The 115,019-nt window shown below is 45.1% G+C and overlaps 10 protein-coding genes across 13 annotated transcripts; 5 read left to right on the top strand and 5 right to left on the bottom strand.

The window, feature by feature from the left end:
• The first annotated feature begins 26,034 nt into the window (after positions 1-26,034).
• LOC4817069 (early growth response protein 1) lies at positions 26,035-44,752 on the top strand. The gene is made up of 2 exons (XM_001356625.4): positions 26,035-28,140; positions 42,447-44,752. The coding sequence occupies exon 2, from the start codon at positions 42,626-42,628 to the stop codon at positions 44,318-44,320; it is 1,695 nt and encodes a 564-aa protein (XP_001356661.4). The 5' UTR covers positions 26,035-28,140; positions 42,447-42,625; the 3' UTR covers positions 44,321-44,752.
• A 2,302-nt stretch (positions 44,753-47,054) lies between these two features.
• LOC117184024 (uncharacterized) lies at positions 47,055-47,674 on the top strand. The gene is made up of 2 exons (XM_033379978.1): positions 47,055-47,334; positions 47,395-47,674. The coding sequence occupies exons 1-2, from the start codon at positions 47,249-47,251 to the stop codon at positions 47,615-47,617; spliced, it is 309 nt and encodes a 102-aa protein (XP_033235869.1). The 5' UTR covers positions 47,055-47,248; the 3' UTR covers positions 47,618-47,674.
• A 1,598-nt stretch (positions 47,675-49,272) lies between these two features.
• Positions 49,273-49,965, bottom strand: LOC26532393 (uncharacterized). Its single transcript, XM_015180592.2, has 2 exons — positions 49,686-49,965; positions 49,273-49,625 (listed from the first exon to the last, which is right to left on the bottom strand). Exons 1-2 carry the CDS (start codon positions 49,769-49,771, stop codon positions 49,403-49,405), a joined length of 309 nt encoding a protein of 102 aa, XP_015036078.2. The 5' UTR covers positions 49,772-49,965; the 3' UTR covers positions 49,273-49,402.
• Positions 49,966-51,181: 1,216 nt separating this feature from the next.
• On the top strand, positions 51,182-52,251 carry LOC4816799 (uncharacterized). Its single transcript, XM_001356623.4, has 3 exons — positions 51,182-51,425; positions 51,487-51,890; positions 51,952-52,251. The coding sequence occupies exons 1-3, from the start codon at positions 51,213-51,215 to the stop codon at positions 52,214-52,216; spliced, it is 882 nt and encodes a 293-aa protein (XP_001356659.2). The 5' UTR covers positions 51,182-51,212; the 3' UTR covers positions 52,217-52,251.
• A 130-nt stretch (positions 52,252-52,381) lies between these two features.
• LOC6902949 (uncharacterized) lies at positions 52,382-53,571 on the top strand. The gene is made up of 4 exons (XM_002132639.3): positions 52,382-52,594; positions 52,665-52,897; positions 52,964-53,140; positions 53,200-53,571. The coding sequence occupies exons 1-4, from the start codon at positions 52,400-52,402 to the stop codon at positions 53,450-53,452; spliced, it is 858 nt and encodes a 285-aa protein (XP_002132675.1). The 5' UTR covers positions 52,382-52,399; the 3' UTR covers positions 53,453-53,571.
• Positions 53,572-53,625: 54 nt separating this feature from the next.
• Positions 53,626-54,818, top strand: LOC4816800 (uncharacterized). 2 transcript variants are annotated; one of them, XM_015180591.2, is made up of 4 exons: positions 53,626-53,937; positions 54,006-54,220; positions 54,277-54,453; positions 54,514-54,818. In XM_015180591.2, exons 1-4 carry the CDS (start codon positions 53,731-53,733, stop codon positions 54,764-54,766), a joined length of 852 nt encoding a protein of 283 aa, XP_015036077.2. In that variant the 5' UTR covers positions 53,626-53,730; the 3' UTR covers positions 54,767-54,818. The 2 variants fall into 2 exon arrangements, with proteins under 2 accessions (XP_015036077.2, XP_001356660.2); XM_001356624.4 differs by having other exon boundaries at positions 53,994-54,220.
• On the bottom strand, positions 54,815-56,408 carry JMJD4 (jumonji domain containing 4). The gene is made up of 2 exons (XM_001356622.4): positions 55,652-56,408; positions 54,815-55,583 (listed from the first exon to the last, which is right to left on the bottom strand). Exons 1-2 carry the CDS (start codon positions 56,278-56,280, stop codon positions 54,923-54,925), a joined length of 1,290 nt encoding a protein of 429 aa, XP_001356658.3. The 5' UTR covers positions 56,281-56,408; the 3' UTR covers positions 54,815-54,922.
• Positions 56,409-56,837: 429 nt separating this feature from the next.
• On the bottom strand, positions 56,838-112,600 carry LOC4817320 (protein naked cuticle). The gene is made up of 10 exons (XM_033379492.1): positions 111,123-112,600; positions 104,445-105,729; positions 101,515-101,613; positions 101,093-101,219; positions 100,880-100,976; positions 91,848-91,980; positions 86,514-86,734; positions 62,306-62,567; positions 61,362-61,437; positions 56,838-58,737 (listed from the first exon to the last, which is right to left on the bottom strand). The coding sequence occupies exons 1-10, from the start codon at positions 111,873-111,875 to the stop codon at positions 58,509-58,511; spliced, it is 3,282 nt and encodes a 1,093-aa protein (XP_033235383.1). The 5' UTR covers positions 111,876-112,600; the 3' UTR covers positions 56,838-58,508.
• Ptp36E (protein tyrosine phosphatase 36E) lies at positions 80,189-84,054 on the bottom strand. 3 transcript variants are annotated; one of them, XM_015180590.2, is made up of 2 exons: positions 83,743-84,054; positions 80,189-83,588 (listed from the first exon to the last, which is right to left on the bottom strand). In XM_015180590.2, exon 2 carries the CDS (start codon positions 83,463-83,465, stop codon positions 81,417-81,419), a length of 2,049 nt encoding a protein of 682 aa, XP_015036076.1. In that variant the 5' UTR covers positions 83,466-83,588; positions 83,743-84,054; the 3' UTR covers positions 80,189-81,416. The 3 variants fall into 3 exon arrangements, with proteins under 3 accessions (XP_015036076.1, XP_033235384.1, XP_015036075.2); XM_033379493.1 differs by having other exon boundaries at positions 80,189-83,591; positions 83,743-83,880; XM_015180589.2 differs by having other exon boundaries at positions 80,189-84,054.
• LOC4817140 (caltractin) lies at positions 109,700-110,626 on the bottom strand. The gene has a single exon (XM_001356619.4). The coding sequence runs from the start codon at positions 110,441-110,443 to the stop codon at positions 109,901-109,903; it is 543 nt and encodes a 180-aa protein (XP_001356655.1). The 5' UTR covers positions 110,444-110,626; the 3' UTR covers positions 109,700-109,900.
• Positions 112,601-115,019: the final 2,419 nt, after the last annotated feature.

The following is a 115,019-nucleotide window of genomic DNA, read 5'->3' as shown; positions in this document are numbered from 1 at the left end:
TGCTCTCTTGCTCTGTGGCGTGCGTGGGCTTAAATTATGTTGGAAATGTCATCGTAAGATTCAACACGACAACAAGGGATGACATAAATTTCCACCAACATGTTGGTGCCAGGCCAACGGGAGAGAGACGCCACACTTTGTGGCGACAGAGACGAGACACAGCTCCAAAAATGGTATCTGCTCAAAAAACAAAAGCCACAACAACGGCAACGGCAAAAAAGAAACCAACAAAGAAACTGGAGTATGCGAATTGGCCTGGGCATTGGAGCTGGAGCTGGAGCTCCACATCCAGGCTACACATCATTGCTCTATCAGTTGCGATCTCGAGGAGATTGTGGAGCCCCGGATCGCGGGCCAGGCTGCAGACAATCCGACAACCGACAACGACGGCGATGAGCCCAGGCTGGAGGCTCGAGGAGGAGGTAGAAATCGAGCGAATATCTAGGCATATACATATATGGGGGAGGGTGGCTCAAAGAATTCCATTTTCATTCGATGCTCATAAATCTCTTGGATACCCTTGCTGAGGATATTGCCACTTTCATTAAAAGTTTGTTACGCTCAGGTTTTTGGCTCAAGATAAGGATTGAAGACTTTTCTAATATAGAATATGATAACATATGATAACATGTCGTTAAGTTGTACAGAGAAAGGAACCGCCAATGTTTAATCACTATGTTATAAATCTATCTACGAGTATGTTTCCTTCTTTCCCAAACTATGAAAGAGTACTCTCAAGGGCATCTAATGCTTCGGTCATCAAATCTAAACCTTTTTTCCTTTTACTTTGATCTTCACTTAGTCGGCCTCTGCCCATCCTTTGGGAGATTCCTTTCTCGCAGTCGCGTATCGCTGTTGCCTCTTCAAACTTCTCAATCAACCCACTCATCATTATCTATTAGGCCTGGATATCTGGCAACAGCAACAGCAAACTACAACTACAACAAAGTAAAACGGATCAAAAGGCACACATATGGAGCTCCGATGCAAGAGAGCTCCAACTGTGGCATGCCTCTCCTGTGCGGCCTCCCTCCTGCTGTACCTTCACCATCGTCTCCTCCTCCGTCCTCTCCACAGTGCCCCCATCCGCTGTGTCTGTGGCTGTGGCTATGGCAGCAAAGGTGTTTTGCAATTTAGCTTGCAACGCCGTGGCAGAAAGCCCAACTTCAACTCCAGCTTTAGCCTCAGCCTCAGCCTCTGCCACAGCCTTAGCTTCGTGGAGATGTGGATGCGGATCCATCTACTACTAAGGCTCATGGCTGATGGCTGTGGGAGAAGGAGAGGGTGCAGGGTACGGGCCGAGGGTACCACTGCCTGTGTGAGGGCAACGGGATCTTTGGGGCTGGCTGTAGAGCTCCACTTCACATGCCACATGGCAAACATAAGTAGGCGCGTGGCATTCGTGTGTTGTTGTTACTATTATTGTTGTCGATTATTGTTGTCTTTGTTGTTGCCATTTGGTTGGATTATATGTTGTTGTTGTTGTTGATGTTGTGGTTGTTGTTGCAAGACATATAACTACAACGTAAAATGACAATAAAATGCAAGCCAGGCTGCAACAACAACGAAAGAAAGGCTTGTCTTTGATGCCACAAATATAGATACCCTTCCAAATAGTTTCTTTGGATTGATGTTATATATGATATGGTATTCGAATGGCCCGAAAAGTAATGAAATCTTAGTAGATTATAATCCGAAAAATGGAGGTGGTTCTTCGATTCGATCTGGCTTCTACTTGGTATGGAAAAGGCCTGTTACTCGAATTGGGATGCCTGTCAAACGTCTGTTTCATAATCATAATACCCTCTATTAGAGGGTATATCGTACAACGACCAGGCAAATCCAAATTGAATGCAAATGAAAGCCACAAACTATGCTAAATTCCTGAAATCGCATCGCATCGAATTGGCAATTTGTGCTTTCCTTTTTGTCATTGTGTGTGTGTGTGTGTGTGTGTGTGTGTATCTATGTATCATTTCATGTGTACCTATATTTATGTAGTCTTCGATGATCTCTCTCTCTCTCGCTCTCTCTGCCTCTCTTTGCCATCTTCTCTAAGGCTGTTCTTCTTTATAGAAGCCTCTGATGATTGCCCTGATCTGGCCACAAAAGAGGAAACGGACTTCGGGTTCGGAGTCGGAGTCTGAGTCTGAGTCGTCTTCTACCTCGACTTTTCTCTGCTTTTCCAGCAATTGGGTCGCACTTAAGATTCTTTTTCTCTGTGCGGTTGTATTGTGGCTGTGTTGTGTTCTGTTCTGCTCTGTTATTGGAAAGAACTAATGAACGTGGGGCCAGAGCCAGGCCAGTAAATGATTGAGGCGAAATTTTGCTGTTGCCGATTGCAGCGTTTTCCTCATGCAAATGTGGATGAAGATTTTGTGGATTTATGCCACATCATGTGAATAAACTTTTGGGTGGAGGAATCCTTCAAAAAGTCAATACAGAAGGGACCTTGGGCTTGGTAAATTCTATCTCCTAATCTAACTTTAATTAATCATGTTTTTACCATCAGAAATATCTCATATTTCAGATACTATGGATAGTTTTTAAAGCTAAAGATAGCATTAACATGCCATCATCTTTCTGTGACTATTTCATGGTATTCCCACATCCTACACTACATTCCAGAAGAGCTACCCACCCACACACCTACTAGATTTATGGAGATCACAAGACTTATGACTGACCACAACATCCTCCTCGACAAGTATGCAGTTTTCCCCGCTGACTGACTGGCTGACTGACTGACCCCTGGTCACCTTAAAAGCATCGATTTCTCATTGTCATAGGGCTGTGGCCATATGCCAGTCAGTACACATTCTCTATGCTAATTTTCGCATCGGACTGTGGACTTACAGTACCTCAGCAATTGTTAGTTCCTGCATCCGTTTGTACATATACGAGTAGTACTCGTGCGACAGGGTCGCCCACATCCCCACATATAGAGTAGGTCTCTGCCCCTGCCCCTGCCCCTGGCCCCGGCCCCTGGCCCCTCATTCGCCCCATCCGAGCGTGAACACTTTCCGGCTAAACTCCCCCAACAAAAACACAATCGAAATCCAATCAATTCAGGCTGTGGTGCTGTGTGATATTTCGCACTTTACGCAAAATGATATAAATCATTTGTCGTTTGTCCGGATTTCATGTCGAAATGCCCATTAAAAATGAAACATTTTCTACATAAATAAATTGCAAAAGGCATCTAGAAAAACCAACCGAAAACAAATCCCAAGCCGGAAAAAATCAAATGCAAAATATAATATATATCGCTTCCAGTCTTACAACAAATGCCGAATGGCAGCAACAACAACTCATCATTGAGCCAGGCGGTCAGCCACTAACAACGCCTAGTTACGGATGTATCTATATATACTATATAGTATATGAATGTGTGCGGCGGCACCTAATATAGCGAAACAAATTTAATTTAAATTACAGGCGTGGTCGGTCCGATCTGAATCTGAATCTCTGAAGCTCAGAGCTGGAGATCAATTGTGCATTTGTTGTAGTTCATAAAATATGCAATAATATGCCCCGAGAGAGAGAGAGAGAGGGGGCTCCTCCACCACTATATAGGCAAAAGTTTAGAGGTCGACTTTGACTTTCTAATTTATTTATGCGTCGTCGTCGTCGTAGACGTCGTCGGGTTCCGTTCTCCATAGCATCTAGAACTTGGCATCTCATGATGCGTCCCGTCCGTCCGGGGATCACAGCAGATAACAGATTATGTCTATAAAGTAGTAGCCGCTGACTTGGCATTGATAGAGCTGCCACTGCCCCACCCGATCGGCGAACGCCGAACGCCAGTCCTGCCCCAGTCTACACCCAATTTCAACAATCGCAATTGCAGACTCCCCGTTGCAACTGCAACACGGCAACTCAGCAGCACAGAAGGAGGAGAAGGGGAGGTGCAGAGGCCGCCACGACCACCAGGGAACACGCCCAAACAAGTCACAGCCACAGCTGTGCCACAGATCAGCCCTGACTTGGCCGTTGGCCATAGTCATAGCCATAGTCATAGCCATGGCTATATACATACTCGTACCTCCGCCAAAGCATGTCTTCCAAAGCATGGCAAAACTTTAATTCAATTTGCCTATGGTCGATGGGACAGACAACTGCTTATTAGATCGCATAAAACTTTTAATTAAAGTGCAGCCAGAAAACATTAAATTGAAAAACGAAAAAACTGCAGCAAAAATATGTAACAATTGCAGACTTGAGGAAATCAAAACATGACAAAGTGCTCATGAAAATAGTCTAAGATCTTACATGTGCCAAAGATACAGTCAATCTCCATTAAGAAGTACAAATGTTGTCTCAGATAATTCGATTAAAATATAATTATAAGAAATATAAATCGAAAGAGTATGGGATGGACAAAAAGGTAAATATCTAAAGAAATAGTACACAAAAATGTGGAAGAACATTATGGGGATATATATGTATGTATCAAGAATGAGGATATGTAACTTATGACCTTAAATATTCTACGAATATGGATATACTGTCAAAACTTATATTTTCCAACGATTCATACGCAATCCATCCCAAAAATTATACAGAATATTTTGAGAGTAGTGGTATATTTTTGGTATTTGATATGTATCATAAGTATATCCTTTAATATCTATAATTTAAGGATAATCAATACAAAACCTATCCCATTCAACGGTTTAAGAACCACTTTGTATTCCCACAGAATATGCTAATTAACCAACACATAAATTAAGCCAAGACACCCACAATTTTCCCACTAACAAAGCCACTAACGAAAACCTAATAGATCGCCGGAACACATGCCTATATCGTATATCATCTAATCGGCCCAGCCGATCTCAACACATCGTACAGCCCACAAAACACAAAAAAAAAGGAAAAGCGAAAACTTTATTTATCTGTTAATATTGTATTTCTTTTTTCGTTGTTGTTGTTGTTAGTTGTTGTTTTAGCCAATTTCTGATTAAATTGTAACAAGTGCCGGCCCACATGGCGTTTTCAGCCTTTTTGTCTGCATTGAAAATTTTCGTACAAATTTATTGCTAATATTTCATGTTATATGTCATGTTGCATAAATAGAAAAGCCACAGAGCAGAGTAATATTTGATATCATGGCTCCACTGCCACAACTACTCCTCCTCCTCCGCCTCCTCCTCCTCCTATCCTCTTCCTCCTACTGCGCCTGCTCTACAAAGCCCCCCACTCTACTCCTTGACTTAAAAAACAATTTTCGCCCTCTTCTTAATTGCAAACTTTTGCTTTTAATACTCGAGAGACACAAAGAGCGACAGAGAGAGAGAGAGAGCGAGGGAGGCAGCACTGCTTGCAGAGAGAGCAACAGGCAGAACACAATGGGAGAACACTCGGAAAAGGAGAGCAAGATCCCAATGGAGTCCACATACCCATACACAGACACAGCGTCCACAGTGGCGCTAACGGTAATCGACAGCGCAGTCAGCAGCGCAACGCAGCAGCCAACAGCCAGCAGTCGGTGGCTTTGTTGGCTTACTAACAACGCCGTTATGGGCAGTAGCCTGGGCGAGTGCAGGCCAGGCCGCCTGGGCGGGAGCCCACACCACACGTAGCACCACAGCAGACCACACCACCACCATCATCATAAACGAGCTTTTGCGGTGGCTCAATTGTATCAAAGGCCGCTCGGAGCCGCTGCCGCTGCCGCAGCCGCAGCCGCTGCTGCTGCCAGCGAGAGTCCCATTCGAGTTTTGTTGCCAAAGTCTTTTGTTTTTAGCATTGAGCGTGACTCGTTTCTTGTTGCTGTTTTTGGATGTGGACCGTGCACGAGACTGCCGACTGCCGACCGCCGACCGCTGTGCCAGCAGGCAGCGGCGCAGCTGCGACGCCACCACACCCTTGACTGGATTGCAAAAAAAATAACAGCAGCAGCGAAAAAAAAAATTGCAGACCAGAGATCGCCGCAGACCATTCGGACCACTGCAGCGTGGGGCTGCACTGGGTTTCCGCACACTGAGAGATAAGCTTCGACAATATTTAAATATTAATGTAATATTAAATGATTATCATTATACCAAGATGTCATTTGAACACATGATTAACCATTTATTGAATATTATTTTTATTTGAAGGCCTTGTTGCACTTCGACCATTTATTGATCTTTTAATGCATCGAACAAAAATATCTAAGGTTTTTGGATATTTAGCCAGAGATATTTAAAAAGTTGGAAAACCTATATTTCTGTTTTCTTTCAATGGAAAGTTATCCTTATTTTTCTTGGTGCATCAGCCGCTGCTCTGGCATTTGTTGCGGCGTCAATTTGCTTTTAGCCATTTCGCGCCGCAACCACCGAAGAGCATTTGCTCCTTTTGTAATTGTGCGCCTCAGCAGCAGCCACAGCCTTTGCTATTTTGATCAGCCTCAGCCTCACAGTCCCAGTCCCAGTCTCAGTCTCATCTACAGTCTTAGCCAAAACGTCACTCTCAGCCACAGCCACAGCCTCAGTTTCAGCCTCAGCTTCAGCCCCCAAGTTTGAGCCTTTTCTATGGTCTGTGGGCCATATCGCATCGGTCCGGTTTGGACTTCTTTTCTTTTCGCTATGTTTTTGGGATCGGGGCTTGGGTTTGGGCCTGGGGTTTGGGGTTTGGGGTTTGGGTTTGGGGTTTTGTCTTTTTCTGGGGTGATTCAAGTTTCGCCTCGGATGGTCGTCGTCGCTGCTGCAGTTGGCAGCTGCGGCAGCGGGGCGTTAATGTGCTTTGGCTATTTTATTTATTCATGGCAAAGCGTCTAAGCTAGTAAATTGTATTGCTCGGACTCGAAAACTCGGGCTTGGCTCTGGACAGGGGGACAGTGGACAACGGACAGGCTGCAGTGTGTGTGTGTGTGTATGTGTGTGTATGTGTGTGTGGGTACTGCAGAAATGCATTGAGTGGGGCAGCTTTTGCTTTTCTTTGGACCACAACAACAACGACGACATCAGATTGTCATTCTTGTTTTTTTTTTGCTTCTTTTTTAATTGAAAGTCGCCAGGCGTAGACTTGATTATACCCTAGAAAGAGATGAGGTTCATATGACTATGATGAGATGTTTGGTAAGAGATTAAGAAATGTGTGAGACAAATCAATCTCGATCTGAGAAGGATCTGTATAGCTATGGCACACGATTATATTATTTTTGTACAGACTTACACCAGAAAGATCTCTGACAGAAAGCCATTAAGACTATGATAATTTGAACCCCAAAATTGAGACTAATCTGCCTTTAACTAATTTCCATTCTTTCAAAACTCTGAAATTTTTCAGAAATTTACAATCGAATTCCCTAAAAAAATGGTAGTCTATTGTACCGTTAGAGTATTGCATCTTCGGGCTACCTTTCTTAAGATCTCCCCTGCTCTGCTCTGCTCTGTTTGCCATGCCATTAATTTGTTGCACTAATATTTTGCGCAGAAATTGGTTCGGGGGGCTCTGTGGGGCAGCTGTGACTGGGGCCTGGATTCACTTTTTAATGACTTGCCTGGTGCGGTGTCCAGCTCTCAGCTCCAGTTTCAGTTATCCTCCCCCTGGACACCTGGACACATGGACGCATGGACACTGGACACTGGACACTGGACCCTGCCCATGCCACCACCTTCTTCTTCCAGGTCTACGATCGTACCGTCCCCACGGACTGGACCGGACTGACTGTCGGTTACACAATTGCGGATATGAATGAGTAATCCGTGGGCTTTGGCCTGATATATGTCCGTTATACATATTCAGATAGCCTGCCACAAAGAGTGAAAGAAAGACCGTTTGAGGGACAGACACAGACGGGGACACAGCAGGAGGAGAGCAGAGGAAGACAGGCAGAGACATGTACAATGGGTGCACACGTGTCGTATACGTAATGCAAATTTGTTTGACGATTCTTATCGACCACGTGTTGGTGATTTCGTCTGTCCCCCCGCCGCGACTGTGTCTGACTGTGCGCTGCCGTTGGCTGTTATGTAATGGCCCAAAGAGTGAGACTCTCTGTCGACTCATTAAGCCAACTTAATTTCGTGCAAATTTTTAACAGCTTCATGCTGAGAGCCAAGTACCCAAGAGTCCCCGTTCCCCGTCCCCGCTCCCGTCCCAGACTCTGATGGAGACCCCGATCCATAGCCCATGCCGGAGCCCATGTCAGGCCAATCACCCACGCGTCCAGCATGCCGGATGATTCATGGTGTCACGGTGTCAGTGGCTGGCTGCTACTCCATCTATCCGTTTGGTAGGTGGCAGCCATTCATCCTCCTCCCACTTCTTCTGCACCTTCTGCCTCGCTGTTGTCTTAGAATTCGGTAGTCGTTAAAATCGCAGCCACCGACCGGAGGAGCACCAGCGACAACTCCACCACCGTCCAGCATCCAGCATCCAGCGATCCACAGTCGAGTGGATCGTAAAAGCGCTCCGCACAGATCTTGCACGCCCATAAAAACCGGCCACAAAAGATCGCCCCGGCGTTTCCAACAGCCGACGGCGTTTTTAATGCCGATTTGGTTATATCTTTGTTTCCCTTGGCATGGTTTTTTTTTGTGATTTTTTGGTGTGTGTGCCAGGTTTGTGTGCGTGAGGTTTTAGGGCATTATGAATAGCAACTGTAACGGCGGTAGCCCAGGGCGAGAACAATCCACACACCAACAAAAAAGTGGGTGACTCGATAAATCGAAAGTAAGTGACATAACTCTAGGGTGAATGGTTGTAGGAGGTGGGGGGAGGGTGTAGATGGCAGGCAGTGATTGTTAATTGAGTTGATCTGCAGGTGATCTTTTGAGGGAAAGAGAGAGATCTACAGGTGAGACTTGAAAGTAATTGAAGGACAGGAGATCATCATCAAAGGTACACAAATCGGTTAGAGAGGGAGCTGCAGATGGGAAGCGTGTGATAATTGCCTTAATTCCACTTCTTCGCAAAACAACTCCTCATCCACTAAAGCACCTCCATTACTTTTCAAGCCGCACTGCCGCTGCCATTAGGAGAACGCAAGCCAAAGACACACTAAAGATCCAATGGCTGAGATACGAACCGAAACAAGATATAAATTCTCTAACCAGACCATTCCATAATATTGAAATATAAAGCGATTAAATAATTAGTAAGAATTCGCCAATTGGAATGAGAATTACTCGCCGGTGCGGCGGTCCGACCACTGAAGACAGGCTATCGATAAGAAGTCAGGAAGGCGGCAAAGTGTTTTATTTTTATATATATGCATGCATATAGTCGTCTGATCTAGACACAAGCACAAGGTGGTTCAAGAAAAACCAGTGCACTTAACAAAAATAAAGCAATAAGAAAAACAGTAGGAGCGAGAAAAAATATCGTCTCGACAAAACGAAAAGTGACAATTTAATTGCGTCAAACGCAGCATTCGATTGGCGGCGATAACCAGCGAGAGAGAGGGAGGAAGAGAGAGATTGAGAGATGTATCTGTAGAAACCCTGTCCAGAGACCAGGCCAGACAGATACTCGTATGTGTATATGTTGCTGCCGTCTGGCGACACTCTGCTAGCGAGATCTGCGATGTTCGAGGCTCTGTTTAATTGAGAAGAGATCATAAAACGCGCTTATGACTTGTTTATAAGCAACACATCGAATCGGATCGTATCGTATTGGATCGTATCGTATTGGATCGGCTCGAATCAGTTGCTCTATTGAATTCGGTTAGAGCTTTGAGGGGGAGATGTCGTCTGGCTGTAAATTATAATGAGATGCCAGTTACTTTTAGATATAACCTTCTGAGGTCGCTCTGTCATGCGGCTGAATAAATATTGAAAGGTATTTGGAGATACTTAAGGTTGCTGTCGATGTGCGCTATAGAGGGATACCATATAAGGGTATCCACATTACTTGGCCTTAAGTAATTGTAAATGTAATGATTCATCAGACTCCTGTTTTTTTGTGTGTTTATTTTTTGCTGTCTTTAAAGTTTTAACAGCTCTTGATTTCATTTTCCAAATTTGTGCCACTTTTGCAGACATTTACACCCAATGAACTACTTATGGTTATACACTTTCCAAGAGTCCTACGATACTTTCTATCAAGTACTTCTTCTCACATTGGAGTCTGTTGCTCCACAAGATTCTGGCAGGCTTAGACTTCATAGACTTTTCTTTCTTGGGGATCCTTCCTGTATGTCCTATTCAGGGTATGCCAATCTTCGACTTGAGGAAGGAGGAGGCCCCTCCTTCGTGTGGCTGCTGCAAGGGTGTAAAAAGTGTTGCACGTTTTCCTCAGATGCCTTTGCATGTTGCAGCTTGTGGTGTGTGTGTGTTTTTATTGATTTATTTGTTGGGGAGACACAAGTTGGCATCATTAAGTGCCGACACACACCATTCTCTATTAGCCGACAAATTCTTGGCCTTCCCTGTCGTCGTCCACCACCAACACCACTGCCAGCACTTGGACGAACAGACGGACGGACTGGCGGACAGCCGGACAGATAATTCTTGTTCACAATCTAAATGGCCGTCTTGACACACCTTAGAATTTGTGTGTTACAATTTGAAGTTGTCGACAATGGCTTGTTGCTGGTGGCTCAAACTGAAGCTGAAGCTGAGTCTGCGGCTGCGGCTGCGGCTGACCAGCAACTGCAGCAAAATTGTGAAAGTATCTGTTAGATACGAGCCACAAGCTCGAGTGCAGGAGGGTGGGGTCCATGGGTCTATTGGTCCATGTCTATGGCTGTGGCTGTGGGTCCGAGGTGTGCTTTGTGCTGGGCTGAGGCTCTCTGGCATCCCATTGAAATGGCGCATGTGCCACACGACGTATGCTTAATTACAAAAACAAGACAACAGGAAAAACAATACCCAAAACTTTCAGAGATAGAGAGGGGCCACAACGAGAAGCGGTGATGTGTGTGTTTGGGGATCCATTGAATAAAAGAAAGTCTTTCCTTAAAGGATATATATTGGCTTTATTCAAAAAAGATACATCTTGGATCTCTGTACATGTAATATCCTGTGGTACTCCGACTCAGATGGAGACAATGGCTTTGGCTGCGATGGAGCCTGCGCCTGTGCCTAGGCAGGCTCTCGTGAAGATTAGTCGCAGTGGGTCGCACACTTCGTTTCGCAATCGATTGCAACATGCAACAAACACTGCAACATGAGGCAGCAACAGTACCAGCAGCAGCAACAACAACAACAACAACACATCCACGAAACGAATGTGGCGAGCTCTGCTGCTCTAAATCAACGTTAAATAAAACTAGTTTAGGTGGGTCCGATGGATATTCTTTTACTGCTATTTTGTTGCAACTGTTGCTCCGACTTTACCTCAAGTTTTTTCTTATTTTTTTCTTCAGATTTTTTGTGTGTGTTTTTTTGGCGCATTCTAATGGCCGCCCAATATGACTAAGCACACTCATCGCGCACTCCTGCGTCCAACGTGTATGCAAATCGAAACCAGTTTAAGGCAGGCAACAGTAACAGCAACAGCAACAAGAGCTAACTTTATATATAGCAAAAATATGGGTCGAGATCTGCAAAATGCAGCTGATCGAATTTTTGCATTAGGCGCAGCAGCAGCCAGCAGCGAACAGCCAGCCATCCGGCCAGCTTCAGCTTCAGCATCAGTTGCAACTGCAACTGCAACTGCGGCTGCTGCTGCAGCCTGATTATCTCTCAAGGAAGGCATGCCACATCAGACCAGGCTGAGGCTGAGGCTGTGCCAGTGGCTGTGGTGGAACCCGGCTGGGGCTGCAGCCGGCACCAAGCGTATATCGAATGCTATCTATATCTAACGAAGCAGGGCCATATAGCCAACATTTTGCTATTAGCTGCAAAACAGAAATACTAAACACACATACACGGCGAGAAAAACAGGATGTCCAATAAGCAAAGGATTCCAAAATAATTTGATTTACAATTTGTCAAGCAATCTTTTCATCTATCTACTTGGTCTGGAAGATAGTCTGGAATTTTCCCTGAAGAATACTGGTTACATATGTTCTTTATTTATCTCAGAACAATTCTATATTTTCATCCCTGCAAATAAGCCCTAAAACTTTTCAGAGACTCCTTCAAGCACTTTAATATTTCTTGAAAAAAAGGTAAGCCTTTCAGATTACTACAATTAATGGAACATCAAACCTCAATGTTTGATCAACTGTTTTTGAGGTATCTTCAAAGGTAAACAGTACTCCAAACAGGAAACAGGAGGCCTCATGGGTTTCTTGGCGCAGGATATTCATTGCATTTCCTATCCCCTGATCGCATCCTCGTTTTAACCCACCTCCGCATTCCGCTTCCCACTTTTCGCCAGTGCATTCATGGACATATCTATATCTGAGTATAGTCCAAGCAAACGCAAGAAACGTAACGTATAATCTAGGAGGTAAAAAAACGAAAAAAAAAGAAAATACGCGGCGGCGGCTCCGCAAAATCAAGAGTGTGTCTGCCAGTCTGCCAGCACAGTCCACAAGGCAGGCAGGCAGGCAGGAGGCAGCTGCTCTCTGGCTGCTGACGAAATTGTGAGGCATTGTGAGGCACCACCACCGCCACCGCCACCGCCGCCGCCGCATGGTTGCAGTTGCGGCCATAGCACGCCTTACCGCACCGTACGTGGCGTTGTTTTTGGGGCGGCAGCAGAGGCAGAGGTCCAGCTTCAGCGTCAGCTTCAGCTCTACTAAAAACAACAACAAAATAAAAACACCAACTAAAACTAAAGACGAAAAAATGCCCGTTCGATACGATGCGATGCGATGCGATGTGATGCTCGCTGGCCCACAGGCCACTCAACCCCAAGTCGTCGCCGTCGTCGTTTGCGACGTCGTTTTGGAGGCACAAAAAATCTACATTTGTCCAAAATACCACGATGCCAGCTTGGGGGTTGAGACAGGGACAGGGAGTGCTGTGTGGCAGGGACAGGGGCAGGGGCAGGAACAGGGGCATAGGCAGGGGCATAGGCAGGCTGCTGCAAACTGCGATGTTGCCTGTGTTGCATAAAAGCAACGCTCCAAATTGCTAACTGAGCGATCCAGTTTAAATTGCAATTGCTCGTTAATGGCCACTAAAACGTGCCAGTGTCGATGTGAGTGTTCCTCTCCGTGTATCTGAGTATCTACGTATCTGTGTGAGTGTGCAACCAACTGCGGCGCTGCGCCGCGGCATTGCATGGTATTTTTTATGTGTTTTTATAGCTCAGTAATACGAGCTGAGATGGCTGTCGTGTGGCATGCGAGGCGTATGCGCAACGAATCCGCTCGGACAGCACTCATACGCACAGTGGGACCGCTGGGAGATTATGATACACAGATGTAGAGAGTAGCTGGAGAGACTGGAAATGGAAATGAGGCAGCAGGGCAGCACAAGAATCACACACACATTTCCCACACGGAAATCTCTAAGGGACTATGTCTAAAAGTAAGAGTAAGGCTAAGACTAAGCCAAGTAATACAAGGCTTCAACCCCTAGTAGGTCCTTTCCTTGATAACCGAAATATATTGGCTTGTAGCTCTTCTATCAGTATATATCCAAGGAAACAGATGATCCCCTTGGCTTCAATAATAGTTATCTTAAATATTTTGAATGCAAAATTAATATTAGAACCATTGATCTTTCGAGAGACCAATTTCCAAATTAAATTCAATCAGTTCCCCCCATTAAGCAATGATCAATGCCTAATTGTGGAGGAAACCTTCCTTAGAGCCAGTGGGTGCTTCCCCCGCTTAAATTAAGCCAGAAATTCCCAGTGCATGTTGCGTGCTGCATGTGCATTCATTCGGAGATATCCTATGTGCCCCCAGCTAACTGTACACACATTTGTCGCATCGCAGCAGCAACAAGTTAAAGCATAACAACATATTTTACAATTACGAAACAATTCTGCCCACAACTAAATGCAGCAAAACCTCAGGCATCGCGGCAGCTCTTCAGCAATGAACAATGGAGCACCAGGAAAGGGAAAAAGATAGAAATAAACTGGTAAAAATTCAGCGGCAGCAGCAGCAGCAGCAGACGAATAGGCGTAGACACCAGACCAGAATCGTGTCTCCAAATGCGGCCTACTACGGCGGCATGCCACCACTCAGACGAGCAGACAGACAGATAGATAGATAGATAGATGGATGGATAGACGGATAGACCAAGGGGGGTAGAGGCAAAGGAAGGAAACCCAGTCAGAACGAAACCAGATCAGAGCAGAGCCCATGGCAATAATTATGGAAACACTCGGCGTCATCGTAGTCGTAATTTTCCTGTTTCGTGCCTTAATAATCTCTGCACAAACGCCACGGCGGCCTCTAGAAATTGAAATTTCCAATAATACTAATAACAATAATAGCAACCACAGCAACAACTATTAAAAATATATCTATGTAAGACCTGACTGAGTGACTGAGTGACTGAATGACTCCCTGACTCAATGACTGACTGACTGACTGACTGGATGGTTGGTTGGTTGGTTGGTAAAGCGATCAAAAGTCGCTAAAAGCAAACGCACACTGACGGCGTTATTATTGATTTAAACATCAAGATAAATTACATTGAAGTCTGCACTGTACGCCCCGAAGAGCTGAGGTATCTAGAGGAACGTTTGCCGTAGATGAAACTGAAGCTACCATCATGTTGAGGGGGGCGCACACTCTCGACACTCTCGACACTGGAAGAAAACTAGATGCACTTCTTCATGAATACTTCAAATAAGGTATTGCTTGTATAAAAAAACCTTTCACTGCTGATTTACTGCTGTCTTAAGAGCTGTTTAAGAGCTGGGATATTATAATGTTATCCGATAAATTAAACTATTTTCTATAAGATTGGCCATTACAACTAGTATTCTTTGGAAATCCATCCGTCTTGCTTCTTTCGTATCGTTTCTCCCTCACCGGATAAGTCTCTGCTATATTCAAGAGATCGAAAGGTGTAACTTTTAAAGAATTCCAATCCATGAATCCCCATTTCTCGCCGTGCATTTGAATCTCTTTCTGGCCACTAACGAAGTTTTGTTGTAATTGTGGGTAATTGTTGTTGCTGAAGCGGTATTCCCTGTTTTTTGTGGTAGTTGTTGTTGTTTGGGTTTTTGGCTTTTGGGCGCTACAAATTTCCAAACCCACTAGGCACATTTGAACTGGCGCACGATCGCAAAAAGACAAAGCGCAAAAAAAGGCAGCAATTGTAACATCAACATGAGATGTGCCCTGGCTCCAAGGAGCAACGTGCCTCTGCCTCAGACTCCGAGAGACTCTCTGCCGGGGAGCTCTGGAGCTTGGAGCTTGGAGCTCGGATTGGAGTTGGATCGTAGTTGGAGCTACAGCTGGGGCTGGGCTTGTGCCTGGTCTTTTGCTACTTTGACTTGTCGCTCGTTCCAAAACGTCGAATGCGTCTAATTTCTTGGCTTGCTTTTGGCTCTGTTTTTTTTTTGGTTTTTGTTTTTGTTGGGAAGTTCTCCCTGCCTTTGAATGTCGTGTCTTGGTCTGGGCTCCAGCTTCAGCTCCAGCATGGGCCTCAACTCCGTTCCGTTCCGTTTCGTTTCGATCCATTCCCCCAATGTCTGCTTGCTGGCTGCCGCGTTTGTCGTTTAAATCGTACCACCACAGGCGACATAAAAATAATGAAGTGTGCGGGTGTGGTCGACTCGCTTTTGGTCTGGTCTTCTGGTCTGGTCTGCTCGGCTCTGCTCTGCTCTAGACGGGAGAGGGAATGGGAACGGGAACGGGTCTGGGGTCTGGCCTGCCCTGGCTCCGATCTCGCGTCGAGTCAGAGTCGAGAGTCTGGTGGCATGGTCTGGGTCTGGGCCTGGGCCCCGACTCCGACTCCGACTGGCCGCTCAGATCGAGGCGACTGTCGACTGTCGAAGTCATAGCCGCCAAGCGACGTTTGCAGATTGCCGAGTCGTGTTTCGCCCAGCGGTGTATGCGGCCCATAACCAAGTCAACATTTTGTTTGCTGAATTTTGCGGTTTTTATTTTATTTGGGGGGAAGCTTGTAAGTTTTCTGCTGGAGGGCCAATAGAGCAAGATGTGATGGTTTAATGGCAGAAGATTCTAGAACATTAGAAAGATTTGTTCTTTGAAAAAGAAATCCTACGCCTCAAAACAGTAAGAACCAAAAATCTTTCCATTTAGAAGAAAACCCATCGAAAAGCAATATCCGTTCAATCAAAACGGAAATTCCAAAGTTAATCATTCAATCAAGGAACATCTCACAACAGTTCTGCCGGTGATGCCGTCTCGGAGTCTGAAATAAAGATGCTTTAGACAATCCATGATATTTCTCTCATCAATAATCCTTCAAGCAAGGACACAGATATGCCATCTACTAGCTGATTGAACGGAAAGCGCTCTACATATGGCTATAGAAAATACCCTTTGTACTTTTTGTTCCATTAGAGGATCTTCATTAGAGGATTTTCATTGAAAATTTATACAAAATAGAGTATAAAATACAGTCATACGAGGAGTATTGCAGGGCGAACAGTGTTTTGTGGCAACCACAAATGTCTGTTGGGTTGCGGCGGTGCACACGCCCAACCAACTGCAAAAATATAACGGCATCCAAGGTTGTGCTACGCTTAAAATGTAATTGTTCGACTTAAAGAGTCAGAGCAACAACAGCAACAACAACAACAACAAATCGTACGCGATCAAGTTTGCCTCTCAGAGTCGCCTGCCTCTCCCGTCGCCGTCTAATCAAATACATACCAGACCAAGACACCAAGACACCGAGACACCAAGAGACCAAGAGACCCAGAGGTAGTAGAGCCCCAGAGAGCAACCCACCTATGTGCAATGCGCACTGCCAGGCCACAGATACAGCGGATACTTACGTACAGTGAGATACATAGATACCGAGCACTCGTATGGGCAGAGAGACACCAACGTCAGCGAAGCGCCGCACTCTGAGGAGCCCCACTCCTCCTTCCCCTTCCCCTGCCCCTTCTCCTCCTGCTGCTGCTCCTCCTCCTTCTCCAGATGCGAGTTGGAGTTGGAATGAATTTTCACTTGAATATTCGACACACTTTGAGCACAGCTGGGAGTCTGAAAGGTTTCAGGATTTTCTGGGAGGGGCGCCAAAGCCAAAGCGTTTGCTGTCGCTGCGATTCTTGGGGCTATGCATCATCATCATCATCAGAGGCAGCAGCAGCAGCAGCGGCAGCAGCGGCAGAGCCTGAGTTGGAGCAACATGGCAACATGTTGCAATATGCTAGAGCTCTGCATGCATAAAATATTATGCAACATTATGCCATAGACACAGGCCAGACAGACGACACTTGGCTGAGAGCACACTCTCTGGCCTCCTCTTTGGCCTCCTCTCTGGCCTCTCCCTCGGGCCCGTGGCCCGTTGCCTGAGCCTGGTTATTAGTGCCTGTATGTTGACAGCATTTAGATCTAATTGAATTGCCTGGATCTCGGGGATCTCGCGCGGATTGTATTGGCCAGAACATTTGGCTTGGCCCGCTCCCATTCGGGCCATAACCCATAAATCTCACACACAAACCGAGAAAATTTATAGAGTTCAGAGTTGCGAAACGCTGGCCAGGTAGCGCCAGTGGAAAACGCCATGAAAACAAAGCGAACCAACCTCTTGGAAAAATCTTGAAAAATTAAAATGACTAGTGCCGGGGCACGATCAAGACCAAGATGCTGCTGCTGCTGCTGATGGAGCCTCCGTCTTGCCACCCGCCAACTGGCAACAACAATGGCAACTCCAAGTTGCTCCCAAGACTCCACCAAGAAAGATGATGCACAAGATGGAAGACCCCGGACCCGTACCCGTACCCGTACTCGACCCGCAACAGCCAACAGTCAGCGGTAGTCAGCATTGGGGCGTCTGCAGTTCAACGTTCAAGTGGCACAGTACGCCCTAGAAAAATGAATTGATTCGATTGTTTTTTTGCCGACTCCATGGCTCATTGTTCCCCCGTGACTGACTGTCTTCTGGCTTATCTGCAACTTCTGCACAAAATCACAGCAAACAGCAACCAGCCACCGCCGAGCCGCCTAGCCGCCTAGCGCGCCCCCAAAACTGATGATACAATCGCGTTTTTGACTTTGAAAAGTCAGCCCAAGTCAGCAGCTCAGCCCCAGCTCTAGCCCAGCTCCAGCTCCGTTCGATGCTGCGTCTCCACTCCGCCCTGGCCAGTCATCCATTGTTCAATGGCCATAGACTCTGACTCCGACACTGATTGTTATGGTTTATGAGATGAAAATGCACTCGAAACAATATTTTGGGGCCGATTGCAATTTGCAGTTTTTAATCAACTCTCTTTCGAAACTACTTCGGGGGCTAACATTAGAGCGCTCCATTCCAACTGGATTCCCCTATCTCACCCTTGTGCGCCGCCCACGTTCTTCAACGTGCACTCCCCCTCCCTACACTTTTGGCCACGGTCCGTGTACCTGCCATCAAGGTCACGCGAGGAGCGTCCACATTCCTACACAGCACTTGGATCCCCATGTACTGAGATGAGTTTTGGACTCTTTTTGGGTAGAGAAAATATATAATTGTGTAATTCGGAAGGGTAGGATCTTTGAAAGGGATCGCCTAATACGAGAAGTCTTACCTATATTTTATCATTTAATTGTCACTTAGTGGACACTTAGTCCACTTCCACAATAATAATATGGGGAGTGGTGATATATCTTACCACGCGGGAGCCCAGATCCGCATCTGACCCGAAAGAGAATCAGGAGAATGTCCACGAAATTTAAAGAAGTGGGAATCTTCTGTACCAAAAACAGGAGTTTCACAACTCAAGAGACACTTTATCGAGCGATGTTCAAGGCAATCCCTTGGGTTAATAATAGATCGAGGATGCAATCAAACGATATCAATGTAATTTCTCGCTGTGTAGATGCGACTCGTGCTAGCTGCATTGCTCCAGCAGCCATTGTTCAACACTGTTAAAGCCACTCAATCTCTTAATTAAATACACTACTAACTGGGGGGAAGTCGCAGTCGTTGCTGCTGCAGTCGGAAGAGCTTGCAGCTTAGTGTCGAAATTGTACAAGTTTTCGTTTGATTTTCCTTTTATTGTTATTGGTGCTGCTGCTGGATGGATAATCACAGCTCGCAACAAGAAATTAAATCAGCCAAGGTTATCGCATTAATAAGCAGCCCCCTGGTTTTGCTCTTTGGTTTTACAGTTTCAGTTTCAGTTTGTGATTTTTGATTTTGGTCTCGGCTTGAGAGTTGAGAGTAGCTCTAAAAGCTGCCTAGTCAATTATTAAATTTGCAATTTCCGCAGCTGAACTTTTGGGGTCAGTAGACTGATTTAAATCAAAGCTATAATTGAGCCTTGCCTGAGACCCAGAACCGAGACGGCGCGAGATCGCAGTGCCGCGTTGCCGCGTTGCCGCGGTGCTCGAATACCAATTTCTGGGGGTCTGAAAATTGACAAATGTTTGATGGCTTGGTTACACCCCAAGCCGGGCTCCGATCTTTGCCGCCACGGACGCCCTGGCCAGAGGCAACGGATGTGTGGCAAAGCACCAAATGCCCGGCTTGGGTGAGGCTCTCGCGGAGAGCTAAGTGGCTTTCCATGACATTTTATTGACACTTTTTTTTTTGTCGTTGAACTGGAAGACCTGTTTTCGGTCCTCCACTTCACACATTTTGACGAAGATGTCTATGCCAGCAAATGACGTGTCATCAATGAAGCCTACGCTCCCACATAAAGATGCACAGAGCTCCGTCTCCGTCTCCGTCTCCAGCTCCAGCTCGAGCTCCAGCCTCAACCTCAACCTCCAGCCACAACCACAACCACCTCAAATCCTATCCAGCACTTGAGCTCTCAAATCTGATGTACACTGTGTAGAGCTCTTGGCTCTGAGCCGTGTGTCTGTTGTGGCTGTTGTATTAATAAGCCTGACATTTGAGCAGAGCATCCACTTCGAAGCCATCACCATCAGCATCACCGCACCGCCATCGATGTTTGAGTTTGAGTTTCGTTTTCGGTCTTGTGTGTAGGCGTCAGAAATAATAATTAAAAAATCGTTTCTAATGCGGAAATCTCTCGCGTTTTTTGGCCGGGGGTGAGCTTAATGCCGAAGATGTTAGACAAATATATCAGATTTCGTTTGTGTTTTTTTTTCAGTTGTTTGGAGTTGGTTAATCTTTGATGGGAAGAAGGTGGGAAGAGGCTGAGAAGCTTTGTGGGACATGGGTAAATGGATGGATCGATGAGGGAGCAATTGAAAGATTTACTCCGGTTTTCAAAGAAATTCATGTAGAAGGGAATCTTTGATCTCTTTGTGTTAAAGTGGTGTTTCGTGAATTGCTTGATAGCAGACTAGGGATAGCAGACTCTCAAGGAAAATATCTGTAGAATAAATTCAGGTAGATTTTGTCTGAAATAGTTGGCGCTGACATCGGGGTCACCAAAGAAGATTAAGTTAATCTGAAATTAACCATAACACCAAAACTAGTTTAAATTCTATATCCTAAAGCTTCACATAGCAAAAAGTTTGCATGAAATAAATTTGTATAAAGTTTCATAGGCAGATTATAAAAAGTGGGGATTGGTTTATGATATGGGTCACCAAATTGTATGGCAATAATATAAAAAGTGTAATTAAATGAAAAGAAAGGGATCGTTCATCAAACGCAGATCTGTTGGTACAAAATAACAGTTTCAATAGCAGACACCATTGTTTTATCATCCACGTAATCGAGATACTTGCAAAAGGTAAAATATATTATAAGATAATGTGGTATAAAAAGGGCATCATCCATTCCGAGAAGTCTGCTTAGTGTCCAGAATTCCATTCAATTCTTGATCCAAATATGCTGCATCCATTATAAACCAGTACAACGTTTAACATGAACAATCCCACATGAATGCTGTTCAGGAAGGTGGTTCGGTTTATGATACCATTTTGAGTTATTTGTCTAATAGTTATCAATTAAACCAGTTATTAAACATAGAGGAGGAGATGGCTTAGTCAGCGCTGATTGAGGCCAAAGGGGCTTTCGTTGGGTCGGATTGGGTTGGGCTGGCACAAAAGAGATTAGGCCAAGTGTCCAGGCCACCCGCCCAAGAATGCCACCATTTTGTGGGATCCAAAGCCGAATCCAATAATTAAATATGTAAGAAGCAAGCCCCAAAGTTAATAACAGTTACTGGTGGTGGTGGTGGTGGTGGTGCTGCTGCTGCTGCCACAGAAGCCTTTTGCCAGCCAAACGCTGAAAATTTAATAATCCCCTCCGAGTATAAAGAAGCAAAAACCCCATTCAAAAGACAAAATGCATGCCTGCAACTGCGACTGCGACTGCGCCGGGGTCTGCTCTGGCTTTGGCTCTGGACACAAGCCCAGATTCAGATAGGAGTACGAGTACGAGTACGAGGCACAGGGGCAGGCTCCTCGTCGACGGCGAGAAGGTCAGACCCCGCACGTTTCATGGCTCATAGCGCACCTATCGTATAATTAGAAACGAACGACGACAACACGACGACAACGACAGATACAGTCCGACAGTTCGGTTCGCCTTTGTATACGTATACGTATCTGTGTGTGGCCCAACGACGAGCGACCGACTCTCCGTCCAAGCGGCTGGAAGGGGTAGGGGTAGAGGTGGGCTGGTTGGCTCTCGGGCCGGGCCGGGCCGGGTCTCTACGCAGCAAACGATTCTTAAATGAGCCAATTGTGGAATGCCTAGTGTTATACATAAGCCGAGGCGGGAGATCTGCAGAAACAGATACTCGTACAAGAAGAATAACAATAAAAGCCAAACAAACACAAGGGAGAAGAACGCTTGTTTTGTGTTCAAGGAACCGTGAATGCTCTACCAATAAGTAGTGTAAACATATTTACACATATGGAAAGGGGTAATGTTGATACTAATCTCTCCGTTAAGGTGAAAACAAAAGATATTATTGAGTATTAAGGGATAAAAGAAGATAACAGAAGGGATAACAGAAGTTATATAATTTAATCTAGGTAGGAGGCATATCTATAGGATGTACTATACATATGTATCTGCACCCTATTTCTAAATCTTTAAAAAAATGCATGTAACTGTTGTTTAGAAATGACAGAAAATATCATATTTTATTTTATAGCATGGAAAAATGTATTGGCATTTTATTTTGAATACCATAATGATGAATTCCCTCTAATAGAAATTGAGATTGCCTACAGAATTCCTTGGGTTGCCTTTGCAGGTTCCACTAGTCCATCAGTAAGATGTGTAGACCTTCAAACGTCCAAGCATTTCAATATCCATTAATAAGTGGTCATTGCTTTCCATAATTTCCCACAAGTCCCAAAATATGTATGTTTACAAGATAATGTGATGACGACAAATCCTGAGCCTGAGCATTATTGTCGAGGGCATGCGCGACGGCCCGGCCACGTGGGAGAATTGGAAATAGTGAGTACACGAGAATATAGGGGACATCGGCTTCTTACAATCAATGCCAAACCAAGCGTGCAGATGGGAGAGAGGCGCTGCGAGAGACGAGACGAGACGAGACCAGACCCCCGTCACCCATACGATTCCCATTCCGATGGTCGTCGTCGTAGCGTCACGTCGATTCGACCGACCGGCCATGCAAACAAGGCGAGAGAGATCTCTGAGAGAGAGAGAGACAGACTGACAGAGAGAGGGGGGGTAGCAACGGCAACGCGCTCTCTGATACGTCGACAACAGACAACATCAACATCGCTGGGCATCGGCTGGCTATATATACATATGCTCACTTTCGATGTATTTCATTTTTTCTTTCGTTTTCATTCGCTGTGCGATTTGAAAAACGTTTAAACAAAAACTCGACAACCAGCAACAACATCCACACGGCGGGCGGGTCTTCTGCACACACACACATCCACACTCATACACACTCCGACAGAGAGCGATACAAAAATACATTTTTATGATCGTTTTCGTTTCTTTCTGTTTTCGGAGGCCAATTATGTGCAACAGCTGCCGTTGAAGAGGTGTCCGAAATGGAAGATAACAGACCGACCCAGAAAGAGCGAAAGACAGTGTGAAAGAGGTGATTGGAGAGAGGATTGCGGAGAGGAGAGGTGTTAAGGTGCTTCTAAATGTTGTCGTGTAATTGTTGTTGTTGCTGTTGTTTGCCATTTTGTTATTCGCTCCGCTCCGCACCGTTTGTTTGTTCATCTCGTTTTGCTAAAAGGCATAAGCGATAAACTAAACGCTTATTTAGTCATTTAGCGTTTTGTGTATTCGTATTCGTTTTCGCTTATGGCTAATTATATGAACACTTTAATTATGCATAATAGCGCCCGGGCATCGTGCCCCGACTTATGGGAATCGCTTTGCAATGGAATGGGATCGTTTTATGCAAATTTCCTTTAAGGCTACAAATCGGGGCTATATGTACACACATACCAGATGTCAGTTGGTCCGTGGCTATGCTTTATACAAAGTTAATCAGGAAATTCTTCAGAAACAGAACATGATTTATGTTGACAAGTTTCGATGGGAGAGCAAGGCAATCGATTTGCTACAGATCGATCGATGGGAATAGCAGGGAAATCGGTATTGCGATTGCTTCATGAGGAGGGGTTCTTTAGAAAGGGGAGTTCCTTACTAATACAAACATTTTGAAGGAGGAAAAAGTGTAGTTTTTTCAATGGGAGTATCATAATTATGGAGCTTATGTAGATAAAAGTTATCTTTAGTATCTTCAATTCTAACAAACTATTCATATTCTAGACTCTCAAAAGGCAAAAAAACAGGGAATCTGTTTCTTCTTGCAAAATCATGACTTTACTTCTTTCTCTTCCTGAAATGCCAATCGAATTCAATTCCAACACACATTCCAACTTCAATCACCGTTCAATCACTCAACAAAGGATGCCCCAAGCTCCCCCATAACCTTGCAACATTCCATTGACCAGCCTGGCATTGGTAACCCAGATTCCCCCGCCCCCCCACTCACTAATTAATAAGAGATAATCTTCAATTGAACTCATTTGCAGCGCAGTGAGAGCCGGCAGTAATCCTTTCCACCCAACAGCCAACAGACTGAAGAAAACTCATATTGCAATCTCCCTCGGCACTTGGGCATTATCAAACCATCAATCAAGGCAAGACAACAAGGCGCTTCCTTGGCCAAAACAGAGAGAAGAGCTGCTGCTGGTGCTGTGGTGAGGTAAAAAGAAAAACCCATTAAGGAAAAATAGAAAAATAGTTGTGAACCCATTGACTCAAATAAATAACCAGAGCCGTGGCACGCGGCTGGCTGGCAGTGGATGGCTGGCTGGCTGGTTGGCTGGTTGGCTGACGAGCAACAGCCAGAAGAGATCTCCTCTGAAGATGATGGCAGATCATCAGCAAGAATAACAACAGCAGAGCAGAACAGCTACAATAATAAGATGGAGCGGAAAGGAACCAAACTGAACCGAACGGAACGGAACGGAACGGAACGAAGCGCTAGATTTGTAAAAATATCTATGCCATAAAGCTGCCAAGTGTTGGATGAGATGATGTCCCCCCACAGATTCCCCCATAATGATGACAACGACCATCACCATCATCATGATGATGGGGATGAGAGGATGAGGAGATGCCAGTGAGGGGCCCCATAAAAAACGGACAAACGACCTGATGCATGGGGTGCATCTACATCTACTCTGGGCATCTACCTGCAGCATGCAGCATGCAGCCTGGACAGGCCTCCGCCGAAACCACCGAACCACCGAACCACCGATCTGAGCCAAACTGAAAGACGGTCGGAATGGGGAGCTACCTTGCCGCGTAACGGTACAATTTCTACAAGGGAATGTGCTTTCATTTTGAAGTGTTGTATGTCCATGGACTTGGACTTGGACTTGGACACAAGCACCAGCACCAGCATCAGCACCAGGTATGGCGAGGCCGAAAAATCAAAGCAGATACAAGAGGAGTGAGTCCGTGCTACTGTTAGACAGCAGCAGCAGCAGCAGCATCAGGCATCAGCAAGAGGCACAGGGAACAGGGAGCAGGCAACAGAGGCAACAGAGGCAACAGAGGCAACCGGCAACGGCAGCTGGCAGTTAGGCAGTTAGTCACTTCACAAAGTCATTTTTGATTTGATCGATTTCGTGCAACAGCCAACGAGGAGAGGCAGCAGGCCGAAGCCAACGCCATAGCCAAACCGCAGACATGAAGTGCAGTCGCAGCCGCGCGGCGCACATGACATGGACTTGAACATGGACATGGACATTGAAATGCCAGATCCCCAGATCCCCGGTCTCGTGCCAACGGCTCACTACAAGTAGGACACACAGAAGAGCACAGCCAAAGAGACCCTTCTCCTTCTCGGACGCTGACCGTATGTTAATCTGCGATCAGTGAAAGAACCCGTTGAACTTTCCCATTTCCCATTTCCATTTCCCCATGAAGACTCTTTTAATTACAATGGTCTTCAGATGGGACAGGCGGACTCCAGCCTCCAGCCACCAGCCACCAGCCTACGGACAGCTGCTGCTGCTGCTGCTCCATCCAACATGTTGCCCCGTCCAGCTGCAGGCGGCGACTGCTCCACGCTCACTTTTGTGGGGCCCCGGCTGCTTGGACTGCTTTTGTGGATGTGGATGCCAAGTGGACGGCAAATCGCTTCGGCTTCGGCTTTGGCTCCAGCTTCGGTTTCGGCTTCGGCTTTGGCTTCAGCTTCGGCTCTGGGGCGGAAGATCTCCACCCAGTTTCGGATGCAGGCCCAGCATTTCGGAATGTTGTCTCCGAAGCTGGCCGCGACGCCGGCAGAATTTTCATTGAGTAAAACGCGGCGCAGCTGTGGCAGGATGCAGCGGCGCATCGCATCGTGGCGCGGCTTGGCTTGGCTCGCGTCGATCTTGTTTGTGCCCCTCATTTACCGTTTCGGCGTCGCGTCGCCTCGCGTTGTGGGCCGGGGCAAACCCGTCTAGGCAGCTGCTTGGATGCGAATGTATCTGTGTATCTGTGTGAGTACGCTCGCTGCCGCTGTGTGTGTGGATCGCTCTACATTAAGAAAGAAGTGTATTAGCTTCGATTTATTGCATCGTTTGCTCGGCCGCTCCGTCGCAGCCGCAGCCTCAGCCGCAGCCTAGACTTCCTCTATGCAGCGCTGCTCTGTTCGGTGTTCGGTGTTCGGCGCTCGGCGCTCGGCGTTCGGTGTGTGGATCGTGAGTTGGAGTCATCACTGGAGATCGGAGATCGGTACACCGCTCCATCGCTCCGCCGCTCGTTGTATATTCATTCAGAGCACCCATACAGCCAGAGAAGACGTCGCTGCCTAGTCGCGTCTATTTGCGTTTTTTTTCTGTTTCTTCTGTTATTTTTTTTAGCTTTTTGTTATTAGGAAATCGAAAACGCTTTGGCTCTGATGCTGATGCTGAGGCTGAGGCTGCGCCAGCGACTCTGCCGCCTATCATCAGTCCGTGAGACGGTCTCAAAGCTATTGGTCGTGTTGTCGCTTGTCGGTCCGAACAACCCAGGCAGAGCCCAGGCTAGAGATCGCCAGAGAGCTGCTCCCAAGACGTCGTAATACGTCGAGCACACGAGTAGCGTAGCGTAACGGGACGAAACAAAACGAAACGAGAGAGAACGTAAGCGCGCGTTCGTACCGCGATAACGGTAACATATTCAAATGTACCGCTAAGAAAATTAGCTCGTGAAGTGATTTCGAGGATCAGGATTTCGATCCCTATCAAAATGTGAAATTCAAGAATGAAAAACGGCAACCAAATGCAATGCAATTTAATTCCTACTTCACTTTCATCCTAGACAAACAAACAAACACACTCTACCCCACAATTCCTATAGACATACTCGTACTCAACTAATGGATAAGAGTTCTCTAAAGCTGCATTCAGCAATCAGCACTCAGCATATTCTGGGTATAAATCATAAAGCAATATTATAGTGGAATAATTCACACAAATCAATGCACAAATCGTAAAAGAACTTCTGAAAAAAAAAGAATGAAAAGACACTGCTTTTATGGACTACGCCCCAAGTGCAGTGCACACATACTCGTACAGATGCGTATCTATGGCCTATATATACAACAGATATCGGTGCTAAATCAATGATAACTACATACTTAGATCCAATTAATGCAAATTGTGACAGCGCTTAAATGCAAAGTGAAGTAAGCTGTGCGGAAATCAGCAGAATCAGAATCAGAATCAGCATCGGAATCGGCCTCAGAATCGGAATATCCACAGCAACGGGAGACCGGAGACCGCAGATCGGAGACCGTGCGGGACATGTGTACAGGTCGATGATTATGGGCAGACATTAAACAGACAATCCCATAATGAAATTATAAAATTGACAAGATTATAGCCGGTCGAGAAAACGGGAAGGTGCTGAGATTGTCTGGGATTGCACCTGAGACTGCAGATTGGAGATTGGATCGATGTCAACCCCCAACGAGAACAGTAATTAAAGTTAATTAACTAGTAAAATATAATAAAAATAATAAACAACAACAACCTATTCTATATAGTAGTATTCTATATAGTATCATAAATCAGATAAACAGCAAAACAAACGCGAATCGAAGCAAAGTGAAGGAGTGATTGTAAAAAGTGTAAAAAGTATAGTAAAGATCCATATAGTATATCTCAGAGGAGGCCAACAAAAGCTACAAGCTCCTAAGCTACAAGAAATTTAACGCGTAATAAATAATAAATTATAAATTAATCTAAACAAAAACTATGCAAATCTTCCAAGTAAATCGCCAAAAACTTTATAGAAAAAACCCAAACAATTTTCAAATTTCAGTTATATAAAAATTGTTTAAAAATAAAGTTTCAATAAATTGCAAGTTGAACAACGAAAACCACTTAAAGGCATTTCCCACGCGCCGTCGGCTTCAACAACATCTAGATATACATATTTGATCGATCACAGGATGACTTACGCTCCACAACAACAACAACAACAACAGCAGCAACAACCACAAGCAGCCGCCAGAAGATCAAATTTGTATAGCAGCCAATGCCAGACGGGTTATCAACATCCGTAAAAGAAATACAAAATAAAACCCCACAACGTTGCAACAGCCAAACGGTGCTCAAATGGTGATTTCTTCCTGCCAACGGCCAGCGGATATCCGTGCGGATTTTATACCAACAACAACTGCAACTGCGGGATCCACAAAAACAACAACAAGAGCCACAACAAGTTGTGCAATTAGAGCAGAGCTGCTCGATAAACTAGAAGAGGCTGGCAAATTGATGCCACCAAAGGCCGCGTCACTATCAAGCATGTAAGTATCTGTAGACAAGAGATATATTGCTCATTAGATAATAATACGATGATAAAGATACAAGAAATGATACTCTGCACAAAGAATAATGGGGAATGGGGAAATATGGCACTGCTAATCGATGGATATACTCGTACTCTTTCAGGAATTCAGCGGTTCTGAAGGAAGCATTTACTGCTCTTTAAAGTATATAAATTCTGGATCTCTGTAATTTCTCTTTGAGGGTTTCTATTGAAAACAACTCCTTTTATGGCTTTCACTGTATTTTCATAAGAAAATTGGATACAAATTTCATAAAGCTACCGTGGGAATGATATATGTCTCTGCAAATCCAACCAAACAGCCCTAATGTTCTACATATTTCAACTTCCTTCTCATAAAAAGCCTCATCACAGGATCCGACATTGACTACTCTTTGCCATCACAAAAATATATCATTTTCGGTTTTATTTCTTTTATTTTCACAAAGAAAAAACGATCCACACACAAACACCGAGATACATTCGTATCTAACCAAGATTCAAGGCTTCCACCCGTTCCGAGACTGTATTTTTCTTGTATTGTAATTGATGAATGAATGAAATTGAAGTTCGAGTAATGACGCAGCGATTTCGGCAGCCGCATTAGGATTTAGCCAAAAACGAAAGACGAGAGGCAAGCGAAATAAAGTTGTCCACACAAACACACAGATACAGATACAGATACAGATACAGATACAGTCTCACACTTGGAGATACACTTTTTAATTTGGCAATCAAAAGAAAAAATAAATTATATAATTTAAGGTTTGGCTACGCCTAAATTCACGCACTTTTTTACAACAAAAAACAAAATATTTTCATAAATCCGTTGGTTGCTTCAGCTTCAGGCCTTAGAAGAGTGTTTCTTTTCTTTATATTTTGGAAAGTGATTAATAGGTTTGACAAGTTACTTTTACGCTAATTGAGCGATCAAAAATCGAATCGAATTTCGGCCAACCAATGCCGAACCGTCAGCCGGTGAAGGGTGAAAGGGTAATGATAATCCCAATCCCAAAAGAAATAAAATTGTCCAAGACCATTTATGCGTTAAATGCACGGAAACTGTTCGAATGCCCCATATTCGAGGCACGTATCCCACAGTTGCAGATCTCGTACATTGTGGCCATAGGCATTGAAGCGATTAGTAGCGCCTTTCGATTTTTTTTTTTTTGGTTTTTTTTCAGAGTGAATGTTTTGGGCGCGTCCCAGGTCCCAGCAGGCCGCATGGATGGGAGGGGGCAAAAATTAAGCAGGTTAATTTAATTTTAAATAGAAGTAAAGTTGATGGTTTGTCCGGTCCGACTCTTTTTTCTGGGTGTGCGGTGGCAGATGGGCGTAGAAGAAGCGCCCGCAAAGCAACAGATCATTAATTAAACGTTTGGAGGTTGAGTGAGTGAATGAGTGAGTGGCCCAGTCCTCAGACCCAAGACAGGTTGATAGAGCCAGCCAGCCAGCCAGCTAGCCAGCCAGTCCCCCAGTCACAGTTCCAGTCTTAGTCTTAGCCCGGTAATGAAGTCTGTTAGTAGAGATCATTAGGCGAAGAGCATGAAACACCTTTGGGAAGTGACGAATCGAATGTACTTCGGACAGTTCAATGAAGTTCTCAAAAAGGAGAGGTCCGAAATTAGATTGTACTCTGTTAACATTCTTTCCGTACTAAATAATAGATGCTTATTAAGAAGATTGGTTTTAATGATCATTGCCGGGATTCAAGATCAAGAATTTGATGAGTATTTGTATCTAGTTTTAGCCGTAGATTTAAACACTTTTCACACTTTTGTGGAGTTTTTGGAATCTCAAACCCTCAAAATATGTCTTCCAAAGTCTTCTCATCTTCTTTTCAAACATTTTCCTTAATATTTTCCAAAAAGTTTGTTCCCATCATTATTTTGGATTCACCCAAGAAACATCTTCAATCGGAAGTGCAAATTATTCTCAAGTTTACTCCAAGCAAATGCCCAAAAATTACCATAAGCCCGATTGAGCCATTGTTAAAGACCATGGAAAAACTTTCAAATAATTCGGAAAAAATTCACACACACACACACAAATCGCATTTTATGAGGTGGCAAGAAGAAATTATGACATTCGAGAAATTTGTTTACGGCATTAAAAAAGCAAAAAAATAAATGCCAATTACAGACAGAGTGAGCAGAAAATGGTGTTGTATTGAAGGAAAGGAAGTAAATGTAACGAAATGAAATGAAATGTTTCAGATAGATAATCTGCGAAATGATGACCATGACTCTATATATAGAGAGAGAGGCTGCCTGTACGGGGTCCGGGTCTGGGTCTGGTCTACAAAGCTCTGGCACCGCACCGCACCGCACCGACAATTGCAATGCACTGGCTTTGGGGAGACACTGACGGAGACTGCTGGTAGCTGGCAGCTGGTGGGATCCGATGGGGATGGGGATGGGGAAAGGTAGTTGCCGTAGGTAGCTCTCGGATGCCCACTGGCAGATCGGAGCAGAGCAGAGCAGAGCGGAGAGCGTAATCCAAGGCAGTTAATTGCGCCTTAAACCGGAAGCGATGGCTTTGATTGCGTTACACATTTTGCTGCGCTGGAATGTGCGCTGATTTTTTCGTTGCCATCTCTTTCTAGCAGCCCAGCCATGTATCTGTGCGCCTCTCTTTCTGTGTGTGTGTGTGGATGTTTTTCAATTTCAAACTTTATTTTGTGTTGGCGACTCCGATTTCCCCCCTGAAGATAACCACAGAGCGATCGGAGCAATCTTTTGGTTAGCCTCGGAAATCTGAAAAACAAATCACTTAAGGCTATGCAATGCACAGAGCCACAGTCAGAGCCATAGCTAGAGCCATAGCCAGAGCCAGAGCCAGGGCGAAGTCAGACAAAGTCTTTTATTTCTTTGGCATACACTTAATCCACATCCACATCCACATCCACGGAGAAGGCCTCGCAATGAAAGTCGAGGAATTACCGCTGCCCGAAATACGTAAATCGATTAAATGAAAAGCCTTTTCCCTGCCCCTCTAGAGCAGAGCAGAGACGACTCTATAACAAATAGCGATGCTCGAGGCCTCGCCCCGACTTATGTAAGCCGCAATTTGCAATGCAATGCAATTTGCAAATGCAGGCCCAGGAGATGAGTTGTATTTTAATTGGAGCGACAGTCAGTAAGTCAGTCGCCCTACACAAACGACGGAAAATGCTAAACAGTTCGCTATTATATATATAAATATCTTATACACAGAGGGAAACAGAGATCTATTGAGTGTTTTGCTTGGATCTACCGAGTGAGAAAATTTGAGTGGAAGTAAGAAGTACATTTAAAAGGTATGGAAAGACGAGATCTCTCTGAGGGGTATCCTAATTCCAGTAATATTTTGGAATAAACATTTATCCCCTGTACTAAAATCTCTTATCATAAATCTAGTAGCTTTTCAATCAACAGCCATCGTTCCACTCTCTTTCCATAAACGTTTCGCTGCCACCTCTCTCTCTCTCTCTCCCTCTATCTGGCAGAGAGATGAGATCAGCGATCATCAATTTAAATCACATTCTAAATGTGCTCAATCAGAGATCAATCGGTGGCCATGCCACACCTTAGCAATTGAACTTCTTAGCAATCATCAATCCTATCGGAGGCTACCATCTTTCAATGGGCTTCTGCAACTTTGTTGCGGTGCTAAATCTCCCTCTGGGCTGCCACAGAAAATCTACTTAAACAACTTAATGATTACCCCACCCATTTGTGTCCAGCGGCAGCAACAGTAACGCATATTTTGAAAGCAAAAGTAAAGTGTTTTGAAAGTAAACTACACTAATTTAAAGCTGTAAATTAACCAACTGAACAACAGACAACAGACCACAAGATCTCTTAACCTTGAATGCAATGAGAGCTTTTAATTAATTATGTGTGTGTGTGCATGTGTGTGTGTTCCACCATTAAAAAAAGTGTAAAGAAGAGAAGGAATGTTTAGAGAAGGAGGAAGAGTACGACGAATGGGGATTATAAAATAATTATAAACAGAATTCCAGTGAAAAGAACATCCTCTCATATAAGAGATGGGAAAACCTCAACAGAATCCCAGACTGAGATGGAATGGGAGCCATTTCAGACGGGAATTTAGAAGCAAGGCCTTAAGAGACAACTTTTAGATCTTCAGAACCATACCATGAACGGATCAAAGGTCTACTCTTTCACCTTTTTTAGGCAAAGCCTTGGTCGAAACTTAAGATTTCTCAGCTTATCCGTTGCTCTGTCCCTTGACTGGCATACTCTGCACCAAATGGGAGCAATTTTCATGCTTGACAGATCAGATGAGATGACAAACATTCAGCAAGACATTCATATAAAGGCCTAAGGGCAAAACTGCATCATTGTCGCCGTAACTTGTACTTGAAAATGAGTTGCCCAAAAAAAAAATAAGAGGGAGACAGACACACTCGACACATCAGTAACACCAAAAACAACAAGTACTACATCAATGGAATACACCAACAACACCAACAACAACAACAAACGTGGTTCGCCTGATGAGTAAACACACAACCGAAGCGACGAGCGTTGATTACAATAGGAAATAATCCCACAAATTGCTTTAATATTCACTGCAAATCAAATGAAGTTGTGCCGTGCCGCCGCCTTGCCACAAGAGCGGCAGCAGCAACAGCAGCAACAGCAGCACCACCCTCTGCTCGGCACCACTGACCCACTCAACAAAAGCGGCACAAAAGTCGCCAAGTTTTGTGTCTCTGTCTGTCTGTCTGTCTGGGGGCTTCAACTTCTCTTCTTCCTCTACTCTTTTCTTGCTTTTCAGCTACATTTTCAAAGCTTTTAACCTTGGACCATAAAACTTAGCAGACAAAACCAACAACAATAAAAGATACAACAACAAAAACAACAACATATAAGATGTAATCACATCGCATTGAATCTTAAACTCGTCCAGCTCCTCCCCACCGAACCCTCCTCCTCCTCCTCCTCCACCTCATCGCATGTGTGTGAAAATTCGCATTTTTCGAGACGACAAAAAAATGTATCTCGGCCTCTCTGATAATTGTATCGCATTTAGCTTTTGGCATATTGTTTAACAGACGATGATATATGGGAACCCATGCCGCATAGAGAGCAGGTGTACTACCAAGCCGTATCGTACCCGTACATGTACTCCTAACTCTTTGGACCTGCACTGGCACTGGAACTGGCACTGGCCTGTGAATTTATGCTTTGAAGACCAGCCACATTATGTACTTATAAGCATAGGAGATCTAGTCAGGCATTGTCGGATCCTAAGTGGGCTAGTTTGTGGGCAATTTTGGAAGAATTCGCGTGGTTTGGCTTTTGGTTTTTGGCTTTTTTCGGTCTGAATTGTGGGTTGACATGAAAGTGCCTCGTTTGCGGTTAGGGCTTTTGGCCAGAGAGCAGATGATGAGTTGCTGGAATTAATGCTTGATTTATTCGGTAGCTTAATGGGGCCAATTTTTCTGGTGGATGCCCTTGACTAAAAGTTGGCCAAAACCTAAACGATTTCGCTGTGAATAGGATGGTATACATATTGTATGGTTTCCGGTATTTATGGAATTCCAACAATGAAGGGAGAAATCTTTGACTGGGAAAAGACATCTCCAGTGTTAGAAGTTAAGGAAAATGCAATGAAAGTGTATATACATAGATCTGTGATGCTCCAAAGTGGGAAATACTTCTCTTCCGCTCATTACCTGCCATTTGTGTGTGTTGTCAGTGATCGTGACTTGATTTTCCTTATATAAAACTTGATTTAATGATGAAATAAAATGTGTAAATGATCATCTTCGATCCAAAAGTAATTTATTTACACTTGAGCATTACCATCTCCTGCCTACCTTCCTTCCTTTGACTTGTTAAGTGCCTCGTAAATTGCATTTTGTGGAACCATTCTAAATGCAAATGTGGGCAAATCTCCCCTTGATTGAATCTAATTATATGTATCTATATGGAAATGCTCTTCCATTAGAGATGGAGTCGCAACGAAACCATTTTAATGCGCCCTAATGTATGCAATTTGAAATGATCGACCGACTGCATTTCGCAGGCAGCCTTCTCAGTCTTCTCACTCACTCACTGTTTTTGCCAATTAAACAAACGCCTTTTCGATTTGGCCGGAAGGAAATCCCATTTTCGAACACGAAGACAGCTCGGCTCGCGATGCACACTGGACTCGTGTGTGCAAAGCCGTCAATTGTGATTGCCAGCACGCTAATAGAGGCGACTCTCGTGGAGTCGTGGAGTCGTCGAGTCGCGGGGCAGTCACAGCAATTACTATATTCTGCGTTTGAAAAAGAGGTGGGGTGAATGGAGTGGAGTGGAGTGGGCCTGGGTGATGAGATGGATGGAATGAGCGAACGCGGGATACAAGCCACTTGTCAGCAAGTGCGCATTGGCTGCCCCCTCCGAGGAGGAGTCAAAGCACTTGGCCGCATCCGCAGATGCAGCCACAGCCTGGGTCCCGTCGTAGTCCCAGCCGCAGTCTCTGTCTCTGTCTCTGTCTCGGAATCAACATCAGCATCAGCAATTGGAGCACTTTCACTTTAGGCCGTCAAGCCACCAGCCAGATCGGTATTTGCTCAATGATTGCATTGCTGCTGGTTTTTGTTGCGCGCTGCTCGGGGATACACTTCCTTGGAGAAGACCATTGAGGATGTGCAATGGGAAGTGGCATTTCCTCGGTGCCTTCATTTGCGGTGAGAGCTAATTGAATGTGGCAGGGGCACCTATGATTGAATTTCTAATTTGTTTATGGAGTAAATAATCAAAGGCTAATCCATGAATAGATTATGATTGAGTTAATGTTCATGGAAATTGTTATGAAACTTATCGATGGAAATGCATGTCGTAATAAAGAACTGTATACAGAACTTGAGAGTAGAAGACTAGAGACGAGACTAAGGATAGATCCAAGGAGAGATCCAATGGAATATTAGACACAGGAAACCAAAGATACCTATCTCCTTCTGATCTACCCAATCCGCAATGGTTGCCCCTATATATGCAACCAAGAGTATACCTTCTTCGTCCATCCTTGAGCACCATATAGGCCCCCCATTCTCTGCCGCCTTGTTATATCGTATTGTTGGTGGATGCTGCTGGATGCTGCTGCGGCCACTAGATCTGCCGTTGCTGTTGTTGCTGCTGCCTTTGTGTCGGGTTGTCTGGGCGCACGTGTTTGAACGGTAGCATGTGTCAGGCAATGATAGGTTGGAGGTTCCGCGGCAATATAATTAGGCCTGCAGCGGATAGTCGTACCGTCCGACATGTGGACACTTTGGATGTGCGCAATATTTCATGCTTATGACCAAAAAATTCGCTCGTTGCCTGCCATGTTACAGTTAGGTTTTTTGTATTTGCCTCGGTTTCTGTTTCTGGCTTTCGGGTTGTCGGGTTGTCGCGTCGCGGCATTCGGCAGGGGCTTTCCTTGTGGCCATCCATTGTTTCAACGCCCGCGTGTGGACTGGAGGCTCCTTCAAATCGAGCGATATATACGTGCATGTGTATAAATGGCAATATATATATAGGTATATATGTATATAGATATCGTACTCGTCCAGTAGAAAAAAGAGTAGAGTCTTGGCCTGGCCAGGCCACAGCACAGCTCAGCACAGCACAGCACAGAAATGGCCAAGACAACTTTCTTCTTCCTCTCTCAGGTGCAAACTGGTTTACTTATGATGTGAATGTTGATATGGTTTCTTTTTATTTCTTTCTTTCTTACTTTTCGTTTGGCCGAGTTGCTTCTATTTCGTTATTTTTAATAGAGCTTATATGTGTGGCGACAAAACTGGCCAGGATGGTGCTGGGGCTGGAGCTGGGGCTGGGGCTGGAGATGGGAATGGAATGGAATGGGGGCTGCTGCATTGGCTATCGCTTTCAACTAGAACAAGCTTAACTGGCTCTCAAAACTGAGGACCAGGTCCAGGCTCCTGGCTCCAGGCCCCTGTCTCTGACTGTCTCCGACTGCCTCGGACTGCCTCCGACTGCCTCTCCGGCTGACGTCGCGCATATAAATAATTGTATCATTTGCCCCAACTGGAGTGTGTGGTAATAAATCGAAATCAAATGGGCTGCCGCGCACTCATACGCTCGTATGCGCGCACACACTCAGCAGATACAGCAGATACAGCCGATACAGCCGGCACAGCAGATACAGATACAGTTGCCGGTGGTTCAATGAAGAAATAAAAATCTAATTAATTGCATCAAAAACGCTGAGCTGTTGAAAACGTTTAGGCAATCAAATGGAGTAGTTTATTTGCAGACACAGCCACAGCCAGAGACAGAGCTGCTCCTCTTATTTAATTTTATTTTCACCTGATTTGTGAACTGCTGCTGGATGGGTTTTGGGTCTCTATTTTTGGGATCGGATCTGTTGATGAAGTCGCGAAATGTGGGCATTATTTTTTTAATCTTCTGTTTCTGTTTCTTTTTTTTTTTCAATTAAATATTTGAATACTTTTGGCAGCGATGAGTGTTTTTTCTTGGCCCGTTAGACGCCTGATCATATGGGCACTTTCAAAAATTTCGCCATTCACTCGCTGGGTGAGCTGGTGGGTGGGTGGGTCGGTCGGTCGGATCGGTTCGGCTCGGCTCGACTCTGTTTGGCTCTGTCGTTTTGGCAGTTACACGGGGATACACATCTGGCCAGCAGCAGCAGGAGTGGAGTTGTGGGTACTCGTACCTCTTTCTTGTTGACTTTCAATTAGTTGAGGAGCCAGCCATCATTAGGAGGGGCACGAGGCAAATGACTGGAGAGAAACATGGCCTAAACAAACAAACAAACAGTTGGTGGTGAAACCCCTAACAACATATCTTTCACTGGAAATACTCAATGATATTCTGGGTATGAATAAAAAGTCATCTTAGATAGGAATTTGCATACTTTTGGTACAGTAACAGAGTACCTAAGAAACAGTGCGTATACGTGATATTTCCTACGAAGTCTAGATAGAAAGCTTTTCAATAGGGAAAGCCTGCTGTTCAAGTAAATACATTTTGTTTCGAATTCATATCCAAAAAATCCCCTTTTAAAGATTCTCAGGGCTTTTTTCTTGGTTTTTCCTACATTCTTTTTACATCCTTCGAATCCTGATCAATCTTGATGAAGCTAGTAGCTTAATCATCTCTATCTTCCTCTCTCTCTCTAATATAATGATTCCCGCATCTAATTGCACCTTCTTCAAGGTGCCTCGAACACTCCATCTTCTCAACATCGACCATCAACATCAACTCTAATAAAATTCCCCTCTCTGAGCACATTAAAAGTCAATTTAAAGCTTCGATAATTACCCCGCTCGACCATCGATTATGTGACGTGCCACCACCTCCGAAAATTTCGATTTCAATTGAGCTGTTTTCCATGCATTCCAAACATTTGCTTGGAGCTCAGTGCTCGGCGCTCGAGTGCTCAATAAAAAGAGCCCAAATCCGAATTACCGTAAACACAAAATTTATGGGGGCCCCCATATGATCCGTCCGTCCTTCTGTCCGTCATTTACAAATGATCGGAGGAGAGCCCACAAGTAGAGGGACATAAAACTGTAGCAGCAGCAGCAGCAGCTACGAAATTGCCCAAGACTATATAAACTGAACCAATTTTTGCACCTCAAAACGGCAAAAAAAAACCAAAAAAAAAAGGGGAAAAATTCCAAACAAAATTTCAATTATTTAAGCAAAGCATTTAGTTAGTAGAGTGGACTGGTCCGGATGGTTGGATGGCTGGATCTTTGGATCGTTGGATGGTGTCGGTACTGATGCTGGTGCTGGACGACGAGACGATGCTGGTTCATGTGTGTGTGTGTGTGCTAGTTATATAAAGATAAAGTAAGAAATAAAACATCGCAAACTATAACAAACAACAGGATGCAGTCAGCCAGCGGCGAGGCAGGCAACTGGTCTCTCTCTCCTGTGCCTCTGCCACATGCTCTCGTGCATGTGGATGTGGCTTGAAATCTTTACTTTTTGGAGCATTGGGAAAGCACTTGCTGATGGGGCTGCCTAGGCCGTTTGGGGGCTGCTGTTGGCATACGTAGAAAAATTGTTTTCGATACAGTTTTCGACATTCATTCATTCAACAGACCAACGACCGAGGCTGCTGATGCTGCTGATGACGATGGCAATTGCGGCAACTTTTGCCTGGCTGCCTGGCTGCCTGGCTCTTGGCTAGCTGCTAGTTTGTTGGTTTCGTTTGGAAAATTGAAACAATTTCCGATGTCACTCTCACTTTTTATTTCACTTGACGACGACGACCGTACCGTCTCGTCCAGAGCCAGAGCCAGTCCCGTCCCGTCCAGAGGTACAGAGCCAGCCAATCTAGACAACCAGATATGTAACGACGATGGACGACAACCACAACGCTCCAAAGACGTGATTTGGAGATGTGTTTGCTTTGCTCTCTGTTGCAACTGTCGCTGCTGCTGCTACACTTGTTGTGTCCAGTGAAGGAAAAAGTGGTACAGATTGCACTCCAACTCCAACTGCAGCAGCAACAACAGCAGCCCCATCATCATCATTATCGTCGTCATCATCAGCCGACTACTCAAACGCATCCACAACAGCCACAACATCTGTGGCTGCTGCAGAAGTTGCTCTCGTTGATGTGTTGCACACAGTTTTCCTCCAGCAACTTGGCCATCTTTTACTGCTACTCCTTCTGGCCATCATTTACGCTTGACTCTAGGGGGCATATATAACGGAGGACTCTCGTATCTTCAACTGCAGAAGGGGCTTGTGTCGGCTGAGAAGTCTTCCGCAAACTATTGATCATCCATCCAGATATAGCCCCAAAGCTAGTCACTGACCTTTTATTCTTTTCCTTTGATTTATCTTACTGGGATTAACCTAAAGAGATTCCATCTAAAAACTATCAGACCCTTTGTTCACGTGAATGATATATAGAGATATCCTTCCTTAAGATTAGTTCAATATTATGACATGAAGCGGAATTCCAGAGATTACAATGGATTAGGTGGGTCAATCAATATCTTTGAGCTGTTCTCAATTGATTTTTCTGATATCTGTGATCATTCTGAAGTGATGATCTCTCATTGAGCGTAGGTCCCTCTTTAAAGTTGGTTTATGTAGGATAGAACTTGCAAAAAAGAATTTCTATCCGCCTATCGAAATTCTTTTCAAAATGTTTCATCTAATACCCATAACAGCTATAGCTATTCTACTCTCCTGAGTAGTAATGGTTTCAGACTGTTCAGATTGAACAAAATAAGTGTTCGCCTAGCACTCCTTGCTTTTTCCCCCACTAATTTTTCCATTCAAGGCAATTCCTTATTGCTGATCTTGAGTGAATGATCTTGCGAATGGGATCTTTCTAACGCATTCGGCACAGACTTGAGCTTGAGATTGAGATTGACTGCTGTGCGTGCTTATCTATCTCTTTCTATCTTGCCCCTCTCTTTCACTCACATCTTTCTCTCTCTTTCTTCATGCCTATCTCCCTCTCTGTTTGTTTGTTGTGACGATTTTGGTATCAGGTTGCTGCTGCTGCGGCTGCAGCGACTATTGCCTCGTTAGAGAGTCTTGTCTTCGTCTGTGGGTGTGTGTGTGTGTGAGTGTGTGTGTGTGTGTGTTTGTGCGTATGTTTGTATTAAGGCGATCCTGCCAGCAAACTTTTGTCGCCGCGGCGTTGCAAGTTGCTTTTGCTTTTGCTGCTTGCCACTGATGTAACGAGGTTTAATTTTCCATTTCAGTGAGCGGCTTGCTTTGGAGATTTTTACTCTCGTTTTTCATTGTGTGTAGCCGTCGCCGTCGCCGTAGCCGGCTTTGGTTTGATTTTCTTTTTAGTCTCAGTCTTAGTTTTAGCTTTAGTTTTAGTTGTGGTTTAGTCGCGCTTGATTATGCTGCCGCCTGCCGCCTGCTGCCTGCTGCCTGCGACGACACTCAAGCGCGACCGAAGCAGATGATTATCGTGCTTATGATGATAATTATGCAGCTGCATTTAATAATAATCATGATGCTGTGGCTGATGCTGATGCCTGCTCAATAATGATGGGTTGTTCGGTGGATCATTTAAAAACATGACAAAATTCGCGAATCGCTATCCTCTATAGCTATAACTATGCTTCAGTTCCAGTTCCACTTCCAGTTGCAGTTGCAGTCTCAGTTGCAGTCTCTTCCCCCGAAACTCTCTGCAACATTGTCAACATTGTCTCTTCAGCACTGGACCTGGACATTTTCCAATCTGGAGCGCCGTCGACGCTGTTATGTGTCGCTTTTCCGTCTGTCTGTCTGCCTGACTGCGTTTTTCGCGGTTTTACAACTTTTGATTTCACTTTTCTTTGCAACATGCGACGCGACGACTCTCTGGCTTTGGCCATGTTACTGGATTTGTATCTGTATCTGTATCTGTACCTTCACCGTCCGTTTCTTGAACTGTTTGCTTCATTGCTCCCGTTGTCCGTCCGTCTGTCCGTCCGTCCGTCTGTCTGTCGCTTCGCTTAAACTTTGTTACTCTTTAATTGGTTTTTTTCTTTCTTGTTTTTGTTTTTGTTCGGGTTCGGGTCTTCTTTCTTTTCGCAGGCATCCGTTTTGGAGACTCTGATGATCATGATGATCATGACGATTGCTGGTGGCACCACTGGTGACGATCGTGCTGCGCTGCTGCTGCTGCTGCTGATGATGATGCGGTGGCGTCCAGCTTAAGAGCCTGGCTATAATTGTCAACCGCTTTGGCACGTTTGCAACAAATTATAAAACACATTGGTGGCAAGGGGCTCGAATCGGGGATCGGGGATCGCGGCTCGGAGTGTTTGTGAAATTTTTACTTATTTTTGACAAGCAAAAGTGATATGATTGAGGTTGACGGTTGATGTTTCAGGTTGATTCACTCTTACTCTCTTTTCGAGGATGATTTACTAAATGATCTCATTAGGAACAACAATTTTCAGTGAGTAAATAAGTAAAAAATTAAACATTTGTATTGCAGTTTATTCAAATATTTATCCATTTGGATAGATCCATTTTAAGCACTTAAAAGTGATCTGAAAAATACCAAAAATGTAAATAATTCTCCCCCACTTCCAAAACGATATCAGATCTCCCACCATTGGTAGATCACTTGATTGTTCTTTAAGTGCTGCGATCTCTCTCTCAAAACGTTCTCAAGCTCCAATTAGAAGTGCTGCAACAATAATTTCGACTCCATAATAACAAGAGACCACAAATCAAAGGCAGCAAATGCGGCTAATTAACTTTTTGGCAACAATTCAGCAACAGTGCAACAACAAGAACACCAACAAAAGGCAATTTGTTGCAGCCAGACGATCGCTAAATGCTGCAACAACCACGACGACAGCAACAGCAACAGCGACAGCGGCAGCGACAGCAACCCACGAAAATGTCTCATGAAAAATTCTGTTCTAGATAGCAGAACAGAGCCCCATAGATCAACGCGCCCACCTCAAATGCAGTTTCACTAAGTATGAGGTGGTTGCTGTTGCCTGCTCGCTGTGGCTGCCACAGAGTTGGCAAATATTCGAGATGTTGTGTGTGTCTCTCGGTTCACATGAGTTGCTGGCTGTTGATGATGGGTTCTGCTGGGGAATGGGGGGGATGGCCTGGCGTGCCATCTGCCAAGTGTAAGAGTTTGTTCTTGCAGCAAACGACCTACGCAGAAAATCGGTCTTGGAGTTGCACGCACCTCTAAGCGCTGGCGATGCCGCAGGCGACCTCCACTCGAGGTGCTACTGTGGCCCCCCCAGCACTCTACTCCTCCCTCTATTTTCTGCAGCCTGTGTGTGTGTGTTTAGATGTTTGTGTGTTTGTCTTACATAATCGTCACTCTAGATACCGTTTTCGTATTTCTTGTACATTTTTCAAGTACTTTTCCACCCTAAAACGACAGACAATAGAACAATTGTTTAAACATTTGTGTCTGAGTGTGTCTCTGCCGATCTGTCTATCTATCCACCGTTCAGACGCTTTTGGCATTGCGCCAAAAGAACCAACACACAAAAAAAAAAAGAATAACCCATAATATTTTGGATGAAAATGATGTTCTTTGGGTGGGGGGAAACAACAGTTGCTGCTACTATTCTTAGAAGGTACTTTTTTGAAGACAGACAGATAGGTAAAGGTATGACGTACATGGGTATTACCCCTCAGACATATAGACCAATTCCCATTCGATCTGGGAACAGCTGCGGAAACGGGAACTCTGTGACGCACCCGAGAACTTCTTTCTGGTAGTGTGGAAAATTTTCTATATTTTTAATATTTATGCCTTCATTCCACACAAGATGCTTCAACATGTATCCCACTTCCTACATTCTTTCAGGTATATAATTCCTGTTTACAACTATTTGAAGACACGAAGGCAGCAGCAGTTCTAAGGAGCAGCCCGGACTAATCAGTCTATCAATCCATTGATCATTAATATTGAATCAAGAGCAGCCAGAGCATAGGAGGAGCGTGCCACAGGAAAGAAGCGAAGGTTGCAGTTAGCTAGCAACAGTTATGAGAGAGAAAGACCACTCACCAAGAAAGATGCTTCCTAGCCCGAAACAGGGCTGCGTTTACCCTGCCTTAGGATTAGTACCCACATCGTATATATCACACGTACCTTACGACCTGGCAGCCGCCTCGACGATATCCTCCTCCTCCTCCGCCTCCTCGGCGACGACGACCACCACAACGGCGGCGGCCCGGCAGCAGCATCTGCATCCGCAGCAGCTCCATCATGGCGGCAAGGCCAAGAGGAGGAGCAGCTATGACCAGCCGCTGGATCTGCGGCTGGCCCACAAGCGGAAGACGGATCTGGATCCGTCCATGGACGGAGGTCCCATGGAGGACGAAAACAGCAACCTAATCATGTTCGCCAGCGAACTGGCCGCCGCCCAGCAGAAGGAGAAGGAGCTGAACAACAACCACATAGCCGCCTCCCTGGCGGATCTCGGCTTTGACATGAGCCGCAAGATGCTGCGAGCCCTACGGGAGGGGGGAGCGGGCAGCGGGGCAGCCGGGCCTGCCACACCCCTGGGTGCCGTGCCTCCGCAGTGCACGGTGCCCGCAGTGCATCCCACGCTCCTCGAGGCCATGACCAAGACGCTGCCACTGCAGTACAGGAATGTCTTTGCAGGTGTGCTACCGGGAAAGGCCAGCACTGCGGCTGTCTCCACGAGCCCCACGGGCGGCGAGTTCAACTTCCGTCATCCGCTGAAGAAATGCGAGCTGACATGGCCCCCGCCCACAGAGCAATTGCAGCTGGAACTGCCAGGAGGTGGAGGAGGTATGGGAAATCCCAGCGGCGGAAAGACGGCTCCACATCCCCAGCTGCAGGACTACCAGACGCGCCAGCATTCGCGGAAGGCCAAGGCAAGAGCTCCGGCGTCCACAGGTGGCCAGACTGGCCCCGGAGCCGCCTCCCTGCCGCAGCGGAACAAGGATCGGTACACGTGCAAGTTCTGCGGCAAGGTGTTCCCCCGATCGGCAAACCTCACGCGCCACCTGCGCACTCACACGGGCGAGCAGCCGTACAAATGCAAATACTGCGAACGTTCCTTCAGCATATCCTCGAACTTGCAGCGCCACGTGCGGAATATCCACAACAAGGAGCGGCCCTTCAAGTGCGAGATCTGCGAGCGCTGCTTCGGCCAGCAGACGAATCTTGACCGGCACCTGAAGAAGCACGAATCGGACGCGGTGTCGCTGAGTGCCTTGAGCGGGGTGAGCGAACGGATGCACTGCATCCGACGCTTCTGCGAGAACCCCAGCGAGGAGTCCTACTTTGAGGAGATCCGCACCTTCATGGGGAAGGTCACCCAGCAGCAGCAACAGCAACAGCAACAGCATCACCAGCAGCAGCAGAACCATCATCAGTCAGTGACCACGCCCCGTAGCTCGGCCTCCAGCTCGTGCTCCTCCTCGCATACGCCCACATCCTCGCGCCACACACCCACGCAGTCGGACACATCGGAGGCCCTGGCCCAAGAGCTGCGGCGCCTGCAGGCGGAACGTATCAAAGTCGGAGAAGATAGCAATGATGCAGCATCAGGAGCAGCGAGAACTGCTTCCCCAGCGGCTGAGGAGGAAGACTCCAAGCCCATCCTCGAGCTGAAGAAGACCCTGACTTCAAAGCTATTTCCCACTACCACACCGAAAGTTACGCCAGCTGCTGCTGCTGTCACCGTGAAGGAGGAGCAGCAGCCCTAATGACCAGCCACCAACAAGAAGAATTTTAACACGTTTTCCTACTATATAATCGAAGAAGAAGAGAGAGAAACTGCAACAACTACACACAAACGAAACGAAAGAAGATCCCTAAACTATGTCTAAAGCATGTTCGTCTTTAAAGTCTAGCTGTAAATATATACCTAATATCTATTAATGTTCTATTTGTGTAAATGTAATTGTACAAAACAAAACAAGAATTGGCAAATCCATATATGTATCTATGTATATCTACAGTATATATATATATATAGTATATGTATAATCTATGATTAGATATGTCTTAAGCATTGGAATTTTTTGTGTATATATACAAAACGACACGACACGATAGAAATGTATGGAAAAACAGGACAAGAAAGAAACAAACGCAATCACTGTTTGAAATAAAAAGTTACAAGTTTTTGAAATTTACTAACAATACGATTTTTGATGGATGTTTTTTTTGGTTTAACCATATCAAAGATGTGCCCTACTTAAGAATAAAATCTTAAATTCAAATTTAAACGAGGGGGAACGTTGTGAGTTGCTGCGGTCACCGCAACTCTACAGTTATACCCGATACTAAGTCAGTATGGCTCTCCTCCGGCAGATGGCGCTAATATTAAGCGACACGACAAAGAGTGTGTGCGAGAGAGACAGAAAATCAGTCTGAGCGTGACGTCGGGCGCTGCGTAGCCACTGCAAATTGATTTGTTCCTTTTGGCTATAAAAATGATCTGATCTGATCCAGATTCAGCAATCTAATAGATATGGTCATTATCTATGATTCTGCGTTTTTAGTTTTCTCGAATCTGCAATATTGTGGATGCAACAGATTTTCGTCCTTTGTGGGGGCGGATGGGGGTGGGGCGAAATTCTGAGATATACGTTTTATAGTGACATCTTAAAGGAGTGTGTGTACCAAATTTGGTTACTCTAGCCTTAATAGTCTCTGAGATTTGTGGTTGCCCCAGATTTTCGTCCTGTGCGGGGGCGGAAGGGGGTGTGGCGAAATTTGGACAGGAAACGGTCAAGGTCCGATATCACAGGAGTGTGGATACCAAATTTGGTTGCTCTAGCTTTTATGGGTTCTGAGATCCTTGAACTCATATTTTGTAATTGGCAAAACCGACCATGAAACCTGTGTGTTAGAGTGAGACAGAGCGAGAAAGAGTGAAATTGTTTTCGTGATTCTGGCTATAATAATTATACGATTTGGTTCAGATTTTGCACTCTAGAAGATATAGTGATCTTCTACGATTCTGCGTTTTTAGTTTTCTGGTATCGTCAAAATTGTGGATGCCACAGATTTTCGCCCTTTGTGGGGGCGGAAGTGGGCGGGGCAAAGTCTTGAAATATTTTTGGAGCAGTGACATATCACAGAAGTCTGGATCCAAAACATCGTTGCTCTAGCTCTTATAGTCTTTGAGCATTAGGCGCTGAAGGGGACGGACAGACGGACAGACGGACAGACGGACAGACGGACGGACGGACAGACGGACAGACGGACGGACGGACAGACGGACAGACAGACATGGCTCAATCGACTTGGCTATTGATGCTGATCAAGAATATATATACTTTATGGGGTCGGAAACGATTCCTTCTGGACGTTACACACATCTACTTTCACCACAAATCTAATATACCCCAATACTCATTTTGAGTATCGGGTATAAAAAGCGCTAAGCACACTGGTGCTATCTGTTGGTGGTGTTTAGTTCAGTTCTCTGTGTCGGCGTGTTTTTTAACTATTTTATTTTACATGTAATATACATTTAGAAGCCATGGATTTTGCCACCACGTCTAGCTCACACACCTCGCAATTTGTATACTTTCCATAGTATTTTCTAGTATTTTCCAGTATATTTTATACGCGTTATGGACTCACCCTCTTGACCAATGCACCAATGTAGAAACCGTGTAGAAATGCCACTTAGAGCCAATACAAAAAATTCGTCAGTATATTTACGGTATACTTTGAATGTTGTGACTTGGTTCGGTATATTTCTGAAGACCGTACATGCCTTAAAACCAGGTGACCAATCCTTGTCGCTCACATTCAAAAAAGTTAGATTTGGCGCGCACCACACGGTATATATTGAAAATGAGACCGTATATTTTGGTATGACAACAATGAGTCTCATTCCATACACAATGTTGCGCATTCCATACACACTGTTGCGGCAACATTTACTTGAAAACCGTATTTTTGTCAAAATAAAATACATAAAGGTAATTAAAAGTAGTAATCTTGTAGAAAATGTATTCATCTATTCATCTAAGCTAAGTGTGCAAAGCTGAAAACTCTATATAGCTTGTATTCGACGGGAGATATTTTTGGCAATACCCGGTTCGCAGCAATGAGTCACATTCCATACACAAAAATGTTGCTAAATCATTAGAATACTGGATTTTTCTGCACGCTATATCTCGGCTAAGCAGCGGCCGATCTGGGCGTGTCATGTCTTTTCGTGATCGGGAGAGTCCTACCAGTCGACTGCAATCGGAAAAAAGGACATCTATTTTTTCACGATTTTCGCAAAAAATCATGATGGTTACATCATTAAATTTGCCAAAAATCGGCCTCATTTCCGTAGTCGAGATTTTTATATCGTTTGACAGTCTGGATGCTCACGATTCTGGGAGAGTAGGTCCTGCACCGATCTGGCCCTATTTTTCTGAGATATAGCCTTCTGAAGAATTGCATATCATTAAAATACTGTTACTTTTTTTTAGTCTTCCTTTCCTTTTAGCAGGTCGGCCCCTCCAGTAGCCAGGAATTCCTTGAGTCTCACGCTGCTTTCTTTCTCTCCGAGGTCGGAGAGATGACTCCTGGCTGGACTGTGGCAGCCACTGGCTATCCTTTTGCGAGCCATAGCCATAATGCCATTGCTGTGTCGCTGACTTGACAATGTGGCGTCCCGTATGCTGCATCAGGGACCAGTGATCGACGGCGGAATTGATGGTTCACGCCCACGGGAATCAAACGCTGGGGTTCAGCTTCAAGACGCGTAAGTGATTCAGTATATAATATTTGACATATCTTAAAATACATATATTTTCCTCCACAGGGGACTTAAGTACCCCCGCCAGACGGAGTCTTATCCAATCATTATCGAAGCATATTCGGGACAGACCGAGTCCTATCCCAGCCAGACAGAATCGTCTCATAGCAGGACAGAAACGCACCCCTCGCAAAATCCGTACCCAGCAGCCACCATGATCCTTCGTTCTGGCCATCGAAACAAGGACTTTGACTATGGCAACCATTGGAGGGACTACGCGGGCTACTAGATAGATTTCGTTAGTGTTAGGTTTAAGGATATACGCGTCCATATATTTAGAAAGTCGATACAAATGTTTTCCTCGAAACAAGGACTTTGACTATGGCAACCATTGGAGGGACTACGCGGGCTACTAGATAGATTTCGTTAGTGTTAGGTTTAAGGATATACGCGTCCATATATTTAGAAAGTCGATACAAATGTTTTCCTATTGTTTATATATTTATACTAAGCTATGATGAATAAAACTATTGAAAAATCATCCTTGCTGTTTTCTGTATTGGGGAAACTATACCGATTACCAAAAGGCGTTGCACACCCAGATCGTTACACAACCAGAGGAGAAAATTAGATATTTTTAATGTCTGAAAATGTCCTTGATCCTTAATAAGGACTCATCAAATCAGTGACATTTTTTCGATCACAGGAAGCCTTCGCACGCCCAGATCTGCCCACGAATAGCGGAGAAACCTAAATACATATGTATGGTTGGGGTTGGTCCTTACTGAAGGATCAAGGAAATTGTTCAGCCACCAATGAGGGAGAAAACAAGATATATACGTCTGAAGAAAATATCCTTGATCCTTGGTCCTTGATAAGGACTCCATCAGATTAGGGACATTTTTCCGAAGACAGGAAGCCGTCGCATGTCCTGATCGGGTTTCAAATAACGGAGAAAACAAAACTTGTAACTGGCTTTCAAAATGTAGTTCAAGAAATCGCCAATGGGGGAAAGAAAGAAACAATCGCGTCAAATGGCCAAAATCTGGATGGGACACCAGGCGAACAGAAATCAGCAGAAGGTCGCTGATTTTTTAAATTTTTGGACCCCAAAAGTATGCACCATTTTTTTGCACTCGCTACAGTTGCTTACTGCTGATTTCTGTTCGCCTGGTGTCCCATCCAGATTTTGGCCATTTGACGCGAGTTTTTTTTTTGTACGGTGGCGCCGCTATCGGTGATTTCTTGAACTACAATTTGAAAGCCAGTTACAAGCCAGATTTGTTTTCTCCGTTATTCGAGGCCCGATCGGGACATGCGACGGCTTCCCGTCTTCGGAAAAACGTCCCTAATTTGATGGAGTCCTTATCAAGGACCAAGGATCAAGGGTATTTTCTCCAGACAGACATATCTTGTTTTCTCCCTTATTTTTGTCCCGATTGGGACATGCCATGGCCCCCCGTGGTCAGAAAAATATCCCTGATCCTTCGGAAAGGACCCTAACAGCCCCCACCATCCATATTTAGTTTTCTAGGCTATTTGTGGCCCGATTGGGACGAACGTAGACTTAATGTGTTCGGAAGAACATCCTTGATCAAATGCAGTCCTTATCAAGGACCAAGGATCAAGGATATTTTCTTCAGACATATATATCTTGTTTTCTCCCTCATTGGTGGCTGAACAATTTCCTTGATCCTTCAGTAAGGACCAACCCCAACCATACATATGTATTTAGGTTTCTCCGCTATTCGTGGGCAGATCTGGGCGTGCGAAGGCTTCCTGTGATCGAAAAAATGTCCCTGATTTGATGAGTCCTTATTAAGGATCAAGGACATTTTCAGACATTAAAATTATCTAATTTTCTCCTCTGGTTGTGTAACGATCTGGGTGTGCAACGCCTTTTGGTAATCGGTATAGTTTCCCCAATACAGAAAACAGCAAGGATGATTTTTCAATAGTTTTATTCATCATAACTTAGCTTAGTATAAATATATAAACAATAGGAAAACAATTGTATCGACTTTCTAAATATATGGACGCGTATATCCTTAAACCTAACACTAACGAAATCTATCTAGTAGCCCGCGTAGTCCCTCCAATGGTTGCCATAGTCAAAGTCCTTGTTTCGATGGCCAGAACGAAGGATCATAGTGGCTGCTGGGTACGGATTTTGCGAGGGGTGCGTTTCTGTCCTGCTATGAGACGATTCTGTCTGGCTGGGATAGGACTCGGTCTGTCCCGAATATGCTTCGATAATGATTGGATAAGACTCCGTCTGGCGGGGGTACTTAAGTCCCCTGTGGAGGAAAATATATGTATTTTAAGATATGTCAAATATTATATCCTGAATCACTTACGCGTCTTGAAGCTGAACCCCAGCGTTTGATTCCCGTGGGCGTGAACCATCAATTCCGCCGTCGATCACTGGTCCCTGATGCAGCATACGGGACGCCACATTGTCAAGTCAGCGACACAGCAATGGCATTATGGCTATGGCTCGCAAAAGGATAGCCAGTGGCTGCCACAGTCCAGCCAGGAGTCATCTCTCCGACCTCGGAGAGAAAGAAAGCAGCGTGAGACTCAAGGAATTCCTGGCTACTGGAGGGGCCGACCTGCTAAAAGGAAAGGAAGACTAAAAAAAAGTAACAGTATTTTAATGATATGCAATTCTTCAGAAGGCTATATCTCAGAAAAATAGGGCCAGATCGGTGCAGGACCTACTCTCCCAGAATCGTGAGCATCCAGACTGTCAAACGATATCAAAATCTCGACTACGGAAATGAGGCCGATTTTTGGCAAATTTAATGATGTAACCATCATGATTTTTTGCGAAAATCGTGAAAAAATAGATGTCCTTTTTTCCGATTGCAGTCGACTGGCAGGACTCTCCCGATCACGAAAAGACATGACACGCCGAGATCGGCCGCTGTTTAGCCGAGATATAGCGTGCAGAAAAAACCAGTATTCTAAAGATTTGCAAATCCAGATCTTCAGAAGGCTATATCTCAGAAAAATAGGGCCAGATCACAGCAGGACCTACTCTCCCAGAATCGTGAGGATCCACACTGTCCAACGCCATCAAAATCTCGACTACGGAAATGAGGCCGATTTTTGGCAAATTTAATGATGTAACCATCATGATTTTTTGCGAAAATCGTGAAAAAATAGATGTCCTTTTTTCCGATTGCAGTCGACTGGCAGGACTCTCCCGATCACGAAAAGACATGACACGCCCAGATCGGCCGCTGTTTAGCCGAGATATAGCGTGCAGAAAAAACCAGTATTCTAAAGATTTGCAAATCCAGATCTTCAGAAGGCTATATCTCAGAAAAATAGGGCCAGATCGGTGCAGGACCTACTCTCCCAGAATCGTGAGCATCCAGACTGTCAAACGATATAAAAATCTCGACTACGGAAATGAGGCCGATTTTTGGCAAATTTAATGATGTAACCATCATGATTTTTTGCGAAAATCGTGAAAAAATAGATGTCCTTTTTTCCGATTGCAGTCGACTGGCAGGACTATCCCGATCACGAAAAGTCATGACACGCCCAGATCGGCCGCTGTTTAGCCGAGATATAGCGTGCTGAAAAAACCAGTATTCTAAAGATTTGCAAATCCAAGGTTAAAGCCTCGGGCCGCCTATCCGGGGAAATAGATAATGAAATTCGCTCTCAGAAGAAATAAAACAGTTTGTAATCTATACTATGATCTGGGGCTGGGGATGGCTGGGAGACACTGGGATCTAATCCAGAAAGTTCGTTGTTCAACTCAGTTGTTTGCCTGTTTAAATGGAGGGGAACTCAATGGGTTAAGTTCGGTTTTTTCCTCGGTATATATCGATAAGCCCATTTTTGAACGAATAAATTTACAAAGATAAGATATGGCAACGGAACACCAGCTGACAAAGATTGCGGATATAGCTGATCTGCGGGCACTACAGGGACTATATCTGAAAGATTGGCCGAAGCACTGCGTGGGCTACTTCTGGCTGGACAACTATTTGAGGTGGTTGCAAGATGATCCAGAAATCAGGCACTTGACCTTCTACACGCTGGACAATGATTGGGCGACCGATGGACTATTTCTACTCGTGGTAGGAAATAGCTGAGGGAAACCTTTACATGTGCTTAATCCAGTTTTCGGACACCTTTCAGCATCGCTATCAACTGTTCTTCTGTAACCTGAGTAGACGGAGACCGCAGCTGAAACTGGCTCTGAGTCTGCTGGACTGGTCTGGCGGCTACAAAGTGAGTGCCATTCACGAAGAGCATCATCTGGTGTACAGGGAGCTGCTGGCAGAACTTCAACTAGGAATGGATCGAGAGAAAAACACCATTATGTATCGACTATGCTGTCAGAAGGCCAAGGAACTGGAAGTCGAGTGTCCCTCGGGCTACTACTTGGACAAAGTGAGGCTGGAGCATGCAGAACTTGTCAATGATCTGTGGTCCGCTCGTCATCCGGGCAGTCTGTATCTCATTCAACTGCTGATTTCAAAAAATACAAACATAGGTTTATACGAAAGGGAAACCGGGATGCTGTGTGCCTGGTGCTTGAGGTAGGAATTGGAATAATAGATTACACTAGATTACATCATTAATTCATTCTCAATAACGCAGACTGCAAAGCGGCTTCCTGGGAGCCCTGGAGGTGCGTAAATCCCATCAGCGTCGCGGTCTGGGTATGATTGTAGCTGCTGCCATATCCCAATCAATAGCAAAGGACCTGCAGCAGGATGTGACGGCTCTAGTTAATTTAAGCAATTCAGCTGCCTGCAGGCTGTTCGAGAAGCTACAGTTTACGTTGGTGCAGGGCGAGCACTACTACTGGAGCATGAGCCTACCCAAAACGGGCGGCCAGATAGACTGGCCCAACAATGAATAAAGAGTGATGGAGATAGCGCATCCATACAACAGTAATGATCTATGATAAAGCTTATAAAGACCAGACCTAGACACCCATAAAGTTTCACCTGTCTCTGAGTGCACCGAAAAGTAAGCCAAAAGGTTAGATAACAGTCTCTATATAAAGCCCGACGGCCTTTACATTTTTTGGATAGTCGGGAAAATGGTGTCCCTCCAGAAGGCGGGCCTCCAGGACCTGGAGCACCTGCAGAAACTTTACGCTTGCGACCTCTCCAAGTATTGTACAGAGTTCCAGTGTCTGGACAGTTTCATTGGTCTCTATACGACTCGGTTGCATCTCAAGAATGTGGAAGTTTTCACCCTGCCGGACCAAGAACTTGGGCTGTTTGTGATTGTGGTAAACTCCCGACAAACTTTGGAAAATTCTTCGTTTTTGTATATGCTCATGTGCACTTACCATTTGTCAGGATCGCTATCAGATCTTCGTCGGTTGTTTGGATACTGAGAACTCGGAGCAACTGTTGGAGCAGGCCCTACACCAGCTGGACTGGTGGGGAGGCATGCAATGTTCCTCCATACGAAGCAGATATGGTGCGGCTGTCGCCCGAGTCGTAAAAAGCAAAGTGCCGCCATTGAAGTTCGATCTGGAAAATAATTTGTACTTTCTTCCAAAGGAAGAGGCTTTGGAGTTGGACGTGGAGTGAGCAACTACCTAACGGTTGGCCAGGCCGCACCACAGAATTTACCTTAGATCTTACCTTTTCAGAGTTCCCTCTGGGTTCTTTTTGAAAGCATTGTCGCAGCAGGACGCTCACGTGGTAGACAGCTCCTGGGAATGGAGTCATTCGGGTTCGTTCTTTTTTATTGAACGTCAAATTCTCACGAGCATCTGCGTGGGCCTGTACCAGGAAGATAACCAAGAGCTGGTTGCTTGGTGTATAAGGTAAATTGTACAAAACCATCCTAAACGATAAAGAATACGAAGATGTCATTATTTTACAGAGCACAAGATGGATTTCTGGCTGCCCTCCAGGTCAAAGATTCGCACCAACGTCGCGGCTTTGGGGCTGTGGTGGTGAAAGAGTATTCCAGACGAGTTGCCCTGCTGGATTATGATGTTATAGCCGAAGTTTATCCGGGAAACAAGGCTTCTTCAGGCTTGTTTCGCAAATTGGGCTTCAAGGTCATCGATCAGTGCCGTTGGCTGGCGACAGTGCCTTCCCAAGGCGACTTCACCTGGCCAGATGGAGAATGATAATAATTATTGATAAGAACTGCAATTAGAATATTATAAGATTACAATACAACATCTGTTCTTGGCAACTATATGTACGTAGTACTGCTGTGTGGGAACTAAATAAACGATTAACTTAAGAGAAAACTGGTTGATAAAGAGAGGCGGATGATAGAATATATGTACATACATTTAAGAGAGACCTGCTAAGAGGTACAAACCCCCCATAATCGGTATATTTTATACTCATTTTCGTTTGCCTTGTTGTTGCGAGAGGTTGTGTGCTGTGCTCCAACGAAATGAGTTATAAACTAAAAGTTATTGGATTGTTAGAGCTGGAGGCGTTTCAAAAGCTCTACAAACAAAACTGGCCCAAATACTGTCCCGAATACTATTGTCTCGATAATTTTATAGAATTTCTGAAGGCGGATCCACAAATCAAGAACTTAAAACTCTTTACATTAGAGGGAGAGCAGGCGAGATATGATGCGCTCTTTGTTGTTGTGGTCTGTAATGAGATACTCTTAAATTACATATAACATTTCTAAGAAGTACTCTTTAGGATCGCTATCAGATTTTTGTGGGAAGTTTAAACAACACAAATGGACTTACGCGGCAGGCCCTCGATTTACTGGATTGGTCCTTTGGCTTCAAGTGCAGTTCCATACCCTCCAGACACATCGAAGCGTTGGATAATGTTGTTCGGTCAAAAGAATTGAATTTGGAGTTCCGTGATGCCACTGATTTGTTTTACATGAAGGCAGAGGATGCCCTGATGCTAAAGGTTGAGTAAGTGAATGAAATAAAGTTCGTTGGTCGACGTTATAAGTTATATATTCATTCAGGCCTCCAGCAGGTTTCATTTTTAAATCATTGAGTGAGGCAGATGCTCCGTTGATCAATGAGGAATGGCCCAACCATCACTTGGGTTCTCTGTACTTCATCCAAAGACAAATTCGAATGTGCGTGAATGCTGGTCTATATACAGAGGAAACCCAGGAATTGGTGGCCTGGTGTATCAGGTGAATGATGGTTAACAGATTACAAGTCGAAGCCATCTTATAATCATGTAAACCTTTAAGGTTACAGGGCGGCTATTTAGGCGCCCTGCAGGTGAAAGACTGCCACAAGCGACGCGGCTTCGGGAGCCTCGTAACCAGGGAAATTTCACATCGCTTAGCCACCCAGGGACACGATGTGATGGCCCTCGTAGGTCCCTCCAACAAGCCATCCGCTGGGATGTTCAGCAAGCTGGGCTTTCGGATCATCGACCAATGCGTCTGGCTGAGAACGAAGCCCACGATTGGAGAGTTTACATGGCCCGATGGCGAGTAGTTACACTTGATTACTATAGATTTATAATAAAATATTACACATATTACATACATGAATAGTAAAATATTACAACTATCTTGTATACGCATACAACTTTTGTATAAAAAAATACGCAAAGCCAAGCGGCTTTATATTCTATCTGACTAGACACGACTTCTATGCCGCCAATTGGCTGAGTAAACGCTGACAGCGTTCCATTTGAGCAGGACTCTGCTGCACACTGGAATCCTCCAGCATCAGAGTCAGCAGCTTTCGCAAGCACTCGAGATCGTATTGCACATGGTAATCGCTCATTTTATAGGTATCAAAAAGTAAAAATTTGGTGGTCGTTGAATTGTCTACGAGTGCGGCCAATCGACGTGCGGATATAAACTCTAGAAGTTCTATAAAATCGAGGTAGTTGATGCCGAAGCTGGCCCGCAGCATGGTCTGGCAGTGGGCCTCAAAGTTATCCATTTGCTGGCAATCGGAGATCTCCTTCCGTACGGCCTTCAGGTTGTTCAGGAGGTTACGCCAGACCATCAGTATATTGCAGGCATTGAACCAGTTGTGATTGATCGATATGGTGTCGGTTAGATTCCACACCTGATGGTACCAGCCGCTGGGAACAAAGACGGCCTCATTGGCTGTCTGATTGATGGTAAAGTAGTGCACCTTATGCTCTTCCAGCAACTGTTCGTTAATTCTGAAGGGAAGATTTCCAAGGCGGTCGCTTAGCTTGAGTTCTTGGCCGGGCGGCATAATCAACCACTTCTTGTGACCAACAATGTTGGTGGACCAGCTGAACGAACCAAAGACATCCGAATGATAGGAGGTCCTAAAAACAAAAGCGAACGAAAAGTTAATTATTTGTACATATGTACTATAAGTAATATTTGTAGCTACCAAGAGTCCTTGGGTCCCATGTAAACGAAACGATAATCGTCTCGCTGCTGTTCGAGCAACTGCTCGTTCAGCCAGTCGGAGGCAAAGTATTTAGGCACCTTGTAGAAATCATAGCCGGGCATTTGGGCAGCCAGATGCCAATCCTTGAGGTAGAGATTATCCGTCGTCTTCCCTGCCACATTGCTATTTACTTCCTCCGCTTCGTTCTCGATGCGGCTCTGCCAGCGGTTCAGGTAATCGTGAAAATTCAGCTCTACTTTGGCATGGCTGTTGAAGTAGGTGGCGTTGCAGTCGGCCACCGGCACTGGACAGTCGCCAATACGTCTTCTGAGGTAGTCAAAATTGATGTGAGCGCCGGCCAAGGCACTGTTCGTAATCCCATTTGCATTGGCATTGTCGTCCCCATAGCTGTTGCTGGTCCATTGCTGACATTCCCAGTTGGTGGACACATCCGTAATGACGACGGGCCAATTCTGGTGCATGTATTTCCAGTAGAACTCATTGTAGCTTATTTCACTCGCTCCACGGCGATGGACATTGTCTGGCGTCGCCGGGAACAGCTCTTTGTCATCTCGGGGAGGCGATTGCAGGCCCAGTAGCTCGGCGCCCGCCCTCCTCTCTGTGGCCATACGATGTGGCAATGGAGTTCGATTATCAAGGGGGCGGCACACATGCACTGGCTGTTTTTTCTTAACTTAATATTTCATTTAATAATAACATACCGTCTGACAGTGTGACCGCGGATTAATCGTTAAAATATACCGTCTGACCCTCAGAAATATACCGTCTCATTTTAAAAATATACCGTAAATATACTGGCAAATTCAGTTTTTACATATTCCTCGTTTTTGATATTCCGTCGAATATTATTTGCTAGACAGACCTCTCAGCCCAGCCCACATAATTTTATCCGATTGACAAACCATTTTTCTTCAAAATAATAAAGTGATCGATCAAAATATATCACTATATATACCGATGTACAGTAAATGGTCAACCTGGCATGAATTTTTGGTAGAATATACGTCGGTGTGACCGAATTTTCGTGGATGTATCGATTCAGCAGCTGATTGCTATCGATTGCGTACGAAAAAATACCGATGTTCGGCTCACGCAATATGCGATGTATTTTCATGCCAGAGCGCGCCAACATTTAAAAATTGGAAATTAAACAAACTGGTTGTCATTTTTCTTTAATTGTTTTATATTACTGAATTTCAGTTGCCATTTGAGTTTTATTTTCTAAACATTTTACCATTTTCAAGTTTTTAACTACAATTTGGTTTTACATATGCGTGTCTGTGTGTATTCCGGATACCAAAACCAAAAATATCCAACGAAAAAGAGGATTAATCGTTTTGGAATTGAGATTGGAGAATTGAGATTCTGTAATATATATATGCGTGTATATGCATGTTTGTGTATGTTACTCCGGTTGAATATCTAGGCGTATTCATATATGTATAAACTTTACAGATATTTATTTAGCAGCCACGCCTTGCAGGCGCGACCCGCGACCTATGAACTAACAACTGTCTCCGCGTCAGAATCTGATCCGATACAATACTCGTATTTAGCTTAAATGGTTTTTTGCTAGAAAACTATATAATGATCATACAAATGAGAGCATAGGTAAAAATGCTATTTACACATACAAAATCGTACAAAAACGTAACAATAGATCTTTATGTATATATTTATATAGATTTGCATTAGTTATTATTCTTCGGTTTTGGTTTAGAAAAATGCACAATTATTGGGGGTTTTTCCACTTGCAATAATTCGGTTTGTGTATGTATAATTTGTTTACTTAGGCTAGGAGCATTTCACTAGATTTTCGTTCTTTCATGTGGTTTTTCTTTAGAAGGTACAGAGAGACTGACAAACTGACGACAGAGCAATGTGTTCTTCGGGGGAAAATTATGGAGAAATCGTGACTTCTATTGTGTACATATATTAATCCTATATTCTATATGTAATCTATGTACATTTTTCTGTGCGATAGGCAGTGCCACGCCCACACTTACACACTTAAAAACTAATTTAGTATTTATTACGCTATTCATTCTCCAGTTTGAGCCCCGTCCGACTGCAGAAACTGCTTAAAAATTTAACTAAATATTTAATTTATGTCCCGCCTGAAGCCTGGGACTTAAGTACTATATTTAAGGTTCTGTTTACATATTTGAATACAATATTTTATATTATTTTATTCATTTAAGTGTATGCTTTCCCACTAGCAAATATTTGCATTGAATTTGAATGCAAAAAATCATTTACTTTAAATATTTTTATAATCTTTTTCTTTTGTTGTTTTCGTTTTATTCGTTTATTTATTACATACTTTGATATGTAGTTTTCGTGTAAATTATTCGGATACTGGAAATATCTGGGGGCTAAATGAGAAATGGGTTTATTTGTTGGTCCAGCTTGGAGTTTTTTGAAACAAAGTTATATTATTTCTGGATAAAAAAGAAAGCAAAATTTACGGGATAAATATGAGGGTTTTGTGTGTAGCTTATAATATATTTTATTTATTTTTTTTTGGCAGTCTGTAGATTGTCACCAAAATCAAAAGAAATTCGCTTCGTTTACACAGGGAGGGGGAAAGAGGAAAAATATTTCTTCTGCCTGATATTCAGGCATATAAATATGGCTTATATATCTATTAACTATGTATTTAAAGCTTATACGAATCTTATGTGTATCTAGACTGTGAGTATGCTAAATTTTGTATCCTCTATACATAGAAATCCAAAGTTGCTGCAGCAAAAGCAGAACTTTATTCATTCGTTGCCTGACGCCGGGTCGGGTGGATCTCTGGTACAACCTCTGATTGCTTGGGGCCGGTGTTCGATTAGCTGGAGGTGCAGTTGTACGGATCGTCGGTGCGGAAGTTGGGGTGATCCTCGTACGGCTTGACTCCGGCAGTCTTTTTGTCGTCCCTCAGCTTCTCCACCTGCTGCATGACCCGCAGAAAGTTACCGCCCGCCAACTTTGTCAACTCATCCATCGTCCAGCCGCCACCCAGAAGCTCCGCAAAGAGGGTCGGATACGAGGAGACATCCTCCAGGCCTTTGGGTGTGCTAAAACAAGATAAAAGATCGATTAGTCCGAGCTCTGGATTTCCTATCACCCCACAAGCACATAAAACACACATATTTCAAAACTTTCTGCACAATTTATTTCAATATTCGTTAAACCATAAACTATATATGACACACAAAAATAAATTGAATAAACAAGCCAAAGGCTCAACAAAGTGAGAATCGAATGGACAGCACTCTCTATGGGTAATAAAGCAGCATTCAAGTCAAGTCACATTCACATTCAGAGAAACAAATAAATAATGAACCAACACAACACAACCCACAAAGGAAAATAAATAATAAATATACATACTCGTATATGTATGTACATTCTGAAGGCCCAGGCCAGGCCGGACGCTCAAGTGCTCGGTAATCATATTTTATGAACAGGCATTTATACAAATAAATAATAATTTACTTTTATATGCAGGCGTTTAGGCCAAACACGATTTAAATGACACGAGCCGGAGCATTCCTCTGTGTGGAGCACAAAGGAGCACAAAGGAGCACAAAAGGTAAATAGGGTGATGCATCTTCGATTGATTTTTATGGATGTTAGCTAAAATATTTCTAGTCCGAATCGATCATCGCAAAGTTTAAGGACGCGGGTAGGGAAGCGGCTTTACTTTTATACACATTTAATGTATCGGGTATCTGCAAGGTTCCTTGAGACCAGCTGAATAGCACACCAAAAACACTATAAATGTGCCCCACATTTTGCATCACCCTGTATTGGTTTGTATAAAATATTTCAAGCATTCTTCAAAAATAAAACCATAACAACAGCAGAACACAAAACAATTTATGTTCTATTTCCTCTTGGATTGTTCTGGGGGGTGGCATTTGGCTTTTGGCCATTTTGGAAATTTCACTCAATTCGAATGTTTGAGTGCTCGGCCAAATTGTTTTTGTATGGCCGGGCGTTGTCGTTGTGCCTGCTGCTGGTGCGTGTTGCCAAATTAATAGCACTCATTTGTGGCTTTTGCGGGCAGAAAACTTAAAATTCAATTCACAATATTTATACACAATAATCAGTAAAAGTAATGGCAATTTAATTAAATAAACGAACCTCGTGGAAAAACTACTACAGGGGAATGTAAAAACATGGACAGGGTGTCACATGCTCAATGAAGCTTTAAGGTGTATATTTATTTGGGTATACCCCCAGGATCTCTCTCTCCCTCTCTCTCTCTCTGTGTCTGTCTGTGTAGAGGTGTACGTATGTGGTTTGACACGAACCGGAAACAAGACCATTTGACATTTAGTAATTTCATAGAATTTTAGATTATTTATTATGTCGTGTTCATGTTTGTTCCGTTTCTGGGAGGGGGCCCTGGGTGTCTCGGCAATTGACTCATAAATATTCATTTACGCAATTTCAGTTTTCTTGTTTTTTCTACCCAATTTGTGCGGTCGCGTTGCCCCAAAAACCAAAACAAAATGAAGTTCATTTCACTGGAAATTGATTTACACGAAAAATTGTTTGCCCATTTGCCATTTGTTGTTTTGGGGTTGAATTCCCCCCCCTGCAATATGCAGTACAACAAATTGTAGGCTGCTTACAACATTGTGGGCCATCATATACTCGAAATATATAATTCAGAATTCACGCAAAGAGAGAGAGAGAGAGAGAGAGAGAGAGAGAGAAAGAGAGAGGGGACACGTTGGTAGGTTTATCAAAATTTTTGGCCAGAATATTTTGTTTGTTTTCTACATTGTGTCCCACGATGCAATGAAATGGAAATCTATGCAAATGCACTTTCGCAGCAACACGAGGAATAATTACAATGATAATGAAGAGCAATGATGTGGCTGATGATGTTCATGGGGAGTCTGAACCACAAACTGGGTCATATGCTGGATCATTGGGGACTTTAAGTTTTTGTATTTTTGGGTACAAATATCGAGGAGTGTTGGTTTGTTTTCAATCTAGAAATCCTGTTTCGGGGGTTCTAAGAATGTTATGTCTCAAAATAGATACATATCCGTACAATACAGATGGCCATGGCAATCATTATACATTCATTCCCGTAGGCAATTCTGCTGCCAATGAAGTTGTCCATTAAGGGAGGGCTTTAATGAGCGATGATTCCCTGCTTACAATTTGGTATTACCGGATTCTTTTGTTCTCAACTCGACTCTGTTTTAAGCGGTTTATGGCTGGTCCATAGGTTCAATCCGTTTACTGGTAATCTTGTATCGCCTGCCACTCATTATCCGGAGGGAGCTCATTAAATTATCTTGAAACTCGCAAACAGATTGCACAGGCTGCTCTGTTGGCTGGCCTCTCGGCGGCCAGAAAAGCGGAAAAGCGAAGAAGGAAAAGTGCCCATAATGAGCGGTAAAATAATAACGGTCTATCCACATCCATCTCCCATCCCATCCCCTTGCCCCATGCCCCACCGCTGGCAATATGCCAATGTTAAGTCCGAGGACTTAAATATAATCAATTAATAACTTAAAAACACACACACACAAAAAAATCAAGAGAACAAAAGAGTAAAGAAGGAAGGAACCGAACAGCGTGAAAGCACCTGCAGGACCACACAGTCCGTCCACATGAGAGAGGAGGGAGCTATGTGAAAATGTGAATTTAAGTGAAATAAATGACTTTTACTTACTAATTAATGCCGTCGTAGCCGGCGCCGAGGCCAACGTGATCGATGCCAGCGACGCGCTTAATGTGATTAATATGCGCTGTGTGCCAAAGCGGGAGTCCAGTGCGAGAGTCCAGCGCAGAAGGATATCGGATATCGGTTGGTCGGGGCGGCGGGTCGGCGGGGCGGCGGGGTTGCCATTTGTTGTTAAGTTCATTAAGGGGTCCATTGTTGAGAGAGAGCATCAGAGGGGCATCATCATAAGTCAGCGTTATTAAAATATTCGCGAATTTGAAATGTGTCCACGGGCCAGCCCAAAACAAAGGGCCAATGACATGAAAAGATAAAGAAAAAGGGCGAGAGAGAGGGTGAGGGGGAGGGTGAACATTAGACAGGTTCATTATAATACTTATTCAAGAAGTAAAAGAGAAAGGATATGTTCTCTGAGTTCGAAGCATTAGACACCCTGGCAATGCCAGAGACTCGGATCCAGAGATCCATGTCGAGCATGTTTTTGGGCGATGAATTCTTCGGTCCGAAAATTAAGTATTTTGTGGGCCTTTTAGGGAGGCCGAGTGGGAAGATAAACCATCCAAACCAATGTTCTTGGGCAAACGATAATACCCCTTATAAGAGTATACAAAAATATATACATGGAAAGCACAAGAATAGAGGTAGCAAGACAACGGAACAGGAAGTGATTACGGGACCCATTTTGATGGCCCGTCAAAAGCAATGGCAGAAAAATCAGAATCAGAAAGAGCACCGAGCACAGAGACATAAGAAACAGATGGCAATAATGGACTAGCTGAAACAATAGACTGACAATCAGGACCCGCCAAAGACAATGAAGACCGCCATGAGGGCAGCACTGGGGCTCTGATTGATTTCGCACCGATAACTCATGAAAGGGAACTGGAGATGGCGGATAGATATGCAGTTAGGGTTAAGTACTTCCGATAACTTACCGACTGCATCGTGCACGGTCGAGTTGTCGCTGCAGGAGAGGAATTTCGAATAGAAATTGACCATCACGAGGCCCCCGTTCTTGGCGAGCGACTGCAGGATGTCGTCCTGGACGTTGCGGCTCGTGTTGCACAGCTCGTAGGCGGAGGAGTGTGAGAATATCACAGGGGCCTCGCTCACCTCCAGGGCGTCGCGCATAGTGCCCTTCGAGACGTGCGATAGGTCGACCATCATGCCCAGTCGATTCATTTCGCGGATGATTGTCTGAAACGATCACAAGAAGAGGGGAAATTTCGCATGAGAGGAATTTGGGGCTCATAACTTAGTTGCTAATTAGTGCCAAGGCTCCACCTTAGAAGTGCTTAGGCTTAGGCAGTGCCCAAATGCCGAAAGATACTCGTATAAAACCCTAAGCCGCATGTCATAAAACATAAGTAATGGCCGGAGGGCATCGGCAGGCCAAAAGACATCTAAAAACAGTTTCATTATGCATGAGATTTTATTTAACCTTTGACATCCCCCCAAAAGTAAATTGATATTGCTGTGCTTGTATGCGTTGCATGTGTGTATATGTGTGTGTGTGTCTTTTGTGTAATTTATATTTATGCGCGGATTTATGGGGTTTCGCTGAGAGTATCTATGTGTTCCACTTCACATGAGTGAGTGTGTGTGTGTGTGTGTCTGTGGAAGGGGGAGGGTTTTGCTACATAATTACTAATCTGATGCAAGTCGCCTCCTCCTCCTCCTCCTCCTGCCATTTAGTCCGGACTCCGTAGAGCAGCCACACAAATTATGTGGGCTAAATTTATTACACTGAAAGACATTAAATTAGGGAATTGTGATTAAACACTCGCGCAAAGGAAACATTTGCCCGAGGAAAGTCTGTCTTTTTTGTGGAGGGATTCGATTTTAAATGTCGGAGATCAGATCACTATGAAAACCATTGCCTACTTTGTGGCGTTTATCGAAATGATTCGAATGAAAAGCCATGGAGGAATTTGCTTTCTTTAAAGCATTCACGGCGGAGAGTCCCTTCTTTCTTTTGGAGGCTAATGTCAACGAAAATGTACAGTGTATTTTATGTCCGATGCCTTCTCGCAGATAATTTTTAATTGCAGGCATATACCAGTACACAACAAGGACAATAAGTGCGTACATTCATACCCATAACAGGATACATTAATGTGTAGATATCGTACATGTATATATACGTACGTACGAGTATATAGTACATATAAGAACCGTATTGTCATGTCAACGGAGGCGGTGGCAATGGCGGCATTTCGGTTCCTCTCCAAACTCGAAATTAGCCAACAATTTGTTGTTTCTGTTTCACAGTGTGTGAGTGTGTGTGTGTGTGTTCAATTGGGCGGAGTATGTACTTAATGGGCGTGGCATTAAAGGCTAGCGTAAACATGCACGGAGAAGGCTCAACTAATTGCAACTCCATACGTGTGTGTGTGTGTGTGTATACAGAAGTGTAGGCGTGTGTGTGTGTTGAGTGGAGAAAATGTGTATTAAATGCTTATTGTCGCTTAATTACGTACCCAAAATGGCAAATAGAAAAGGGATAAGGGATAAGGGAGGTGGATAACGGAGGATAAGGGGGCGGTACCGATCGAAGTACTGGCAGGGCAGGGCAGGGCGGGGCATGCCATTAAATCTTAATTAACGGTGCATAGACACATAGAGACACTCATGCAAATTAGTTTTATGTGCACGGTGCTCATTGAACTGTTTAGCAGATGTCACTGGAGGGATTTCAGTAAATTAAAATTACCCGAAATTCATTGGGTGATTAATTACTCGGCATGCGATACAAATAGCTGCAGATCCAAATAATTTGTCCACATAATTACGAGTATATTGATATTTATGCAGGACACTCGCAGAAAAAGGGGAACCCATGGATGGATGCCAAACAATAAACGGCCTCCAAGTGTACTCCTATTTTTCTCAGTGCATCGGGAACAAATAATCCCCTCTGCTGAATTCGTAAAATATAAACAATTATAATCAATTCAATTGAATATGTTTACATGCTGGATTTTTAATTTTTCTGAAACGCATTTAATTGCCATTTTAATTGTGTTCTTTCAGGGTTTCATTTTTTTTATTTTTCCGCTGACGCTTGAACTTTGGGCGGAAGGTGGGCGGAAGGCCTCTGCCCGCAATTTTTCAAACACAAATTGGTATGATTTTTGTGGGCAAACATTTTCCTTTTCATGCCAGATCTGGACATCGAGTAGCGGGGTCCTGTAAAGGGGACAATCGGACAAAAGGAGCGCCGTAGGCTGTGGGCTGTGGGAAATTGAACAATGACAATCAGGGATATTTTCTTTTTGGGTGACAGCAGAAAAATTGCAATGAAAACTTTTCACATTTGCTCATTAATGTCAGGCAAGGCCTCAGGCATAGAGTTATTCGCTCGCTTTTCATTCGGATATACATGTATATTGATGGGCCTGTCCTGGCCTGCCCCTCGAACAATGCCCAGAGATTGACTGACTGGCAGAAGCACAAATTGCGGGTTCGCAGGAGGATCTTTCTCTCTCTCTCTCACTCTCTCTCTCTGCCTTTATTCCTTTAAATAATTCCACGCAGATTAGCCGCCGGGCTTTGTGGAATTTGTATATCTACAATTTTTGTACGTTTTTGGCAACCGGCTATTAAATTGAAATTGTTTTACGTTCAGCTAAAAATTTGTTGCCAAAAATATTTAATATGCAATTTGTGAATTGGGGAAACGAACGAATTTCCAGAGATTTGCAGCTGCAGTGGCAATTAGTTTAAGCCAAACACAAAAACAGCAAAAACATCAGGCAGCAAAGCCGCATTTAAATTGAATTTATTTGCAAATTAATTTAAAATTTTGTCCAAATCTGCGCCAGAGCTCAGACCCAACCGCCCAAAAAATCGCACAGAAAAATGATAAAAGACAAACCGAAACTCTGCTCCAGCGTGAATTGTAAATAAATAAACTCGGAGCGAAATCCGCAGCAAGTTGGCAGCCCTTTGCACAAATACATGTACATCTACTCGCACTCGAGTGTGTGTGTGGCATTAGGGGGCACAATGGAAAAACTCATTAAAAGTTTAAATTGAAATCAAAATAAAATGCATATTCCTAGGAGTCCTCCCTCAAGGAAGAGTGCAGTTTGATATCGGTTAGGAGCAAGGATCTCCCCACTCCCTTTGCCCTTTTTTTTCAGTCTGCATAATTCCGATGGAGGCACCAGCTTCTCGGTTCTGCTGACCCAGTTATCAATTATCAATTATCGGCTAGGCCAGGGCAAACAAAAGAAAACACATTCCCAATCCAATTTGTAATTCCATTACTGACCCACTCTCAGCCACTAATAACATTTGATTTATATGTGTTTGGCGAATGCGTAAATGCGAATGCATTCAGGGCAAATAGAGCTAGAGCTATCCCTAGTATCCCTAGAAGGAGCAGCAGCAGGAGGAGGCGTGCCTGTGGAAGTGGCAGTGGCGGTGGGCAACCGCCATCTTCTTGGGTTCTCGAGAGGTTGTTTAAATATTTGAAAATCCATTAAGCATATTGACAATGCCGCTGTGTCTGTCCGTCTGTCTAGCTGACTGTCTATCCATCTGTATTGGTATTGGTATTGGTATTGGTTTGCTTGGGCATGGCTGTGTCTGGGACTCGTATTTGAATATGGTCGCCTTTGGGGCTTCCTCCTCCGCAGTTTTTTCCCCCTTTAGAGCGCTTCTTTTGCTTCGCCCCTGCTGAATGGATCATTAGTGCAGCTAATGGCCCAGACAATAAATGGCGGGACCACGCCTACAATTTGAATTTGAATATGAATTGAAATGGCAGGGAGTCGAAGTCGCAGTCGATGCCGAAGTCAAAGTGGCAGTGGAAGGAGGGGGAGGAGGAGCAGCAGGAGGGAATATATATGGGTGGTATTCGAGGGATAACCACGAACAGACGCCGCTGGCATTTCCGGCCAAGAAGGCGGCGCCAGGGCCAAGACATAAAACGGATTTATTAGGTCATTGCTGGTTTCGGCCCAAGTGGGAGGCAGAAAGCCAGAACGGCAGCCAGAGGAAAACCCCGATACAGGGCAGGGGCTGAAGGAAATGAAGTGAAGACATGCGAGGAGCAAGCAAATTTTGGGGCGTGGAGTCTCATTATTTTGGCTAATAATTTTTGCAAAATGCCAAACAACTTTGTGCTGACACTGAAAATGTTATTTTGTAAATTGAAAATGGAAAAACAACAAGAATTGATGTATGAAAATGGCCAAAGGGGGGTTTGCTTTCATTTCGGTGTCAATGGACCCGAAAATCAGGCAAGGCCAGCCATAAAGTTTCATTAAATGGAACGAAATTTGAAAGATGAAACCAATTTTAAATACTCGTAACTTGCCTAAATAAAGTACATCTCAAAGGAGCTCTAGAGACCACAAAAAGGGACCCTTTCGCATTCCGTGTCTTGCAATTGTGATGCCCGGCGGGGGCCTGTGGCCATGATTACCAATCAAATGCCAACTGAAACCAAGCAAACTATTTACCCAGAGCTCAATTGCAGAGCACACACAGCGAGGAGTTCGCTTCGGGGTACTTAAACCCCTACTTATAAGCCCTGCTCAGGCTCAGCCTCGGTCCCGGTCCCGGTCTCGGTCTCTCTTCTTACTTCATTTTCCCCGAGCTTTTTCCTCTTGCCACGCCTGAAATAGCACAAAAATGGTTGCCTCTTTCATCAGTTGCGTGGCTCGCATTACTCGACGTCTGTCCGTCCGTCAGTCCGTCAGTCTGTCAGTCTGCCAGTCGTCTGTCAGTCTTTCAGTCCTTCCGTCTGAGTCTATAATTGAGGCGCTTACTTAAAGGGAAACCGGAGCGGAGGAGCGCCAGGAGTTAGCAATCAAAGACAGAAAAATGGGAGATAGAGTGGGAGAAGTGCAACTGAAATAACAGCCCGGGGACACTGCCTGGCACAAGGTGCATACAGCAGCGTGCAGCGTGCAACGTGCAACGTGCAACGTGCAACAGCAGCATGCTTTAGCAGCCAAAGATAAGCATCCCAGAAGCAGAAGCAGAAACAAAATGAGATATACGAGAGATGCGATGAACTAAAGCAAACACAAACCAGTGAAAATATGCCACGAAGTAGCAGCAGCAGCAGCATCCGAGGCATGGGGCATGAGGCAGTGGCAGTGGCAGGAGTGTAATGAAAATGTTGCAATAAATTGCTTGGCAACCAAGGTAGAAATTAATTGGATAAATATTTCAGTTATGCGCTGCCCAGCATTGCCCTTTGAGAAAGTTAATTACTAGTAGTCTCTGGTTGCGAAATATTCCCTAACCCTACCTCTAACCCTTTCGTCCAACCCCTCGCTCTCTTCCTCTGAAATCACGCATACGCCATGGCCGCATCCCTGGACTTAAACTTTATGCAGAAATGAAATTTTTGCAGTTTTTTCTCCTGCTTCCTGTCAGATCTCCTGCCTGCCTGTCTGTCGCAGATAAAAATCAATTTAAAACGCGGAAAAGCAGACTCGAAGCTCCAAGCTCCAAAGAGTCTCCCTGCTGCACTTACAATCAAATATTTATCTTATCATTGGGCAAAACCCTTACCCTTTTCTGGTCTTTTGCCAACAAATTCTCACATATCCGCCCAGCAGAAAATTCCAAATTTGAATTGCAAATTTGATAAGCAGCAAAACACGGAAAACAGAAACGAAAAGAAGAGCTGCTCATATGCCTGGTTAGGCACAGGCCAGATCTCTCTCTCTCTGGACTGACTCTGGCCTTTTTCTAGCTGCCATTTAAATGTCAAAAACTGGCAGTCGAAAAGCCAAATTAAATCTTCATTTCTTGGTGAATCCTGTGGCAGTAGTATTCTGTTTCGGGGATGTGTCAACATGTCTTTTGCTGGTCTCAATTGCAAAATTGATTGGGACATTGCGCATACGTATACGACGCCCGTTGAGCGCTGAGCGCTGAGCACACGTGCCACGTTATTTAATGCATTTTTCAACTAACATTGACTTCGATTAGCTTGCTGAAAAATTCATTAAAAACTTTTAGCTGCCAAGACAGCCAGCAGGCAGCAGGCAGCCGGCAGCCAGCAGCCAGCCGAGGCCAGTCGCAGTCGCTGTCTGGCAGGCAGGTTGAATATTTTATAAACTGTCGTTAGTGAACGCCCCCACTCCTTCTGCCACCTTCCGCAACCTTTTGCTCCTCTGCAGAGCACACAATTTGTTGCAACAGTCAAGGAAGCAAGCAAGCAGGAAAAAAGTCGAGCAAAATATAAGGTAAACGTGCTGCAACAAAAAAATCAGTGGGATCACGGCTTCCAGTAACCTCTGCCTGCCTGGCAGGAACTCCCCTGCTACAGTCCGCCGGTTGCTGGCCAAGATTGAAGCAAAGTCTGGGAAATGGATGCCCGTGTTGATGGCGACGTCTGAGCCCAGAGGGGCCGAGGAGGTGGAAGCTGGAGCTTCTGCAGCAGCAACTAATAGACAGGGACGTGGACGTGGACGTGGCTGTTTGGGATCTTGGTCCAAGATGGATGACAAAATGTTTGGCCAAAGTATTTATGGTGCAGGGCAGGAGGAGAGACAGAGAGGGATTGCAGTCCAGGGGGGAGGGGGCCAGAGGTCACCCAGGTTGCAGAGTTGTCAGGTGCAAACGTGAGTCCGCTTAGAAAATTGCCAATGTGGAAATCAATTTCATCAATTTTCTCTTGCTTTTCTTCGTCTCCTCCCACTGGGCCATGGCCTTAGTGTGTGTGTGTGTGTGTGTGTGTGTGTTTTGTGGCAGAGAGCGAGAGAGAAGAATGGAGTGGCCACGGTAGTTTTTCAACATAGAAGCGCATCAAATCGGTTGGGGTTTGCAGTTTGAATGATTTTTGATGGTGCACTTAAAAGCTTATGTAACTGGAACTTTGATGGGATCACAGGAGAAGCTTTTCACAGGCTAAGAGAGTATTCGTATTGAGATAGAACCTCATCATCAGGTGTGATTTCGTTGGATCTTTCTTTCCCGTTCAAAGTACAATCATAACAGCCGCACAATTTGTCACACATATCTCCAGGGTATGCCCCGACTCCATACTTAATCATTCCGAGCCAACAAATTCCGTTCTTCTGGTTGCCCTCCCGACGGCTGATTGAAAATAAGGAAATTGTTAAATGGATTTCGGCTGCGAGAAGGCAGGCTCCTGCCTCCAGTGCCTTTTTGGGGGGGAACATCAAAGGTGGGGCCAAATCTTTTCCAGCAGACTGAAATTGTGTCTTAAGCTCGACTCAACATGCATTAGCAACATGCTAGGCCTTCGGAGTGTGAAGGGGTCAGGAGGGAGGCCCAGCCCTCTGACGGGAGAGCCGAACAAAAGCCGCTTTTGCTGTTGCTGTTGAATACAGGAAAACACTGAGAGAAGAAAAGCGAACGGCACAGAAAAAAAAAGGAAAACAAAGCCGTTACACATGTGTCAAGGTAATAACGTTGCTAGGGCCTGAACCGGGAATTGCTGGCATCCCCAGCCCTCAATACCCAATGCCTATTCCCCAGTCCCATAGCTACACGAGTATCTCCGCCCCCTCCGGGTGTGTCTGTATGTCTGTCGACAGGTGTGCAGAATTTCCAGCTGAATCTCGGCCAGCTTTGGTATGGCCCTAAACCAAAGCCGCTCCCTCTCCATTCCCATTCTCATTCCCATTCCCTTAGTGTCACATTTTTAGCCCTTTCATACGTGCCCAGACAAAGGCGAAAGGGTCAACACTATTTCGGGGCATTACGAGGCGGTTCTAGTTGTACGCCCGCCCCCTCCCGGTGGGGTTATCTCCTCCGCTGTGTCCCACCTCCTCGGTTCCTGCTTGAGCTGCTGTTGAGCTTTACTTTTGGCGCATGTTATTGGCCAGACAAAAGCTGTGTAAATAGCATTTAAATCCCAGGTATTCTCCATCGCCTTTGCCCTGCTTCGAGATTTCTCGGAGGCCCAGAGCCAAGGAGTTTATAAATAGAAATTAAATGGAAGTAGAGCCTTGGCTGGCTCTAAAGTCTGTTTGAAAGATTACACAGTCCGAAGGAGCGTAAGCACGAGAATAATTTGTAAATTGATGCCTCAAACATGGGCTATCCTTTACAGACACAAAATATTCCCAACATTTCTGGCAAAACGAATTCCAATCAAATTCGAAAACCCACTCGATTATGCAACAATTTAGGGGTCAGGCCTACCTGGCACCGACTACAATTAAATCGACACAAGGGACAGCACTGGGCCTGGGCCTGGACCTGGACCTGGGTCTGGGACTGAGGGACAGGACAACATTTTTAATTGAAAATATTTGCCACTTTGGCACTGCCATTGACCGCAAACACCCTGTCCGTAAACTGCAATTCGAGCTCCAGCATACAAATTTCCACAACGAAAACGAGACGAGGAGAGACAAATAAATGAACAGAAAACTGAAATAAATGCAAAGCCGAATATCTTTGGGGAGGGGAGGAGGATGGCTGACGGGGCTTTCAGGCACAGTTTATTGATTGCGCATTTAAATATTTTATTGCATTCTCCGGAAAACCAAACTAAGTTGCAAATGGATGTCGAAATATTTTAACATATTCCATGGCATCCCCCCCACGCCTGCCTCCCCTCTACTGCCACTCCTTTCAGGGTTTCTTATGGGGCAAGGTGTCAACTGGTTTTTGTCAGATATTTGAGGCAATAATTTGTTGCATTCTGCTCTCTGGGTTGCCTCAGCATTCAGTGTTTAATTAAAATTCCCATTCAGTGGCCAAATGCAATTTCCTTCTTCTGTTGCAGGTATTTCTCTACTCAGTTTTTTTTTCCGGTGCAATTTGTTCTATTTGGCAAAGTAATCAAATTATGTTGCATAGGAAATTCTGCAAATTGTTTTTATTGTTTGCCGAAAATTCCTTTTTTTTAAATGAGAAAAATCCCAAAATGTATCTCACACTGAAAAATCCCAATAATGTTGCAAAAGTATTTTTTTAGAGCAGAACAAAATGTGGTGCCGTGTTCCCTTGGTAATTATGTATACGCCGTGTGGCACACAGGAAGTGGTTGCGCTGTCAAATGTTTGTGAATGTGGGATACAAATTTTCAAAGCAAAAGTTGGTGAACGAAGGAGTGTCCTTTCGTTCAATTTGAGGAGGTAAAAGAGGTTTCCGCTCCCAAAAAAAACCTAAACCCAAGAGAAACATTCCATATAAAGAACGATGTATTTATAAATTATTCACTTCCATCGGTAGGGATACACATCTTTCTCCATATAAAACTCTACTTTACGTATACGTAGTGCTGAATCATTCGTATATGGCAACCTTTGAAGACTTGCCTTCCCCAAGGGGATGGCTTTTAGGCTCCAATCCCAGATTCATTCACCTTTCATATGTAATTTTTAGTAATTTACAAAAATAAACACTGACGGTACTTAAGCCTTTTTTGCCAACCCATTCCGGATTCTACAGAAATGCCGAATCCACAGTAATCATTTCCCGGAACGGAACACACATACGCGTACGTGTGTACATATTCTCGCCCATTCTATATGTTATATTGAATCATGCACAAAAAGCTAACCTCCTGAATTCAACTAAACCTTTTTGCCAGCCCACACGCGTTGGCTTTAAGGTAGGCGTGGCTCTTGGCCCATTTGCAGACGTGGCAATTAATTAATGCTCATTAGTGGAGCCGAGGGTCCTGACAGGATGAATGAGAGAGAGAGAGAGGGAGAGAGGGGGAGTAGCATACACAGAGGGGCGAAGCATAAAATTTGATAAGCATTTAAGCATGTAACTCTGCACTTCCGCTTTTGGTGGGTGTCTGTCTGTCTGTCTGTATGGGTGTCGTCTGCATGTAAGTGTGTGCGTGTGTGAGAGACAGATAGGCATAAGAGAGACAGTCAACTAATGCACAGGCTGCAATGATTTATTATTAGGTAGCTAAATTATTCACGCGTCCGTCGGGAGGATGGAGGAGCCTCAGCAGCACTAGGGATACTGGAGAAACGGCAGGGTGGAGGGGGGGGAGGGGTGCAAATAAAGATTAATGATGGCATTGCCAGAATTTTTGCACGCCCCCGACCAACCTGTCAGGCCTGTCTATTTAACTGTCTAACCCAGCCCAGGGCCCTCTCTCGTTCTCGCTCGGGCTGTCTCTTGTTTTTGAAAGCTCTCCTTTGTGCAGATTTCCGCATCCATCGCGGAACATACTCATATTACATTACACATACAACACACAAGTCAGCATCGTCATCACCCCCAGCCAACGCCATCACCTCAGCCCCTGCCCCTGCCCTAGCCACTGCCATCGCCATCGCCATCATTGGGAGCGCCATTCAGTTGAGCGTGAAATTTATGCATACGTGTGTAGGTAGCAGGGCTACATATACACATATAAAGGTATATATATATAGTGCACATTGTACAGTGTATATCCATGGGCAAAGCAGCTTCCATCTGGTTTTTCGCAGTTGGTTTTTTGATCCACGATATGTTTCATTTACATTTTTCCCGTGAAAACTCGCTCTCTCTCTCTCTCTGGCTCGCTCTCTCTTGCGCTTCACCTTTGACGTTTTAGTCGCGGTTCATAATTCTCATTAGAGCTGAACCCGGCCAGAGGATAGGGCAGGTCCCTGGCTGGGGCTTGCGGCATTGGTCTGCCAGGGGAAGCTGCTGGTTTTCTGAATAGTTGAAAAATTCATTTAAAGATTTTAAAGTTAATTCATTGATGGCGTTGCGAAGCCAGCAAAGCGTAAATGCATATGGGAAATTGTATTAAAATTGATCAAAAATAGATTTATTATGAAAGCCAAAGCTAAGGCAGAAGAGTTCCCTGTCTTTTTGCTGTGACAATCTATCACTTCTGTCTATGAATGCCTGCATTTCTGTCAATGATTAATTTCGAAACATTTTGTTTACATTCTGTTGCAATTTCCTTTCATTTATCCTTTACATCCTGGTCCTTATTCTAGGCAATTTCCAATTTGTTTGCTTAACCAAAACATAATTTTCTTGCATTCCTTTTGTGTGTGTGTGTGTGTGTGTGTGTGTGTGATTATACCTTATTAGACCTTTCCCTTTTGACCAATTTGATTGCAAGCAGGACAAGAAATTCTTGAAGCACGAGTATATTGATAGTTTGGTAGTTCTCCACTCCCCTGATGCCACATCAAACAATAACAATAATTCATTGAATATTCGAATACGAGTAGGTAAACATAATTGAATATCATTTATGTTTATTACTTGTGGCCGCCCCCAATCGGCCTTTGATTCGAATGCTCATGATATGCTCGTACAATGACTGTCTGGGGAGCGGGCTCGGCTCCTCCTGTGCACTGTTTAGTAATCGATGCCTGGAACTGCATTATGCTGCAGCATACAAATACGGCCTACAAATACAATAAATGTCAATTAAAATCGAAAAGTGTTTTCATATTCCCAAACCCAACAAACAATAAGTGAGGCAAACATGTTGGCAATTTAGGCCAGGACTGGGACTTGGGCTCTCCATCTCCTTGACAGCAGCTGCCAGACCTGAGCCATGGCTGAGCTTTGTAATTTTAATTAAGTGGGAGAGAGATCAGGAGCAGGACAAGGCCCAGGCCCAGGCCCAAGTCCAGGACTTGGACTTGGACTCCTTGGAGTGCCCATTAAATATGCAGGCAGCTGGCCGAGCCTGATGATGATGGATAGTGGCAACTGACAGCAGCAGGCCAGGTCAGGATTTGTGGCCAGTGTGATAAGTGCACAGAGCAAAAAAAGAGCATATTTTTGCAGGATTTTGCGGCCTCAATAAGTCATACTCGTACATTTCAAATGATATTTCAACACCAAGCATTGCCTATAAAAACAATCACTTTTACATTACTTTATGATCATATTGGAAGGTCCATTATTCGAGAAATGTTGCATCGTTTCTCTGAGTGTGGCTGAAAGGCTAAACCAGTGCTGATAGATTCTCGGAAATCTTCACGAAAAAGTGCTGCTAAGTAAACTTAATTAAGTACTTATGAGTTGGTTGCCACAGCAAACATGCATATGACACCACAAGCCAAAGGAAGCACCACTAAAAGACAAAGAGTCCTTTGTTCTTCAGTTCATTTCGAGAGCCAAAAACAGGAGCTAACAAATTTCAACAATAAACTGCAAAAATGCATCAACTTCTTGCTGGTTTTGTTGTGCCCTTATAATGAGCTACCTCTCTGCGCCTCTCTTGCAGTTGTTGAACAAATTTCGTAAAGCTTTTTCAGTATGTAATACACTCTCTACACCCTACACAGATGAGACATATTTGATATGCAGCGACCTCCAACCCACTGCTGCCACGGCCCAGGCACTGGCACTGGCACTGGCACTGTTTATATATTTTGTTTGCCTCTTGTTCATTATGTATTTAATTATGCTTTTGTGCATTTTACAACACTCTACCGCTCTACACCCACGCATGCTTCCGAACACTAAGCCGCAAAAAAGTTGGACTAGTGGAGAAAAAGTTTCTAGAGCTGCAGCTCCAGCTCCACCTTCAGCCCCTCCTGCTCCTCCTTCTCTTTCCACCTAAATGTCATTAACAATTTCTGCAACGCCCCAACAACTTCAAACTTTACGTGTAAAATAATCAAATTATAGTTTAATATTTAATTAAATATTTGTGAAGCTTAGTAGTGCACTGCAGGTTACCCCTGCTCCTGCCCCACCTCTCCTCCTGCACCTGAATCCTGCTGTGTGTCTGGGGCTAGACGGTTTGGGGAGTGTGGGGTTTGGCATATCTCTCTTATGTGTACATTAATTAATTTTTGAATTAGTATTGGATGGAGACACTTATTAATGCACAATATAATTACTGAGTGACTGAATCTTCAAGACAATGGTTTGGCATTCCTTTTGGTTAATAGACTTAAGACATCTCCAGAAGTATTTCTTTAGAAATAAATTATGCTTTAGAGACTACGAAATAAAACAATAATGGCTTTTAAATACTTAATTCAGATAAAAAAGAATATTAAAAAAAGAATTAGTGTTTAAAGTACTGCAAAATTATACCGAAAATGAGTCGTTTTTAACTACTTATTTTATGTATTCTTTTTAAATCATTCTCTGATGTGAATGCACATTGAAAGATGGATAAATATTGCATACATAATTGAATTCATCCAAGAATTGTAATTACTGAGAACTTTAGTGCTATAATTGACCTTAAGAGGTGTTCGAAGTCAAGGAAAAGATTAAACGGACACTCAGTACCAATCTACACACAGTCCCTACGATCCCAACAGCCCACCTTTCAATGCTTTTGCCCCTGCAATCCGTGTGTAATTACATTATGCCCCACCAGTTTTGGTTATGAATGCAATTTTCCAGCTTCCGCTTTTCCGCTTCGCGGAAAATGTTTTGTGCGGTTTGTGCGTTACATAATTAGTGCGACTAGCGACTGCTTTTGTGCATATTGTGCAGGTGCTGGTGCTGGCGTAGTATTATTCGTGGCAGATCTGGCATATGGCCATTAGGCAAATCAATAAATATTTGATTATAATTGTTGATTTACAATTATTTGGTCGCACGGAATGAATAAACAACAAATTGCCGAGCAATTTGTTCGGCCTAAAAGTACAAATAAATATCAAATAAAATTATTTACGGAAACGACAATTGAAATTGATTTATTTGAAAGCAAATTTGCAACCAAAATCGGATGAAAATTGATGTTTAATTAGTGAAATACCATTTCTGTAAAATACCTTCAGCTAGGAATTCACAGTAAACTCTGGACCCAAATTAGTTAAAGTGGGAAACTATTATGTTGGAAACGGTTTGCCGGTCTGCCAGGCATTTCCTCTCTTGGTCTCAGAGATTGGGGGAATTTCCCTGGAAGCATTTTAAAAGATTCATTTGGTTTTGGGCGCCCCGAAGAGCTCCATTCCTTGGCAAGCCATAGACGGCGAGTGTATTCCCCAAAGTAGCTGCCACATGCCACATGCCACTGCCACTGCCACTCCCTCCACATACAACAGCAATTGCAGATTGCATTATTGGCCTTTGTTTGAGCCATTTTGTTGGCATGGTAGGGTCTCTCATTTGGTTTCGTTGTTTAGCCAATTCAATTATGCCCCGTCTGCTTTTGTTTGCTTTTGCTTTTGCTCCACTCCACTCCAAAAGGCCCTTCCTCCTACTCCAATAAGAATTTCCAGAGCCTGTGCCAGTGCCTGGGCCAGTGCCAGTGCCACTGCAGTGATGCCTATTACACACCTGTATGCACACATTTCTCGGCATTCAGTCACGCATAGGGCTCCCAGTACTCCCCTACGCCTACGTGAGCATTGACGGGGCAGCGAAATGAGTTTATAATAAGAATAATAATAATAATATGCTGGTGGCATAATGCATAAACATTTTGCCATTTATAAACGCCAGTCCTTACGGCAGGAGAGCAGGAGAGAACGCAGGACATACCGGCAACGACTGGGGCACGTAATGGAAACGAGTTAAAAAGTGTTGGCCCCCCACACACACACACTCACACAGGGAGAGAGGAACACACACACACGCACACATATGCAGTGCATAATTGTGTCTGGGGAAAGGGGAGGCGGTGTGGGGTCTGCGCCTGGGAGGCCTTTACATTTTCCACGTGCTTGGGGTGAAAATGAGTGGCACTAATTTGATATGACATGAAATTAAATTTAAATAATTAAACGAATGCCTTTTGTGCTACTTTTGTTCTACCGTTGCGCTGCGGGCTGTCTGCTTTTCCTAGCCCACTTTTCACATTTTGTTTTCAATTAATTTCGAATCAACACCAGCTCTGGGCCATCTTTAAAGGTTGATTAAGGAATTACATTAGTTATTGATGAGAACTTGAAACTATGGAAACTGTGTGCGTCTTAAACGTCTTCCCCCCGCTTAAATATAAATCCCATTGAACTATCGCCCGAAACGGGCAACAACCGCAGCAAATCAGCTCGTTTAATTTGAAAGCATTACGATATGTATCCATCGAATGCTGCTCAATGCTTAAATGGCGGCAATGAAAACAATTATGCGTACAATCAACGAGTTGTGTGCGATTATTGCCCCTCGGGGGCTTTGCATACTTTTCCGCGCTCGGTGACAATTTCCAATTAAAACAAAAGCTGGTCGTATTTACTTAATGTGCTTTTCAATATATTTAAACAACTATGACAAGTATGTGGCCATGCATTCCACGCCCCCGAGGATACAGGACACTCACAGACTTCGAGTGAGAAATAGTTAATGAAAAATTTCGAATCAAAACCAATAATTCAATAGAGAGACTTCAGCGAGACAATGGCAATGGAAGTGAAGTATTGTGCTTGTCAGACTATAGATTTAATTAATGTTAACACGACGACTTTGACATGCACACAATACAAATAGTTCGAGCCCACACTCACACTCACTCAAACACATTCAGAAGGAGGAGGGCGGCATTCATTCCGGCTGCACTTGGCTCTGTGGATGACTGACAAATTGAAATGGTTGCCCGTTTGACTAAGTGACTGACTTTGCCTCAGACTACAATACACTCCATACTTATACATATATATATATAGAGAGTACTCCTACGCAGCAATGCATTTGTGTGCGAGTGCTCAAGCATTTGCTTAATGTCTATTGTTGTACACACACTTTGGTATACGAGTATGGATAGTCAGGCGTATGCGTGTGAGAGGTTGTCATGTCTGGGCTATGCAGCTGCCATTTGGTTTGTTGGCACTCTAGTTGACTGGCTGGGTTTATTGTAAACATGTGTGCTAACAACTCCAAACCCCAGCACAGGCAGTCGGTCCATCTCTAGACGTTCAAGACAATACCAGAGACACACTGTCTTTACTCTCTGGGCCATTAAATAGTGATTTCGCATGTGAAGTTCTTGTTCCAGAAGTTTAGCAGCAACTAACCGGAAAATCTCTTAAAGTGTGCCAGATCCATCTACGACTCGTATATGCACTCAATTTAAGCAAAATGTCTAGGCAAAGTAGTTTAGTTATAAGTATAAAACAAGCTGGCACACTTTCAACACTAAGTCCATGCAGTGTTGCAAAACATCGCCTTGGCGTTGCCACATTATATCCTAATCGAAAGATGATAGCATTTTCCTAAGCCCCCAGTAATACCCACTTTAAGCCTCTTCGAAATGTCCTTGTATCTACCACCGACTCCCGACTTCCCTTCGATCCACGAGCCATAAAGTTCCACTCTGCTAATTCGCTGTGATTCGCTTTCATAACTTTATGTGTGTGCCATAAATTGTTCGGCAGAGCCCCTAAATTAATTGCCACTGACTTTTTAATTAACTAAAACTTAATTGTTCTCCCTGCTCCCCCAACCCCCCCCACTGTCCCGGTCAGCCGCATCTACCCGCACCGAAAATTCTGTGTTGCTGCTGTTTTTGTGTTGGCCACGCGCTGGCTTTTGTATTAATAGCTCGTAAATATAAATTTCCAGAAAACAAAAAACTAATTGGTTTATTTGTCTGGCGTATTTGGCATAAAATTCGGTGGCAGCAACAGAAATTTGCACGCTGCATGTGTTTTCGCCCCACAATTAAAGAGAGAGCGGGAAATGTTGGAAAATCCCAGCCAAAAATTCATAGCATATGAGTAATGGGGAAAAACTTTAGCCGGTCCGATCGATTTTCGCTTTGCTTTAAATTCCCTTTGGGTCAGATTTTTCATACGATTTTTTCAATTTCATATTGCGGACTTTTCCGCAGTTTTCCACCAGTTTTCTGCTGATGTCATTGCGAGCCACGAAAGTTTTACTATTATTGCCGTTCGGTTTTATTGCTGACTAAAGCAAAGTGTGCTGTCATTTATCGATTTTATAGCAACCCCTACTCCACTCCACTCCACTCCATTCCACTCCACTCCACATCCTCATCACACATCACCCACTCAATGGATGCCGTGCCTTATCGCAGTGCCATATCTATATGGACAACGCCTCTGTTTGATTTGCACGCATTAAACTGTAATCTGGTCAAGGTTTATATTATGGTATTGTTGCTCATGCACATGGTTCTGGCCCTCTGGCTGGATCGTTTCATCTGGCTTTTGTTTATAGTACGAGTATCTCGATGCCAATCCATTTGCCAATTTCCATTCCATTCCCCCCATTCGATCCCAATTTTTAATGCGCCACGCAAAACATTTTGATTGATAGTTCGAATCTATGACTCAACCGAGGAATGCCAATGTACGTGTACGTACACGCGAGATCTGCATAATCTCGGATGAGGGATAGACAGTGCGTGACATGGCTGTAAGTCAAGAAGGTACTCAAGTACTTAGATAGGCGTATTGAATGAGAAGAATAGTCATTAGATCTATCTATGGTTGTAGAGAGCTGAAAAATTATAAAAAAAGATCCAACTATCTTATTGATATTGATCCCATTGTATTACACAAAATATACAACATTAAGCTTAATTGTTTTTCATGATATTCTTTCACAGATTTCTTTCGTACTCAAATGATATTAGTTCCTTGATATATCTCCCCCCTCCCATTATTCAGCTATCTTGCAGGTGATTTGTTAAAAGTTCTCTTCATGCAATTGTTCTACCTTTTTGAAACGAACTGTACTGAATTTTATGGCACATCCGTTGGGGGCATTGTTTATCTATGAAAATTCTTTGAAGTACTTAGTTTTTCGAACGATCCTCAAGTGAGATCTGAAAGAATTCCAAACCCAAGATATAAATCGGAAAATATATCTATAGAGAATACATTTTTGCGGCGAAACATTAATCACTGAAGAATTTTCCAGCGAATTTTCTCGGATTTCATTCATTTCCTTAACGCATTCATGCCTTATCCAAATTTCAGCTGAAACCCAAACCGCATTGAAAACACACAAAATCCAAGTTATTTTCATCTCGTTTCTTATTGGTTCCTTTTCTTCGCTTCGCTTTCATCTACCCATTCCAGTCCAATTTTTGTGCTATATGTTTCTCTATGTATATTGGACATTGAATCGATCAAAAATACATGCTCTTTTTTGTTGTCACATTTAAAAAAATAATTCCATTACAGTTACAACAATATATGTGTGTGTGTGTGTGTTCTGTGTGTCTGTTCTAATGCATAAATGCGAAAATACAGGAAAATTATTATACAATCATATCCTTATGAGTGTATGTGTGTGTATGTTTTCTATAAATAAATAATATATAAAGTTGGTTCTCTTCATTCATTCCCCTGAAGTTGTTCTCACTTTGTGTGTGTGTGTGTGTGTGTGTTGCAATAAATATTCTCTTTTTAACATGAATAAAAAATAAAGTTCCGCCAACAGTTTTCATACCGGAAAAACAATGCGTCTTCCATTTACAACAGTACATAACATTCATATATATGTATATATGTATAAATAGATTCCATATATGTGTAGGTATTTGTGTAGTTAGATATATATCAACAATTGCCCAGGTAGCAAGTTCTTTAAGAGTAAACGTAATAATAATAATCTATAGATGTATAAATATAAATGGTAATCGTAATAGTTTCCACTCCTCATCACTCTCTTCTCGTCATCACTCTCTTCTCATTGCTCTCTCCTCTCATATCATATCATCGTAACAACAACAACTAGGGTTTCACAAATGGCACATACAGTTCAGATCAATAGGCATATAGTAGGTATATATATAGGTAGTATATATGTATAGGATATAGAGTTTAGGTATATAGTTTCTTTGTTTTGTTTTTGTTTTATGGTCCAGCCAGAAGTGTGGCTCGCGGACCTCTTGAAAAACCGAAAGAAAAACAAGTAAAAAGTGCACTCGTTTTTTCTCAGCGGGCGTGAAATTTCATTTCGATGCTCGGGAAAAGTGAGTTAACAAAATGGTTTCGGTTTTCGGTTTCAGTTTCAGTTTCCGTTTCGGTTTGTGGACAACAAAATACTCAGTATTATTGCTTTAAGGCGGTGCCAAAAACCCTACGCGAAGGTGGAGGCATCAAATGTGGACCACTTGTTCAAGTATTTCATCATTTTTAACCATTAAAGCATCCTGAGCAGGGTCGCTCCCTCTGCTGCTGCTTGGATGGAGCGCCCAAAAATAACCAAAAAGTCGCGTACAACTTTTTGCACGACCGATCAGTCCTTCTTGTTGAGAAAGTGCAGGACGTAGTGCAGTACCAGATCGTAGCAGTACTTGTACTCGGTCATATTCTCGACGAGCTGCGGCCTGTGACGGCGCACCGTTTTGACGGCCTGAAAGACATCGACCTCCCCGTGCTGGATGACCTGCTCGATGCACGCATTCGCGGCACAGTAGACACCGGCCCGACTGCGACCATCGGGCGAGACAACGCAGACGGGGCCGTAGTCGACCTTGTTCCGCCAGATCTCCACCATGTTCATCAGGTACACCAGGGAGTTCGTGGAGCTGGGCACCTTGTGGCCCATCGGCCAGCAGGTCAGCTGGAACAGCTGGACGGTTCGGGTGGGCGCCTTCACGCCGGCCATCATCTCCGTGAGCGAGACGATCTTCTTGTTGATCTTGAACTCCCACTGCTTGATGTTCGTGTAGCTCTTCGACATTACGTAGTGCACGGAGAACACGGGGCCGTACTTCTCCATCTTGGACTTGTTCGGCCAGAAGGAGGGATACGACTGCGACTGGGAGGGCGGCTGGCACAGCACCACCACCGCGGAGCACTCCTGGTCGTATACCAGGGACCAGAACTCACCCAGGGTGTGCTTCATGGGCCACTCGGTGACGATGTACTCGCGGGGCTTCGTATATCCGTCGACGAACACCGAGTTGATGTAGTCCGTGAAGGCGTTGCCCTGGAAGGAGGTGAGGTATGGCCGGAAGTTGTCCGGCGGCACGCACAGCACGTCCCTGTTCTTCTCTCTGTTGTCGGCGCGATGGCCGCCAGCACAGTCCCCGATGGTGAATCTCGGCGTCTGCTTGCAGATCTGATCGTACTCCATTTGGTACTCGTTCAGCTTGGTCCCGGAATTGCGGCGGGCCTTGGCCTTCAGCCGATCCGAGAGCTCGGAGACGGGGAACCAGGTCTTGCCGCAGATAATGTGCTCCTCCAGGGTGTCGTAGATGAACTTGTACTGCTCCACATTCTCCACGAGACCCTTCCGCGATTGCCTCAGTTTCTTGAGGTAGCCGAAGACATTGAAGCACTCCTCCTCCTCGGCCAGTTCCAGATTGGCATCGATGGACATGTAGACGCCAGAGCGACCGCCGCCATCGCTGCAGTGGACCAGAATGGGTCCCCGCATGTCGTCCTCGTCCTTGATGATGTTACCCACGACCAGGCGCACCCTCCGGCGGAACTCCAGCAGGGCGTTGGAGAAGGGACACGAGTGGGAGTACCATTCCGTGTAGTGGAACTGCAGGATCAGCCGCTCGTCACAGACCTCGCCCTGCTCGTTCTTCTTGTAGAGCCGAAAGGTGCGAATGTGGAAGTTGGCCAGCTGCTCCTCCCTCACGATGTTGATGTGAATGTCGCCGTACGTCTCGTGCACCTCCATGTTGGCCGGCCAGTACTGGTGGCACATCACCTTGGCGAAGTCAAAGGTCTTGGTGAGCATCACGATGGCGCTGATGTTCTCCTGCCAGACCATGCGCCAGTAGGCGACCACTGTCTCGAGGACCGGTCCCTGGGTCACAATGTAGGCGTTCGGCTTGAGCAGACTGTCCACATAGGAGGCATTCACATAGTCCGAGTCCTGCAGTCCGCCCACCTTCTCCAGCACCACCCGATTGTAGTCGTATGGAATGCACTTGGGATTCTGGTTCTTCTCCTGGTTGTTCTTCTTCATCGCATGCCGACAGGTGTTCGACTCCACCTTGGCGGCTGTCTGGAACTCCAGCTTGTAGAGCACTGGGAACTTGCGGCGCAGATCGCACAGTTTGAGGAAGTGGCGTATATCGATGGGTCCGTTGGGTATCGTCTTCGAGAGGCTGTTGTTCTCGTCGCGGGCTTCCAGCTTTATCCGCTCGAACGAGAGCAGGCCGCTGTTCAGCATGCTCAGCTTTATCGTGTTCGGTATGGAGACAATGGCGCGGCTCTTGCGCTGCTGCTTCTCGACGTCATCGTACCGTGCAGATGACCTCGACCTGTGCTTGCTCTGCTTCCCCCCTGCGCCCCCAGCTCCGCCTGCTGTTGTGGCTGCTGTCATGGCTGCTGCTGCTTGTGCTGCTTCTTCGCAGTTGTTCTCTGTAGAAGCTTCTGCTTCTGCGGCTGCTGCTACTGCCTCTGACTCTGGTGACGCTGGTGCCCCTGCCTCTTGCCCTGCCACAAGCTGCTGCGTTGTCATCATCAATCACGATGCGGTGGCGAGGGTGTGCGTGGTGGTTCGTATAGGAGGAGGAAGTAGTCGATTAGTCCACTTGGCTCTTCATTTTGTCGGTGTTAGTACGGCTGGGGTTAGTAGTAATCGTTAGCTATTTGTTCACCTTTTCGCAATGGCAATGCGTTCCCGTTCGAAATACGATAGATATTTGGCCAGCAGGAATTTCGAATTTCGTGGTTGATTTTCTTGTGTGTTTCCTCTGTGTATCGCTCGCTGTGTATTTTGTGTATTCGTTTCGCTTTTATTTTCCTATTCTCTGCTTCCTTCTTTCTGGCTTTTCTCTTTTCTCTGTGGTCGTTCTCCACTACACTTCACAACTGCCACGGAGGTCTAGGTACAATTCTGGCAGCTGCCTCGTTGGGGCGAATTTCGTTCGTCGACTGAACCACAGTCCCCCACAAAGACACGAACCGAGCCGCATCTCAGCCATCCGATGGCATTTCCACCACACCACGAGCCCCACTCGGAGTGGCATTTTCGGGGCAAAATCCGGCAGCGAGAGAGCCACCAGAGCGGCCAGCGAGCGAGGAGAGTGCGTTTTCACCATGGCCCATGTGACCAACTGTGTCTGTGGCGCCTCTCGGGTGGGTGGGTGCCAGCGACGGGTATTTTTAGCGAGCGCGGGCGGACACTGTCGTTAAGTGGGGACACAGTGGCACCATCAGCCATGAAATGTCGGCTGCTCAAGGAGTATTTTTCACTTTGAATATCCCGCAGAACAAATTTACATATTTCTTGGTAAGATATGGCCCCAACAGTAGGGCTAGAAATATGCTTTCAAGCCTCGATTCGCATGTGACTTCGTGCCTTGAGGAATTGGTATATATCCCCGAAATAGTCCTTAAAATTATAGCATTTACCATCATCTGGAATTATCTTTTCTTTCTTTCCTCTTCCAGCACTTATCGTTGATTCTTTAAGCAGTCCTTTAGCATAAATAATTACTAAGTATATCTTTCCATGGCATGTCTACCACTTTCCTTGTGCCTGGTCCCACTGTGCCATTCACCTTATAGTATGAATGAAAATTTCGATTTTCCCATTGCCTGGTCGTTTTACTGACGCGGCGAAAGATTTCCCATTTCGATTCCACCTCTTGCGCTCTTCCTATCTCTCGCTTTTCTTCGCTCTCTCTTCCCAAATTTAGGCACTCTCTCGGCGCCTGCGCAGGGTAGAGTTTTTCACTTTTCATTTTCGTATTTTGTTCGGCGGCATCTATTGTTTTGAGAATGTGTAATTGAAAATTCCGCAGGTTAAATGAGGAAGTGACGCTGAGCTGATTTCGGGCTGGTATTTTCCATATTTAATTGGCAGGGCAGGGCAGGGCGCTAGTCCAGAAAAACAGATGACAGACGCAAACATCCGAGGAATATATCATTGCTTTTTATGCATAAACAATCAAAATATTCCCCATTTGAGGACGGGAATGGCCTCAGTAAATTTTGCATACATTTCCTGCCTCGAATCAACAGCTGCGGCAAATGGTTTGGTTTGTTGTTCTTTAAATTTTGCACTTTTGTTGCTACAAATTGTAGGTTTTCTCTGCGTATTCGTGTGGCTGTGCTTGTGCACATTTTATTTCCGCATGCACTTTGTCTGTCGCTGCGTTTCACTGTAAATAGCATTTGGCACTAGCCCACAGCCAAAGAGGAAGCGGACGGCGGCCAGAGGCCCGTCAAGATGTGCCATGAAGAACACCCAAAAAAAAACCAAAAAAAAGGATCGATCTGTGTCACCGAAACATGGGATACTCTTTTAGTTATGTCTATCTTTAGTTCTTAGAAAGAATTGTGTTCCTTGGCACTGAACAGATCGGTGCTCGGATCAGCTATACCCCATCGTAACGTAAAGGGTATGAAAACACACTGTCGGATTGCGTTGTAATCATGTTTGAACATCATCATGACGGGGAAATTTCGAATTTCAAAATAATTACACAGCCAGAGTCTGAGAAGAGAACGGAAATATTGTAATTGCTTGTGCAGGCTGTTGTTGGGTGGAAATTCGGATCAAAATGCGTTTGTCTCGAGTGGCCTTGATGTTTGACAGAATCAAGTTTGATGACCTCCTTCTCTCATGTAGATTGCGCACAATTTTTCGAATGGAAATTCAAGATCAGACACGTCTTTACGGCCTATAGACTCCTCTTTCCCCTTGGCTGTCATCCAATTACTCAATCCCATTTTGTTAGTCATGAAATCGATGCCGGGGAGCTCTCACAAATTCCGTTTAGAGCAATTTATAATATCCATAATGGTTGCAAGTATTCCTCGGCTGGTTGGCCGCTGCTTATGGGCCATTAGTTCTGGTTGGACCACAGAAACCGCTGGATAGTCGGTCGTGGGGGCCTAATTTAATATATATGATCCTGTGCTCAGGTCACACGAAAATCCCGCAGCAAAGCCGACCGGCAATTGTAAACTGTAGTAGGCACCTAATTTGAGAACTGTTGAACCATTTGGAGGGCAGGGCACAAGGCACAAAGCACGGGTGGCACGGTGCCACCCACAGCAAGGGCACTTAAGTACATAACTGCCTTGCCTTGCCCGCCCACCATATTTCCCCTCCTCTCCTCCCCCCACCGACACCCTGCACATGTTTATGGCCAGGCTAACAAAGCGTTGACTGCGGTTGACCGTAGTTACAATGAAGTTGAGCGGGGTGCTCGAAAGGACGTATCATCAGCGACCAAATCCCCGTGTAAGCCGGCGACTGACAGAGGCACAGGCCAGAGGACAGAGGACAGAGGACAGAGCACAGAGGACCCACGCAACACACAGGACCCTCTGCGCCGACGGACCGACCGTTCAACTAATTAGCATTAAATCAGGTGTAACAAGAACAAGAGACGAGGAGGCACCGAAAGAGACTTACCTTCCCGAAGAGGGTGAGTCCGCCATGTTTCATATTGAAGGTCGGTGCGTCCGCATAACTCGAGTCGGCCCAGGGCGTGTGGCAAGTGGAGGTGAGTGTCATGTAGCGCACTCCGATCGCATAGAGAGTGCGTAGAACGGCCAGAGAGCCGCCCAGGGAGTGGCCGCCCTCGACGCCAGTCAGCGAGCAGACCTGTTGGTTCTTGTGGGCATCAATGATGTCTGCAAACGAAAGAAGATGGTACGGAACGGGATTTAAAATATATTTCTCTCTACATGTATTTATTATGCTGATTGGAAGTGACAGTGTTTCAGCTGGAGTTCTGTGCGGTTTAAAACTTGGCTCTTGCCATAAGTAACATTTGTTGTTTCTGGTTATGGTCTGGTGTGGTCTGGTTTGGTCTGGTTTGGTCTGGTCTGTCATTCGCTCGAATGCCCCCATTGAGCACTACTCACACTGCGGATGCGGTTAGTCTTTGGTGTCAGTCTCCAAGTATCCCAGTATCCCAGTGGTGCTCCATCTGTCAGTTTATCCTTTCTGTTTTGTGGATTCCCAGTCCCAGTCCCAGTCCCAATGTCCAGTAAAACAAAACATTTCGCTGTGCCATGCAATATTTACGCTTGTCTTGGCCAGAACCAAAACCAGAGGGACAGAGACAGAGACAGAGACAGGGCCCACAAGCAGCTTTGATCTGTTTCTTGACATTCTATTTTGTTGCCAAGGCACTTGTCAAAATACTTGAACATTGTTCGTTCCTCGTCCATTCATTTATTATTGTTTTTAGCCAGCAAAGCTTGAACAATGTTTGCTTAAATTTTGCTACTTGGCCAAGTTCTATGTGTGTGTGTGTGTATGTGTGTGTGTGTTTGTTTCGAGTGGAGTGCTGGGCCAAAAACTTTTAATGGCTTCAAATAATAATTTTCCTTTGACATTTTTCCAGAGTTTTTCAAGTGCATCAAAGTGTCGTTGATGAATATGAATATGTTTGGACGGCCTTCTGACCTTTTTCGAATATTAAAGAAATATTATTGGGTGAGCGGCATTCCATTTAGATACTCGTATCAGCATATCCATTTCGATTTATCTGCAAATAAGTGGGGAAGCTTGTTTTTCTCCAGAGGGAATGGGAGCCCACTCTGGGGGTCGATTATAATTTGTTGCAGGCTATTCAAATCAAGCATTTTGTGTGCCAGCCAATTTTGATAACATTTCGAATGTGTCGCACACAAAAGGGAAATCGGGTTAATAAATTTTCCCCACATAACGAACGGGCAAACGGCAAACGGCAAACAGCCCTATTTCCTGTGAGACCCCAAAACGAACTGAGAAACGATAATCGGGAAAGGGGGAACGGGCGAAAGGGGGCACGGGAGAACAGGCAATGGCACTCCAAGACACAGGACGCAGGATTCGCTGGCAATAAGCAAATAAGCTCTGCAAAATCAAAAGCAATGGAGGCCAAGGAAACGGGAATTGTGCTCCAATGTTGGCTCTGGCTCTGGGGCTGGTTCTCCATTGTTGCTGGCAAAACCAAATACCTGCCACAAAAACCTGGTCGATGTCGGAAACGTCGTTGCCGTAAAACCCTAAAATATGGAGCAAATAAACAAATGTTCGGGCAGGACCAATACTTAGGGGATGGGACGGTGGAGAGGAATGATTCCTTCTTGCCATTTCTCTGGGATGCCACTGCTTCCACAGCCATTGCGGCACAGTCGAGGCAACTCAAAGGCACTAAAATGCGCCACGTGAGCTGAAGTTCAATTCCGGGGCAGGGACTACGACTCGGTCGCTCGCTCGCTCGCTCTTTGGTGCTGCATGTAATTGTCTGTGACTTCGGCCGGAGCGGAGCGTAGCGGACCGGAGTTCTGGTGACCAGGGCCGTAATGTATAATAGATGGCCCCAATGTATCGGATGCGAATTGAGGCAATACTCATAGCACACAGAGAGCGGCTCCACTCCTCTCCACCAATACGTTTCAAAATGAAAATCCCAACCAAATGCCACTTGACGCAATAAACCAAAAGCAATGGCAACAGCCACAGCAGCAGCAGCCCCAACAGCCCCAATAGTGGCAGTGGCAGAAGAAGCTTTACAAAAGGGTAACAATGAAAGGGCAGTGAATGGGAGAGGATAGTGGCATGTTGGATACCCTGAAGATGCTGAGGAAAAGGACTGAATAGTTGGAGGTGCTAAAGCATTCATTCTGTAAAAGGTAGAGGATTGCATCTACATGAAGTATCATGGAATCTATATATCTATTATATCTTTCATTATTTTCAATATTTTTCAATATCTGTCCATTATATCTGTCCATTAGCATAGCAAATATCTCGTCGTATGATCTATTCCATATTTCATTTCGTTTCTATCTTTCTCTCTTTCTATCTCAATCTGTTTATTACATATTTTCTATCCAAATCATTCTAGCCTTAATATCGTCTGTATATTCTATCGTTTATCATGTTCCCTAGTCCATAATTTCTTCACCATAATATCCCTATTCTCTAAGACCTCTGCTTCTCACTGCTTTCCCCATACCCCATTCGGAAAGAGCATTGAAGTGTACAGCTTGATGCGACCAAATACCTCTTTCGATCCTTATTTTTCTTTCTGCTGCAGCAGAATGCAATTTTCTCAATATCCTTTTCTCGGACTCTTGATGGGGGGGATGGTGGTTATGTCGGTGGAGGTGGAGGTGGAGTGGCAGTGTAAATTGAGGTTTACACTTTTGAAGGTGAAAATTGAAAATTGCAAATAAAAACGATTCTCACATTTGGAGAGTGAGCAAAGCACAGGAGTGGCGTGTGAAGGAGGGGGGGCGAGTGTGAGTGTGAGTGAGAGTGAGAGGCAGATGTAAAGTAGCAGCAGAACGCTGGCAGGTGACAGGACAGGAAAGGACACTGCCACTAGGATATACTTCGAGGTGGAGCTTTGTGTCTCGTCTGGGAGAATGCTGTTGGGTTTATGGAGCGCGATTGTAACGCTCATTTGTTTAGTCGAGAGTGGGACCAGTACTTCGACCAGGACTTCAACTCCCGCTCGGACACGGACCAGTGCCAGGACTTGGTTTCGTATTCGGAGTGAGTGACGGGGCACGTCACTCGTCGCGTTGTGTTTCGGTTCGTTAGCTTTGCATTTTTTACAATCACATTGGCAGGGACCAGCGGCAGCTGGAAAGGACTACCCCCGGCAGGGTATGTGTGTGGCAGTGTGGCACGCCCTGCTGCATTTGCTCAATAGTCACTTGGATTCGCATTTTATTTACACGACATGTGAGCGAGGAGGAGCCAGGGGGAGCCAGGAGGAGCCAGGGGGAGCCAGGAGGAGGACACACAACAATTTCAACTGAATTTATTTGCAGTAGTTAAAATAAAATGTTGTGTTTTATTTTATTCAACAGCAGCTGGGATTTCAAAGGAAGACCAATGCAGGTTGTTTTGTTTTCGAGCAACTTTTTATTTTCGCACTCTGTTGTACTTTCTTTAGCTCTTGTTCAAAGTCAAAGGACTTTGGTTGATTTCTGTTCTGCTTTTGGGTCTTTGAACTAGAACGAGTTTGTTTTGGGTGCAAAATCCTCAAAGGCGATGGCATGTGATCAAAAAAAGGTTTTATTTAGCACATATCTGCTCTGGTTATCCTCTGGATACTGATAGTGTAATGGATGGATGTTCTAATTGTCTCAAGTAAATGCAAATTTTGGATCAATCATCGGGCATAAGAAATCTGCAGATAAAAAACCAATGCCAATGCTGTCACCCCCTTTCCATTTCCATTTCCCCTTTCAGACACTTCCTTTATCTGTTGGCCATTTTCTCTACCATTCTTTTATGCTTCTCTCCATTGCTCTTCTTTATGGGGTTTTCTTTTTTTTCCCTCGACTAGTAGAGTCCTCCAATTTTAATCAAATTTATTGCTCAATTTGCCACTTCACTCGCTTCATTCAATCCAATTTCCGTTGCGAACAAAAAGAAAAAACCGCATCAATTAAGAGAAATTTTTATGCTGACTGCGAAAGAGACATCAGACGTCCCAGAAGATTGGCAAATTGTTCACTTTTCTGTTTGCTGCTCAGTGTTTTTGGGGGAAAGCTGCACATTTTCTTTGGGATCTGCGCACCTTTCATCGGAGGAAAACACATGCAAATGCCATTTCATCCGCTCCGTAATCCATTCGATCCTTTGTAGTACTCCACTCGATTCGCTGTTCAATATTTGTTGCGGCTAAAAGTTTTCCTGTTTTATATTTCTTGTTATTTTGTCTTCAGCCATGATTTATTGACATTTCCATTTATGGCTACGTAAATGTTTCAACGCAAACGCCGGAAGCGATTTGTTGGTTATGCTTTCAGTTTTCGTTTTCGTTTCCCTTTCAGTTTTCCTTTGGCCGTTTTCCTGTGCATGCAGCAGCAATACAAAAAATATGGCCAAGACTCGACTCAGGCTCGAGTGAAAAATGGCCCAGGCAGAGGCAGAGGGAGTGCAAATCAAAATGCAAAACGGAAAACAAACAGGGAAACGCAACACAAATGCTGGCCGGGGAGTCGAAGCATAAGTCAGAAGTTGCTACTTCTGCAATTTCTGTGCTTTTGTGCAGCTTTGCGATACCCTTGAAGAGGGTATAATGTTCCTCCCAGATGATGGATATGCAGAACAGGAGGTGATTTTGAGCCTCTAGAGGATACAGTGGACTCGGCGTCAGTCAGTGTTCAAGTTCAAGTGAAGGGAGCCTTCTTGTTTCATGGACCTTTCTCTTAGCTTCAGATCTGATGCTGAAGACACTGCTGGTGCTCTCAGGGTATCTACAGTTTCGGCACCCAAATCTATAGTTCTTGTTCCATGTTCTGTTTGCTATTTGGCAAGTGCTCTTGCGGCTGACTTACAAAGAAATATGGACTGTTTTTCTTCGCTTAAACGAGGCCTCTCCGGTGCGGCAACTATGTAGGTGAGTGCAGCGTATCAAAGGAAATGGTGCAAAAATATGGCACGCGGTAAGCAGCTGCCTCAAGGGCCGTCGCCGCCGCTGCGGACTCCTGCCACTGCTACTGCCACAGTTGCAGCGACTGCTTTTTGGTAGTCGGCCAAGATACTTTTCAACAACTTTGCCAAAGACTCGCGAGTCAAAGTTTTCCGGCATAGCTTTCGTCTTCCCCCCCCCACCAAAAAAAAAACCAAACACAAGAGTGCAAAACGAACAACTCGAATGCCTGGCATACTTTCCTTGCCTTTCCGTTCAGTTTCGGTTTAGGTCTGGTTTGGGGAAACTTTCGGGGAATGTTTTTTTTTGTATGCCCACGCGGCGTATGTGTGATATTTGGCTGACTGTTGACTTACCCTGCGCCGAGGTGCACGTGGTTAACTGCGGGGAGTACCGATCCGTGAGGCGCTTGATCACATCAATCTGCTCCAAAGTGAGCTGCACAGCATCCCGATGCTGGGCCTCGCAGGGCACATATGCGGCCCAGAACTGGAAAAGAGAAACAGATTGGAAATCATTAGAATGAAAGAATATTTTGAGGAATATTTTCACATTGATGGGAATATTGTAAGCTTTACTTATGGGCTATATAACCCTATAACCTATGGCAAAGACTAAGCAATACCCACAGTCTCTTGCGAGGCGCTCTAAAGACTTACATTTCGGTATAAGAAATCCAACAATAAAGTACACGGTCTTTGGGAACCATAAAATGTAACCCAAGAGAGAACTAAAGACCCAGAACTCCGCGTACCAGCACCACGAAGCCTCGAATGTGTTGCCTGTTGCAATATCTTTGTATTTTATAGTGTTTTCCGATAGTATCTACAAACAGAACTTAAGTAACCCTACTTTGAAGTTCGCTTCTTAAGTCAGTGATATTTATTATCCGCAGCACCTTTTCTTTTTCTTCAAAAACTTTTTTGTTAATTGCACCTTATTACGGAAAAAGTGATATATATCCCTTTATAAATAGCGACTCCTCAAGAGAGCACCGAAACAACAAACAAAAACAACAAAAAATCCCAGCAAAGAAGCGGGAAAACTGTTCTATCACGTTATATCATTAAAGGAAATAAAAGCACGTACGTGTCTCCTTGGACCTGGGAGTGGAAAGTGGCAAAAAACAATTCCGGAAACACAACCAAACAAAAAAAAAGAGCAATTAAAAAGTTTTGGCTTTTTGCTGGGCATAAAAAGGAGGAGGTGGAAAGGCAGTAGCGGAGCAGAGCAGAGCGGAGCGGAGCGGAGAGAAAGCCCTGGCAAATGTAATAAATAATTTTTAATATAAATTCGTGAGAGAGGCCCAAGCAGAGGAACCAGGAACCATGAGCCATGAACCATGAGCCATGAGCCATGAGCCAGGAAGAAGCAAAGAACATTCTCTGGGTCTTTGGCCAGGCACGTATCCAGGCTCCTCTCCCGGCTGCCGATTTTGGGAGGCCCTGCCTCAAGGCAGTAAATTAAAAGCAAAACAAGGAACACTCTAAATGTGCATTTGTTCTGTTTGCAGGAGGAGGCCATACATCAGGATGAAGCTCCTGCTGCTGCTCTTTCTCTCTCCTGTTGATGATGATGATAAAGTTTGGCGTAATTCATAGAGAAATTTCGGGCTCGGCCGGCATCCGAGATGTGCATATGAAATATGTAAAACTTTTCAATAAACGAGTCACAGAAAAACAATTACCATCCCGGCGAGTGCGGCGGCGGGTCTGAAGTGTTCGTCGAGTTAGTTGTGCAATTGGATTTGCGGGAGCTCCCCTTTGGGTCAACCTGGCTGTTGGCTCTGCATTTGTGCAATTTTAATTGCACAACAGACGTGGAAATTTGTGGAGTCCCCACACACACACACTCTATCTCTCTCTCTCTTTCTGCTCGACCAAATAAACACTGAACAATAACAAGGACAACTGCAAATTTTATTCCCAGAACCTGGCAAAAGTTTATCCACCTGGACCTGCATCCTGCATCCTGCAGCCCCAACCACCTACTATTCCCAGTGTTGATTTTTAGTTCAGTTTCTCCTTTTCATTTCAGACAGAGCTCACTTATGCAGAGCATACTGGAACGTACATACGTACGTGCTATCCATGGAACGGGCTGCCGGATGGGCTCTCGGCTCTGGACTCTGGACTATGGATGGTATGGGTATGGGTATGGGTGTGGTGTGGTGTGGTGTGCGGTGGTGTGTGCGAGAAGGGGCCTATCAGGTGGCCAAAGTGCATGAACTAATGTTCAATTCGGGTTAATTGTATGGACTATACAGTGCTAACTATGCCCTGACTGCGTTCATTACCATTTTGCGTTCATTTGCGTACTTTTCCCCTCTGCAGATATTCTATCTCCCGGGGCATTACACGTAGGTCTCCCTGTTCCTGTTCCCTGTTCCCATCTATGGGCTCTGGGCTTTGGGTGTAATAATGAAATGCACCGATAAACGATAGCCATGCTAATGCCTCTTGTTTTTGTATTTCTCGAACTGCTGCTGGGTGCAAAACTTAAACATTTTTCGTGTAAAATATGATTGAAGCGCATATGATTCCGCCTCTGGTAATTTGCTTAATTACGAGAACTAATTCGATGGCTATGGAAAGCTTCGTAAATGTGAAATTTTCAAGCTGCTAACGACCTGCGAGGGGATTATTTCAAGTCTGATTATGTTGGGTGATGGCTGGGAGAAAGAACATCTGTTGTTGGGGAAAAGCAAAAGGTGCAAGGAACGGTATGGTAATGCTAATGGTGTAAAAACACTTCAAAAACCTCGTTGTGTTTAAATTTTAATTGGGTGCTGGAAAGATTTAGCATACAAAGAGTGTTTGCACGAGTTTGGATCGAGACGCAGGTGCGAAAATGCAGAATAAGTTCGAAATCACCGTCGGACATAGGAAATGCGGATGGTGACCGGTTGAAACATGGTTGGGAACGTAACTAGCAATGTGTGGGTTCTCGGTTGCAAGCTAAAGCCTTCCAAGAGCCATGTGGATCGTGTGGATCGTGATAACAGCGCGAGCTCGCGATAACAGGCTGTTAACCTGGTGTGCTAACAGCGCGGTTGTCCCATTACAGCTGTTCCTCTGAATAAAGAGCAATGTGCAAAACCTCTTCTAGTCCTAACTAATTGCAACATTATAGATTCCATAAATGATTCACCAAACCGCAAAAAAACACATTCATTAGTTCATTAGATACATTGAAGTTTCCTGTTTCCCTTCCATTTAGATACCACCATTCTCAACACCTATTTAGGTACAAGTACATTCTACCCGCCGTATCTGCGAGTCCCTTATCGATTAGAGCACAGCACAACTCTTTCGCTTCACAGAAAAAAAAAAAAAAACAGTCCCCGGCCCCGAAATAAAGCAATTTGCAGTAAACGTATTCTTTTTTCGTTTTGTGTGGCATTGCTGTCTGAACATTTTGCCAGGCAGATAAGGTAAATGCCCCGACACTTCGACATTACCGCAGACAGCGGACTCTTAGAGGCAGACAGAGGAGAACTGGGGGAATGGCCAGGAAAAAAACCTCTCGCTTGCTTTTTTTGGGCGCTTTGTTGGCGTTATTTTGACGCGTACTTTGCATTTCTCCGGCCCTTTTTTTTGGCGGTTCGTTTTGTTTAATTTTTCCGCGAGAGTCGGGGAAAAGCCTCTTAAAACATTTTTGCAGGCATTAAAAGCGGTCGAGTGCGGTGGGGGCTTGGAGATGAGTTGTCTGAATGTCCGTCTGGCATTTGATTGAGCGAGGAGGAGTGAGAGGCAGAGGAGGAAGCACCGACTGAAAGACAGGCAACAGGTAACGCGTCGTATGAGCAATTTTCTAAGCCCCAAGCCAGGGGTTTTTGAAGCGATGATTGTGTTTTGCAGAATTTTCCTTGTATTTTCGTTGTATTTTCCTTGGATTTTCTCGGTGTATTTTCAGTGTGTTGTGCCTCTGTGCTTTGTTCAGCTTCTGCCAGTTCGAGGCTGCATTCTTTCGAGGCTCAGGCCCTGGCACTGGCTCTGGGGGCAGGAAAATATTTCATTTATGGCAATTCTCCTGCGGCACCTGTTGATGGTTGGCCCTGTGTGTGTGTGTTTTATCCCATCCTTGTATCCTTGCAGCCTCGCAGGCTCGTATGACTTTACAATGGCAAAGTACCTTTGTTTGTATTCCAGCAGAGAAAAGCAGGAGTGACAGAGATGGAGACGGTGACCGAGAGACCCATCAGGAGTGGCTGCCTTTTGTGTGTTTGCTTTCAAAGGCCTCTTCAAGTGTGTTTAAGTCCCGGCACTTGGCCATTAGCCACATGCCACGCCCACCTGTATACTATATGGGTAGTACCATCGTCGTCGACGTCATTATCATTGTCGCCAAAGTGTTGTCAACGTCTCAATGGCGTCGCCCTGTGGTATCCGCATCATCAGGAGCATGATGATGAGGCATCTTCCAGGGAGTGTTGCCATCACCATTAACATTCTGCTGGTCCTGTGCATCCTTGTTCAACTCCTCCTCCGCCTGCTCCGCCGCCCAAAGCATATTAATATTTAAAGTTGTTTGGCGGCGGCAACAACGGGAGGAGCATTTCCCTCAAGGACAACATTGGGGGCTTCCAGTTAATTGTGAATGCTTCAGGTGTTGTAGGAGGCAACATGTAGGGACGCTGCGGTGCTGGGAGCTGTGGCTATACGGTGTTTTCCTTGGCTATATGCGTGATTTGTTGGCAATGGGTGGCACGTGTGAATGTGTTTGTTCAGTCTGTTCCGTGTGTGTGTCTGCGGTTATTTGTGCAACCTTGTGGCTAATGTAACTGTTGTCGTTCTTGCCGCTCCGAAATTCATTTATTAAAGAGACTGCAGCAGCAGCTGGGGCCTGCGGCTGCCCAGAGCCTTGAGCAGATTTATGCTGCACATATAAATAATATATATCCAGTATTTAAATTCAAGGACTGCTTAAAGCGAGTCAAGTTCTTGTCAGACTTTAAGTTGTGCCTCGTCAGAGATAACATTTCAGCCTTGAAGAACGTCTTCACCGCAATAAATGTTTTGTAATAATTAATTATTTTACAAAGCCCTGGAATAACTACATTGCTGCCTCAAGCATTCCATTTAATTAAAATGTATCCGAATAAAATACATCAAATGCAATGCCATTTCGTCAGCATTCCCGAGCGTAGAACTCCTGGTATTTCGGTGTCAGTTGAATGCCTTGAATGTGTTTGCTGGGAATTTAAAATGTACTGTGTTTTCCCTTCGGAGGAAACCTTGAGATTTGATTGCCTTGCGGCGTTGTTTGCTGGCTGCCTGCCTGCCTGCCTGTCCCTTCTGCTGCCTGCAAATGAATGCATACCATAATTATTATGAAAGGGGAAATGCCAGCAGCTTGTGGCGACTGGGCCCTGGACCCTGGGCCAAAGCCGCAAGTGCAACACCTTGGCCGGCCACCAACAGCTAGGCGGCAGGAGGCAAATACACAAGCCCGAGCAAATCCCCCAAACCAAAATCATTTACACAAGAGACAGACCGACAAAAACCTGGGACCGGCCCTGTCCCTGTCCATGTCCGTGTCCCTGGGCCCCTGCTGGGATTCAACGGGTACTTCCGCTCTTGTGTCTGTTGTCTAACCCAACACTAAATACTTTTTAAAAGTAAATATAAATTTCCAGCCAACGTTGCAACAAGATAAGCATTGCAGCAGAGCAACAAAAGGCGGCACGAAAAGTAGGCTCGAGTCGAATGGGGAAATACTCTTCTGGAACACTTTTGGGAAAGTTATCAAAGAATCCTTTTAAAGGAAACTTCCATTTTAAGGTTCTTCCATTTTTGAAGCTAATTATGAACACATTTCAACCTCTGAGCAGGCCCCTTTGGAAGGGTATCACGGGGGACATGCAGCCATGTCCGCCGTGTCCTGCATGTCCTGGCCCAGATTACAGCCAGAAACGTCGTCGTTCTCGTTCTCGTCGACGACTGTTCGTTGCGGTCACATCCGCTCTGTGCCAGTCGCTGTTCGTTCCGTCCCGTCCCGTCCGTTCTTCGTTGTAGCTTCCTACACTCCTACACACTGCCTGCCCGCCTCATCTCCTTCGTCCTTGGCATCTACCCACTGTCTGCCTATGTGTGTGTGTGTTTGTGTGTGTGTGCACTTTCCATTAGGCTGGCTATGTGTGTTCCGTGCCCCGAAAAGGCAGAGAAAAGGCAGAATGCAGCCAGCCATGCAGCCGGACAACCGTAACACGACGTTTCCGTGTCCTGGACCCAAAAACAGTAGCCAACTTTTTGGGTGTTTCATGATGCTCCAACATTGCTGCTACCTGCTACCTGAACACACTGACCCCCCCCCATCCCACCACATTCTCTACGATATGCTCATCAGGGTCTAACCCAGGGCTTTCCTCAGGCACAGATGTTGGCTTCTGGGGGAATGCCTAAAAAATGTTGCCATTCTACAAGATTTCGACTGCTTTATGGTATTTACGTGATTTTCCAGCTTGTCTATTAAACGGCTTTCCTTTTTCCTCACTCTATAGAGAATACTCCTCCCGGTAGGCTCTCGGCATTTTTGTCTCTGTTTTTCTTGGGTTTTTTTTTGTCTTCAGTTCCAAGGCGCATTCGCTGCACGTTTGGCATTTCGGGCAACAATTGTTGAAACATGTTGTCAACTAGTTAGTTGCCACGTTGTTCTCCTGCCCGTTTTTGTTGCCGGTTGTCGTTGCCGGTTTTCAGTGGAGACCAAGTTTATTGAGTTAACTTGTTTGCTGAGCATTGAGTGTCGGCAAACTTCTCTCCACTCGAATCGGAGTTGTGCAACACATTAAGCCAAAGCAATAAAAACTATGCAGATTGCGGCTTAGTGAGGTCCCTCCAGGAGATGAAGAGCTTTCCTTTGAGGGATAGAAGTGTCGCGTACCGTGGAAAGGATACAGAGGTAGTCATTTTCAGCTGTTCAGGGCAGTAGCTCACACAGATCAGTAGCGCTGTTAATACACCAGGTTAACATCCTGTCCGTTACCGCTCTCCGTTAACAGCCTTTTAGCGCTCTCTGTTAGTATGCTGTTAGTTCTCTCCGTTAACAGCCCGTGGCCGCTCCCGCTTACAGCCTGTGGTTACTCTCCGTTAACAGCCGATGTTGACTGTCCGTTAACAGCCTCTGGTCGCTTCCGCTTACATCGCACTGTTACTGCTATCTGGGCTGTCTCTCACGATCCACACGGCTCTTAAGAGGCTTGACCTTGTAGGCTAGTAATATTTACCAACCAAACCCCAAGAAGAACAGCCGTAGGTATATATAACCGATATTTCCTATTTACCGTACTCATTTTTGAAGCCTTTTTCAGTCCTTTTTCAGTTATTTTATGAACCAATACGAATGAATCATTGATACATTTACGAGGATCAAAAAACGTATGCCTTAAGATTTAATTATGCCAGCGGATACCATATCATACCTGCAAGAGTATGGAAACTGTTCTTAAAGAAGCAATATTCATGGTCCAATTGCTGTAACTGAAGTAGCTCCCTACTTCTCAAGGACCTATCCTAATAAACGCCCTTGAAAACCCCTTCGTGGCACACACACCTCTGTTGGTGTTTGAAATTAATGGGTACCAAAACACCCGGAAGCACACACTTGACAGCCCCATGCATGCCTCACTCGGTGGCAATTAACTTCCGTGAAAGTTGCACAATATTTTGCACACGGCAGTGAGTGCCGGCTGTCGACAGGGTTAAGTGAGTAGAAGAAGGAAGCCTCCGCCTCGTCAACAAGTTCAATTAGCAAACCGAAGAAACCAGAAATTGCCTCTATAACTTGCCACGCTCATCGAACCTGAGCATCAAGAAGTTTGCCACTGCACCGCCCAGAAGTGGTGTCGGGGGGGTGGCTGCAAGTTTCCTGTCTCAAGAGGCAGGCTCTGGGGGGAGAGTGGCTGGTGCGGTGCGCCATCAACTGGGAACATATCGCGGCTGTTTGGAAGTGTTAAGTTTTAATAAGCATCACATTTAGTGCTCCATAAAAGCCACCAAAGGTCCTGGCAGCAGGCAGAGTCGCCCTGCCCTGCCTGGCTCTGCTCTGCCCCTGTGCGGCAATGTGGCACTGTGGCACTGCGCCACTTGCTCTTCCTGTGATTACAAGAGTCATGCAGGCAGGAGGCAGGGCAGGGACTGTGGAGCCATTCGGTTGCGTAATTAAATTGAGTGCTGCATGATTTTAAATTGCGGCTGCCAGTGCTGGCAAGTTGCGAGTGAGAGTTGGCCAACTGCAATTACCTGTTAGCCCTCTTTCAGCATTCAGCGCAAACAAAAATGCAAGCGGAATTTATGGCCAGGAGGCGTGGCACGTGGAAAATGCATTGGAAAAGTTAATTCTCATTATGGCTGGAATGCTCCGCCATTCCTTTCGCTTTTCCTCAGCCATTTCTCTTTCGCGGCGAACGTGAAAAATCGTCTTTGCGGTTCGACTGGGGAAATGGAAAACGAACGGGAAAGCTGCGCAAATTCCCTGGACAATTTGAAGTATTCAAGTGGTTTTCGGTTCCCCACCCCCCCCCTCCATTGATTTATGAACTTTGGCTCTGGTTAATCGTTCCGACTTTTCCACGTTCCAGTTTCTGTATTTTCCGGGCAGTTTCCTTCATTAATCTTCCAATGCATTCCAATTCCTTGGCCGCCTGGCTACCTGGCTGCATGGCTGCCCGTCAATTACAATGTCTAATATCCATTTCCAATTAGTTAAACGATTTGGCATGACTGCCAATCAGAGGCTTCTATTTGATCCACTTAAAGGAAAGCTTAAAAATTTCGTCCTCTCTCTTGAAATCGAGCCGGGAACGAATCAATAAGGACATCGAGTGGATATTCCGACCACTTCCCGGGCCCCAGGTTGCCTGGCAAAAAATAATTAAGAACCTCATCATCGTCTTAGCCATCAGCCGCATCCAAGGCCTGGACCAGGACCACCAGCAGGAAGATAGAGGAGCATCCATATCTTTGGAGTGGCCCATAATTAATATTTTTCTTGCCTTGTTCCGCAGACTCAAAAGCAAAAGTCGCCTGTTGCCTGGACAACCACTTGCCAGCCGGATGAAATATTAAGGAAGCTTCCTTAATCGAGTGAAGAAGCACTGAAGATGGCATGCTCTTTGGTGGCATAGAATGACATTGAAAGACAGTCTCGAAATGCTCAGTTTTCGAAGCTCTTCCAAGACCATCTGCAAGAATTGTTTTGCCTCAAATTCCCCTTCTAAAAACCACCATACCCCACTGAAAAGCTAGGGTATCTTGCCACCTGCCCAGTTCAGTTTAAGTTACGTGCAATAATAATTTCAAGTGAGAGTGGATAGTGGATAGAGGTTGGCGGTCTGAGGTCAGTGGAGTGCTGGGCGTGACTGGGCAGCCTTTGGCCATCGCTCGCTTACCTGTGCTGATATGCGTCCCTTCTTCAGTCGCGTGAGGTCCGTGTGACTCCAGTGGCTACGACCCCAGGGCATTACATTGCGCAAATCCTCATCGAAACTGTGGATGGAGGGGGCAGGGCCAGGGATAATAACACAAATTGGTATTAAAAATTAATTGCATTTTTGCCCCCACTCCTCCGTCCCTGGTGGGGATGGCATTGGAAGGATACTCACTTAAAGTCGTTGAGTTTGTTGTGCAGGAACTTGCGGATATTCCAGGGTAAATCGTTATGGCCATCGATTAAAGGCACTTGATCCAGCAGCTGAACGGCCACGCGTAGGCGTTCCTCAAAGGGTGCACCTACAGGGCGATGGGAAGATGGAATATGTGAGATGGTTTACTGGCAGGAGCGGCATCAGCAGCAGCAACAGCTTCTAACTAAGTTAGAGGCGCATTAGCACAATGGACACCCACTCTCGCACACACTCGCACTCGCACTGGCACTGGCACTGGCACTCGCAAATCGACTCAAAGATAGTGTGTGCGAGGCAACGTGTCGTATGCGTTATGGTAATTGATTTATTGTCCATGGAGAGTCTCCATAGGTCGCCTCTGCCTCTGCCTCTGTCTGTCTCTCTGGGTTTTGGATACTCACTTGCTGCCACACGTAGGGCCAGCGGCACGGCCACACTGGCAGCCCCAATTATCAAGAGTATGGAGCTCACAGCCAGCCAATGCTTGGCCGCATCGAATCCTGAGCACAGTAGGAGACAGGAGACACGAGATAGGAGAAAGGAGACAGGAGCCAGGCGCCAGGAGGAATAGGAGCAGCCATACGACCCATGGGACACATAGGAGGCGGCATCAGCATTCATGATGACCAAGGGTTCCACATCCACATCCCAATCCATTGTTGTAGTTGTTATTGGCAGTTCAATGCCAAGTCGTTTGTAGCATCGTCGTCGTAGTCGTCGTCGTCGTCATCGTCATCATCATCATCATCATCATTGTTCGTTGGTTTGTGTTGCATTTTGTGTGTGTGCAAATTGCCGTGACAGTGGCATTGATTACAGCAACAATAGCAGCAGGAGCAGCAACAGCAGCAGCAGCAACAACCATCGTAATGGTTGCACGACCGTCGTGCAGGGCATCAGGAAAGCAAAGAAGACCAGAGGCAACATCGACATCAAGTTGCGGTGTGTTCCCATCATCGGAGGAGCAGCAGCAAAAAAGAAACGATAATAAGGAAATATGGTTAGTTAAACGTTTAAAATTGAATTGCTGCCGAGTTGGTTTTGGCTTACAAAATGGGGAATCAAAGGGAGAGCGAGGGAATCAAGACGGTCTCGAATTCCATTCCAAGGATTGGAGACTGGAGTGCAGTAAATAAGCTTCGATCAAGCATGACCATACTCGTGCGAGTATGTGGAGGAAATTAGCTGGTTGCAAAGAGGACTGCAGCCCGGGGCGATACTTTGTAATGCAAGAAAGGTTTTTGGTTTTTGGTTGGCTAAAGATGGCTTGTGGTGGAATTTAATTGGCTCACAAGAAGTAGGTAAAAGTACTTGATAAAACTGCTGATTGATAGACTAAAGCAGTCCACTGAAGACTGTCGAGTAACTAAGATATATCCAAGGCAGGGGTCTCGGGATAGCTGGCTTTATAGATAGAGGACTTGGTCCTGCACAGGAATATAGAGTATGGAATGCCTTGCATTCGTCTTCAATGCCATCTCTTAAGCAGGCTTAGCAACGCACAAGTTGCATGCCGCACAGCGACAGACACTCATTATAGGATGTGAAGATTATTTCTTATTACACTTCAACTTGACTGAATCTGAGTCGGAATCTGAATACAGTCACAAATGAGCACATACGGGCATTAGATCGAAGGGCTTATTACATTGTTCGAGTGCTCTGCTCCTCCTCCTCCTCCTTTGGGAGGACAAAGCCCATCGTCGGAACCAATGCAAATCTCATTATATGATTTCACTTATGTGGATATCAATGACAAGCTGGTAGTAATTTCTAATTGCAAACCAAATTTGATTGTGCAACTAAAACCGATTGATAAAGTGGCACAAAGACAGGGAGACAGGAACAGCAGCAGGAGGAGTAGAGGAAGCAGGAGTAGGAGCTTCAGCTGCAGCTGAAACTGAAGCTAAGCAAATAAGTCAACTGAGGCGAAAAACTAGCCAGAGGCATGGCCAGGGGAGGAGCAGGAGGATGTGGAGGAGTAGCAGCTCTGTGTGGAAAGCGGAGAGCGATGCGATGTATCCATTTGATTACAGTGGCCGGCACTTGTGCGAGTGAGTCCAAAGTGAATTACCGATAAGCAAGTGCAAACCTAACGAGGAAAAGCCATAGTCATAGACGGAGAACCAGGGAACCGGAGAACCAGCTCCTGCTGGCTCCTGCAACGATTTGCATAAATTTAAGGGGACAGGACAGGACGGGACAGGACAGGACAGGAGAGGACATCGTCCACAGTTACGCAGTTTTTGACTGCTAACGAATTGCTGCAGTTGCCAGGGAGACATGACGAGGATGGGAATCAGATGGTAGCTGGATGACGATGATGATGCTGCTGCTGCTGCTGGTGATGAGGAGGAGGACACCAACAGCGACAGCGACAACGAAAACGTTGCTGCTTCTGCCTCTGCCTCTGCCTCTGCTCTGATGATGAGACCAAAGTCACGCGGGCATTGGCAACGTTTAACATTTAGCAGCCATGTTACACGAAGCGCAATCAAACGGCTAACGACTAAATGGAATTGCCCCCCAAGGGGGCGTGCCACACGGTGCACAAACGGGTAGCGGAATATTAAGTGCAATGCCATGTCGATGTCTGGCCAGCACTACCCAACAGTTCAGAATTAGAGATAGAGAAAGAGAGACAGAGAGGGAGACAGAGAGGGAGAGCTATGTACTTTGTACAGAGAATTGTCATAAAGCTCTTTTCCGAATGCGTATTTGAACGGGGGGAAAAGGTCACAAGTGCAACGGCGATTTTCGGATTGAAAAAGTTTTGAAGATCACGGAGTAAGGATTACAGAACAAGTTAAGAGTGCTATAGCGACTGGCAGATGCCTTGTACTCAAAAGGATTTCCCTTTTTAGGAAGTCTCTTTGAAATGGGAGAAAAAACTTTTAAGGGAGGGGAAAAAAGATAATTACGACTGCAAAGATTCTCTAGTTTAAAAAAAAAAACCGAAAAAATAATACAATTTTGATGAAAGTTGGTAAATAAGTTAACAAATATGTTATAAACGATTCTATGAAATTTGAAGCATTTATCCTCTGAATTGTGGAAGCTATGACTTTTTTACATTGCACATTCGTAGGTGAAACGGATATCTTAAGATCTATTCATGAGTGGAATACATTAAACTCGTAAGCTATAGAGGAATCTCCAATTCGGTATACGGATAAAGAACCGAAGGATATGGTCTAATTGAAGGACTTTCTGCCTTGCACATACCATCTACCAGCAACGAATATACCCTCTTCCTTCGACAGCTACTGGGTATAATAATCCACCATTTAAAATCCCCCAAAATCCCCACTGGCCCTCCCCGAATACTTACGGAATGAATTCGTTCCCGAGCTGGAGGAACCGCGACTGGGACACTGTCGGTGTTTCCATGGCATGATGCTCGTGACGCTCGAGTGCAGCTGGTGATGCTTTTGTGGCGTGACGGAGCCGGAGCCCGAGCCACCCACGACCGCATGGTGTGCATGATAATGATGCGGATGCGAGTGCGAGTGCGGATGCGGATGGGGATGGGTGTGCGGCTGTGCCTGCTGGTGCAGCGATGTCTGCGACTCGCGTTCTTTGAGCCCATGTCCGATTCCGATTCCGATTCCGATGTCGCTGTCGAACGATGTCATGGTGAAGGTGGACGCGGCCAAGGCCCCACCGCTGCCGGCTCCCTGGTGTGGCGGCATTTTCTGATACGGCACTCGGCAGCCACCGCCGATGGCACTGCCTTCGATGTTGACCAAATTGCCAAAGCTGCGACTATTAATTGGCAATGTCCAGTCCATGCTGCTCGTGTGAAAGATGGCCGGCTGCTGTTGCAGTGGCAATGTGTGCTGCTGCTGCTGCTGCTGCTGGGCCCCCTGCTGCTGCTGTTGCTGCTGCTGCTGCTGGGGGAAGTTGAGCAGCGACTGGGAGAAGCAGCGGCAACGCTGCTGCTGGAAGTGGGCCAGCTGCTGCTGCTGGTGCTGCTTCTGCAGGTAGCGACTGTAGTGGGCCAGGTGTCGGGCATAATCGCTGCTCGGTCCGATGGTGTTGTATTTCGAGGCAGCACTTCCGTTTCCGGCTGCAGCCGTGGCTGGTGGCAGGAAGCACAGACTCGGATCCGATTTCTTCGAGTGGGGCGTGAAAATCTCATCCTCCTCGTGGGCAGCAAATGGCGGGTTCGGGGCATGTTTGCTTTGCGGCTTGCTCAGACTCTGGCTCTGGCTCTGGGCCTGGCTCTGATTGTGACTATGATTGTGGCCGTGACTGTGGCTATGCGTGTGGCAGATATCTGGCTTCGCATTATTATTGTTGTTGCAATGACTACTGCTGCTGTTGCTGTTGCTGTTGCTGCTGCTCTGATTGGCGGTGCTGGTGGTGGTGCACTGGAGCAGTGTGGCCGTGCACTCGTCCAGTGCGGATTTGGTGCACTCCTGCAACAGATCGCTGCTGCACAATTGAGCCAGATTGTTGTTGTGGCTGCCCGAGAAGGTCAACTGCTGCTGCTGCTGCTGCTGCTGCAGATGTTGCAAGAGTCTGAGGCTCCGCATGCTGCCATTGCGCTTCATGGCAGGCGGCGGCGGCACGGGCGGTATGATGTCCACATCCGACAAGCTGGGCGTGTCGCACTGCCGAAGGGAGAAAGAGAGAGAGAGTGAGAGAGAGATACGGAGAAAGGAAGTGAGTATTCAGGCTGCTGACAAAAGGGGAAATCGCATTAAATCAATAGATATGACCACCTTCCGGCGGATGTAAGCACAAAGAGTGTTCACTGGGAGAATGTTGAATATTCCCAGACTCCAAGTCCATTGAAAAGGCCCCAGCCCCCCTCCCGTAAAATGTTGCCCCAAAATATTCATAAGAAGGCGATTTACTAGTCACACAAGAAGTGCTGTGTCCTGTGTCCTGGCCCCTGGCTACATAAAATTTAATTATACCATAGACACCGAGGCAGACACATCCTCCCCTCACCCACGATGGGCGTGTGCGAAAAAAGGCCAAGAAAAAGGTTTAGCCACCCCCCGAAATTTCTCTCGATTTCCACTTGGCAGGAGCTCCAGGTCTCTCCTCGAAGTGCGCATCGTCATGGTCTCCCTAATTGAATTTGCTACGGTCAGCATCGGCATCGGCATCATCATCATCATAATCATTCGAAGCACCACTCCACTCCTCCTGGGGGAGGGCCAGGAACAGGAGCAGGGGCATCTCGCAAAAGCACGCTCTGGGATTTGAAATTGAATTTCAGTTACGGGAAATACATTTGCATTGATTTGCCTCTACCACCCCCCCACCCACCCCAGGTTTTTCCTGGCACTTTTCTTTTCTTTCTCTGTGTGTGTATTTTTATGCGTCTGCATTGCCATTAATAAAAATTTCCTTTGAATTTTGATTGCTTTATGGAACGCCATCCAACGTTATTGTTGTTGTCTGTGTCTCCATTTTTTGTACTTTCTTCTTGATTATTTTTTATTTACTCTGTCTTGTCGCAGAGCCCCTGAGTCCCTGGCCATGTCCCTGTCCATGTCCTGTCCATGTCCTGTCCGCCTCCTGTCTGTCCGCTGCTTAAGTGGAAATTGAAATTTTCATATTTTCATTTGGTAATTCTTTTCTTGCGCCCAGCCTGTCGCCAGCTCTAAATAATTTATGCAAATATTTAGCGGCGGCGTGTGCTGCATATTTTAAGTCCAGCCAATTTTCTCAACAGTTTTCGTATTTCGGTTTTTCTTATTTTTCCCCTCATTTTTCACATTGTTGTTGTTGCTGTTGTGATTTTGGTGGTTGGCAGGGGGGTGGGGGGAGGGGAGAGCGGTAAGGTTAATTATTTCGAAATGTTTTTGTTTTCGTAATTTTTATGGGATCAAAGATATCCAATTAATGATTTATAAGTGGAATAGGTCAAAACATGCCTCGAATCGCAGGCTTTTTTCCTTAAAAATATTATTGGAAATTTATTCTTAGCTCCTGGAATAGATTAAAAATCACATTGTGGCCCAAACTGGAAGAAAACTTGAGGGAAATGTGGTTGGTACTTGTTGATAGATTTATTGTTTTACTCTGCAGCCCTTCCGCAAATTTTTCTCATCTCTTTCTATCGGTGATTAAAGCCCTTTGATGTCCATTCGTTTAGGTGGCTCAAAGGGCAGCCGAAACCTCAAGTTCCTTATACTCTTAAATAAACGTTCTTAAGCTTGATGCTTATCAAAGGATTTAACGAGAACTTAAACAGTATAAATATATCCCTGCAAATTGCCAGCCCAGATACTGCTCCTCCACCCAGGCCACTCCTTCTTTCAGCTCAAAGGGAAGGAAGGCACTCCTCCAGCGTCTCCTCCAGCGACTCCTATTCTTCCATTCATCCCCTTTAAGCTTTCCTCTCTCTCTTACAGCTGCTGTGACTGCAAATCACTCACTAATTAAACGCGCACTGGAGCAAAGTTCCCATTCCCCTTCGCCCTTCCCCCTCCCCTTACATATATGTGGAATAAATTCTGTGGGCCACAGTGCAGCCGAAAAGCATGCAACAGTATATGGTTATTTGGCGTGTATGCCGCAAATTTGACGCCATGTTTATGTGGCAGAGTTGCAAGTGGCACTGAATGGTGGCGGATGGGCGGGAGGGGACAGCAGCAGGACTCGTGGTTAACCGCATCTCTCGTTGCGTTTTTGAGCATTAAATTGCTTGATATATCGCTTTAGTTTTTCTTTTCTATGCGACTTTTAGCCGGGGTTTTCCCTTCAGTTTAGAGGAGTTTCATTTTTTCATGGAGATTTTTTTTGCTCCTTTTTTTCTACTCCCAGCTTTCTCTTATTCTGTCATCTAGTACGCCATTTATACTCTTTGCTGAAGGGTAGTATGATTTCAAGAAGAATTTTGCCTGGCAAAAGGGAGGGAGTTCTAGCAAAAACTGGAAAAATATCAGATAGATTCCAAGCCCCTGACTAGATGTGGTTCTTAAAGATATTTCTGTTCTTCCATGCAAATATTAGCTCTTTCAGAGTATCTAATGATTCAACCCAACTAGCTATCCTTCTTCCCTTTGGGTTCAGCTTCTCATCGTCCCCTCTCTTCCTCCTCATCAGCCCTTCTGCAGGCATCTTCTAGCCTTCATCTCTTGGCTTTACCCTTTTTGAATTATGCTTTGGCTCTTTGTCTCGTTTTAAATTTCATAATGCACATTTTATAATAATTTTTCGTCTACTTTGCTGCAATTTTGTGCAATTTTTTACCATAATTTATGTGTCTATATGCGTGAGGAGGGACCAGGCAGCAGGCACCAGCTCCTACCCGCCTCGACTTTCTTGCTACAGTTACACAAAAATTTCTGCATCGCCACGAAATATGCCATAGAGGGAGCGATCTAGGGGCACCCTTTTGTGTGTGTGTGTGTGTGTGTGTGTGTGTGTGTGTGTGTAATGTTGAGTTATGGCAGTTTTGTAGTTTGCGAGAAACTTTTTTACGAACATCTCGAGTCGAGTCGAGTCGAGTCCGGGACTCACAGAGTCCCGGGTATTTAGTTAAATGTTCGTAAAATTGAGTGTTGGTTATATTTTAGCCCCAAAGTTCTCCGTGTCCCTGGCTGGTCCTTGCCCTTCCAGACATCCAGACATCCAGTACACACACACAATCGCATTTAATCGATTTGGCAAAAGCAATAAGCAAAAACTTTTATAAATACTCAAGTTTGTTTTAGTTTTGTATCCCCCTGCTCTGGGATTCCTGCCAATTTGTAATTATCCATCAGGCTCTTAACTTTACGACTTTATCAATGGCCATTTCGGGCATTTCCGATGGGCAAGGGCGATGGGCAAGGAGCTTTAAAAACCATCTGATGGCGGACAAAACGAAGCAAAGTTTCTAATTATTGCAGCTGTAAAAGTTGCTCCATAAAAACTGCGAGTGTGAAGATTTATATGCCACTGTCCAGGGGTCTGTCCAGGACTTTATGAGTGGTGTTTTATCGGCAGAACTTATTAGATTGATGTGTTGGGTAGTAATACTGGGCTTTTCTGAAGAAGTTCCAATGGAATCTCTCTCAGTGTACTCCAGTCACCCATCCATCTATGGCCATCAATCCAGCAAAGAAGTTGATAAATTTAAAGCCCGACTGGCGAGTGTCTTTGGGAGGCAGTCTAACAACTAAATGGAGCTAAATGTAACGCATAGCGTAAATAAAAACTCAAAAACGTTGCTACTGGAGAGACAGCTACAGAAACAGAGAGGATGAGCCGCAGCACTCCTTTCCTGCTGCTGCACAGAGCACCCACGTATGCCACCAAATTGCAGCCACAATTTGCTGCAACAAACTCGACTGAAAGTGGGCCAGGCAGCAGGCAGGAGACCCTTTCCCCATGGAAAGGCATACATCAAATGTGTCAAAGAGATTTGTTATGCATGACGGAGACCTCCCAGAAAAAGGGACCAGGAAAAAAGAGGAACCCACAACGAAATGTGGCACACACCCAGATCTGAGAGGGGAGTGACGAGTGGGTGGGGGGCGTGTGGGGTTGTCATTTTTGTAATTGCACGGGGTGCACCGTGTTAATTGTGATAAATGTTGCCGTCTGATTGGAATGGGGCTCAAGAAAGGCAACACTCCGTGCATATATATTGCTTTGCTTTATTTAACCGAAGCATATCCAAACTTCCTCAAGAGCAACACAGTATATGGTGTCATCAGAGTGTCGACTGTCGATGATGTCCGAAGTGTGCGACTCGAAATGATGTGTAAATCAATTGTGTATCCATTAACAACGTCGTTTCCCCAAACGCAAAGCAATATAGAATTCCATAAAGAGTAACTAGATCAGATGGGTTTTCTTGGTGAATGCGAGGAACTCCTCGCGAGTCACCTCGCCGTCGCCACTGGTGTTGGCCTCGTCGATCATCTCCTGCAACTCCTCATCGTTGAGGTCCTCGCCGAGCTCCTTGGCCACACGCTTCAGATTGTCAAAAGTGCAGCGATTGGTGCGATCGTCATCGAAGAAGGCAAAAGCCTTCAGCATATCCTCCATGGTGTCCTTCTCGGCCATCTTGCGACGCATTAGATACAGGAAATCATTGAACGCAATTAGACCCGTCTTGTCCTTGTCGATCTCATCCATCATGCTCTTGATTTCCTCCTTCTTCGGCTCAAAGCCCAGGGCACGGATGGCCACACGCAGCTCTTTGACCTCGATAAAGCCGGTGCATTCGGTATCGAACAGATCGAAGGCCTTCTTAATGTCCTTCTTCTGTTCCAGCGATAGATCGAAGGTCGGCAGACGGACCTTCTTCGCTTTCTTGCCCTTGGACAACGATGCCGTCGACTGCATCAGTGTCGCGGTCGACACAACGCTATCCATTTCAATCAAATCCTAATTCCTAATCTTTTCTGAAAATTCTATTATCGATTTGTCGTTGCTAATGTTATTTTGGAAAATTTTACAAAAATCAGTTTCGGAAAAATCTTTTTTACCGAAAAAAAGTTTTCTCCGAGTTTTTGTTGTGAACGTAAGCACGATCACAGCTCGACTGGGAAAATACGAATGTTTTCCTCAACTATCGGTCGGTTCCAGCACAAAAACCTACTCGATTGAAAAAAGTTATCGAATGAACAAAAACCTCGATTAGGATCGTTTTTCGTTTGAGAGATCTGGGAAACTTTCCTAGGAGCACCATCTGGGAGACCCCATATCATCGAACTACAGATCAAGACGATATATATCTACTTTAAACAGCAATCAGAATTGAAGAGAAACTTGAACCCTCCATCGCTCCTGCCTTTACGTAGTTGTAGATCCCCCAAAGACCCGAACCCGGAGAACTGTTACCCGCAAAAAGCTAGCTGTCAAGGTGGCAAGTGGCATGCGGCAAGCGGTGGCAGGTGTCAGTCGCGGGCACCTCTGTGCGTGAGTGTTCGCTCTACGTGCCGCGAACTGTTTGCTTATCCCATTTGCCTGCCTGTTGCAGGCACGCGCCACGTGCCACGTGGATGCTCATGATTACAATTACATAAAGTGGGATGGGGAGGAGAACACTCACCTGCAGGTCCACCAATGCTCCGGTTGCCGTGCCCGCGCCCATTCCCATTCCCATTTCGATGGCGGATCCGGGTAAAGTCAGCGATAATTTACGATTACGCTCGCGCTCCAGTCTCATGAGTATCTGTGCGTTCTGCTCGCACGAGTATGTGTGGGTCTTCCGGCGCCGCTCCAGACTGTACTCGAAGAGCGGCCTTGCGGCGGCATCCGGCTGCAGCTGGAGCTGTGCCTCGTCGCCGGCATCGCAGCTGCACAGCGACTGATTGCTGCGTCCCTTGCTGCGCTTCAGCGATCCGCGATGGGAGGAGGCAGGCGTCACCCGCTGTTCGCTCACAAAATTTGAGAAGGTAACCACATTGTGATTGCTGTTGCTGCCGCTGCCGGGTGGCGCCACCAGAGAGCCATTGGCAGGGACTCCTCCGTCAGCCCCTTTTCGCTTCGATGGCGACACATAGAAGATATCATGCTCATCGAACTCCACACTGCGCTGAGTGCTTCCCAGGCCTCCTAAGCCTCCTCCACCGCCGCCACTGCTGGCACCTCCGCCTCCCAGGGCTGTGGTGGCCGTGGCCGTGCTGCTGCTCGTGGTGCTTGCCGCACTGTTGCCGCCACTGCTCAGGTTGCAGCCGTGATCCGCCAGCGAGTGCAGCAGGGGATGGGGATGGGGATGCGGGCCCCCTCCCCGCACCGAGAGCTGCTTGTGGAGCCGCGGAACGGAGGCGTCCAGGCCATTAGCTCGTCTTAGTTCTGTCATGTCTTGCAGCGGCAAGGAAAGTGTTGTCGTCTCTTACTCTTTCTCCGATTCTCACTCTGCTCTGGCGCTGGCTCTGGCTCTGGCTCTCGCTCTGGCTCTGAGCTTGTCTCTCTAGCGACTTGCCGCCATGTCACAGCTTATTGTCATCACTTGGGGCTGGCTCTTGGCTTGTCTCTCGTCTCGTTTTGTGTCGTCTCTCGCTCGGCTTTGGCCTCATGAAATATTCATGCCCCAACACTCGACCCGTCGCTGTCGCTCTCACCGTCTCTGTCTCTGTCTCTCTCTAAATCCGACGCATTAGCATATCACTTTGTGTGCCGTCTTTGATTTCCACCGACTCCTCCTTCTGCCCTTCGCTTTCCTGCAATATTTTTAATTTTAAATTTCGGCTCCACTTTGTGGGTCCCGGCATGGGGGTGGGGCAGGGCCTAAGCCGGCTAACGATTTCCTTATGTCAATACAGCAGATTCGCAATCCGATTTGCCGGCTAACTGTTTCGATTCGGTTCCTGGCAGCCTCCTCTTCAGCTGCTCCTGCTGCTGCTCCTGCTCCTGGCATCGATGTCGCCTCATTGCCAGCTTTCACGTCTCACATTCCCATTCGAGGGTGGTGTTTTTTTCCCCCCTCCCACTTCCAGATGAGAGTCTTGTTTGCCCTGTTAATAGACTTGGCTTAGTCGATCCTGCTGGTGCTGCTGCTGCTCCTCCTCCTCCTCCTTCTGGTTGTTTGTTCTATAATAACTGCAAAGAGACACAGAGAGAGAGAGAGAGAGAGAGTGGGAGATTAGGCTTAGGCGATATGTGTGTGTGTGTTGAAAAGTCTATTCTAAATTGATTTCATTGTTTGCTCCCCAGAGAGGGAGGCTGTAATAAATTAGGGTGTGAGTTATTTACTTATTTACCAAGGCGCAAATTCCCAAAGCAAGCCAAAGACAAGAAACAAAGTGTATCTTCTAATGGGAAAGCATGTAAGTACATCAATCAATCAATCAAACACTGACCTGAATATCAGTTTTTGATTTATCACAAGAAGCAATTTAAATACTGAGGAAAGTACCTTGAACTAGATACAGAACTACAGAAAGATACAGAGGGCAAAAGGTAGGGGTTAGGGGCACAATAATCTCAATAGAACAATTAGCCATTAATCTGTGGCGCAGTTCTTGGCTTCATTCTTCGTTCTTTGTTATTTGTTTCACGTTTGAATGCCGAATGAATCGACTTATCGTACTAGATTATCGAGAATCAAATAAGATTTATCGAACTAAGTATCGCTAAGACCTATCGGTTCAAATTTAATATCGAAGATCGGTCAGGGTTGATATCGGGGTATCGATGAGGGTATTAGGTGATGGGATCGGTTAGGGTATTCAGGTATTGATAGCCAGTGCAAATTGAAATTATACAAGGTGGGCCGCTCCCGCCACGCGCTCTCTTTTCTCAGTACAATAGCAAGCTTCGTTCTTATCTCCCTCGCTTCAAACATGGCTTCAGAGCGGGCTGTCAGTAGCGCTGAGCGTAAAATAAGGCCCGAAAGGGAGTTAGCGGACCACCTTGTATAGTTTCGTCATGAGCCTATGCAGTCGTTGTCTCGCTTCTTTCTTTCTTTCGCCTTCTCTATCGCTCTTTCGATAAGTCGCGCCCTCGCTTGCATTTAGGCACTGGCAATTCATCCCGCCTGCCCTTGAATTTTGTCTGATACTAGCACCCCCTTCTTGGTCATCTGTTGCGAATAGTTCTTCAATCCCTAAACCAACCTGAATCGAGCTACTCATCCAACAGACTCGCCGTGCTCTAGTCGCAAACCTAACCCGAATCTTTCCCTTCGACTCTGTATTGCATTATAAACCATCTCCCTTCCCATCCCCCACCACCAAACGCTGCTCAGTAGCTCAACATTGACCCACATTTTTATGATGTGTTTTATGAAATTTAAGTCATTTGATTTAATCCATTTCCAGGCTGCAAATTTCTCTCAGCAATCCCAAAAAGGTTTTCTAATTATCCGACAAACCTTCATCTGTCTGGGGTTTGTGCTCCATTGATTTTGCTTCCCCCCCGGCACGTGCTGGAAAAGTTATTGTTCTTTTGATATCTCATTCAATCGAAGTTTCAGTCGCCATGCCATGTGATTTTGTGTGGAAAGTCGAAACGCCGCCTTATGCTAGGCAACCGTTTATTTGTTCGGCATTTTGTTTTCTAATATTTCGATGTCAAAAACTTTTCGCATAATCGATGGCAACTTTTTAATAAGCAAAAGCCGGCGCGAAACGAAAACAAAACGCCAGAGAACAAATATAATAATCAAGCAAACAGCCAGCCAGCCAGCCAGCCAGCCATCCACCGGAAGAAGGAATTTGTCCATGAAAATGAAACCAAAGAATGGAGCAGGGGCACGGCATGGGGGTCGTGGCTGTAAGCTCCCTCTCTCTCTCTCGCTCGACGGAGTGCCTGCCATGTAATAATAACGTTAAAAGATAATGAGAAAAGCCAACAACAAGTGGAAGTTTCACCGATCAGTGGGGATATACAATATATATGTATATATGGAGCGGCAGCAGCCACCAATGAGGAGTAACAAATAGGCAACCGAAAGGCAAAGTTTCAAGAGTCAAGACCGTTGCCATCGTGTGTGTGTGTGTGTGTGGGTGGGTGTGCGTTATGTATCTGAGGATATTTATCGCTTCTTAAGTATTTTTAAGAAGTTTTCCGCCCGCCAACTTCTGTGTGTGTGTGTGTGTGTTGTGTCGCCTGTCGACAGCGAACACACACCAGCAAACATTTTTATCTTGGGCATATTTCGAGTGGCACTTCACTTGTCACAAGTCTGCACGAGGGACGAGTGGGGGAGTGGAGGTCGTTGTTCTCTCCAACATTCTTTTAGCCAAAAGTTTTTGAAGGCTTTAATCAACTTGTGCCGCCTAATGAGCGCCTGTAATGAGTTAATTGTTTTGCATTCTTTGGCAGTTCAGAAAACTGTTCGGCAGTACTCGGTTGCTGCATTGTTTCGAAAATATCTCAGAGATTACCAAAAAAGTGTTGAATGTGTATTAAGGGGGGGGTTTATTTTGTTGGAAGTGGAATTTTGGGAATCATTTCCACATATGAGACGTAAACTACTTTGGTTTTGTTGTTGAGTTTTATG

The sequence above is a fragment of the Drosophila pseudoobscura genome, chromosome 4, assembly GCF_009870125.1.
Source record: "Drosophila pseudoobscura strain MV-25-SWS-2005 chromosome 4, UCI_Dpse_MV25, whole genome shotgun sequence".
Classification (NCBI taxonomy): domain Eukaryota; kingdom Metazoa; phylum Arthropoda; class Insecta; order Diptera; family Drosophilidae; genus Drosophila; species Drosophila pseudoobscura.
Note: the sequence above shows the minus strand (reverse complement) of the source record. Positions and strands in the feature narration are given on the sequence as shown.

What these genes read in the sequence shown, in the direction of transcription:
- LOC26532393 (XM_015180592.2), bottom strand. Translation starts at nt 49,771, where the DNA reads ATGCTGCATCAGGGACCAGTGATCGACGGCGGAATTGATGGTTCACGC. An exon ending in GGGGTTCAGCTTCAAGACGC is followed by an intron (nt 49,626 to 49,685) that starts GTAAGTGATTCA and finishes TTTCCTCCACAG; the next exon opens with GGGACTTAAGTACCCCCGCC.
- LOC4816799 (XM_001356623.4), top strand. Translation starts at nt 51,213, where the DNA reads ATGGCAACGGAACACCAGCTGACAAAGATTGCGGATATAGCTGATCTG. An exon ending in ATGGACTATTTCTACTCGTG is followed by an intron (nt 51,426 to 51,486) that starts GTAGGAAATAGC and finishes GACACCTTTCAG; the next exon opens with CATCGCTATCAACTGTTCTT. An exon ending in CTGTGTGCCTGGTGCTTGAG is followed by an intron (nt 51,891 to 51,951) that starts GTAGGAATTGGA and finishes TCAATAACGCAG; the next exon opens with ACTGCAAAGCGGCTTCCTGG.
- LOC4817069 (XM_001356625.4), top strand. Translation starts at nt 42,626, where the DNA reads ATGAGAGAGAAAGACCACTCACCAAGAAAGATGCTTCCTAGCCCGAAA.
- LOC4816800 (XM_001356624.4), top strand. Translation starts at nt 53,731, where the DNA reads ATGAGTTATAAACTAAAAGTTATTGGATTGTTAGAGCTGGAGGCGTTT. An exon ending in ATGCGCTCTTTGTTGTTGTG is followed by an intron (nt 53,938 to 53,993) that starts GTCTGTAATGAG and finishes AGTACTCTTTAG; the next exon opens with GATCGCTATCAGATTTTTGT. An exon ending in GCCCTGATGCTAAAGGTTGA is followed by an intron (nt 54,221 to 54,276) that starts GTAAGTGAATGA and finishes ATATTCATTCAG; the next exon opens with GCCTCCAGCAGGTTTCATTT.
- LOC4817320 (XM_033379492.1), bottom strand. Translation starts at nt 111,875, where the DNA reads ATGACAGAACTAAGACGAGCTAATGGCCTGGACGCCTCCGTTCCGCGG. An exon ending in GGCCCTACGTGTGGCAGCAA is followed by an intron (nt 101,220 to 101,514) that starts GTGAGTATCCAA and finishes ATCGCCCTGTAG; the next exon opens with GTGCACCCTTTGAGGAACGC. An exon ending in GGCTACGACGGCATTAATTA is followed by an intron (nt 58,738 to 61,361) that starts GTAAGTAAAAGT and finishes ATCTTGTTTTAG; the next exon opens with CACACCCAAAGGCCTGGAGG.
- LOC117184024 (XM_033379978.1), top strand. Translation starts at nt 47,249, where the DNA reads ATGCTGCATCAGGGACCAGTGATCGACGGCGGAATTGATGGTTCACGC. An exon ending in GGGGTTCAGCTTCAAGACGC is followed by an intron (nt 47,335 to 47,394) that starts GTAAGTGATTCA and finishes TTTCCTCCACAG; the next exon opens with GGGACTTAAGTACCCCCGCC.
- LOC4817140 (XM_001356619.4), bottom strand. Translation starts at nt 110,443, where the DNA reads ATGGATAGCGTTGTGTCGACCGCGACACTGATGCAGTCGACGGCATCG.
- Ptp36E (XM_015180589.2), bottom strand. Translation starts at nt 83,606, where the DNA reads ATGATGACAACGCAGCAGCTTGTGGCAGGGCAAGAGGCAGGGGCACCA.
- LOC6902949 (XM_002132639.3), top strand. Translation starts at nt 52,400, where the DNA reads ATGGTGTCCCTCCAGAAGGCGGGCCTCCAGGACCTGGAGCACCTGCAG. An exon ending in TTGGGCTGTTTGTGATTGTG is followed by an intron (nt 52,595 to 52,664) that starts GTAAACTCCCGA and finishes ACCATTTGTCAG; the next exon opens with GATCGCTATCAGATCTTCGT. An exon ending in CTGGTTGCTTGGTGTATAAG is followed by an intron (nt 53,141 to 53,199) that starts GTAAATTGTACA and finishes ATTATTTTACAG; the next exon opens with AGCACAAGATGGATTTCTGG.
- JMJD4 (XM_001356622.4), bottom strand. Translation starts at nt 56,280, where the DNA reads ATGGCCACAGAGAGGAGGGCGGGCGCCGAGCTACTGGGCCTGCAATCG. An exon ending in ATGGGACCCAAGGACTCTTG is followed by an intron (nt 55,584 to 55,651) that starts GTAGCTACAAAT and finishes TTTTGTTTTTAG; the next exon opens with GACCTCCTATCATTCGGATG.